We start from the raw sequence: 121,896 nt of genomic DNA on the forward strand, positions 1-121,896 counted from the left end.
AATTTACTGTCAGTCTAGGAAACCCAAGGCCACTAGGGACATTTCCCAGTTCTGTTATGGCAGAGGCGGCTCAGTAAAGTCCAGGGAGGGTGGGGGTGGGGTTGAACTCCAGGGGAAAAGGAGCTTTAATGTGGACAGACAGGGTGGTGACATTTTACTGACGCTTGAGTCCCTTTCACACGGCTCATCTTCCTTCACACAGTGGGGCTGTGGCAAGGCTGGCAGGAACTGAGCTTGGAGAAGCTGAAGTCATTCGGAGGCCTCTGAAATTCAGAGCAGATCGCTGAGCTGGGGACACTGGAAGTCCTGTGGTCTCCTTCTCTCCAAGAAAAGAACTTCAGATCTGTACCTGGTAGCCAGCTTTCTCCTCGGGGGTGTAGGCGATGCCTTCCCAGGATCAGCCTCAAACCCCTTGGGTCTCATTGCTTTGAGACCACCTGAAGGGACTCCGGGAGCACGAGAACACGCCAGTAAAATCCTGGAGCCTCAGTTTCCCTACAGCTCTGCTCCTTCATCTCCACCCCTTGGTTTTTTCTAAGCTTTGTCTCTTTCGGGAGGACACAGTGCCCGCCATTTGTCAGGGTTATGCGCTGCACAGACTGGCACCTGGAAGAATACTCAGCACACACATCAGGCACACCCTCATGTCTCAGTCCCCTCCCCAGACCCCTAGTGTGCTCCATCCTAGGGAAGGTAGACTTTCCTTCCTTCTGACCTCTGTCTCCAAAACCCAACCAGAAGGCCTGTGGGCTGAGGGAGCCAGCTGCCATGGTTGGCCCAACCTCTGACCATTAGAACCTAGGCAAGAGCCACTCAAGATGCTTGCTGCTGTCACAAACTGTACTTCTTATTATGGTTGAAGTATCCATTCCCCCAAGAGTTCACATCCCGAAGGCATGGTCCCCAGACAAATAGTGGTCACACAGGTGGCTTATGGAACACAATGGGATCCTGCAGGCTCTGACTTACTTCACCAATAGATTAATCTACTGGTCGATTCATAATTGGTGATATTACTAGGAGGGGCCGAAATGTCAGGAGGCGGGGCCCCACTGGAGGAAGTAGGTCACTGGGGCTGTGCCTTTGAGGAATGTCTGTGCCCTGCCCCTCCCCCCAGTCTCTCTGCCTCTTACCCGCCATGAACTGAACTGCTGTACCCTATCACGAGATCTCTCTCATGATGTTCAGGCTTCAGCAACGGAACCATCCAGCTAGAGGCAGAACAGAGGCTGGCTCTTCCGAGACTGGGAGTCAAAATAGATTCCCCCACCTTGTGGCAGTTTGAATAACAGCCCAGTAGGCTCATGTGTTTGAATGCTTGGTCTTTAGTTGGTGGAAATGTTTGGCAAGGATCATGAGGTTTGGCTCTGTTGGAGGAGGTGTGTAACTGAGAGCGGTAGGCTTTGAACTTTCAAGAGTCCACACTGAGCTTTCCTTGCCCGGTGCCTGTGGATCAAGTCGGGATGTAAGTTCTCAGCTACTGCTTCAGCGCCTTGGCTACCTGAGGTCATGCTCCCAGCCGTGCCAGTCAGAAACTCACCTTCTGAACTGTAGGCACCAAATATACTTTTTTCTTCTGAGAGTTGCCTTGATCATGGTGTAAAGCAGAAACTTCTAGTTTCTTTGGAAAGTTAGTTATGTCAAATGATGTTTTGCTGGGGCACACAGGAAAAAGGATGTCTTGCTAAAGCAGACATGGGAAAAGAATGTTTTCCTGAAGCAGGCACAGGTGAAAGGATGTTTTGATATGCAGACACATGGAAGGACCTGTGATGAAAGGGTATTAATACAACTCCTCAGGCAGTGGAAGACGAGCACTGAGCACGGTTTGGCTTGCTCTGCCTTGCTATCCTTCCCTAACGACATGCATGTATTGATTTGCCTTACATAGTTGAACTCACTAGTGGTAATGCTGCCATTGAGAGTAACTCAAAAAACTGCTCGTGAGGTTTCTGGATTAGCTTACTGCTTCAGCGGCCAAGCCTCAAGCTGATGGCCGAGCCTCGAGGTTTCTTCAGGACTGACTGACCTACCGCTGCTGGTTCATGCCTAGTGTCTGCCTGCTGAGAGGACTGGACTGTAGCTGCCAGTTCCCATGTGCTGTCTGCCAGCCTAGAGGACTGCTGGGAAGCTGCTGAGTCGCATCTGGTGTTTGCTATGGAACTGAACTGCTGCCAAAGAAGATCAAGCTTGCTCCCAAAGAACTATTGCTGAACAGGTCTACTTCCCCATATCCTAATAACTTTTCTCTTCCACTACTTCTGCTGGGTAGTGGGCTAAAGGAGAGGTTGAACTTTTATTAAAAGTAGGTTGCAAAATATTTCTGCCTACCATGGTGTCTTCACAGCAATAGGAAAGTGAGTAAGGCACACCTTCAAGTCGGTCTCACGGGTATTTGTAAAACAGGGAGAGGCTCATACCTCAATCTTCCAAACAACCCACTCAGCCCCGTGACCAGCCAGAGGACCGTTGCTTTCCTGCTGGTAGCTGTGGTCAGTGGCAAGATATGCTGTGTGGTCCTTCTTAGACGCTTGCAGTGGTGGCTCACGTGGGGACAGTGATGAGATGTCTAAATACACCGCCTCCATTTTGGACCACAGGGATAGGAACCACAGTAGAGAGACAACACAGCCACAAGAGATCCAAGGCCAGCAGGAAGGAAGGGTCAGCTTCGAGATGACTCAAGCCTGAAGGCCTCTCCAGACCGAGGTGAAAAAGAGACTTTCCATATTGTTTCTCTTTTCAAAGGCTAATCTATTTTATTTTATGTAAATGAGTACACTGTAGCTGTACAGATAGTTGTGAGCCTTTATTAGGGCCTCTGCTTGCTATGGTCAACCCCACTCCCTCCAGTTGGCCCTGCTCACTCAGGCCCAAAGATTTATTTATTATTATAATCAAGTACACAGCAGCTGTCTTCAGACACACCAGAAGAGGGTGTCAGATCTCATTACGGGTGGTTGTGAGCCACCACGTGTTTGCTGGGATTTGAACTCAGGACCTTCGGTAGAGCAGTCAGTGCTCTTACTCGCTGAGCCATCTCGCCAGCCCCCATTTCTCTTTTTCTATATGTATGTGTAGTGCATATGCACATGTTTGTGCTTGCAATGTAGAGGCCAGAAGTTGACCCCAGGTGTCTTCCACTATCTCCCTCCACCTTATATTTTGAGGTAAGTCTCTCAGCTGAACCCAGAGCCCACTGATAGTCTACATTGGCTGGGTCATTGAGCTCCAGGGATATAGCTCTCTCTGTCCATGCCTGCAACCCACGGTGCTAGGATTACAAATGTGTGGGTCTTCCTGCAAACCTACGTGGGTCTTCCTGCTTACTCAGCATCCGAGCCATCACCCTAGCTCTTTTTTTCTAAGAAAAAGTCTCATGAAGTCCAGGCTGGCCTTAAACTCACAATATAGCCAAAGATGACCTGGAACTTCTGATCCTCCTGTCTGTACGTCTCAAGTGCTGGAATGACAAGGCATGACCACTGCACTTGTTTAAGCAGAGCTAGGGAATTGAACCAGGGACTTGTGTGTAAGCACTATCAACAGAGCTCTAGCTCCAGCCCTTTCCTGAATTTTCCATCAGTTGAGCAATTGATATTTGAGTTGCCTGTCACATGCGGCTGAAATCAAACCTGAAGATAACCACAGATACTAGAGAGACAAATGTCACCCTATCTTCCCATTTGCAGTTTCCTGAGCCATGACCTTCCTGCCCACAGCAAGACTGTCAAGCAGGATTGCGCAGAGCTGGATCCTGGCTCTGGCTTCCCTGCATGCAGGATTGTCTAACGTATTTCCTACCCATCCTTCTCCTTAACACAGCCCCATAGGTTGTGATTTCTAACTTTCTCCAGCTAAACAGGGAGCAGGCTCTGTGCAGCATGAAGGAGGCTGGTGAAGGGTCATGACACCAGAATTAGATTTAACACATGGTATTGGGGAAAATATTTTAAAAGTACTGGAATGTTCCTGCACTTGTGCCGGCAACTCTCTGTCCTGGCAATGGCTGACCTGTGTTTATCTCATGGAGACTCTCTGGCCTGAAGCTCCCAAAATGTCTCCAACGAGCTTGCTAAATTCCCACTGGCCGGTCGCTACCATGCCAGCACCAGCTTCAAATCCTTCACAGCCTTTGTGGTGCACATCTGGCAAACCCATGCTTTGCCGCAGTACCTTTCTCTCTTGAACCCAGTTGAACGGCCATGTGAAGGAAAACGCTACAAAGACTTGGTTCAGAAACAATGGTAACTCAATCTCTGGGCAAAATAACTAAAACCTAATCTTGTAAGTCTTATTAACATCTGATTCCTCTGGTGGCTAATCCTGCCGGATCTGCCATGATACCTGGAAGCTCTAGCTACATCTTGTCCTTGGGCTTTTCCCGTCCAAAAAGACTCTAACGCTCTCCCCCGCCTCTTCTTCCTCCATCCAACCCGGAAGTCCCGCCTACTCGCCCAGTGATTGGCTCCTTTATTCATAGGGGATTGGTTCACAAGAACAGTGCCATCCACAACAACATGGGGCTGATGAGAAGCTTGGCAGTTAAAGTGCTTGTTGCTGAGTTTGATCCCCAGCACCCACGTGTTGGGAAGAGAGAATTGCCTCCATAAATTGACCTCTGACTTCCTCTGTCTGTGTCTGCTTCTCTCTTTCAGTCACTCTATACATGTATGTGAATGTGTGTGTGTGTGCATCACCCCCTACAACAATAAATGTATAAAACAAAACAAAACAAAACAAAACAAAAAACCCTTAAAAATACAAAGAGAACAAGATAGTGGAAGGAGAAGTAGGCCACCTTGAGTGTGCATCTTGAGTGTGCAGAGACTAGCAGATGTGCAGCACATATTCTTCACACTGTCCATCTGCTTCCCCACCCCACCCCCCACCCCCACCCCCGCTTGCCTCTGGCCGCCCTTTGCCTGAAGATGGAGTCTTATCACACAGGCTTGGACTCAGGCTCTGTGTTCTGGAAAACCAGGCTAATCTTATTCTTGTTCTTGCTCTTGTTTTTGAGACAGATCTTTAACTTACTAAGTAGACCATGTTCTCCTTGAACTCACAGAGATCTGCCTGCCTCTGCCTTCTGAGCACTGAAAATAAAGGCATACACTATCATCCTGGCAAAACAAGCAACAGATCATAAAACTGGTTTAGAATGGGGGTGGGAGTTAGGCCCAGCAGTCTACCTCTGAGCCATAGGGCTTAGCACTGTGCCAGTCTCTTTGAGGATTCCAAATCTGAGGGTTTTACTAACAGGATTAAACAAAAATCACACACACACACACACACACACACACACACACACACACACACACACACACACTGAACCTGGACTGCACATAACATGGGCAGACTATCTTTCTGCCAGTATCCCCCAAACAATATGCCAACTGTCTACATAAGGACACATGTCACAGCAAGGATCATGAGTAGTCCTGATGTGTTTTAAGTATAAGAACATGTATGGTTTACATGCAGATATCATGTGTATGGTTTACATGCAAATATCAAGGACTATGGTGTTTCCCAGAAGTTTAAGAACCATTGCCTGCTGCAGACACTCGGGGGTGACATAACTGTTGTCATTCCTTCTTGGAACTTTGCTCAAAAAGACTCAAGACAGCTGGACGTGGTGGCACACGCCTTTAATCCCAACTCTTAGAAGGCAGAGGCAGGCGGATTTCTGAGTTCGAGGCCAGCCTGGTCTACAGAGTTAGTGCCAGGACAGCCAGGGCTACACAGAGAAACCTTGTCTCAAAATAAAATAAAACAAAAAACAAAACAAAACAAAAACAAAACAAACAAACAAAAAAGACTCAAGACAAGTGAACATAGCCCAGGAAGAGCTTGTTCCCTGTGAAGGCAGATGGTAAAGTACTACTTTTAGGAAAGGAAGGACAGTCATTTCTGGTTGGAGAGACACACGCACTTACACACACACACACACACACACACACACACACACAAAGAAGTTAGCAAAGAGGTGATCAGTCCAAGAAATTTTTATTGAAAATTTTTCTTAAGAATACACGTGATTTTACAAGGTCATTCATCATAGCACCAGGCCCAATGTCCCATGATAGAAAACAGTCAAGTAACAAATACTCCAGGGAGTTTCCCTACAGGTATAAATTATGCAAATATCCACTTACATCTTCATTTACAATGATCAATAAATAAGAGTGCACATTCGTACAGCTTTTTTTTTTTTTACAAAGCTCCCTTTGTTTTTATAAAGCTATAGCTACTCACAACTAAATAGACAAAATAAGCCTTGTACCACAAAATAACATTTGGCTTCTGTCCCCAACAGTTCTGCAACTTTCAGGCACAAGCCACAAGGTCCTCCACTGTGCCATTAGGAAAACATTAAGTCCCAGGCCCAAACTATATCCCAGGCCTAAAGACGATGAAACACCAGTCAGCCTTCCAGGGGTATTCTCTGAACACCGTCCTGCCTCCAGGCTTAACAACCTGTTGTAACAGTTCTTAGGAGGGAGTAATATTTTCCTATTTTTCTTTGGCTCACGTTATCAGCACAAAAGTAATTAATACAGGCAGCATCTTAGGGTCCAGTTTCAAGGGCAGAAGGCAGGTGCACCCTTCACTGTAGACCCAACCTTCCTACCACACCCCAGGGATGCTCTACAAAGCTCTCTTAGCTAGGGCAAGAAAAAAAGTCTGGGAGGGGTGGAAAGATACAGGTGATTAGTTACCTATGGCTAACTATTCCTATAGCTGAATTCTTGAATTTCAAAGAAAAACTTCCCCTGGGAATATGTCTGGGGTGCAAGCATAGAGACGCCCAGGTTCTACTCCAAACCCTGTAACAAACAGGCTACCCTAGGCTGACCAAACTCTTCCTCAAGGCACCTTTTGCAGACAGCAAACCAAACCGGACAAAGATTTGGCAGTCCATTCATTTACACAAGTGCATTTATGATGCAAACAGGCCACTTATTGTGATAAAAACAAAGAGACACCCCCTCCCCCCTTAAGCCTGGGGCTTTAAGGCCCAGGGGGCTTTTGTGTGTGGCCCTCCACCCAGAGAGCTAAGTGCATTCTCTGAGGTGCTGAGCGATGCATGGTATGGTTCTCAGGTCAGAGACTGTCTTAAACTTGGGAACTCCCCAAATTTCCTTTAAATAAAACACGCTTCAACCCTCATGCGGCGTTTAAGAACACAGGCATTTTATGGCTGTCCTTTCCACGCAGCCTTGGAATCTGTTCCTATTGACTTTTGAGGTCACTGAAACAAGTAAGGGTTTCCTATCTTTTCTCCCTTCCTTTTTAAAAAATAACAATGCAAAATTCATGACTTTTAAACTTAAAAAAAAATGGATCCCTGTGATTATAACTTCATCCAAGGGAGTTGTGGTCTTCTACCCGTTTTAATGATTTGGAAGGTTTCACAGACAACCTGGGTTTGGCACTCAGCATTCACAGGGTGGCTCAAAACCATCCGTAACTCCAGTTCCGGGGGTTCCAGCACCCTATTCTACATTCCAAGGGCACTGCACACACAATACAAATATGTGCACGCAGGCAAAACATTCGCACACACTAAAACCAAAGTCCTTTTTTACAGTTTATTTTTGTGGGTTGTTTTTCCTTTCCTTTGTTTTTGGGTCTTGGTTTTTTGTTTTTGTTTTGTTTTGTTAAGTTTTTTAAGACATGGTTTCTCTGTGTAGTCTTGGCTGTCCTGAAACTCACTCTGTAGACCAGGCTGGCCTCGAACTCAGAAATCTGCCTGCCTCTGCCTCCTGAGTGCTGGGACTAAAGGCGTGCGCCGCCGCCACCACCGCCCAGTTTGTTTTGTTTTGAGATAGGATTTCACTTCTTAATCCTGGCTGGCAACCTTCCTGCTCTAGATTCCTCAGAGCTAGCATTATGGGTGTGCATCACCAGGGCTGGCGTTGAACACGTTTTCCACTGTGTTCTTTTAAACCCATCCCTTTCTCTAGGTCTGTGTTTGAAGGAGAAAGCCTGAATTCTTTCTCTGAGAAACATAAGTTGGAGGTGGAGACTGGGGAGAGCAGCCGGGGACAGGACTCAGTATTGACTGAAGCTACCGAGGGGTGTGTGTTCAATTTTGGATGTGAGATTTTACTGCTACAAGCTAAAGGCCAACCATGGGCATCATGTGCTCCCCAGGGACTTAAGCGGTTATGACACAGGTTGGGTCAAAGCATAGAAACTTGGCAGGAAGACAGTGGGGTGGGGATAGGGTACCAGGGTAAGGAAGGGCTGGCTCCGAGAATCCCACCCACAACTCCCAAATGGACTGGTGCCCCAGAATCAGAGTCTCCTCAGGGTATTGCCTTGTTTTTCTAAGCAGTAAAGTTAATCACGAAAAGTCAGAGTTAGCTGGCTCTAGGCTGTGACCACCTTATCTTTCTGTCCAGTGGTTTTTTTTGATCTTTCCTGAAGGGAAACACTTTCCTGGACTGTTGGCAGGGCCAAGTGAGTTTACAAGTATACAATGGCTTAACACTTCCTCTTGTAAAAGTTGCTAGATTTAAGACTGGGCAGCTGACGCTAAGTCTGGTAGTGTGGGGCTAGAGAGAAGCTGGCAGAAGCCATGGTCAAGTGAACGTCATCGGGGAAGGAGGCACAGTGCTCTGGGGTGATGGGTAAGGGAAACCTCCATAGCAATTTTCAGCCAATAAGAAAAAGACACCAACAGTCTCTACTCGACCTAGATCCCAGATGTGCTCATGAGAACAGCTGCCTCACCAGGACAAAAGGCTAGAAGACTTGGCCGCTACTCAGCTGCAGTCCCTGGATGCTGCATCTGCTTCATCAAGAGTCCAGACAGGAAAGCCAGTGGAGATTCCCAAGGGCAGCGTCTCCATGCAAGACGGAGAGGGAGGCCAGACCTCAGACTACACTGAACCCTCTGGAGTTTGAGGAAAAGATGAACTCACACGAAGGAGCGGACATCACCAAGCCAATGACATCCACAGAAGGCAACAGTTCTCACCATGGAAGCCAGGTTCATGATGTTCTTCCAAGGAATCCTATCCACTCGTTGGCTGACTTCTGGCGAGATGTGCACCAGAGGTGTTCAGAGGCCTCACTGAGGGTGGCTGGAGTTTTATACAAACTTTAATTGGGAAGGAATAGCCATCCCCAAATCACTGGCAAGATAGGTACTGAGTCTTTCCTTTTTTTTTTTTTAACATCTTACTGAATTGTCTGGACTGGTACTGCAGCTGAAGACTCATGGTCCTCCACACCTTCTCTAAAGATGGTGCTGGACCTCTGGACCTTCACATGGCCCCCAATGCCACCAAACAGACTAGGACTTAGAGAGTCCTTGGCTTCTAGGTGCATGGCTTACAGCGCAGGTGGGCTGCTGGATTTGAGCTGAGCCCAGCTGTGGAGAAACACAGCCTGGGTTAGAGAGTCTGTTGAAGCACATTCCTCCTCCAAAGTCACACCTGACCAGTAGTCCCCTGGTCCTGTCACCAACAGCTAGGAAAAGCCACAGCTTTTAGGAGGAAATTCTACCCAAACTCCAGACATCAGCTGGTAGAGAACCTTGTCTGCTGTCTGGCAAATGCTAGTGTGGATAAGCTGTTCCCTACATGAGAGTCAGGGCTGGGGTGTGGGTTCAGCAGGGCTAAAATCCATGTGACCACACAGACCACATCTGGCGAGGATTTGGGAGATCTACGTGTTCTGTGGGAGAAGCTGGAAACACTTGAAAGGAGGGAGAAAGGCGAACACCTTGAGCCGTGACCTGTGAACGCAGCGTTCTTGTGCCACCCGATGCTCCCAGGGCCCTTCATGTCTCAGAGCTTCAGCAGATTCATTCAAGACAGGTTCACAGTGAAGTCAGTGGGGTCACGAGCCACCTAACCCACCAGCCAGAAAACCCAAAGGCATTTATGGGTCAAGATGGCACACAAAAGCCAAGCACCGGGGTAACCTCGTACTTGGGAAGATGGGGAAAGAGGATCAAGAGTTCAAGGCCAGCCTGGACTATTTAGTAAGACCACACTCCTCCAACCCCTCCCCCCCAAAACAATGAAACTGAAAAGTAATAAAGCTAAACAGAGGATGGGGTACAGAGCATCTGTGCTTGCCTACTTCCCCTGTCGGAAGAAGTGCAAAGGAAGAGAAAGTTCCAGAGCCACGGACTGGAAAAGATAAGCCAAAGGCCACAGGCACCACCCATTCAAAGCTGAAGAAGACCACTGAGAAAGAGGCAGGGAAGGGTCCTCCCTACCATGTGCCTGCAGGGGGCAGCAATGAGGAGCTGCCCAGCTTGGCACCCAAGATGAGCTTGTGGGTTGGGATGGTGACTGCAAGGTGAGATACAGCGCTGATTCTTGGGCCTCCTGCCCTCTCATTGCAGCCAGATGACTGTCTTGCCTCCTATTCATAGAGGACTCGCAGGGCACAGCCCAGGGACAGAAGCAAGGCAGGAGCAGCTTCAAGTGGTTACACAGTGATTCCTGAGACTGCCTGCTTCAAGGCCAGAACACAGAACTCAGGGGTATCTGGGTCCCATCCTATGGTTTGTGCTTGACACTAAGGCACCTGGCCAAGGGAGCATGTGGGGGTTAAAACCCATGCTTTGTCTTACCTGAGGGCTGTGTCTGCTCAGAGATAGAGAAAACAGCTGTCCTCTGCCAACTAAACCAAATATGGATGGTGGGTGGCTTCTGCCCAGAGGGGGACCACTACTAGTATTGCACAAGTGTACTACATGGGCTAACAGCCCTGTGTGTATCCCTCTTTTCCAGGCAGAGGAGTGGCAGGAAGCTCTGTAAGGAAATGGAATAAGCCCCAGAAGAAACATTTAACTACTGACATGGCAGCCTCTCAGAGCTAAGCCAGCTCACTGGGCGACACTGGACAGAACCTTACCAGATGGTTGTCAGAACATCCTGCCAGCTCCTGGGTGTATCGCCCTGAAACATGAGTAGATGCAGGTATCTGTGCACAATGTGAGAGACAGCGACCCAGCTCAACCGAGAAAAATGGACCTTAGAGGACCCAAAGGCACATCTGAGGGCAGACAATGTCCCCCCTCCCCCCAAACAGCTGCGTCAGCCACAAAGAAGACTCACACTCCTGAACCAAGAACAGGAGGCTACACAACAAAACTCAGAGAACAAGGAAGAAGTCTTAGAAGCTAAAAATAAAACATTCTTGGAAAGAGAAGATGGAGCAAATCCCCTCAGAAGCAGATACAGACAGAGGTGAGGGATTTAAGAGACAAAAAAACGTTAGAAGACAAGCCAGGGAGGCCCCATACTGGGGCAGCCAGGGGCTCAGAAAGAAAGAAATTGTAAGAGGATTTAAGGAGTTTCCCATGAGGACCCAGAATAGGTGCCACAGCAAAGGACAGGACACACTCAGGTCAGGCCACCAAGAGAAAGGAGACTGGGGATGTCAACCAGGGAAGGGAGAGTCCTTGTCTTGTACAAAGGCATGGGGCAGAAACGGCATCGGAATCTTAAGTCTGCCACTGGAAAGCAGCAGCAAGGGCTATGTTGCCACCTGCGGAGCTACACCCAGCCACACAGTAGGGCAGGAGACAGACATGTTAAGTCATGGAACAAAACAAAACAAAACAAAACAAAACAAAACTAAAGCTTTTTATTTCTCACATTCCATTTCTCGAAAAGTTGGTGAAAAACAGACAGAGGGGGGGGGGACACAGAAGGAAGAGGAAGAGAGGACACAGAAGGAAGAGGAAGAGAGGACACAGAAGGGAATAGTAGGAGAAACAGCTGAAAGGTAGACAAAAGGGACTATGACCACAAATGAGCCTCAGGGGCAGCTGCCCTTGTTTCAAACCTACAGCACTTTCTTATTTAATAGATGCTAACTAAGCAAGGCTGGAGACGTGATTCAGTAGTTAAGCGCACATGATGCTCTTGCACTGGACCCTGATTCAGTTCTTCATACCCACAGAGGGGATCTGATGCCTTCTTAGGGCCTCCATGGGTACCTGCATTCATGCGCGCGCGCGCGCACACACACACACACATTCACTCACTCTTTAAAAATAAATTTTTTAAAAGATGTCGAGTGACCAACAGCTTGCCAGCAGCTTTCCATAAGTGGTCTCTTCTACATGCCCCTACACTCAAGTGAGATTATTTTTCCCTTTCAACTAGCAACTTCCTGCCAGTTTGAGCCGAATGATGCTTGGGCATCTTGCCTGTAGTAGTTTTAAAGGCTGTTCTAAGCCACAGGAGGCGAGAGAAGCAGTATGCGCAGACTTCGGACCAAGGTCTAGACCCATAAAATAAACGATTCACATCTGGGCCAGCTCCTCTTTGGTACCTCATCTGGGCAAGGACCCTGCAGTGTGCGAGGTCATAAAACATCACACATAAAACCTTTATCATCTGTACTTTTGAACTTCCAATGGGACCAGGGAGCTCATTAAGTCGTTCACTTTCTTTGGAGCTTTGGGCCTTTAACCTGGAAGTGTTCCAAGCCCCCAACCTCTCTCCTCTTAGAAAGCTTCAATTCTTTTTTGGGGGGAGGGGGAGGCAGACGCCAATCAAAATGGCTGAGAAGCCAAGTTTTTAACTGTCCTGACTCAATGTGCTATGTAAATTGTCTGAGTCGTTGGTTTGCTTAAGGAGAATGACTCCTGGGTGAAGAGCAGCGTTCATGTCAGATGCAAGATGTGATGCCTCATTCCCATTGTATCCATGGAAACACACCTCTGGAAGTGACTCTGAGGGTCTTTCCAGAAAGAGGCAAGGCTTGCCCTGAATGTGGGCAGCACCATCCCCTGGACTGGGGGTCCCAACCTGAACTAACACACACTCTTTCCCCCCTTCCCCTTCCTCTGCCTCCCGATACAACATGACTAGCCCCCTCACATTCCTGCTGCCACGATGCCCGCTGTATGATGGATCGCATCCTGGAGCTGTGAGCCCCTAGACCCTCTCCTTTCTTCTTAAGTTGTTTTCTCAGTTGCTTTGTCACAGCAACAAGAGTAGTAACCAACACATAAGCCTTTACAGCCGTCAAGAACATTCTAGAAGGAGCCCAGGCTAAGCTTGGAGGTTAATAAAAGGTCTAAAAAGGACGGCTGTGTTTGAGTGAGGACATTTGTGTACCTGGCTGGACGTTTTCTACAAAGAAAAAGCAATAGTTCCAGACTCGGGGGCCAAGTGGCCTGGGGGCTAGTGACCAGTCTGTGATAGGCTGTGTGACCTTGGCCAGCCTGTTCTGCCTCTCTGAGTTCAGAGATGCTCCCTGAGGCCCATTCTGGACTAACGGTTTGTGGTTTTATAAGGGCTGCCTAGTGTGTTTTTTTTGGGGGGGGGGTTCGAGACAGGGTTTCTCTGTGTAGCCCTGACTGTCCTGGAACTCACTTTATAGACCAGGCTGGCCTCGAACTCAGAAATCTGCCTGTCTCTGCCTCCTGGGTGCTGGGATTAAAGGCGTGCGTCACCACGCCCTGCTAGTGTGTGCTTTTTGAGAGGGATAGCAAGGGCAAGAAGAAGCTGGAGCTTTGCCAGACTTGAGCCTTCGCAAAGTGGACAGGGGACACTGGGGTAGGTAGGGGCCGAGGAAGACAGGAGGGTGAGAAAAGAAACCTTTCTCTTCCTGCAACCTGCCTGCCCCAGCCTATACCCTGGTCCTTTCCAGAAAGCCTTTGCAAGATCTCTGTTTGGTTGACCGCAAAGGATGCTGGTGCCAAGGTACGAATGCCTCCTGAGCCCAGAAACCTGCAGAAACCCTCCCAGCGCCACCATTTGTGGGAGCTTATTTTGGCTGGGCCACTTCCAGCCCCCTGGGGCAACCTCATGCAGCCCCTCAAAAAAGACAGGTTCCATACAGAAGACTCAGCAGAGGAAGGGAGAGTCAGGGCTACCCCAGTCAGCCAGAGCCTTGCTTTGCATGCAAATCTAGACTGGCTTTCATCTGATAGGAGGTCCTACTGATGGGCAGGTTTTAAAACTAGAGCCGTACCTCAATTCAATCAATAAAAAGGCGAATTAAAAACGCAACCCTCCAAGAACACCAAGGTGAAAGACGAATGGGTTGTAGCTCACAACAAACCTGGCAGAAACACCCTCTTCTTTGGAGTCTGCCAATGGCCGGGTGTAATTTCCAGTGAACGGGCAGGTATGTGCTGTTTAAGTCCCCAGCAATGGATGACCAGGCTGGGGCAGGTTATCGCTCAAACACTCACACTTGAAGGCAAACAGGGTACCGTTCTTCCTACCACAGACTCCGCTCTTTCTCAGAGTTGGGCAGGCCCTCCCCTGAGATAAAAGGAAGTAACTCAAGCTCCTCCAGGACCTTAGGAACCTGCATGTGCACATGTTAAGACCCAGGTTTGGGGTACACATTAGTAAGGACTCGCATCTGACCAAACAAGGCACATAAGGAGGAATCGCGTCCACAGATCCAGCCTCAAACCTGAGCTGGGAGCACACAGTCTGGAAAGAAAGCATGCTCTCGGGGGGGGGGGGGGGCTGGGAGGGGGGCTTAGAGAATCAGAGGACATGTGAGCAAAGACTGAACCGGACAGCAACAGGGGGTGTGGGGCCTGTGCTCCCTCTGCCGTCTTCCATCTCTGCACAGGTGGCTCAACCCTGAACAGACAGTAAGATGCGGTAGAAAGACTCCGCCCTGGCCAGGGTCCTGTCTTTTTATTCTCCAGACACATGTTTCAGAGCCGGCTGACATCAAGCTGTGGGAAGAGCAGTAAGCAGTAAACGAGGAGCCAGAGGAAGAGAATGAAATATATCACGTCGGGCTGCTGTACAAACTGCGTCAGAGAGTCGTTGGGCGGGCTCTGGTTCCCCAGGGGCACAGCTTCTCCAGAGGAGTTGGTGCCAGTCCTGCAGAAGGAAAGAAAGGGACAGGATGGTTATTGGTGGGGTCCCTATGATTGGAAGACCATCCTGAACCTCAACCCCACAACCCATCCGCAGATAAAGGCTCCCATAATACATCAGGGAGGTCCCCATTTGTGTGTGTGTGTTCCAGGAGAGGGAGCTCCATCACCACTCCCTAACAGAAGGAGCCATGCCAACCATTTCACAAATGACCACAGTGACAGTCATTGGGCAGCAGTTGTCAAAGGCCACACAATTACTTCATGATAGAGCTGAGCCAGGTCTCCTGGGACAGTTCAGGAGGAGGTAGGACTGCCAGCTCTCACCTACCTACGCCTCAGTTACTAAAGGGACTTTGGCTGATAATTTCAAAGCAGCTACTGGGGACAAACAAGTCAAGTCACCCCAAGTTTTGCCTTTGACAGGTTGCCTTCAGAAGCACTGTCAGCTTTGATTTGGGTCAGAGTTACCTTTCTTTTAGGTGGTGGGAGGGGGGGTTTAACAAGTGAGCCAGGTTGCTTTTGCCTGGCAGGTAATGAACGGGGTGCTAACTGGAGGGAATAGGTGGTGGCAAAAACCAACCATCCCAAGGAAAGGTAGGAAGGGGTGGGTGGGGAACTGATACACAGAAGCCTGAAGTATGAGCTGCACAGGGCCATTTTCATGTCACAGCCCACAGGGGCTATGGGTGGGCTGTGGCATCTGCAATGGAGTGATTTATGGCTGAATACCAGACACAGGGTACAATTTTCCTAGCTTGCATAGAAAAAAATATAAACTCTGTGGCTGGAGGTAGGGAACACTCCTGAACATGTCAAGTTTTTCTTGCCAATGCCCTACCTGATCAAAGCTAAAAGCATTTTCTCCCTAGCTGCGAACTCCCTTTGGCGGAAAACTGAAATTAGCATTTCCATTTTAGGCTTGGGAAGGAAGCAGGGGATCCTGCTTGTATTTGTTTTTAGGACACATAAGAGTGGAAATCCTAGGGCATTGGGTAGAGACGACCGAGCCTGGTCATATAACCCTTCCAAACCTGAGCAAATCCGCAGGGGTGGGGCAATAGGATCAAGCACTTCTGTGCCTTTAACAGGGTAGGGCTTAGTCAGAACTAAGATTCCTTTCGGGGGCTCTAAGGTTCGGGAGTCTCAGCACCAGTTTACTACTGTAACTTGAGAACTATCAACTAGACAATTTAGTTCTCCACCAGTAACGAATACTTTCATAGACAGCCTGGCATGTTTGTACTCGCGCTTCATGTCTGCTCTGATGCCGTAGAACTGTAAAATCAGCTCAGTGAGCTTCTGAGAATTGTACCTGCAGTGGGACAGAAGGGACAGAGAGTCAGGCCCTATGGGAGGGGATGCATACAGCTCTACCTCTGACAACCGCCTTCTGCCCAAGACACATACTGAGCTGTGCGCTGCCTCTCTGCCCGGATTCAGGGATTGCTAACTTTTCCCTCATCCACTTACATTCACTTTACTTCATTTGGAATAGCTATTTTCTGGTATTTTCCCAAATTATTAACAGCATGGTCAATAAGCCATAGCCGAAAAATAATGGCCCCTGTGAGTTAGGATATATACATATATACATGCACACACATAAATATGTATTAAAATAAACATATATGTATTTAATAACATATTAAAATATATAGAAATATATTTATATTATATTTATATTATATGATATTTATAAAGAGAAATATAAATACATAAAATAGATAATATACAAATATATAAAATATATTTATAAATATATATATAAATATATTTAAATTCCATAAACTTATGGAATGAAGCCACCAACCTGTTTAACACTCTGTTTCTCCTGTCATCCAGATCAGCTGCGTTCCTCAATTGAACATAGCTAAAATGGTCCTACAGTGAAATTTATAAACAAAACCCCGCAACCCAATTAGTAAAGATGAAAACTCTGAAACAGAAAACAAGGTGATTTTAAGCTTACAAAGCTGACCACGCCACGCTTTTCTCGATACTGCAGACATCTAGTTTCAAAAATCAAATTGCTAAACAGTAGATACCTCTGCCTCCTCCCCTGACCTCCCCCCCCCCCAAGGGTGATCGGGAAGAGACCCACCCAACCACCTAGCCTGGATCTGGAGTGAGGGCCTCTGCAGTTCTCAGCACTTGCAGATGTCACAAGGGAACCCTCGAGTGGCTGGGTACGATTGCTCTGCCTTTGATCTTTCCAGATGTGGGTGCGGGGTTAGGGAGATGTCTTGGATTTTTTGTTTGTTTGTTTGTTGGTTGGTTGGTTGGTTGGTTGGTTTCACAAAGAGGCCTTGGGGCTTTGGAATCAATGCTTTATTTACATCCTTTCTTGTTCCAACTGGACATCCAACTGGACTGTGCTTAACAAGATTCCAAGTGTGTCTGTCTTCTATCCCCAAGTTAAGGTTGGCGCAGGTCAGTAATCTCAAAGCTCAGGGCCGGGAAGGGGAGGACGGAAGGGAAGGTACCGATTAGCAGGGGCCATAGGGAAGAAGAAGTTCACATACTAACCAATTCCAAAGACCTATTAGTGTGTCGCCGAATGTAAATGCTGGAGTCACTGTGACTATTCCTGAAAAGCAAAGATACGTTGTGAATGGGCACCACCCAGGGCACAAATCACATAGTCACCCAAAGTCACCTTGGCCTGGTGCCTTCCACAGACACTGGACCCTCATCTATACCAAAATACAAATCAGAGTTTTTAACAGAAAGCAGGTCACGTATTTCTAAACTTCCAAGGGTTTAGGTCAGGATTGGGGCCTTTATATCCAAGCATCCTGAGGTTTTCAGGAGTCACCTGCAGTCCCCTGCGTGTTAAGGACAGGGCCGAGCCCAAGGCCCGGAGGCTGGCCTTCCTCTCTGGTGTTCCTTGCTATGCCATTACATTCTGCCAATCTAGCAGCCCTAAGGGATACCACCATTTTTCCTTTCATACACAAGGAGGCTGATTTTATGCCCAAATCTTTTGAGTCTAACATGGAATGCCCTTCTGTCTTTTGCGTAGAGCTGACACCCCCAAAGTGGAGGCATGAGAATCTTAGGCCATCAACTGTGGCTCCTGGCTGGGAGCTGCCAATGTTATGTGGAAACCGAAGTTGTCTTCCCCTGGAGAATGGGTCACCCCGCTTGCTTCAGAAGGCCTTAGGGCCTGGTTGCTGCCTAGCAGAACTAGGTATTTCGTGGCTGCCATGTACCTTGACACCTGTGCCATCTCAAGTTCCTCTAAGCAAGCCCCCTCCATGGCCCCCAGGAGCCTGGCGCTTGGCCTAAGTACACACTCTCAGAAAGGTGCTGTGAGGCAACATCAGTATCTCTCAAATCTAGGTTTCGCTACGTTACCTCGCAAACACTGCACAGGAATGAACGTTACCTCGCAAACACTGCACAGGAATGAAGCAAAATGTAACCTCTGGGTCAAAAGGGATCCTGGGGCCTCAGCAGCTTCCAGAGTGACTTGATCCCCCACGGTGCAGAGCTAGGAGCTCTGGAGCCCTGTTCTTGCCCTTATGTGTAAGTAATACTTCCAAACTCAAAAGCCCATTCCTGGTAAGCGGTAATAATCTCTCTGTTCCCTTCGCTGCAGCAGACTTCCTCATAGATGGGTTTGTGTTACATTGTATCAATATGCACTTTCGAATGGGTGTGAGCCCTGACCCCCTGGCAAGCACAGTCAACCATGCGTTCATCTACCCAAAGAACCGAGTGCCCCTCTCCAAGGCAGAGCCCGGCTAAACGATGGAATCAACTCCATGCCTTGCCCGGGCCTGGGCTATGGAGCCAGTTCAAAGTCAGCCTAGACAACTTAGTGAGACACGCCCTCAAAAGCAAAAGCTAAAAGGGAGCTGGCAAGTAGTGCCGGCTGCTCACCTAGCTCACCTCCTAGCATGCATGAGGCTGTGGTTCAATCCCCAGAACTACCAAAAATCTTAAAGGAAAGGAATGACTGTTCTGTGAAGAAAAACAAACAAAAAACAAACAAATCATGCTATGGTACAAGAATACAGCAGAAATAACCCCTGGGAGTGCTGGAGAGATGGCTCAGTGGTTGACTGCTCTTCCAGAGGTCCTGAATTCAATTCCCAGCAACCACATGGTAGCTAACAACCATCTGTAATGAGATGCAATGCCCTCTTCTGGGGTGTGTCTGAAGAGAGTAACAGTGTACTTGTATATATTAAATAAATAAATCTTTTAAAAAAAAAGGAGGGGGTGATCCAAAACACCTGCTTGGAGGAGATGTAATGGAGTCTTCCCTCCTTCTCCATTTCTCCCCTCCCACCCCCAACCAGCCCTCTCTACCAGAGGCTGAGGTGGAGTGATGGAGAGGAATGTAGTGGGACAGCTCTTCAGTTTGAAGGAGCATAAAGCAAAGTATAAACCCCACGGAGGACAGAAGGCCAAGGCCAGAGGTGTACGTGGGTCCTGTGGGTTCCTAGGCCTCTCTGCCTAGGCCAGTAGACAGCTATGTAGGAAGACCAACTTAATCATGATCATCTAGGAGACAGGTACCCAGAGAAGAGTCCTATCCATTGCTACTCAAGCAAGGAGATTTCAGTGGGGCGCTCTTGGAAGCTCGTGGAAGCTCGGTTTACACGGGGCCAGCAGGCTCCAGGACCCCCCTCACATAATGAACTCGCCTCAATGCTGCCTGCTTACATGGGGGCTGCAGAGTTCTGTTGTGCTAACTAGGTCTACCCACACTACAGCATCTTTAGCCGCACTGTGCCTGAGCAAGACAAGGAAGCAGGAGGTGGGAGGTAACCAGGACTGTTCTGTGACTGGCGTTCAGACTCTGTAGGGAATGGCCAACCACACCTCATGCCCATGGACATGGACACTTCCTTGTCTGTTCTCAGCTGAACTCCACGGCTCGGGCTTTGCTTGCCTCTCCCTCCACGGATGCACAAGGTGCTCACTCGGAGACCCACCTCCGTTTCTAAAGTGAAAGGGCCTTAGTAACATACCTGGAAGGGACCTTGTGTTCGCTGGAGTTTTCTTCAAGGTCGTCTGAGGAGCGGACCGTCCCAGGGGCTATAAATAATGAGCTTTCTACGTGGTCCATGTGTTTCCGTTTTTCCTTCTTTTTACTGCTAGTTGAGGCTTCCGTTAACTTTTCTTCTAATGGCTTTGTGGGCAGTTCCGGGTTTGGGGGTTCTTGGGACTAGAATACAAAATAGTCAAAATACAGGTCATCACTGTCTGGGCTCTCCTCCAATCCAGCCAGTGCCCCTTCCAATTCTGCCTATCTTATACATCCCTTCCAGCCTGGATGGCCCAGGGAAGAAGCCCGCTCCACTGCCTGCTCCTTGTGCAGAAATCAAGGGCTGTGAATGGATGGAGGAAAGGCAGCAAGTTTTGGAGTCAGGAAGCTCTGGTACATAATCCTGCCTGAGTCACCTACTCGACCTTGAGCCACAGACTGTCCGTCCTTGAGTCTGGATTTCCCAGATGTCAAATGGGTACAACCGCCATCACCCTCTTCCCTGTGCAGCACAGGGTCTCTTAGAAGGAGGGCCCCTTACAATGGCTGAACTTTCAATACACTCAGCCACCTCAACAAAGGAACAAATCCCGAAAGCCAGGTGGCAAAGGTGGTCAATGGTCATGCAGTCTATGAGAGGACATTGACATTGTGCCTTTGCTGGAAGGGACCACAGGGCCACATCTCTAGTATTTACTAGAAAGGGAAATAGCTAGCTGCAGTAACACAGAGCACCCGATAGCCATCAGCAATGCCCCCACTGAAATCTCAAGTGTGGGACCAGCAGGGAGAACCTGTTCAGCTGGGCAGGGCCAGTCAAGGGATTTGGAGGCCAGGCCAGCTACTCAGAACAAAGCTCCAAGCAGGAACTGAAAGTGCTCTTAGCCACAAGAGACCATTGTTCCTCAGGGCTGAGCAAAAGACCTTTACCTCAAGGGGAAATGAGGAGAGGATTTTTATTGTACTTTATTTTTTTTAGTGGTCAGAACAATACAAACTTGAATTCTTTCCTTTCCTTCTTGAATGGAGGAGCAGGTAGGAAACAGACTCGGGGTTCTCCACACCACGGGCTTTGCAGGGGGTACACTTGGGGACCAAGTACAAAGTGCGGTTGGGAGCAGCAGACAAACAAGGCCATGGGGTCAGAGCCACAATGCAAGTTGTGCCACTATTACTCCCCCTGGAGTAACATAGGGAGGCTGTGCATAGAGCTGGGGAAGGAAACTTGATCTGTCCCTATCCCCGCTGGCCACCAGTAAGTCTTGAGATAGGATGAGATTCCAAATCTAACTGACCCCATGATTCCATCCTAGGGCTGCCCCACCACCCCTAGCTATCCACCTAACACTCTCCACAAAGCAGGTGCCCTACCTGATTTTGGCAGTTCCTGGCAATGCAGGGTCAGGCCCGGAGCATTTGGCTCTGTTAATAAAGAGCTTGCTGGGCATGAAAGAAGCTCTGGATTCCCCAGCCCTACCTAAGTCTGACATAGTAGTACTTAGAATCAGACATTGAAGGCCATTCTTGGTTCCTTAGCGAGCTTGGGGCTAGCCTGGGCTGCATGAGAGCCTGTCACAACCAATCCAACAAGAGAATGAAGGGTCAGACTTGTGTCTCCATAGACTGCCTGCCCAAGGACAGGAGCCTGGACACTCTCAGTCACCTACTCCCCCCACCTAGCTTTTTGCCCCCTGGCAATCTGGAGAATCATTCCAGTTTTCCTCTTCAGCTAAAACACTAGGTCTGATCTCGGTGACCTCTATGCCCACTGCTGCTGGCCTCTGCCAGTTTCCCACAGGAGGCACCACAGTGGGGAACAGGCAGCCCACATGAGGCCTGAAGTGTGTGTGTAATGGCTCTCAGCAACAGGGCAAGGAGTCAGGTGTGTCTCTGGCACCTCTGGAACCATCCCAGCTCTCTTCTCCATGCATGTGGCCTACAACTGTTGAACACATTGCTCCCTGCCCTGTCCCGAATAGCCAGCCACTCATGGCTGAAGACTGAGAACTCTCCCCATTGTCCCGGACTGGCAAACAGTGCTGATGAAGGCAGAGTACTGTCTCAATACTAAGCATTGCTGAGGGCTCCCCAAACTCCCTTGTCTGCAACCCACTGAGTATAGAGGCTTTCTTAGCCTTTCCAGTTCCACTCAGGAGCCCACCCATGTCTTTCCCCATTTATCTTCAAGTTTTACTCCCAAAGCAATAAGCACTTGACCCCTGCATTTGGAAGACCCTGCCAGGTACCACACTGGTATCTAGGGCCCAAGGATGAATACACAGATGCCCACTTACTACTCTTGGTATGGAAAAACAAACCCCATGGATACGGGAAAGAACTGCCAGAGTGGGGTCGGCCCCACTAAGACTGTAAGGTCTCTGCTAGGGCAGGAGCCAGGAGGAGGTGACCTCGACACCGAGCTTTGAAGGGTGAATGACCACTTGCCAAATTCTGGGTGGGGAAGGACCACCCAAGAGCATGGGTATCTAGAAACCAAGAGAAGCTGCCTTTGCTGGAGAGAGGCCATGAGGGATGGACAGCCAGGTGGCAGAGAAAAGATCAGAGGCCATGCTAAGGAGGCAGGAGTAAGGGAGAAATGAGGTGAGACGTGGGCTGTAGGATCACCCCTCTGTGGGCTGCTCAGGACTGAACTGGGAGGGAGGAGAGGTGTAACTAATGTCCAGGAAGAGATGAAAAACAGCGTCAGAGCCTGATCAGGAATAAGCTGGCTCCATTCCTAGTCGGATTCTGGCACTCGGGAACGTCTTCCACTGGATAGCTGCCCCACACCCTCCGGCCTCTTTGGGTCTGAGGAATCTCCCTCTGCAGAACCCTTTGCAGGGCCATCTCCACGTCCGATGCCACACTCTCTGTGCCCACTGTACGGGAAGTTGGCACACCTCCCTCTTCCTGCATTTGCTGATGTTGGTCACAAGGCTTCTTCCAAAGGGGTTGACCCTTCCTAATACCGTTCTTTATGTTGTGGTGACCCCTGCCCCCAACCATAAGATTATCTCGTTGTTACCTTATATCTGTGATTTTGCTACTGCTACGAATAGTAATGTAGATATCGGACATGTGACCCGAAGGGGTTCGCAACCCACGTTGCTGAGTTGATAGGCACATGACCTCCTGGAGCTGAGCCCAGGACCCCCTTCTCTCACCTGTCTCTATACCAGCAGGGCTTCGATGCCCTCTCCAGGATTCCCAGGGCTGCAGGGTAGTCCTTTGTTGAAAGATCTTGCCTGCTCCCCAGGACATCAGGACAGGGCTCTGTGTACCTGCCCCTCTTATACCAGCCTTGAGACACTGGCTAGACACAGTGGCAACACAACTGACTGACAAGTGTGTGCTCAGCTGCTTGAGCCTAGAATGAGTGTTCTCTTTCTGTCTACACAATCCATAGCAAATCACAGGAACTGAAGAGCAGGGGTTCTAAGAATCAAGCTGGAGTCCAGTGCAAACTTGCCCGGTCCCCAGGTGGCCACAGGAGATGACCTGGTAGTTCACTATTAATGGCTACTTCTAAATGTTCATTCCTTACCTTGCTGGCCCCTCACACACAATAACATTTGTCCTCTTAGAAGCCCTCTGAGTGGGGCCTGGGCTGTCAGCGGGGTGCCCGGGTGCAAAATTTTAGGAGGGACTCCTTTCTGGTATCAACCCAGTACTTGCTAGAGCCTCCTGTGAGGACATTAAATTCTACACCTAAGGGAAGGCTTACGGAGGGAGAAGCTCTGAGTTCCCAAACCTAGAGTACCTGCTGGCTTTCCACAGGGCCATTCTCTTTGGTTTCCTTTGGCTGGTGGTCCTCATGAGAGGGTGGAGAGCCAGGTCCCAAGGCTGACGTGGGTCCCTCAGAACTCCCATCGACATGGGACACATGCTCACTGACGCTGGGGTAGCTGTTGTCAACAGGCAAGGAGAAACTGCAGCTGCTTTGAGAGCTCTGGGCCTCCTCCTCGTCCTCGTCGGCCTCCTCCTCCCTGGAGTCCTGCAGATAGCTGTCCTCTGGATGCTCTAGGTCTGTGTCTTCACTTTTCAAATCCTCCCCGCCTTCCGCGTAAGCCTCCAGCACAGCGGCCAGGGGCACTTCGTAGTGAGGGTAGTAGAACAGGTCGTGGGGGATGACAGAGATCTTCGAGAGCGGCGGCGAAGGTTTGAAATCCAAACCTTCTTCGCTGTGACTCCTGAGGGTTTCCAGGCTGACGCTGGTGCTGGGAGGGGCGGATGGTATTTCTTCTTCACAGACTGCAGAGAAGCCACTTTCTGCTTCTCCTTCTTCCTCGCTGTGATGACGAGTGGACTTTCTCTTGGCCTTTTCATACACTTTGGGCTTTTTGTCTGCAGGGGTTTCCGGGGGCAAAGCGTGGCCTTGGTCTTCTTGTTCGGGATCCTTGGGAGGAGGCTCGAGCTTCTTGGGCTCCAATCTGGACTCGGCGGCCTCTGTTTCTGCACGGGGAGACTTTGATTTCCTTTTCCCTGGTTTCTCAGCGTGATTCTCAGAACCCTCTTCCTCCCCACGGGTCTTCTCGTGGGACGAAGGATCCTCACCAAAAGCCTGGCTGGTGGAGGCGAAATCCACTAGGTCCCTGTTAAACTTTGAAGCTTTTAGTGGGATGCATTCAAAGTAGTCTTCCTTGTCCATAGGCTCAACGGTCAGCAGCTGAACCTTGAGCTCAGTGGAGTTGGCCAGGAGAGTATGATCTCCAGGGGATGATGGAGGAGGGCCTTTCTCACCTTGGCTGGATGGGCTCTCTACAGTGCCGTTACAGAAGGAGGAGTCCTGGGAAGGCTGAGCATCTTGGGGCACAGCATCCAGACCATCGACCGTGCTTTCGGGGACCTTGTCTGAGGCAGCTTCCAGCACTAGCCTGGCTTCCTGTTCTGACTTCTTCTTTTCCTTGGACACCTCAGCCAGTGAGACATGGCCGTCCTGCTTTGACAGCTCCTTGGTTGCCTTGGGGCTCCCCTCGAAGCGGAAGTCAGAGCTATAGAAAGGGTCCTTACTACACGAGGCATCCTTGTGCAAGTCTGCCTCGAAGTGGACGGTTTTCTTGACAGGCAAAGAGTTGGACCTCCTGCCGTCCTTTCTGGTTGACAAAATGGACGACTCTGGAGTTGGCTCTGCGATGGAGCCAGTCTTCCCCGTGCTCCCCTGGAGGACTTGGTCAATAATCTCATGCATAAACTCTGTGGAGCTGTCTGACAGTTTGTGGCTGGGAGCACTATCCAGACAGAAGCCAGTCGGACTCTCAAGCTGGTCACAGACGAAGACCTTGTCAGGCGGCGGGTAGCTGGTTTCCTGGTTGACAGTGTAGGCCCGCTCTCCGTTCTCGCTGAGGAGGAGGACTCTGCTCCCCTGCTCAGAGGGGCTTTCTTTGATGCGGACAAAGGTGGACTCGATGGGGGCTTCTTTGTCCGGATTCACAAAATCTTCCTGCAGAGAAACACAAGACAACATTAAACCACAGGTTCTCCCTTCAAATACAACAACTTCCATCCTCTTCTTCAAACACAAACACAAAAGCCACTTTAACAAGAGTTTTCATGGTGATGTCAACAGCCACAAGAGTTCTGTCCTGCTGAAATGCAGAAGTGCCAGATAAATAAAAATATGAAATATGTTTTTTCCAAAGAGATAACAACATACCGAATGGCGTATTCAGTGTACTCCAATGAACAGTCACTAAGCCGCTTCACCCTGCTAGTGGAGAGGCTAGCCTGCCTGAGGTAAGGAAGGTCCAGCCACATTTTTACTGACAATGTGTCTCACCGTGAAAGCCTGAAGCTAGAAGGGTCATGATCAAGCTACATGACCAACTCTCATCTGAGCCTTGCGATTCTACTCAGGGCCATCTTCAGCGCGAGAGCCAAGGCAGGGCTGAGAGGCAGAGAGCAAGGCAATGGGGCTGTAGGGGGTGGGCCTCCATCAGTACTGACAGAGGGGACTGACCTCATCCTTAGCATGTAACGTCATTCGCTGTCAGCCTGTGATGCAGAAGTGAACTAGCACCGAGGTGCCTCTAGGTTCCTGAACTGGATTGTGTATAGTGTGTGTGTGTGTGTATGTGTGTATGTGTGTGTGTTCAGTGAAACCACGACAACTTCCATCCATACCTAAAACCTATCTTCAAGTGGCACAGATTGTGTTACCAGAGTGAGGAGGCTGAGGAAGGGGGACTGCTGAATGTTCAAGGCCAGTTGGGAGTCTGTCTCAAAATGCAAAAAACAAACAAACAAAACTCCAAAAATCAAACAACAGAACACACACACAGACACACACACACGGACACACACAGACACACCACACAGATAGACAAGGACACACAGACACATGTACAGATGGACATGGACACACACACACACACACACACACACACACACAGATACTCATACCCCACAAGCATGCTGGCCACAAATGGTCAGTATCTTAAAATTTTGAGCCTCCTATAAGATTTGGTGACTTAGCCAGTCAGTGGCATATGCCTTTAATCCTAGCACTTGGGAGTCAGAGGCAGGCAGATCTCTGAGTTCGAGGCCAGCCTTGTCTACTAAATAGATAGATAGATAGATAGATAGATAGATAGATAGATAGATAGATAGATAGATAGATACAATTTGGTGACTTGCTGGACTATGCCTCTGGGTACCTAAAGAGTGATACCCAAGTGACAGGTGAACATTGTCATCTTAATCAAGTTGGTCTGGGAAGAGGTTTGTGTGTGAGATGTGACTGGCTTTCTGTTCCACCTTGATGTATTATGTCACAGGTGGTTTAGAAATGGAAATAGGACAAGCAAGCAAGCAGCTTGAGGTGACTTTGTTGCCATCAGCCACATAGACTGACACAGCCCCAGCCAGAGCCCCGGCTGTTGTGACTGTGCCTTGAGTACCCGGGAAAGATGTCCAGTTTGTGAACTGAAGGGAAGGGGAACAACGTACAGGCTCCAACTCTGGAAAGCGCTCTAGAAACTGGGCCACGTATGTCACAATGGACTGCTCATCTGGCATGTCAACCATGATGTCTGTGGAGAGAGACAAAGGCATTAGCAAAGACACACACTTTCTCCTTAGTTCCAGGGGGTGCTGATGAGGAAGGGACACACACATCAGCAAAGTTTTCCTGTTTTTCTTTTCCCCTGGAAGAAATTTAGACTCTGAGAGGGAGGAATGCCCTTGGTTAAAGGTGGCTGCCAGACAGAGAAGCCGGGATGGGGAAGCCTGCGACCCTCATGCTCAGGGTTGTGCCCCTCCTTCCTTGGATCCCTTCACTGTAGTCAGCTCGCTTCTGGTTCCATGAGCACATCTGATGACCATGACATTGGGAGGTCCCAAATGAGACACCCCAGAGCAGAAAGCAACAATGACAGAATAGAGTTACACATCTTAATGTGTAGCTGCTTTTACGTAGCTTCTGGGAACCTGACCCCAGTTGGTTCTGATTGGTAATAAAGATGCCAATAACCAATAGCTGGGCAGGGCAGGGCAGACAGAGGTGGGACTTGATTTGGGACCAGGAGGGAAGGAAGGAGAACCGATCCACATGTTGGAAGAGTGTGGAGGAGAGGAGAGACACCATGCCTAAGAATGGTTCAGGGCAGAGAGGCATGGCCGGCAAGTGAAGGACCCGAGAGAGCACAGCCCAGCTGGGCAACCCTCTGGGCCCAGAGCAGCCAGGACAGAACACAGAATTAGTAAGTAATAACTTAGGATTAACTGTGTAGAGGTTAGGCAGTGGCCCAGCTACAGAGCTATTTTAGGCGTATTAAAATATAAAGGCTGTGTGTGTGTGTTTCATTCAGGAATGAGGCAGGTAACGAACCCACCATCGGGATTTATTAATAGATAATTAATACTACATTAATGTACTCCTCTAACTTTGTCATTCTGCAGGTGGGAGCTGGCCTTTGAGGGAGAGTCAAAGGCATGCTGGGTAAGAAAGATGTTTATGATCATGTTGTGTGCAAAAAACTACCCTTCCTTCTCTTCCTCCCTCTTTTTGCTCTCTCTCCCTCCTTCTCTCTTCCCTCTGCCTCTCCTTCCTTCCATCTACAGGGCTTTGCCACAGAGCTTCACCTCCAACCCCTGAAGTGATCGTTTCTGACGTAACCTCAATGGCCAGGTAAATTTAGGATGCCAACAGCTGGACTGTTCTGTATCCAATATAAATAAATATAACCAGAAGATTATAGAAATATACTAGCCAAACATTGATATTATCTACAAGTGAAAAAGAGGCAAAATTATACATATACCAAGTGATGTCAATGATGTAGAAATTAGATGCACAAAGATGACTATAGCATAGGAAAAAGAATTTTTTTTCTTCACTAGATTTTTATTTTAGTTTTCTTAGTTTCCTACCTGGAAGAGCAGACAGTATATGTATATTAACAGTTAAAAGGACAGAGAGGGAGAGTCAGCGTACCTTCCGGCTCCAGGAGCCTCGGGATATGCAGGGAATCATGGGCAATGCTGAAGGCCTTTTCCAGATTGTCCCGGGTGGAATCTTCCAGAGCCTGCTTCATGTCTACAAGGCTGGGGTCAATAGCTTTGATGACAGCCAGGAAAGCCAGGCCACTCCTCCAGCTGCCTGCAAAGTCTTGGACTGCCACACCATACCTGATGTGAAGAGGTAGAGACAGCAACAACCCAGGTTAGTAAAGGAACCCAAAGAGGAGACCTGACAGGGCTTGGGTGCTGTTCACCCTCCCTGCTGTTCAAAGACCTTGACCACCAGGAGTGCTACCCTAAGAATTTCCCAAATGGAGCAGGACATATATGTTATCCAAAAATGCAAGCCAGACCCTTGGTTCCCAAGTCCCTAAATACATAAAGAAAAGATTTTTACAGTGCACACGTCATCAATGACAATGGAAAGGGGACACACAGGATGTTCTCTGTTGGAGACAGAGCCAGGAAGATCCAAGTTTCTGTCTCAGCTGCTTCTCTATGCTTCTGGCTTGGGCCAGGCACATACCCTTTCTGAGCCTCCAACACTACAGTTTTAAAACAGGGTGGATACAGGATAACCACGTGGGGTACTGTTATGGGGAAGGGCGAGGTCTCCACCGGGATGGTCATGTCTAAAGGTGAACCTAGTGTGTGCAGCAGGAGTACAGGAGCCACGGGATGATTGTCAGTTACCGGCATCATCAACACACGTAAAATCACAGCTTCTTTTTCTCATGTGTATGTGTGTGTTGTCGGCACGTACACATGTATGTTTGCATGTTGGGTGTGGATGCACACATATGGAGCAGCTGGAGACCCATATCAGGAAACTTCCTTAATTACTCTCATTGTATTCAGCAAGGCACGGTCTCTTGCTTGAACCCAGAGCACACTCACATGCTGCTCTGGCTCACTAGCTTGCCCTGGGAATCCCACTATGGCTATACAGCCTTCTGAGCTCTGGTATTACAGATGGACCACCAAGCCTGTGGGTGCTGGAAATAAAAACTTTGGTCTTCATGCTTACCCAGTGTTATAGTTAGGGTTTTACTGCTGTGAACAGACACCATGGCCAAGGCAAGTCTTATGAGGACAACATTTACAGGTTCAGAGGTTCTGTAGATTATCAAGGTGGGAGCATGGCAGCATCCAGGCAGGCATGGTACAGGAGGAGCTGAGAGTTCTACATCTTCATCTGAAGGCTGCTAGGAGAATACTGGCTTCCAGGAAGCTAGGATGAAGATCTTAAAGCCCACGTCCACAGTGACACACCTACTCCAACAGGGCCACACCTACTCCAATAGAGCCACACCTCCAAATAGTGCCACTCCCTGGGCCAACCATATTCAAAGCACTGTATTCCACTCCCTGGCCCCCATAGGCTTGTTCAAACATATGAGTCTAAGGGGGCCATGCCTAAACATAGCATAATGAAAAATACATTTGACTAAATTGGACTCAACTTTAAAAGTCCTCATAGCCTATATCACTCTCAACAATGTTAAAAGTCCAAAGCTCAAAGTCTCTTCTGAAATTCATCCAATCACTTACCTGTAATCCCCCCCCAAAAAAGATAGGAAACCAGCTGGGCAGATTCCAAATTCTGCATCGCTATGTCTGATGTCAAAGCAATCTTCAGATCTCCAAGTCCTTTTTCATCTTTGTTGACTGCAACCAACTTCTTTCTCCTGGGCTGCTTCCACTCCCCGTTAGCAGCTTTCCTCAGCAGATAACTCATGGCTCTGGCATCTCGAACATCTTGGGGTCTCCAAGGCAACTTCAATGTTATAGCTTCTTGTTTCAATGTCTAGGATACACACATGATCTTCTGGGCTCCTCCAAGGGGTTGGCGTCACTTCTCCAGCTCTGCCCTCTGTAGCACTCTAGGCTCTGGTTGACTCCACTCCACTGCTGCTGTTATCCTTGGAGGTCATCCCACGGTACTGGCATCTCCAATACACTGGAGTCTTCCACTGTAACTAGGCTTCACCAATAGCCTCTCACAGGCTCTCTTCACAATACCAAGCCTCAACTCCTTTGCATCCCTTCAGTCCTGGGCCTTCAACTGCAACTGAGGCTGCACCTTCACCAATGGCCTTCCATGGCCTCTCACAGTGCCAAGCCTCAGCTGTTCTTCATGACCCTTCATGCCTTCAAAACCAGTACCACTGGGGTGACTCTTACACATTACCAAGTCCAGATGCAGCCTGAGGTACAACCTTGACTATCTCTGGAACACAGCTTCTTTGTGCTCTCAGAAAACACGTCCCAGAAGATTTCACCTCAGTGATGCTGGTCTTTTTTTTTTTTTTTTGATTGCTGCTAATTTCTTAGCTCCAGCTAACCAGCACCAATTGTCCTAGTAGTCTACTTCTCCTCTTCACTCTAAAGCCAGAGCCGAATGGTCAAAGCTGCTGAGTTCTGCTGCTTGCTGGGGCTAGAACATGGCCCCCTCGTTCTATTATTATCAACAGCTTTCGTTGTTTTGTTTTGTTTTGTTTTGTTTTTCAAGACAGGGTTTCTCTGTGTAGCCCTGGCTGTCCTGGAACTCACTTTGTAGACCAGGCTGGCCTTGAACTCAGAAATCCGCCTGCCTCTGCCTCCCAAGTGCAGGGATTAAAGGCGTGTTCCACCACACCCAGTTTATCACCAGCTTTCTATTTTCCAGTTTCTTCATTGCCTAAGCTTAGCTGTCCTGGAACTTGCTCTGTAGACTGACTTTGAACTCAGAGATCTGCGTACCTGTCTCCTAAAAGCTGGGATTAAAGGTGTGGCCCACTATGCATGGGTTTACATTTTACTTTATTTGGAACTTGCTCTGTACCAGGCTGGCCTTGAATTCAGACATTTGCTTGCCTTTGCCTCCTGGGATTAAAAGTTTATACTCCCATGCCTGGACCTAAATTTAGTTGGGTGGGATCTTGCCTCAACGTCACCCCTTCCTTAATTCAATTTAATATCCTTGAACACAGGATTTGGCTCCATCTCACTTCCTAGTGCCCCTTTAATGCTTGAACCATATATTTTCTATTTTTCCTTTCTAAGCTTGCTGCGCTTCTTCCAAGTGCTCTTCATGAGACTTAATCTTCATGAGACCAAAGTCTCTGGTTGGGCTTTTTTTGAGACTTCCTTTGTCATTATAATTAATATAAATACCTTAGCCTCAGGTAGACTACTACACCCAGCATGTATCTTAGCCACTGAGCCATCTCCCTGGCCCTAACACCATAACTTTCACAGTGAGGGACATGCCTGGAGGTGTCGGCTCTCTATGTAAAGTCCTTTCATTTCTTATCATGCTCACGGAATTAATAGAATCTAACACCTTTTTAATGTAGAAATAACTTCAGTCTTCCACAGGTTACAAACCCTAAAGGCGGAGCTGCTGTAAGCCTTGGCTCCTGTGACCTACTCAGAGTACATTCTCAAAGCCAGGGACCCAACAGTCATCAAGACAATGCTTAGTAAGGCTGTGAACCAAGCCAAAGTCACCTGCAGCTGTCACATGCACTTGTCCAAGTGAAGAGTCACATGGGCATGCCATGAGGGGAGCACAGGATGCTCTCAATCCCCCAGCCGCCATCCCTCTGCCTCATGCACAGGGCTCCTGACAGTGAACTCTCCGACTTGATTTATTCTTAAACCTTTCCTGGTTTTTCACAGTCATCTATTCTAATCATTCACATTTAACTTCCTCCATCAACCCCCCACCCCCAGGTCTAGCCTCTGTTGCATCTCCTCTTCCCGGGGGAGGTGTGAAGAAATGTATTAAGTGAGTGGCCTTTTAGTTGAGGTGCGAGCTTCTCTTCACGATTGTGTCACAGCTGTCTTGGAAGGCAATGAACGGTGTCACCATTAAATAGGAGGCTCAGACAGGCAAGTGAGACACCAGCAACTACGCCCCTAGGCTGTACACAGAGGAGGTGGAGTATCCCCAAGTAGGTGTGGCTTCCTCTACACTAGCCTAGCACCTCTGACTAAGGCCCAGGGCAGTAAAAGGGCCTGGCAGAAGATTTCTATAACTGGACTTAGGAAATGGTAAGAGTGCTTGCCCCATAAATCCGAGGACCAGAATTTGAACCCCCAGCACCCTCACAAAAAGCCAGGCATGGCTGCCCGTGTGTGAAAGCCTATCATTGGGGAACAGAGACCGGAGGATTCCAGAAGCTTGCTGGCCGACCTAACTGAAATGGCAAGCTGTTGATTCAGCGAGAGACTTTGTCTTGTAAGAATAAGAGAGAGAGCAATAAAGGAAGACACCTGATGCTTGCTCTCCCCTCCTCAAGGTACATGCATGGGCATGCGCCACACACTCACAGGCACACACCACACACCAACTGGAAAAGCACATCACATTCATGTTCTCATGGTTTGTGTGAAGCATAGGGCCCATGGACACTGGCCCCTTAGCAGATGGAACTTGATCAACCTTGGCCACCCAGGTCCATGTGTAATGCTCCCGGGGCCTGGACACAGCCTTGTAGGGTGTGGTACGCCCATGGTGAACACCAGTGCACCTAAAGCCGAGCTTGGTTTAGGGGCAGGGGAAAGACTATAGCTTACTTCCTGGTTTTCCTCTGCACCCATGACAGCAGGGTCTTGATGGCCTTCCTCTGGTCTTTCACTGCCACTGCCACACTCCTCTCGGTGGTGGGGGTGGGTGGGTAGGAAGAGTCGGAGTCGGTGCCCCCAGAGCCCGGTGACAAGCTGGAAGATGGAGAACTCCTGCTGAGGTTGCCCGTGAGCTCCTTTATCTAGAGAGAAGAGGGCATATCAGGCCCAGTGACCCACAGTGACTCCTGACCAGTGGCTCCCTCTCATCTGCCACAAGACCCTGGTTGGAGAGTCCAGCTTACATAGACTTGGTTGTCAGTATACGAGCAGCTTTTTCTGAGACTCCTGTAGCTCTCATCAGCTTAGGCACACTTATTCCTCCTGACCAGACGATCTGTTATTTTCTTCCACTAGTAACCTGGCACTCCCAGAATGCATCACACTCCTGTCAGGCTTCCCAGACTCATTGTGGGCCTGCTGGCTGATTGACTGTCCCTTTCCTCCAGCATTGATCTATTACCATAGGGTACATGTGAGAAATGCAGAAGCCCAGGCCTGTCCCAGAGCCACTTACAGATCCAGGAGGCATTTTAGCACCGTGCCCATGTAATTCGTATGCATAATAAACATGAGAAGCACACTCCTACCCACCCTTCCAAACCCTGCGCAGGTCGCTCCCTTGGTCATGGTTTTCCTCATTCGGCTCATCCATGTGGTAAAGTTGTCCCCGGTTAGAGCTCTTTTTTTTTTTTTTTTTAAACATCTCATCATGGAAGCTATAGTGTATCACACAGTATACCCTTTTAGCCACACATCTTTTTTTTTTTTTAGATTTATTTATTTATCTGTAAGTTCACTGTAGCTATCCTCAGACACTCCAGAAGAGGGAGTCAGATCTCATTACATATGGTTGTGAGTCACCATGTGGTTGCTGGGATTTGAACTCAGGACCTTTGGAGGAGCAGTCAGTGATTTTAACGGCTGAGCCATCTCACCACCCCCCGCTTAGAGCTCTTACAAAGACTTGCTCAAACCCCAATTGTGACATTCACCCTGAAGTAATATGGAATCTATGTGTCTTTGTGATCCCCTCAAGAAGAGAGAGCTCTGTCTCTCTAACATCTGACATTACTGAAAAAGCAACAACAACAACAACTAAAAAACAACAACAAAAAACCCCCCACCAAACTCAACAGACATCTGCCGAAGGAGCAAAGGGACCTCTGTGGTCTATCTTTTTTGTTGTTTTTGTTTTTGTTTTTGTTTTTGTTTTTGTTTTTCGAGACAGGGTTTTTCTGTGTAGCTCTGGCTGTCCTGGAACTTACTTTGTAGACCAGGCTGGCCTTGAACTCAGAAATCTGCTTGCCTCTGCCTCCCAAGTGCTGGGATTAAAGGCGTGCGCCACCACGCCTGGCTTCTCTGTGGTCTATTTAAGGCATTCAACACCTTTCCTGATGTTCCTAGCATCCCTCGAGAAGCCAGGCTACGGAGTGACCGAGTCCTGTGTAAACTTGACACAGTGGGTGAAACCCTCACACATGGCACATCTTGTGACCACTCCTGCATTTACAGAGGTGGAAACTGAGGCTCAAGTTCTCGGCTGATGCAGAAAGGGACCCATAGCTCCAAACAGCGCCCGTGCCTCTGGCCAACACCAGTGCCAAAGCCCCTGCAAATCTTCCCCTAGCGGATCACCTTTGTAACTAAACAATGAGCCTCAGTCTTCATTTCCTGGTCCCCATCAGAAAACAGAGGAATATGAATCACGGAAACTAAGTCTCGCGGTGTCCCTTGATGTGGGCGTGCTGTCCCGTGGTTAGAACGCTCCCGATGATGTTCAAGTGTCACAGAGAGCGGCAGGCTTACCTGGAAGAAGAGAATGATGTTCCATATCAGCCCGAGAACCAGCGAGGGGTTGCCGTCCGCTATTTCCGCTGCATCGATGCTAACCAGCTTGACCTGGAAAGAAGCGGTTGATGAGCGCAAAGCTCCCAAAATGACCTACCACCTTTCCCACCCTCTGAAGCCTGATGCTGCTGACTGCCTGGTGCTATTTGTCCTTGCCAAAGGCCACCTCTTGGGGACACCTAATGGGGAAAACTGTATCTGACCAAAACATATGTAGTGCTTACCATGTGTGGACACCACCCTAAAGTCTTCCAAGTACTTATGACTACTGGCTCAGTTTACCCCAACCACAGTTCTATCGTGTAGGCACTGCTCTTACCACTTCGTGTTAGGAGAGCATCCAGAAAGCTCTTGATAGCTAAAACCTGCATTAAAAAAAATACAGGTACACAACTCTAATGTGCCCCAAGCCATAAGCCTGCAGTTTCTACCATTCCGTTCCATAAAAGGAGGGCATGAACCCCAGGAAGACTGTCAGCACACCACATGAACGCGCCATCAAACCTCCTGACTTAGGGTACCCTTGACTGACTCAGAGCACAGCCACACACATCAGAAAAACAAACAGCAAACCCATCACAGCCAGGGATTCCGTATCTACACAAACTGTCCTACAGAGCAGCTGTGTAACACGTTAAACAGAAACCACCGCTCAGACAATACTATTTCACCTGCGTCTGACCATGCAAAGATGCTCCTGTGAACCCTAAAACTACTTAAGAGCCCCTGAACCTGCAGCATCCCAGGACCTAGTTGGGGAGCTATGTTCCCCAACACACACAATCTGCATTTCATGTCTCTGTGTTTAGAAGACAGAGGCTGATGTCAGGTGTCTCCCTCTACCAGGCTCCATCTTATTTTTAAATTTTCATTTATTTATTTATTTACTTATTTATTTTATGTATCTTTGTGACAGGATCTCACTATGTTGTGTTGGCTGACCTAGAACTTGCTATGTAAACTAGGCTGTCATTGAACTCAGAGCTCTGCCTGCCTCTGCCTCCCAAGTACTAGGACTTAAAAGTGTGCCCAAGAAGGTTCAGCTTCTACCCTGCTTTTTTTTGAGGCAGGGTTTCTCACTAGACCTGAAACTCACTGATTTGGCTATACTGACTGGCCAATAAGCTCTGGGTATCCTCTTGTCTCTGGTCCCACCTTGCCTGGAGCGGGGCACTGGGATTACAGCACCTGTGTTTTTTATGCAGGTTCTAGTTAGCTATCTAGTATCAAAACTCAGGTCCTCTTAAGCAGCAAGTGCTTGACACCCTGCAAAGCCCATTCTGCACTTTAACGCACACACAGTGTCCTGTGCAGGCTCAGGATGGAGGGTCAGCACTTACAACCATCACTGAGTTCACAGTCCAGCGGTCAGCCTCCTGCCAACCTCTCTGGAAGGGCCCTAGAGTGGAGAGGGTGAGCGGGGCCTCGAAAGCTGTCGGCCTCTGTCTCATTTCCTCTCCTCGTTGAGCAACACTTCATACATGTACACAGCTGTCTCCAGGGATGTAATGGGATGAATGAGCTCAGCAGAGCAACCTTTAAAACCCACATTGCAAACTTTATCCTGGGACACTGGGGGGTGGGGGGTGGGGAAAAACTTAAGAGAGGTTGTCTGTCATACAGCCGATTCTCGCTCCACTCTCCCTTTCTGTCATGAGGCCTTTAAACTGCGTTGGCTCACATCTCTGATCTTATCGGTTTATTGGGGGCTCTGACAACATCAGTTAGGCCTAGGGTTGCCTGATTGAGGCTGACTGCCCAGCTCCCTGGTTGACGGGCCATTCACAGCCGCTGCCAAGAAGGTAATTGAGACAACACGGGCTCATCGCCGGCAGACTGGAGGCCAGGAAGGAAGTTGTCAATACTAAGAGGGATACAAGCCATCAAACTCAGAGCCAATCTTCCGTCCAGGCTCCCCCGGCAGCGCTCACAGCACATAACCAATCACTTGTGGAAACTCTTCTGTTTTCCTACCAGCCAGGTCTTCCTGGAAGCATTCTCTGGTTTGCAGTTTATAGAACATTCTAGCCCAGTGAACTACAACTACTTAAGGGATTCTGTCATCCTCATCGTCAGAGTATAGTCCTCCCTGGAGGACGGAGCCTTCTACTCTCCTTGGTGATAGACAGATGATAAAATCACCATGCTTCAGATCTTTAGGGATAGTGCTCCGCCTCCCCGCTTCTAACTCAGTTTGTTCTGCCACACTGAATACAAATGAGCCTGCTGGGTTGTGGGAGCATCTCTTCTCTTCTCTGAGCTGATAGGTTTAGAAGAGTGACTTGGAAACCTTCATGACAATGGCTTCCCCGACAGAGCACTGACCACTACGGGTGGGTTCCCAGGTTAGTCTCACTCTCCATGGCCCCATTTCAAAGGTGACAAAGCCAAAGCTCAGCCTAAGTGACTTCCTGAGGTCCCAGAGTTGGTCCCACAGTTGAGGAGAAAGAAGAGTGCACACTGGCTGGTCCCAGGACCCCAGAACAACAGCTTTGGTTGGTGTCTGTAGCTACTTCCCAGCTCTGGGCACCGCCACCCAGGCACCAGCAGAGCCACTGAGGATTGTCCTAGAAATCCAGGCAGTGGCACAAAGAGGGATAAATAAGGCTCCTTAAGTCATATTGTGGATTCTCAGAATGGGCCACAGCTTGTCCCTGGGAACTTATCTTGTCTCCTCTCCATCATCATCTTCCCCCTGAATAACCCCCCACCCCTGGACCACATTACACTTGTCCTATCTGTCTGGGAAATGGACCCAAATGAGACACTGAGCTCCCACGCGCCCAGGCTGGGATGTTTCTGTGAAGAATAACTAATTGAAGGGAAGGTGGGCTCAGTGGTCTGTGGTGCTGTACAGTCACTAGAGCAGACAGCCTGGAAAAGGCTCACACGTGGAGGCCGGAAGGCCAGGCCTCGGCCATGCTTTTCCCATGGCACCGTATGTTTAGATTAATCCATGGCAGGAGCACCTCGAATGTAGATTCGGCAGGCCATACGTTCTCCTGTGTGAGTCAGAGGCTCCTCTTCATGCCCTGGAGCGCCAAGCAGCTGCTGCTAGCAAGAGCATTGTTCTTTCCTCTGGACCTCAACCATCTTATAACTGGTTCTCCCCTATGCTAGGCACAGCCCAAATCCACAAAGACACTGGGATGCAAGCCTAGGCCCTGCCTGGGTAAGTGACCAGAGTCACCCACATGGCATTCACTGTGGGAGATGATCTCAAGGCCACCAGAAGGGGCAACCTAGGCAGCTGCTAGAAGCCACGCCTCCTGTCCCAAGTAAAGCATTCAGGGGAGACAAAGCTTCCTGAGAGTTATGCTAATGATGGAACACAGGTGGGTGGTGCCACCAGGGAGTTCAGTCAAGCCAGCGAAGCGGCAGAAAGAGGGCACACGGCCCTTGGCAGGGGTGTGCACACCGCCCCCTCAGTATTGCTCTGAGGAAGGTTCTGTCTCTGTTCCTTCTATTTAGAGAGGTATATGGTTTCCCCACAGTCCCTAGAAGTGAGTGGGGAGGCCAGGATTGGAAACCCAGGCCTAGTCATACAAAGGCAAGCTTGATCCTTGCTCAAGCAGAGGCTCACAGTGTTCCTGAGCCCACAGAGTGAATCTGGGAAAGTGCTTGTATTTTAAACTTCACTGTATTTAAAGCTTCACTGAGCTGTGGTCGGCGGGCTGTTGAAGCCTCCCATTTAGAGCATTCAGTTCTGTGGGTTTGGTGTATCTGCAGACATGTGTAAAGACCACTGGAGCAGATTGTAGAACATATTCACCCTTTCTAAGAGCAGCCCTGGACTTACTAGCTGTCATCTGGCATCCCTCTGCCTCCCCTTCGGTCTAACTTTCTCTAAAGCCATTTCTCCATCACAGAAATTTCACACAGATGGTATCACGTAAGAAGCACCCTTTACATCTGTCTGCCTGTTATTCAGTATACTGTGTTTGAGGCCCCACGCCTTAACACACACCAGCACCAACTTATTTTCCACAGCCAAGTAATTTTCCCCAAGAGTGCCGACCCATCTGTCAGCTGGTACATTCCTGGACTTGCTTGCACCTTTGGACTCTGATATCCGATATGCACTGGGGTGTTTAGTGGTCACCATCACTTAAACCTCTTGCATCCAGGTCTTTCTCTGCTGTGTGGCAATTGGGGACACATCCCACTTCCTCTGTGGTGGTAAACGTGCTCCCCAAGCTCTTGCTCAGCCTCAGGGTTGACATTCACATCCATTCAGCTTGGGATAACATTGCAGTGGTGAGTGCCTGCCTGCCCCAGCCTGGGTGAGAGCCGCCAGAAGCATCAGGGCAGGAAAGTGGAGGCATGCCTGCTCCCACCCTTCAGCAGCTTCTGAGATATTCCAGGATCCTGGGCTCCATCCTTGACTCTCCAGGTCCCTTCATGAGCTACTGGAGTTCCTCACCCAGTACTCCTTGTGCTGAGATAGCACACACATCTGCTTGTCTTACACACACGACCTCAAAGGGTCTGCACTCTAGGGGAATGGTTTAGTCTGCAGATAGGCCAGACAAACTGAACACTGTTTTCACACAGACTGTCCTGAAACAAACCGCTTTAGGGATGCCACCTGTGGGCCTCCCCTTCCCACCTGTGAAGGATCAGAAAGAGTTCCAAATGCAGATCCAGAACTCTCTATGACAGAGCCAGGTCCTTGCCTCTGCCACACTGAGCGCCCTGTCCTTAAGTTCCAAGAGAGAGATACATTGTAGCGATCAGTCCCAAGCCCTGTCCTTTAGTTCCGAGAGAGAGAGAGAGAGAGAGAGAGAGAGAGAGAGAGAGAGAGAGAGAGAGAGAGAGAGAGAGAGAGATAGATCTTAGCGATCAGTCCCAAACCTTGTGCCCTGTCCTTAAGTTCCAAGAGAGAGATACATTGTAGCGATCAGTCCCAAACCTCTGCTAACCAACAGCTGCTGGCCTTCTCCCAGACCGCCTAGGTGCAAATAGGGTGGGCAGGGCGTAGGAGCCATATCTTAAAATGTAGCTTCTCTGAGTGACTTCCCTTCACCCTAAGCTTGGAAGAACTTGGCTATTCCCCCATCAAGCCTTTCCACATTTCCCGAGAGATGAGCACCAAACTTCAACTCCCACTCTTTTCTTCCAAGGCAAGCTTGTCTTGACCAGACAGGCTTCAAACACTTACATTGCTATCTTCCAGAAACTTGAGTGCTTTCGCTATGTTGTTCAACCGAAAAATACGATGTGATGAGGATTTGTATTCATGCAGCTGAAAAACAAAACATGCAGCTAAGCCAGTGCCCATGCAGTAGTGCCCCAAGACCACAGGGGGCGCCTTTTCTTTATCACTTGCTTTTGAAGGTTAGGTACGGTATTGAAAAGAATCACCAACCAAAGAGCATGCAGGGGCTGGACCTATGCCTCCTACACATTTGTAGTATATGTGCAGCTTGGTCTTCATGTGGGTCCCCAAACAACTGGAGCAGGGGCTGCCTCTGACTCTGTTGCCTGCCATTGGATCCCCTTCCCCTTAGCTGGACTGCCTGGTCGGGCCTCAATGAGAGAGAGGATGTGTTTAATCCTACTGCAGATGATGTCCCAGGGCAGGCTGGTACTCACAGGAGGTTGGGGGGAGGCCTTCCCCTTCTCTAAGGAGAAGGGGTGGAGGCAATGGGGAGGAGTTGTGAGGATGATTCTGGGAGAAGAGAAGGGAGGGGGATCTGTGACCAGAGTATAAAGTGAATGAATGAATGAATGAATGAATGAAAAAGAAAAGACCCATAATGAAGGCATCCAGATGTCACTATGATCCTAGGATCCTGAGACTTGGTTCGCTGAAGCTGGTAAATGGGGAATCTTGACATGGGACCAATGGGTCTAGTATTCTCTCTAACCAGCTCCTGGCTTGTTAACCTCTGCCCACCCCGCCCCCCAGAACCTGCATGGTCTCATAGCACAAGTGACTATTTGCTTAGAGAATCTAGCTTGCTGTCCACATCCCTACTCAGCTCAGCCCCCAACAGCAGCGGATGTGGCTGGGTTTTCAGATGAGGCTTGGGGGGAGAACACACAAAAGCCAGTTGCAGGCTGGACCTCAATTCCCAACCAGCCATGTGGGTTTTGCACAGAGTACCATAGTGAGCACATCTCGTCCCACGAAGGCCAATTCCACTGGGAAAGACCTGTTGCGCTCTGCTCATGCGCAGTGGAGGAGGGCCGTTCTTTGCTGAGCTGCAGGGTCAAAGGCTATGGACACTGTTGCCACATGCCCTGGCTTCAAAGTGGAAGCCTGTCTACAGAGAACATAGAACCGGGATATGCTTTCTTACAAAGCCTTGGGGGAAGTGTGCATCTTGCTCACTGAGACCTGCTGGGAATGCCTCCTCCAGCTTTGCTCATCTCTCTCCCTTGAGTGACCTCATGAGCATCTTCTACTTTGTGGGAGGAAAGCCCAGGTGAGAAGGGTGAATGGGTGTGGCAGGTCTCAGCCACAGAGATCTGAGAAGTCGTGGGTGGTTTTGTTTGTTTGCTTTGCTTTTCCAGAGAGTGTTTCTCTGTGTAGCCCTGGAACTTGCTCCTTAGATCTGCACAGAGTACCACAGTCATCTCCTCCCACGCAGGCCAATTCCACCAGGAAAGACCTGCTGCCTGGCCTCTGAGGCTGGCCTCGAACTCAGAGATCCATCTGCCTCTGCCTCCTGAGTGCTGGGATTAAAGGCTTGTGCCATCAGGCTGGGTGGGAAGTAGAGCTTTTAAAGCCACATCCAGAGCAGACGGCCATCTGTCACTTGAGCATTCAGGGATCACCAAGGCCAAATCAAGCACTCAACTCCAGAACCTGTTTCTCAGTGTAAACATCTGGCATTTAAACAAAATATGTTTTATTTATGTGTGTGCATACAGATGCCAGCAGAAGTGGAGGCCCAGTGAGTGCTTTGGACCCACTGGGGCTGGAGTTACAGGTGGTTGAGAGCTACTTGATGTGGATTCGGTGAATCAAACTCTGCAAGAGCCACAATCACTCTCAACCGCTGAGCCATTTCTCCAGCCCCTATGACTGGCATCTTAGACTGGATCAATTTGCCATCTGGGGCAGGGGGCATCTGACAATGCCTGGGGACATTTTGTGGTTGCTATACCAATGGGTGCTCCCAGCATTGAGAGTTTTTCTGCTCTTATCCAACAGCTACAGGGAGGCTTTCCCTAATTCGTAGTCGTCCCTCTGGTTAGCACAATACTTTGTCGGCTAACCTGAATGGTTCAGGTTCAGGTCTTAGCCATCACAGGCTCACTGAAATCACTGGCCATTCATTTACTAATTTACCTACTAAAATACGTTTGCTAAAAAACAAACAAACAAAAAACAAAACCAAAAAAAAAAAAACCCAACAACAAGCTGAAACAGATATAGGCCAGCAAGATGGCTCAGTAACTATAAGTGCTTGTCACTGATAACCTGAGCTTGATCCCAGGAACCCAAAATGGAAAGAAAGAACTAACTTCCTCAGGATATCCTCTGACCTCTCTATGTATACCCTATTACATGTGTATTACACCCCCAAATACAATGCGCAATAATGAAATAATAGTTAAAAAAAACAGATATCACTCAGTTACTGTCGTTCATATTATTCATTTTCTTTAAGTCACATATTATTTTATGGGCATGAGTTCATGTGTACCATGTGCATGCAGTACCCACAAAGGCCAAAAGAGGGCACCAGAAGAGAGGGCATCAGATCCCTTGGAACTGGAGTTATGAATGGTTGTGAGCTGCCATGTGGTGCTGAGAACTGAACCTGGGTCCTCTGCAAGAGCAGCCAGTGTTCTTGACCACTGAACCATCTCTCAGACCTGATGTCACAATTTTCGATTTCTTTATGTGTATGTGTCTGCCACATGTGTGCAGGAACCCTCAGAGGGCAGAAAAAGTACTGGATCCTCCGAAGCTCCATTATAGGCCATTGTGAGCCATAGGATGCTGGGCACAGATCTCAAGTCCTCTGGGAGAGTAGGGAGTGCTCTTAGCTGCTGAGTCCTCTCTGCCACCCCCATCTTATGTGAAAAAGGAATGCCATCCTTCAGCATGTCCTGATACTTATCAAGTTACCCTGTCTGGATGTGTGGGTACATTTATATACCATGTCACGGTTGCATCTGGGATGCTCCCCCAAGACCCACACACTAAAGGCTCAGGGTGCTGTTGGCCTATGCACATCAGGCTATGTATGGGGCTACTGGCTGCTGATGGAACCTTTAGGAGATGGGGCCTGGTGGGAGGATGTTATGTCTTTGGAGTTGTGTCCTTGAGGATAATACTGGGGTCCCTGGCCTCTTTCTCTTTGCTGCCATGAGACGAGAAGTTTCCCTGTTACACATTCTTGTGATGCATGGTCTTTTCTCAGGCCCAAAGCTACAGGACCAAGTGGCCACAGACACCTCTGGAGCCATGAGCCCGAAGTCGAAGTCCCTTCTTCCTTAAAGTTTTTTTTTTTTTTTTTTTTTTTTACGGGTGTTGTTTAGTCCCAGCTACAGAACAGAAATCTGACGCCTGAATGGCAATGGGACCTTAGCAGTGCTTCCTTTTGTAGTGCCCCCAACCCTGCTGTAAACGACATACCAGATTTCGCCCAGAGAGGACTTCTAACAGAGCCATTAGGATTTTGCCATCTTGAATATCAACAAACAGGTCCGTAACTTCTAGAGGTGGGTCACACTGTGGGACAGGAGGAAAAGAAGAAGCCCATTAACGAACTGGGTGAGTTACACAGTTCTTGCTCAAAAGTGAACCCTGGAGGCGAAGGGTCATCCGAGGTGGCAGCAATCTATCGCCCTGGAAGGGCCCTCTGGCCGGCCGGTGTATGGCGGCTTGGGAGGAGAGCTATACAAGAGATTCAGCAACAAGGGGATGATTGGTTGGTTTTGGTAGCCCACTTCACATGAGACCTCAGACTCCAAGACTAGATCACATTCAGGTTTCTGTTTAAGAGGAGAAAGAAATGACATGCCATTATAGGCTTCCAAAGCATGAAAAACTCTGAGTCCGGGGTGATGGCTCAGTTGATAAAGTGTCTGCTGCACAAGCATGAGGACCCGGGTTCAATCCCTCGGTGCCCACATAAAAAGCTGGGCATGGTGGTACATGCTGATTATCCCAATGGAGGGCGGTGGAGACCAGAGGATCCCCAAAGCCTGCTGGCCAACCAGCCTTGCTGTATCAGTAAGTCGCAGTCTCAAGAAACTCTGCGTCAAAAACCAAGGTGGGTTGCTCCTGAGAAATAACCCTAGAGGTTGACCTCTGGTCTTTACTTGTACCATCTTCTACACACACACACACACACACACACACACACACACGTCAGCGTACCCATCAATAAACCATATTCGAAGTCTGTTAGGCGGAAATGATCCAGTGCAAGCCCTCACTTCAGATTTGGGGAAACTGAGGCTCAAAGAGGTTGGGTGACCATCGCACAGCTATTTGGTAAACTCCTGTTTCCTACACCTGACTTTCAACGGTTGGACTGAGAATCAATCACACAACAGGGACCAGAGGCCTGCATTCGGAGCTCCTGCGGCCTTGATCTGAATTCCCCCTTACCTTTGTCCAGGTTAGAGGAGTGACTGGGTGCTTCCTATACCCCAGGGACAATGGAAAACAGGATGCAGAGGCAGCTGTCCCCAGCACACACTCAGTGGTGAAGAAAATCTCAACCCAACATTAGCTTAGTCAGTCTTCTACTCTGGGAAAGCCCCTTCCTTCCCTGGCCCCTTGGTGGGCCTGTGTTCCACTGTTTATTAAGGAAGGTGGCATTTCCTCACCCTTTATACAAGTCCCAGTCCCCTGCTCCATTAGTCAAAACACAGGATGGGGCTACCTACAGGTGTACAAAAGAGGGCATTGCCCCAAGGGCGCCAGGGAGTTTGAGCCAAAAGGCAAGATATTTTCTTTGCAAACCCTGCAGCCTCGGGCACATTCCAGGCCTGGCAGACTGCTTCCTTTTAAGAGACCCCAGCACCCCTGATGAATGGGCTAACAAAATTTCCAGTTACCCGCCTGACAGAAGTCGAGTCTGACTTGGGATTTAAACCCAAAGGCTAATTTCCATCGGCTGTTTCTGGAAGGGCCTCTGCAGCGGCATCAAACACGACCTTGGCTGGAGTCCACAGCTGGATGGCAGGGGGTAAGAACCCACTCCAGCCCAAACACTCTCTGGACCCACATTCTCCAGGCTTCAAGAGTCTGCTATGGCCGGAACCACAGCACCCCCCACCTCCCAAAGGGCTTTCTGCATGATTGAACTCCTTCTGTAAATTAAGGGATAGTTTTTTCCAGAAGCCAGAGACTCAGTAAATATTCCTGACAGCCTTCAAATTATCGTTAAGCCCAATTCACCAAGGACTTCCTAGGTTTCCTTGGCTTAAAGGTTGTTTTTTAAAGTCTCGGGGCTGGAAACGGGGCTGTTAATTTCTCTCTGCTAACAAGAGAGCCCCATCACTCTCAGGTGCTGTCTGGTTGGTTTATCCTAAGAGTGGGGGCTACCTGTTACGTACCTGCCTCCCCAAAAAAGGGATAAGGGCAGGCCCGGGCGAGGAGAATGTCTGTGACATGGCACATTCTTGTTCAAAGGGGCTCACGGTGAATGGTTGGAGAGTGAGGAGCATTTGTTAAACGACTCTCTGCTCTTTTCAGTATTTATTTATTTTTACTATAAAAAGAAAGAAAGACCTTCCGGCTCTACCCCATCCCCTGCTAGGAATTCTCAGCCAGGCTGACATACATCGGGCATTCATTTAGGAGCTCTCCAAGCTCAGTTTTGGAGACCGGTTTCCCCTTTTGCCGTCTCCACTCCCACCCCGGAATGTTTTGCTTCGTTAGCAATGTACCCACAGTCAAAACAACCGGCAAAGGATTTATCATGCTTCAAGTGTGAGTCCTTGTCACTTTCTACCTAGTCTCCAAGATGCTCTTGGCCGACATGGCAGTGCCACACCATTCATTCTGAAGGAGGGACAGGGGCTCAGGAAGAATGGGAGCTCGGAACACAGTCAAGGGTTAAAGTGAGCCACTTCAGCCAGGAGCCCCACTTTCCTGCTTTCTGACTTAGAACAATTACATTCCCAGGGCTCACAGCTTCAGCCTCATGTGCAAGGGAGCTCACATTTCTGCTGCCCCCCCCTTTACCTGCTCACCCCTTCTCTCCTCCTCAGTCCTGCCTTTTGTCTGGGGATGCAGTCATCAGCTGTCTGGGAGCTAAGTGTGCTGGAGCAGAGCTTGCAGACACGATCTTACTCAAAGTTGCATGGTCAAAGAACATGAGAAATAAATTGAGAGAGAGCTGGGACTGGAGAGATAGCTCAGCCATGTTGGTGCTGGGCTGTTCTTCCAGAGGACTAGGATTCAATGCCCAGTACCCACATGGCAGCTCACACCCGCCTGTGACCACCAGTTTCAGGGCTTCTGATGCCCTCACACAGACAGACATGCCGTTAAAACACCAATGCACACAAAGTAAAAAGAAATACGTATTAGAATGGGAAAGAGAAGAGCTATAAGAGCTCGGAGGGCCTTGGGCACCCTGTCCTTATTTTTACATTCTACTTTGGGCTATGGGAAGATTCAGGGAATCTTTTTGCAGGCATGAAGTAGGCTGACTGATGCAGGGAATGGCGCTTCAACAGCAATGTTAAAGTGGCTTTGCTAGCCTTGCCTAAGTCAGTTCGAATGGCTACTAACAGCCCCAGAGCGGGCAGCTGGACAGTGTCTGAGCTGGAGGTGACTGAGGGGGCTTCTGTCTATGGAAACGCTGCAATGGTTCAAGGAAAGCCTTCTGTAGCTCACATGTGGATTCCCCTCCAGAGCTATGCTGGTGATTGCAGAACAACTGCTCTCCGTGCTCCCCATAACCCATAAAGACTCAAAGGTTCAGAGCCATGGGGCACAAAGGCCTTCCCACAGAAGTATGGGGACCAGAGTTCCAACAACCAGAACTCAGATGCGGTGGTGTGCATTGGTAATTCCCAGTGTCGTCAAGGTAGGAAGCGACTCATAGGCAAATCCACAGAGGCTCATGGGGTGGCTGGTCTGGTGTGTAGAGCAGTGAACAAGAAACCCCATCTCTCAAGGGTGAAGGCGAGGGTGGACACTGAAGTTGTCCTCTGAGGGGCTCACTTCAGCATGCTTACATACATGAACACTTACATATGTGAACACTTATATACATGAACATTTACATACATGAACACTTACATACATGAACACTTACATATGTGAACACTTATATACGTGAACATTTACATACATGAACACTTACATACATGAACACTTACATATGTGAACACTTATATACATGAACATTTACATACATGAACACTTACATACATGAACACTTACATACATGAACACTTACATATGTGAACACTTATATACGTGAACATTTACATACATGAACACTTACATACGTGAACACTTACATATGTGAACACAGACATGTACACATATATACACAGTATACACTACAGAAAGTCTCTCTCTCTCTCTCTCTCTCTCACACTCACACACACACACACACACATACACACACACACACACACACACACACACACACACACACACACACAGAAACAGAGAGGGAAAGACACAGAGAGAGAGAGAGTCACGTCTCCTCCCTGCCACCATACAGAACCATCCATGTAGCTGCATGTGAATATAGGTGAATGTATCACTCACCAGCCCCCAGACTCCCACTTGCCTTTTCGAGGTGTAGGTTTATCCATCGTGTGAAAGTCCTCTTCTGCACGTTTTCCCTCTCCACTGCAAACGAAGAAATGTCATTAACCAGGGCACGGGAGAAATACGGGCAAAATCCCACCCTCCCTCTTCCCAGGGAAATTCCATGTAGACAGAGGGCAGACTGAGCCCCGCAGGGTCCCCAACGTGAGAAAGCAGAACTCTTCTCAGAAGGGGGTCACCAGGGGCTTGTGTGGCACCAGATCCTAGTGTTCCAGTCCAAGCATGGCTTCTAAGCACCTCATGAATACAGAATGATCATGAGTGTCAGACTCCTGCCTGTAAGATGCACTGTGGGAAGTACAAAGATCACACATGGCGTGGATCTCACAGCTGCCTATGGCAGAGAGAGGTACAGGGCCATGGGGATGGTGAGATGGTTCTGTGGATAAAGCCCTTGCCACACCAGTGTGAGGACCAGAATTAGGATACCTAGAACCCAGAGAAAGCCAGACTCAGTAGAACGCATCAGTAATCCAGCGTACCTCCAGAGAGGCAGAACAGGAGGGTTTGGAGCCAACGGTTAGGAATTGGGAGGAGCTTTGGGACATGCTGGGTGTTGAAGAAATAATCTTCCGGTCACTTTCCAGCTCCTGTATTCAGGTCTTCCTCCTACCCCCACTTCTGCTCTGCAAGCTGAGAATGGCGGGCCCACTCCCAGGTTGACAGAGGGAACCTGGGGTCCTGCACATCATCGGCAACACAGTTGTTTTTCTTTGCAGATGTTTTTGAGTGAGGATTTTGCTACATTACATTGTTTTTGGGGGGGGGGTTGTTTTTTTGTTTGTTTGTTTTTTTGGTTTTTCGAGACAGGGTTTCTCTGTATAGCCCTGGCTGTCCTGGAACTCACTTTGTAGATTAGGCTGGCCTCGAACTCAGAAATCCACCTGCCTCTGCCTCCCAAGTGCTGGGGTTAAAGGCATACGCCACCACGCCCAGCGGCTACATTACATTGTATTACATTGTCTAAGACGGCTTCCAATTCAGAATCCTCCTGCCTCAGCCTCCAGAGCTCTGGGGTTGATTATATGGATGGGTCACCATGCCCAGCTTTGTAGCTCTTATTTTTAAAGCTAAGAATGGAAGATTCTGCAGGCACCCACTGCCTAGCCGTGGTGAGTGGACAGCCCTAAATCATGGATCCCTTCTTGCAGGGGACAGCACTCCCCACTGAGATTCTTGTAAGATGCGCTCATTGAGCAGGGTACCACCAGCTTTCGGTTACATTCGGGGCTGGAATGCTCTGGGCTGGTTCTGTTCACATGTTTATAAAACTGTAAGCTTGACAACACCTCTGCTAAGGAGAAACTGTGCTAAGTATGAACAGAACAGGATGTAGAAGGTACCCAGGGGCCTTTCCAGTGGTAAAGAAGCCGTGCTGGGAATTCCCTGTGGTCCACCCCACATCAGCTATCACCATGGAAATGTCAAGTGTAGGTTAAATTCCAGCTCTCCCAGGGATAACCTGTAACCGCAACAATGACTTTGAAGAAATTCACTGAGCAGGGCCTGGAGAGATGGCTCAGTGGGTAAAATGTGTCCTCTGTAAGCTCCGTAAGCAAGAAGACCTGAGTTCAATTCCCCGGTGCCCATGTCAAAGCTAGGTGCAGCAGTGTATGTCTGCAACGCCAGCCTGGGGAATTGGAGAAAGGTGGGTCCTAGGGGCTCCCAGCCAGCCAGTCTAGATGGCACAGCAAGCCTCAAGTTCAGTGAGAGACCTTACTTCGAACAATAGGGTAGACAGCGATAGAGGAAGACAGCTGACCACCTCTGGCCTCCACATGTGCACACCTGAGTGGGTATATACCTATAAACACACACACATACACACACACACACACTTTACCCACATGCTTCCTTCCCCTCCCTCCTAAGTAGGCACTGTGGTCTTAGCTGTCCCAGGCCCATCAAAGACTAGATGGTGTTCCTCTGAGGGGCTGAAGCTCCAGCTCTCTGTCTTGATGCATGGTGGCTTGTGGTGGCTACCACCTCCGTGTTTAGCCACCGTGCCTCTCAGGAAACTTCCCTGAGGTACTGAGCCAGACAACTTCTAAGTTGCTCCCAGACTACTAAGTTCTGGATTTCAGCACGGTAGAAGAACATGCTGTAGATGCCAACAACCATTTCATTCATTGTCCTTAGCAAGAAGAAAATGAGAGCCAATTTGTCTGCTGTCGGAGGAAAAAAGGCTTTGCTTTTCTGTAATGACTACAGTGCTTTTCTGGCTCTTGGCCACACTATTAGGCAGATAGTGGCACCTATAAATCAGATTTTAATATTGTGCCTTTCATGCTTTTTTTAATTGAAGAGCCAGCAGACAGTAATTACGCCTGTAACTGATTTTCCCCTCTCATTTGTCTCCTTTCCTAAAGAAGGTCACTGACAAGCAGGCATGAGGTTGAAAGATGTAATCCCAGCAGGCTGGGCTTCCTGGAGAGGGAAAGGAAACATGGCCAAAATGTCAGGACAAGGGGACACTTGCTGAGATGGCTGAGTCCCAGGGACTCATGAAAGCTTGCAGTGTCCCATCTCAAGCACCATCTTAGAACTGTCCGTCTCTGGACATAGATCTACCATGTTCTCTTGGGTGGCAGGAGTTTTCCAGGGTAATTACTTATCCCCTGCTCAATGGACATTGTGACTTATTTTAATCTGCCACCATTGGGAGGAACAGACCAATGAACAGCCTTGCACCAGCACCCAGCACACAGCCTTGTGCACAAGCCTGGGAGGCATTTCTCATCCTTGACAGCCCAAAGTGGGGCTGCTGGGTCTTAGTGGTAGGCACATTTAAAATTTTAATAGCCACTTCCAAACTACCCTCCCCAAAGGCTGCCAGAGTTTATACTTTCACCCCCACCTGTCTTTAAACAAGTTTATGGGGATTGTAAAGTATTTACACACACACACACACACACACACACACACACACACACACACACACTCAAACACCCAGGCTTGCTTCTCCAGCTGGCCTCAGAGAAAGAGCAAAATATAGCCCATGAGACGGAAAAGCATTTAGTAAGGAGATTGAGAGGGAACTCACAGCTTCACTGAGTGTGGTAGTGTAAATGTGGGTGTGAGTGTCTGTTGGTCTACACTGCCCTACTTATCCAACCAGCAATCCACAACCACACACCACACTCAACTCATCCAACCATTCAACAGCCACGTATCTCCTACCATGGACTTTACCATTCCTTCATCTGTCTATCCATATACCCATCTGTCCAACATGGCATCCACTTACCTATTCATCCATCTATCCATCCACCTACCCACCCACCCATTCACCTACCCATCTACCCATCCATCCATCCATCCACTCAGCCATCCACACACCCCGTTGATATTTATACAAGGATTCCTAGACACTGGAGCAATGCCAGGCTCTGTGGGCAAAACCAGCAAGGAAGAATTAAGCATTCACGGAATCTGCGCTCCAAGAATTCACAGACAAGTAGGAAGGGGAAAACAAAGCTACTGAGAGGTACAAATGAAAGGGATAATGGGTTAAAAGTGCCCAGGAGGACAGAGATAGGGACAGGGGACTTTGTATCTCACGGGGTACTCTTCTAGGGTCCTACAGGAGAAGTGTGACACAGGGGACTTCTGACGGCAAAGGTTGCGGATTCAAACCCTGCTGACTCAGAACCAACCCTGGGGTTGCTTTTGCTTCTGTCCCCACTAATACCTGCGGGCAAACCTGAGCATAGATCATCTTCTACAGGAGGGGTAGCAGGGGATGGTCAGACACAATCCCAGATATCAGACAAGTTCCAAACTGAAGTAGGTATGAAGAACATATTCTCAGTGCTTAAAACCAGGACGCATCGCTCAACGCACAGAAGAGTCTGAGGGAACCTCTGCCCGCCCAGCACAACTGCTCCATGTCACCCTACAGCCTTCAGCAAGTTCACGCTCTACAGAATGAGGACAGCCCTGTCCCCACCCTGCCCCAGAAGCCTGCTATGGGAGTGCATGAGGTCACCCCGAGACCTTCCCGTCCCTGGCAGCTGCTGTCATCAGGCCAAGCTCCCTGGCCCCTGGCTTACACAGCATACCCTGAACTCCGGGATTTTGTCTAGTGTCTCGACACAGGACCGTTGCCCTTGCATGGCTGTCTCCATTTCAAAATGTGCCCCCCTTCCTGCAGGCATTCCTACTTCTGGCCTGCCAAGACTCCATAAACTTTATATAGTTTCCATAAATCCAACGGCCCCTTTTTTCCTCTCACGTTGTAAAGGTCTAGGAAACAGTTTCCCTGGCGAGGTCTGGCCAGCTCATGGAGTGGCTGAGGGGGCCCCGCGCGGGCAGCAAGGAAGTAATAACAGCACTGTAAAATTGCCATCCCAGCTCTGCCTGGCCAGGGGGCGTGCAGGAAAACCAGGAAGGGTGGGGTGGGGTGGGGTGGGGTGGGGTGGGGTGGAGGGAGAACACCAGGCTCAGGACCCCAAAGATTGGGCAAAGGAGGGGCAGGAGACGGGAGGCCCCACTGTCCAGCTCAAGGCTACAGGTCCAAATTCTCAGGTGCGATTCTGCCTCTGGCTTTGAAAAAAAAGAAAAAAAGAAAAAGAAGGATCATTTCCCTCTTCTTCAGGCCCCAGGGGGAGGCAGGCTGAGGAGCTGGAAGCCTCAGAGAAAGGGACACATCCGGGGCGTTAAAGCAGATATCTTCAGATATACGCACAGTCTTCACCCCTAACCCAGGAAACATCTCTTCGCCATGGATGGAGATCATTACAGAAAACCACAACCAATCAAAATGCAGAGCTGTGGAGCCTAGTGATGGTTCATCTCCAAAACACTCCTGCACCTAAGGCTCAGGGCTCACTGCGGAGGGATGAGGGGCCAGGAAGGCTGTGGGAGCCCGAGGATTGGGAGCATGGTGGAGTTCACTGTTACATTGTGTCTCCTGGGAATGGGAGAAGCTGCGCCCATCACCAGCAGAACCAGGACAACAAAAGACAAGCTAACATGGATGTGGGCACAGGGGCAGGGAGATGAGAGGAGCCCAGAAGGCTTCAACCCTACACAAAGAACTACAGACACCCAAGGAAAGGCGGGGGAGGGGGGAACGCAAGGGGCCAGAGGGGAGACACAGTCTTTCCCAGGGACGAACACAGCACTTGGTTGTCCAGTGCTAAGTGGTCAACCCTAAAAACGCACATGAGAGTAGGAAAATTATTTTATGTATTTGGAAATATCTCTCTCTCTCTCTCTCTCTCTCTCTCTCTCTCTCTCTCTCTCTCTGTGTGTGTGTGTGTGCAACAACAATGAGGAAAAAGGCTATGCATTTGAAGAAAGCAAGTAGGGTATATGAGAGGGCTTAGAGGGGGGAAAGGGAAGGAAAAATGATGTAATTATACTAATCTCAAAAAATAAAAGAAATAATTAAAAACAAAGAGATTCGTTCAAACTTGTGGTCTTCTGTCTCTATGGTCATATTTCTCCAAAATTTACTTCAAATACAGTATTCTCTCTGTAATACTTCTGTTCTTCCCAGCCCAGGGGGGAAATCTAATGGCTTTTGGCACTTATTTAAAAAAACTATATGATTGAAATTATACCATCATTATAAAGTTTTAAAAGTACAGGGAAAATTAAAATCTCCTTAAGCTTCATCATGCCCAGAGAAAACACACCCAGCAACGTACGGTGTGCACACACAGAGAGCACATAAATCGCCACTCAAATAATTTCCATGTGATCCGGTGTGACTCGGTTTCTCAAAATATGGCCCATACTCACTGACAGATTCCCCCCAGAGTGACAGTTAAGATCCGTACTTTGAGCTTCATTCAAAACTTTTTTAAAAAAGACATTTTTTTTTAAAGAATCTGTAGTACATGTAAGTGCTTGTGTGGCTTAGAAGAGGGCATCAGATCCCTAGGGGCCAGAGCTGGCAACTGAGAGTCACCTGACTTGGGTATCAGAAGCCAAACTATGGTCCTCTGTAAGAGCAGCAAGCACTCATAACTGCTGGGCCATTTCTCCAGCCCCAGACGTCTTTCTTTTGAGGCAGGGAGGGTTCTAACAGATCGCCAATTGACCTTGACCTCCTTATGTAGCCCAGGATAACCCTGAACTGAGGAAAGGGGCACTCACTCCCTCACTTGATATCCATGATGCTAGAGACTGGACCCAGGGCTCCATGCATGCTTGGCAAGGAGTCTGCCCACTGAGTTACATCCCCAAACCCTGTTCGAGACCTCCAGGTTTATGCTTTGAGGCAGGGGCATGGGAATATGCACCTTACCTGCTCAGTGGCGAGAGACCCTGCATCGTGGAAAGAGAGAGGCACAGGTGACTTCTTGGTATTCCCGTGAAACAGAGAATGCTAATAGGTTATGCTCGGCTGGTGGGGAAGTCCCAGATGTTTAGAGCCTGGCAAGTTTTACCATAGCCCCTAAGGTAATGCAGTTACCTAATACAACCTTCCTAATGCAGTTCCTCCTGTCACTACAGTTCCTCATGTTGTGGCCACCCCTAACCATAAAATGAGTTTCATTGCTACTTCATAACTATGATGTTGCTACTGTTACGAATCATCATGCAAATATTTTTGGAGATGGAGTTTTGCCAAGGGGAACCACTGTCCTTCCGTCATCCCTGGCTCCTCAGGCCCCATAACCATAAACTCAGGCTTAATTATCATTTAAGCTAATTCAATGCAAATAGCCGGCAGAGAAGGAGAAAGGCTTGGAAGCACTAGGCAAGAGTCACTTTCTCTTTCACCCGGAGCTCTCCTGATGATAAACTCAGACATCTTTATTGCTGAATTCCTGTGACTGGGAGGAGTCCGAGTCCCTGAGAGGTTCCTGGACTGGGATGGGGGTGAAGGCTATGGATCCAAATATTTGTAGGGAGACAAGCTTTGAGGCCAGAGGCACTGTTGGACAGAAGGGAGGAGAGAGAGGGCACGAGCTATAATGTCCTTGCTCCACTCCATATCCTGAGTGACATAAATGGAGGTAGCTGAGGGAACTGAATGGGGCTGGCACAGGACAGAGTGCAGAAGGAAGACCTGTAGTACCACTTGGAAGACACGAACCAGCTTTTCCTGTCACAGAGGCTGCTACAGAGGACCACTGGTGGGGCTGTGCAGCCTGCCCTGTCACTAGTATTGGGGAAAATTTTTGTTAAAGTTAGCTGGTGATAAAGGCCACAATTCCCGGATAGTAGTACTCTCATCTACAAGCCCATGTGTTCTATAAATGTGGCCAGGAACTACCCAGGTCACAGACAAGGACTGGGAGGCTCAGGCAGCCGATGTGTGGTGGCCACTCAGTGGAATTGCAGGCTTTGAACCTAGCCTACCTTGGCTCCAGGCTGATGCTCACCTCTGCTTCCACATTTCTGGACGTTCTGATCCACACTCACAAAACCGACAGGGCATCCTCCCCAAGCTTGGTCTCAATGCCCCAGGTCTCCTCCTCTCTGATGGTGTCCCTCAGCCATGCCCATGGCCAGGAACATCTGATAAGGTTTAGAATCCTTCAGGTGTGGCTCTCTTGGTCACTACGATCAACCAAGGCAACTATTTCCCGGAACACGCGTCAGGCAATGTCTGGAGGTAATTTTGATTCTAACAACTGAGGGCCTGCTGCTGGTCTCTCGTGTCTAAGAGCTGCTCAGTATCCCATGATGCCCAGCCAACCTCGCCAACATAGGCTTGTTGGGTACATAACACCAGCAACACTGAGGGAGCTAGCCCTGGCTGAGGGTAGTGTTCTAAGGTGACTGCCCATCCAAGATCTGCTCCAGTGCAGTGCAGACGAGTTTAAGTGAGTGTGCGAAGAAGACTCTGTCCCTTCCAAGTGACCTTGGATGAAGTCAGATCTGCCCCAGGGCCTGTTTCCCAGTAGGTGCAATAGGGTCATAAAACTTACTTCAGGAAATTGGAAGCATCAAATCCATTAGTGCTATTTCCTGACAACACCACCACGGGCTTTACCCCATCCTGCCAATGAAACCCCTTGTTATGTAAGGGGGAGGGGGCAAGCAGGTAACAGACAGAAAGCAGGATAGGCCAGTTAGGGCAAGACCTGAATGGGATCCCAGACTCCCAGACCTTAGTAAAGGACCGGGTACACCATAAGTGTTGCAAACACACAGTTTTGCTGCTGTGAGCCACCTTGGACAATTGGAGGCTGTTGTCTATAGAGACAATGTTTCCTTCCTAGGGCTGCTGGGAAATGATACTGCCTACGAATGTCAGGTGCACCATAGACACTCAAGTAAATGGACTCATGGGTTCCCCCAGCTGGTAGCATCAGGCTAAGACAGGAGCAGACTTTAGGGTTGGCCTTCCTTTAGCCATCTTCATGAGCCTGCAGTTACTTTTATAAAATGAGTTGGCAGCCAGGGGAAGAGCGAGGAGAGCTTGTGGGAGGGTGATTTGGGGATCAAGACCTCTCTGCTACTCTTCATTGTCTGAAAGGTCAAGGTCGGGGAAGGCAGGGCGGTGGGATGCTGCTGTGCCTACTCCTGCACCCAGTCACTGTTTGGCACAAATCGCTTTATCCTATGCAGAAAGCTGGCTCAGCACCAGGGAGCGGAGATTTTCCCTGTCAGAAACAATTGCCAGGTTTTCTCTGATGCTCCCTGGACTAGAAATCTCTTACCTAAATGTACACGTAGTCCATTTTCTGTTTCTGCATTCTTGGATTCAAATCACATTTTTTAAAAAAAATAGATATTTTTAAAATTTTATCCATCCTGACCATGAACAGGCTTCTTTTCTTGTCTCCATAACAATACAGTAAAATGACTATTGCTATAGACCCCACATATAGGGTGCTAAGTTCTACAAGTCAGCTAGAGATGATCAAAGACCATGAGGATGTGTTTGTTCTTGAGAACACTACACCACAAGGGACGTGAGCATCTAACTACTTTGGTACCCAGAGGGCTTCTGGAACCCACCCCCTTAGATATCAATGCACGACTGCATCTGAGACCCTGAGATGCTCAGGCCCTCTTGTCTCTAGGACTATTCCTGGTTCACTCCAAACACACTTAGCCAATTCCTTGGCTCAGATTTGCATCCCTCTCTTGGGTCCCTTGCCTTGTTTCCTGGGGACCACAATGTCACAGAATGGCAACTCCTGTCCACGGCAGCGTGTGAACAGCAGCCCCGAGCAGTTCTACCTCCTTCCCCATGCTCTGCTTGCTGACTCCTCAAGAGCCCATACCCCTTGAAGAGGTCCATACCAGCTCCAGATGAAACCCAGCCTTGCTCGGTGGTTTCCCGCCTCTTCCCGTCATCTTTCAACACCTCCCAGAAACACAACCTCATTACAGGGCCCCATGCTGGTTCACTTGAGAAATAAAACTCAGAAACAAATTAAATGGCAATTTCTTTTTAAACAGGAGAGAGGCCAGGCTTTGGGAATACCAGGCCAACGTCCTTCGGTTCCGACTCTTGGGGACCACTTCCCCCAATGGCTCTGGCGGTATTAAAGTCAGGCCTCTGTGTGGTTACTCGCCAGTCACGATTTTGCGTTTAATTTCCTTTGTTTTTTCCTCCATGAATATTTGCTTTGACCCAAGTCCTTTTTATCGAGACTGGTAATAAAATGTGAAACCCTCGTAGGGACCACAGGCCGAGCAGCACAGAAATACTACAGACAGGGGTGCAGGCAAGCCCCAACTGGCAGGCTCACGCACCCTCTCTCAAGATGCCCCGCTACTTTCTATCTTCCATCCCTCCAGCATGCTGGGGATGGTGTCCACAGGCAACAGAGCAGAGAACAACCCGCTCTGGTTGGTGCAAACCAGTGGTCTCTGTAATACACGCCCCCTCAGACTCAAATAAAACTGCCAAGCTCATTCTAACTAGGGACTTAGATCCCGTTCTCCTCAGGTCCCAGAGGCCACCAATTAACATACCATGTCCTGCCCTGCCTCGCCCCTGTTTCTCAGCTGCTCCAAAACACATAACCCAGGGCTCCAAAGAGCTAGTCCCAATTACACACCAAATTAAATTTTAAGCTATATATATATAGGACCAGTGCCTGTAGCTCAAATAAAAAAACCCGTTCCAGTTTTCCCGGAGCATGATTCTGTCTAAGCTCAACATTAACCCTCAAACCACCTTGATTTATGGCCAGTGCCGCCAGCCAGCCATAAAACTATAAGCAGACAAACAGAGATTTTACATTCGGCCAGATGGGCAGGCCTGGGTGACAGGACCAGTGCAGGCAGACTGCCCCAAAGTGTCCAGCTATGACCCAGGAAGACACGTATGGTGCTGTACAATCATTCATAAAGTCACTCAACCATAAATGATAAGATGTGGATCCTATCCTCATAGGCTCTCTCTGCCAGGTTTAAAAAGAGAGACTGGCTGGGAGGATCGGCTCACTTCTGTGAGTCCAGACCCAGGATGCTGAGGCAGGAGGGTCACAAATGGAAGGCCACGGAGTGAGATGTTCTCTCAAAAGAGTGAATGAGGAGGAGGAAGAGGAAGAAGAGGAAGAGGAGGAAGAGGGGGAAGAAGAGGGGGAGGAGGAGGGGGAGGAGGAGGGGGAGGAAGGGAAAGAGGTGGGAGAGGGGGAGAAGAAGGAAGGGGAGGAAGGAGAGGAGGAGGCAGAGGAGATGGAGTGGGAAGGCATGGGATAGAAAGTACAAGGAAGGAAAGAGGGAAGAGTCAGAAGGCTATGGTTTGGTTTTATTTGTCCGCCCAGGACACGTGTGTTGAAAGCTTGGTGCCAGCTGATGGTCGCACCGAGGGGAGACGGGCCCTTTAGGAAGAAGGGGGCCCTGCTTGGAGGAAGCAGAGTCACCGAGGACAGGTTCTTAAGGAGAAAACTGGAACCTCAACCCCATTCTTTCGTTTTGCTTTCTGGCCACCCCGGGGTGGGTGGTTTTTCTCCATCATAGGATCCTGCTGTGAAGTCCTGCCTCCCCCAGGTCCAAAGCATCATGACGGAGCCACACCACAGACCATGCCCTCTGACCTCCGACAGAGCCGGAGGAGCCTGGCTTCCCTTTTCAGATGATTTTCTCGGGTATGTTGCCACAGCAGCAGATTCCTCATTCACATCCCATGAAGACTCATCTCTGGGCCTCTGACGCCATGATCCACCAAAGGACTACACTTTGTGAAACCACAAACTTAGGCACTTTTTTTTTTCAAGCCAACATTTCCATAAAAATGAGAGACTTCTAGATCAGTGCTTTCCAAACTATATCCTACAGAGTACTCACTACAGAGTACTCCCACACACACACATGAGGACCTGAGTTCAAATCCCTAGCTCCTATGTAAAGCCAGTCACGATAACATGTATCTGTAATTCTAGTGCTCCCACAAGGAGATGACAAGACAGAGTAGAATTCCCAGAAGTCTATAGGCCTGCTAATCTGCCACAGGCAGCAGAGAACAACAAAGGGAGACTCTGCCTCAAACAAGACACAGAGAAAGCCCGACACCTGAAGCTGTTCTCTAACCCTTCATACATGTACTATGGCATACATGCATGCCCTCATTCACACACACATACACATGTGTGTGCTCGAGTATATACACACATATTCACATACCCATACACATAAACATAGTCACGTATATGTACACAACTCGTGTGCACACACATTTACATACAAGTGCACACATACACACAGTCACATACATGTACACATACATGTACACGCTCACATATACATATACACATTCACACACAGTTACCTATATGTACACATATGTTGTGTGTACATAGTCACATACAAACGTGCATACACATGCACACACATAGTCACATACATGTACACACATACATGCACATACTCACATACATATAGACACATTCACACACATAGTTACATACATGTACACATATGCTCACACACACACACACACACACACACATACACTTCTGTAACTCCACTCAAACCAAGTTCATTTGAGGCCAGACTTTTCTATATAAAACACAGTGTCCTTACAGAATCTTGCTTTGGAAACCAGAGGGAGGACCACAGATGGGGGAGCTGCTTGCACCGGCTCCTTACAGAGTGCAAAGTGGATGGCTGATAGCTTATGTGGTGGCAATGGCAAAGACTACTTTTTCCCAGCCTTCCACGCAGGTAGGTGGTGGGGTCACATGGCTGAGTTCTGGCCAACAGGATGGAGTCAGGCAGAAGGCATGCCATTTCTAGACACCACTACCCTGCCCTATAAAGATTGAGAGAGAGAGCAGACCTGGAACCCACTGAGAAGAAGAGAGTTACCACATTACAGTTGTGTCAAACTTTGGTGTGGGGAAGGTAGGAGCCATACCTGTGCCACCCACCTCAGACAAGTTGGCAGTCTAGTTTGTCACCTTCTCTGGGAAGGAGACTGTGCCCAGGCTGCTTGAGCCCCTGTTCAGAGCAAGTGTGACAATATGGGCCCTTCCAGAAGGGCCTTCGTCACAGGGTTAGTGCAGTCCTAGAAGAAAGGCTGTCCTTAGTTGTCACTCAAGAGCAGAGCTCCAAGGCCCAATGACGAGAATCAGCATGACCTCTGCATTCCAATCACACTTAAAAAATGGAGATTGAACACACAACCCTGTGTTTGCACAAACATACACATTCCCTTAATTTGCATTTTAAAGCCTATCTGCCTTTAATGAGGTCCACAAGTCCCTCTCAAATCTCAGTGTACTTGCCCAGCCATGAAGGTGACCCGCTGTCCCTGTCCACACAGGACTAAGGGAATCCCAGCAGGGCGTTAGGTGCTAAAACTGGAGAAGTGCCAGGCACATAGAGACAAGTTTGTATCTAGGACAGCAGGTCTGGAGAGGGAGGGGGCGGAGCGGGGTGGGGGGGACAGGGGAGGGGAGGGAGGGCGGTGCAGGCAGAAAAGGTCCATTCCGAATACAAAGGTAAGGATGGCCAGCCGGCTATATTCACTTCAAAAAAAAGAACACAAGACTCCCTGTTTACAGTTTCTGCCTGCAACAGAAAGTGACAGTGTGACTGTAAAGACCGCAAACTGTGACAGGAAGGTGAGGAGCTTCACGCTCTCCTCCAGCTGGGACAACAAGAGCTCACAGTAATTAGCACAAGACAGGGCTGCCTGACTAGAGGCAGCCTTGCCACAGAAGCCAATGTTCACTGGCCATAGTGCTTTCCTTCTGGAATGAGGTATTCTCGGGTTGCATTCCCTGGGCAGAGGCACACAGCTCACACCACGTCTGGGCTGGTGGTGCGGGTAACAATCCCAGGTAGAGCCCTAGGAGGACAGGAGCTGGTGCTGGGGCCCGGCTCCGTAGCTGCTGCGACTCCTTTTAGCTTAACCATGCCCTCCATTGTGGGGTTTTGGCAGATTACAATGAGAACCATTCTAGTCTTCAACCAGCAAACTTCACATGGCAGGGATGGGAAGATCAAAGAGAGGGACCTGGAGACAGAGTCTGCAATGTGTGGTCCTTACTAGATCCCGACTCGTCACCCCAAAATGAGCAAACTGTAGTCTGAAAGCTTGCAACTAAAACAAATATCCAGGATATGTAATGTTCACATTAGGGGATTTAAATCAAGCAACAAAAGTTAAAGAGCCCTTGACAGGAGTACTCTGGTCACCACTTTGAAACCGTGCCAACCGAGGCAGGGAGAAATAAGGTCACCCATTTAGTGAGTGACAGAACCAGGTTCCGAACCCACTTGGGCCCCAAAGCTCACATCTCTAACCATTACGCAATACTTCCTGACTCTCCAGCCCCACTGAATTCAAAACCATCCAAGTCCTTCCTAACTAGGTCGTCACACCCAGCTGAGAGCCACCTGTCACACTGATGGGCCCCTCTGTAAGGGATGTTGATTTCCAGTCCCTGTGTTATCTGCTATTCGAACTATTTCAGCCAATTCTGCAAGGCGAGGGTCTCAGATTCAAGGCTCGGATGCTGTCATAGGGGAGATGTTTTCCTAGGTTTAAGGTAGAGTGGCCTGGGGGAGGGGCAGGCTCGCCGGAGACTTCATTTTGTGTGTATGCATCTATTTGATATAAATTTCAATTTGTATTTAAAAATTAATTGTTAAACCAGGCCTGGTGGTGCAGGCCTGTAGTCCCAGCTACTAGGAGGGCTTGCTTGAGCAATTTAGGAAGACCTAAACTCAAAATACGAAGCAAGAAGGAGGCTGGGGATGAAGCTCGGTAGTAGGCACACTTGTCTTGCAGACACGAAGCATCAAATAAATGAATAACTGTGACTCTTCACTCACCCTTGTGCAAATAATTTGTTTGTCCTCAAGACCACCTTTGGAGAAATATTCACATATACATCTGACAGGAAGAATTTTTCTGTTTGTAAAATTGTTAGATATCTACACTAGAAAATTTCAGAAAATCCAACAAAAGGGGGGGGTGTCACAGACCAACTTAAGCCCCTCCATACTTCCCTTGGTCCTTTCCTTATTTTTACTACTCTGCCCTCATATATGCAATGGGATCCTCTACCTCAGGTCTGCCTCTTACCCTTCCTGGGTGGTTTATCTCGCTGCCTCTTCATGACTGTGTTATGGTCACCCGGGAACTTTCTTTGACCTTGTAAGCACGGCGAATGACCTCAGCTTTTAATCAAGTATGTAATCCTGAAAAACCCAGGCACATTCCAACCTAGCCCAGAAGCTGGCACGATCTCTTGTGAGCTGCAACCTCAGAGCGAAGCCTTCTGTCGTTCTCTCCAGGGAGAAACATAATCAGGTCTGAGAAGGGGGTGGGAAGAGGGTATCCAGGATGCTGGGGGGCTGATGGAGTAGGCTGCGGCTGTCCTAATACCCATGGCCATCTCCTTCCTGTTCCTAACAGAATTCCAACTTTGCGTCTGCAATCTTCTCGGTTGTTAAAGCATTTCCCAGCCTCCCTTGCGGAGCTGAACTCATGACAAAGCTCAGCCACTAAGGTGACCGTGCAAATGAAGGCAAGGGGCTTCTGGAATGTTCTTTACCGAGAAAGCTGAGAACACCATACATCTTCTCCTCTAGCCTTGGCCTTCCTAGAGTGGAACTCAGAAGACAGGAAACCCAGCAGTGATTGCTAAGGATGACCGAGAAGAAAGCAGCTAGTTCCTCTACAGCCCTACTAAGTGCCAGCACTGGCCCCAGGGTGCTCATCTGTGGACTCTGCCGAGAGAGCATCGCTCTCTGAAGAAGCCACTGTGTAACTTAACAACTGGACACCATACTGACACAAGAGAGACTCCTGCCATTGTTGCAAGTTTATAATTTGTGACTAAGGACAGAACTCAAATCAACCCTGTGTCCTTATAGCTGTGTATTTACACCAGTGTGCCTTGCTGCTACTAATGGCCTGGTAATAAGCATTTTGATGCACATGTGCGCATGGGCCCTTACATTTCTCAAACCCTTTATCATTTGTGAAATTCTCAAACCTGCTTTCTTTAGGCTTTTTGTTTTGTTCTGTTTTTCTCACAAAGAAAGAAAGGAAGGAAGGCAAGATAAGATGATTCAGTAGTCCAGCCACAGGCAACAGGCTGTCAGGAATGGTGTCTCTCCTTTTAAGTCCTTACAACAACTATATTCTGCCCACAATGTCAGCAGCTTCAGCAAATACTGAGCTGAAAGCTGGATACAAATGATGACGAATCCTGGACAGCCCAGGGTCGGGGAGCCACCCAGATCACCCTCTTACATCAGCTAGCTAGTCTCCAGCCTTGGAAGCAAAGAACGAAAGAAAGAAGGAAGGAAGGAGATCTCTCATTCGCAGGACTCGTAAATCCTGGATATTGCCTGGGGCCTCAAGAAACAGGGGGCTAAGCCAGCAACTCTGGACCATGATGCAGGGTTTGTATGGGAATAAGCAGGTGGGGCGGGTGGAATAGCAAGGACAGGCACCAGGAGAGGTGGCAGGGACCGAGAGACCTTGAAAAGGCATTAGAGGCTAGTCCTCAGAGACGGCACAGGAAGTCTGTTCAAGGGACCCCGGGAAACCAAACGCCCCCCCCTGACCTCCAGATTGCTGAGTGTTCCTTGCTGTTTGCCATGTGGTGAGGTTTGTGCATTTGGTATGCACAGTGAGCTGATCTCCTGTCAGGAAAGGAGGCGAAGGCCACAGCCGATGGCATCTTGGTTTTCAGGGGATGAGAATAAAACACTTCCGCCATCTTGCATTTGGAAAAGCTTTACAACTGCATTTGACGGCTATTTTGTGGATGGAATCTCATTATTCCACTGGGAAATGACTCTTGTCTCAGAGCCAGTAAAATATATAGAGTAAAACGGGACTTGACTTCTACTCGAGGAGGCTTTTCACTGTTTTTTAAAAGAAACAGTGTGTGTGTGTGTATGTATATATGTATGTATACATGTGCGTGCATTGGTATGCATGCATATGTGTTTGCGTGTACACATGTTTGAGCACTGGTGCACATGAATATGTGTATGTGTGTATACCTGTGTGTGCATTGGTGGGCATGCATATGTGTATATGTGTATTCATGTTTGAGCATTGGTGCACATGTATATGTGTATGCGTGTATATATGTGTATGCATTGGTGCACATGCGTATGTGCACATGTGTGGCAGCCAGGGTTCAACATCAGGTGTTGTACCTTGTTTTTTGGGGTTTGGGTGTTGTTGTTGTTTAAGACAGGTCTCTCACTTTCTACCTGGGACTTGACAATATGGCCAGGCTGGCCAGTGAGGACCCGGGGATCCCATCTCTCTCTATCTCAACGCAGGGATGACAAACGCACACTACCATACCTGTCGAGTTTTTTTTTTGGTTTTTTTTTGGGTTTTCTTTTTTTTTTGTAAAATGTGGGTTCTGATAGATTGAATTTGGGTTTTCACGCTGACAATATCAAGGCCTTTGCCCCCTGAGCCAGCCCAGTCTCTGCACTCTTTAAAACACATTTGCTCCAAGCTTCTTTGGTTTGGAATACCTTCATTTTCATAAACAGAACACATCTATGATAAAGAGGACCTTGAATGTAAACTTCAAATCCTCTAAGAGCCTCGGGTACGGAACCCAGAACACGTGTTTAAGTTGTGTGTACTGTGAAGGCATGTGTGGAACATGTGTTTTCAGCACGCCATGTGCATATGCATTTCTGAGATGTATGTTATGATCTCCACATCACATAGGAAGAACCTGAGACTGGGACCTGCAAGGGAACTTAGTGCCCAGGCCCACACAGGGAAAAACTCCATTCAAAAGGTCTTGAACAGATTCCCAGTTGTTGGAGGGATTGGTGTCACCCAGAGGATCTTGGGCTTTTCCTGGCTGACAGTCAGTCTCTCTGTCTCTGTCTCTGTCTCTCCCTCTCTTTCTCTCTCCCTCTCTCCACTTCTCAGCTCTTAGTTTCATTAGGAGCAGCTGGGTGTCTTTTGAGACACATTCTTCTGTTTATTGCAGATTGGGGGGGGGGAGGTCCCAATCTCAGGGCCAAAGCTGTCCCCATGCTGGGAAGAGCTGTCTGCCCTTGGCCCCTGCAGAGGAGAAGGATTAGCAAGGCAAAGCCCAACTTGATTGAAAAATAACTTCCCTCCAGCCTGTTCTCTGGCCTCATTTCTCCTCCTTCAAGCCCTAGGCAACGATGGCCATGAGACCTAAGACCTGTGGACTCAGGGTGGTCCTTCTTTCTCCGAGAGACCGGAAATTACCGAAGGAACTCCAGGGGTGCTGAGCAGGCCATCTGACGTGGCAGCGGCCACTAATTAATGTTTTTTAAAGTTTAACAAGCAAATCAGGCAGGTGTGAGAAAGGGGTCAAAAGAGCGGGCATTCTGGAACAGGGTGGCCCAGCTGCCACCCCTGGCTGGCTCTGTGATGGTTGGCAGGTTGCTTCCCCTCTGGGTCCTGGCAGTGCTAATGATAGCCCCGGAACATCAGGGAATAGTCAGAGGGACAGAGAATGAGAGCTGGTGCCTGCAAATGGCTCAGAATAGGCACACAGCTGAATATGGAGAGTGACTGGCCCAGCCCTGGGCCTAGCCATTGCCTGTGTAGCCACCATCCAACCAAAGGCCATCCCTTCAACCTATCTGGGTGGTGAAGAAGTGGGTATTTCTTGAAGAGAAGCTGGGCCTCCACCCTGGCTAATCTTAGTCACATCCAATGACAAGTTCTTGCTTTGGGTGGCTGATCACACATAGGGCGACTGGCCATTCCAGAAAGATCAACTATATGCACAAGGATGGAGGCTTTGTGTCATAGTCTTGGTGGGTCTGGAGTGACAGTCAGTCTGTCAAGCAAGCCTTAGAGGCAATGCCCTGATAACCTCCAGTGACCCTTCCCTGCTCCCTACTCTGCTGTCACATGTCGATGGCAGAAGTACAGTATACCTGCCTCATAGGAAGAGACAAGGCAGACCTCTGTTGGGCTCCTCCCTGTGTCTGTTCCATGACGTCACTTTGGCTCGATGGAACTTTCTCCCTTCCCTGTGAGGAATCAGGGCAGTGAGGTGGAACTTTCAGTCCTTCTAAAAGCATTTGTTAGCTGAGGCTGATGCCAGGAACCTCTCTGTCGGGTCAGAAATGAGGGTGGTGTGTGGAGATTGCTCTGAACCAGGACAATCTGGTTAACTCTAGCCCAATCCCGGACACAAACTTCCCCAGGGAGCACACCTACAGAAACCACAACCACTAGGATCGGAGAGAAGAAAGGAGCTAAGGATGGGACTCTCCGCTGCCCTGAGTGACAGATGGGACCTAGTGGGTGCCTGGGTACCACATCTGAAAAATGAAAGCCACAATGCTCACTTCTTCAGGCTGGGACCTACCCAAGACTCACCACTAGGGAGCAAGAGTACACACAATTTAACTCCATGGCCTGGGCACCCTGCATAATCCTTGTGACATCTACAGGCTGAGGTCAGCTTGGAGGTGACAATTCTCCCTACGGAAATGTCATGTCATGTATTTCACCCACCACCATGACAAGGATGGACAGGATGCTCACTGGCAGGTGGGAAACTGAGGGCAGTCTCACCTCGTCTCGTCCTGTTACATCCGAGAATGACCTGGCTGACAGTTAATACAGCTACCCAGGCCCAGGCATGTGCAAGACCCAAAGCCACACTATGAGACGAGCCTGGGACTCTGCATGGTGACATCATACGGTAGACTCAGTCTCATAAGAGGGCCTGAAAACCCCCTTCCCAGCACCACCGTCAGCTAAGCCTTGGGCAGGAGCTTTTGTGCCCATCCAGGTGATGGGTGACTGTCACAACTGTCCTCTCCTTCTCAGTGAAACACATGGGTACGCTGGACAGATCTAGCACGGTGACTCACGGTCGCCTGAAGACTGAGCAGTGCCCAGCACACACTAGGTAGCTATCACAGTAGGCGGAGACATGTTCATCAAAAACAAGTTTGCCTCCAGTGTCACAGATGCATCATGGGTAACTTCAGCATAGCGCACATTAGGGACTGGTTAAAGCACATTTCTGTCTGTAAGAAGCCTCTAGGAGATCCAGCTAACTCCTGACTCTGTTCTGTTAGGATGAGGTTCAGACTCAGTTTCAGGTGCATTTCCTGTTCAGACCAGTGGTGCTCCTGAAAGCCTGCTGCTCTGGCTTTAGGTATTCCTACACATTTCGTCGTTGCCCGTGAGCTTCGTTTCAGTGTTGATGCCTTTCCTCTTCCATTAATTCTCACCATGTAAATTTAAATCAGCTAGTAATACATTAAAAATAAAACATTGGGTGTGTTGAGAAAGCTGCACTTGGGGCTGGCTGCAGCTGAGTGAGGATTAACACACACACACACACACACACACACACACACGCGCGCGCACACAAGCACCCACGCACACACGCTACCTCAAACACCCACCAGCCCCCTTGGTGTTCACTGTGTACTATAAGCCACACGCGTCCATATCTTGAGATGAACAAATCTAGATACCGAAGCTTCAGATGGAAGGAACTGTGTGTGGAAACAGGGTCTTGAACAAGGTGGTTAAAGGGTTAAAGACAGAAAAGCCTGCAGGTGGCTTGAAGCCAATGTGACTAGTGACCTAAGATGGGGCACATGGTCACAGACAGATGTCAGATCATACAGGACACCTATGTAGAGAGGAGGCGAGGACACAGCCAACCGGAAGAAAAAAGAGAGGCCCTCAGCAGACCCTGACACCATCAGACTTATCTCAGACTTTCAGCCTCCAGGGCTGAGAGCCTGCCATGCCCATTTCTAGTGCAGAGGTCCCCTGGCTCTGTGCCACACCCTTCCAGGCGCACAGCCAAAGCTCTTTTATGGCTGAGTGTCATGTTTATCTTAGTATTTATAGATTCCTTAACCACTTAGCAGGTGTAAAACTAGGTAGTTCTTTTTTTTTTTCTTTTTTTTTTTAATTAAAGAATTGTACCACTGTCGGAAGGGGCTGGTCCCACAGATCCAAAACTATAGGATCTCCATGACACGGGGCAGGCAGCAAGAGAGTATCTGAGAGGAGTCCCAGTGAGGTTCCAGAATTGATAGTGAAGCAGAAGCCAGAGGCCTCGCTCCAGACCCAGGAGTCATTGCAATGAAGATTTGCAAACGAAGAAGAGTGGACAAAGGGGTGTTCTGTGGGACACACTGTGCCACAACGAGATTTTTTTTCTTTTGCTCTGTTGGGGGCTTTGCAAGGGTGGAGGGTGGGTATGAGGAGAAGGGAGACGATTGGAGTGAAATTCACAAAGATCCATCAAAAAAAGTTAAAAGAGAAAAAAACAGACTCACACCACTGAAGACATTTCTGAGTGTTCTGCCCCAGCCGTCCTTCCCCAACTCTCATTTCCTCTCTGTGGTGACTTTTAGAAGCAAATGTCACAGCAGAAGTGGGGGTCCTTTGTTAAGTGTGTCATCAGGCCAATTCCTTGAATACTAGCTCTTTTAACCCTACAAGGCATTATGACCCTGGCCTCTCTTTACACAAAAGTCTTACCTATGGACGCACAGCCCCAGGTGGGCAGGACAGAGACTAGAGAGGCGTTCTGTATGTGTATGTGCCCATGTGTGCACATCTGTACACATGTGTATAGAGGCCAGAGGTCGGTGTCCTGTGTCATCTCCAGTCGCTTTCTACCTTACACTTCTGGGGTTCCCACGAACTTACCCACTCAGCTGGACTGGCTAGCCACTGAGCCCCAGGAAATGGGCACGGCATAGGGATGTATGTCCCACCACCCATAAAGCCAGGATTACAGGGATGCAATGTTTGTTTTTAATTAACATGAGTTTTAGGGGATCAAACTCAGGTCTTTAAGCACTTTCCTGATTGAGTCTTCTCCCTAGTCTTGAGCAGTATTAGAAATAGAAATAGAAATAGAAATAGAAATAGAAATAGAAATAGAAATAGAAATAGAAATAGAAATAGATAGATAGATAGATAGATAGATAGTGTGGGTGTGTGTGCGCCTGTGTTTATGTGTACTACCTGTGGGGGCCAGAAGAGGGCATAAAATCCCACAAAGCTAGAGTTAAGGAGGTTGGAAGCTGCCTGATATGGGTGCTGGGATTCAAGCTTGGCACCTCTGCACGAGCAGAAAGTGCTCTCAGACACGGAGCCACCTCCCCAGCGCCTTCAGCAGTACTCTTAATCATTAGGATATACAGCGGCTATACAGGGGGTTAGCAGATACAGTCAGCGCATGGGCCACGGGCCATGTATGCTCCACAACAGCTATGAATGCAGCCCAACACAAATTTATAAATGTGTTTAAAAGATTGAGGTTGGCTTTGCTATTGTTTTTTGTTGTTGTTTTGTTTTGTTTTGTTTTGTTTTGTTTTTACAACTCAAACCACACAGCTTAAGTATGAACGTTGAAGATGGCAATGTCACTTGGAACATCAAAAAGTTTTGGGCATACCCTGCTAAAGGAAATGATACCCCTTTATTTTTGCTCCCCATGGCTAGCCTCCAACCAAGACCCCAAGAACCCATTTGGACCCAGTCAGGAAGAGCATCAGAGAGCTGCTCTCCACAGTAAACCCAGCTTTAGTCTCAGGAGCCCACAGCTGGCCAGGGCTTATGAAGGCTTCGTGGGGCCCAGGGATCCTGTTCTGTTAGCAACAAAGACAGAGGAAGCGAAGGCACCAAGCCAGCTTTGGCAGCTCAACATAAAGACAGTGCTAAACACCATGCAGATTCACTCCCAGCACCTCTGCTAGGACTGTGGCACATGGTGTCCCTGTTGGGGAATGAGCCTGCTGGGACAGCCCTCCAGCTCCCGGCCAGACCCAGCAGGGACTCCTTGTCTACCTCCTTCTCTCTAAGATCCACTCATCATAGAAGGATACAAGCATAGAAATGACCAGAAGGAACCCCAGGACTCCTGCCTGGCAGGAGGCTCCTCAATTACTCCCTTAAAAACCAAGCTGAGCAACATGGGCCGTGCTAGGCAGGGAAATCAACAGATGGGGGAGGGGTGTCACTGGGCGCAAAAGGAATCAGACACATGAGCCTCTGGTGCTCCCTGGGGATCAGTTGGGGCAGGGGTTTAAAGCCTAGAGGGGGTCCACAGGTCTTAAGGACAAAGAAGCCTCCTTAAAGACTGTGTCATCTCCAGAGAGCAGAAAGTGTGTCGCTCGGTACATTCTAAGTCCTAAGTGTAGAGCTCGGTACCTTCTCCATCCTCCATTAGCTCATATTCCTTGTAGGTATGGAGAAGGAGGGACAGACACATCCAGGGTGGGGCCATTCTGGTGAGAGAGCCTTGCATGCCACCCAGTGGATTCTTTGGATCGCAAACAACACAGGGCTACTGCATAGATGCGATCAAGTCCACACTGAGATGAAGTTACTGTAGAATTTGGGGAGTCACAGAAAGTTAAAGCTAGAATAACCAGATGACCCACGCATGCTCCATCCATCCAAGTCAAACATCACCCAGGCGCCTGCTCAAAAGAGGGATCTTCAATACTGCTTGGTTCCTGCTCCCATTTGCTCCTGTATGAAGAACGGATTTGGGGCTGGTGATGTGGCTTAGCGGTAGAGCACTTGTCTAGCATTTACAAGGCCCTGTGTTCCATCCCAGGTACAGAAAACCACCACCACCACCACCACCACCACCACCACCACCACCACCACCACCACCACCACGAACAGACTTCAAGTGTTCTCCGAGAGGTGAAGGACACAGCCTGAGAAAGACAGTTTGTTCTTTGACACGGACCCAGCAGGTGCCATGGGAAACACTGTGTTCAGAGAATAATTATCTGCTCAAGTGTTCATAATATTTTAACAAGACCTCATTAATTCAAATTAGTCTTCTCTTTCAAATAGCTTGCAGAACTTAAAGGGGGGCAGTGAGGAGAGGAACTGGGCAGCTGGCCAAACTCTCCCATCAGCTCTGTCTCTATCTTTAACGGCGATGGCGTGTTCACAGTCCCTTCCTTGGGGGTCTCCTCTTTGCTCCCTGCCTGAGGACAAGGCTGCCCAAGCTACCCAGGCTGCGGCGTGCCTTATGGTACACTGTGGCCCCACATTCTAGGCCACACACTAGTTCTGAGGACACTTGACCCAAGAGGGGTCAATGTGCGTCTTCCCTGAAAGCCTGGATCCCTGGAGCCTCTGCCACAGCTGAAGCAATGATAGCTGAACCTGGGGGACAAATGCATACCCCAAATGAGGTTATTAGATCAAACACAGAGGGAGTCAAGTTCAGGCCCCATCTGTCCTTTCTCCCCAATCAGCTGCCCCAGCCCTGACAGTACCTCCATGTTCCCTCTCTTCCTAGAAGTCTGTAAGTAGTTCCTTTGGACTCTGTGCTTCTGTGACTTGCTACCCAAAATCCTAGCACACAGCACAGTCTTCATCTCATTAATGAGAAAAACCAGGACTTGGGGCAGACTCACAGTCACAATGCTGGAAGGTCTAGTATTAACGCTTGAATCTCTGTCCCTCTATTCTCAGCTCCCATCTTTTGGGGCATATGGAACGGATGACAGCAATCTAACACTGCTGGTTCTTCTGATGGGAGCGAGGACCATGGAACATTCTTGGGATTAGAAACACCATCTGCAGACCCGGGAAGCTTACTCCATTCCCTCCATCAAACCCCTTCTTCCCTGCCATACCACCTCTAGTAGGATCTGTGTGACAAGTTCCACAGACTGAGGCGATTGACCTCAAAAGGGGGAGGCCTCCTAGAACCGCTAGTGGAACTGTTTGCCGGAGGAAAAAAAAATATTGAGCCATAGTTCTCATGGCAATCTATCTGTTTTGTTTTCTCTTATTCCTTTTCTTATTTACATGTTCCTGGTAACCTAGGCCAAGATCTTAAGCGAGAATAATGGGTAAGAAACCATCCCTAGAGATGGGGCCACTAACATGATCTTATCCCCGGGGAAACCAACACTTTACTTTCTAAATCATTTACAAAACTATTATGATAAAAACTTTCCCAACAATAAAATTTCATATGGCTACACGTGTGTCATCGGAAGTGGGTTTTGGTAATGGTAAAGAAAGCCTTAATTAGAAAGAATTAAAATAGTTTAAATTGATACATTGAAGATTTATAAAAATCAGGCACTAGATGTTAAATAATAATTGACCATGGGGCTGGAGAGTTAAGAGCACTGACAGTTAAAGATTTATTAACCTGCTCCTGGAAATATGCCACTAGCCTTGGACGACAGCCCCCACTGAATACATCCTTTTCGAATTGTTATATTTTGATGATTTATAATGATGTTACCTGTTCTGTTTGTGATTCACTGAATACATAGTTACAGAGTTGTAATGCTTGGATGATTTTTGTGCTTTACTGTGCCAAATGATTTTTGTTGATATCTGTGATTGTTTCACTAGATATAGTTTCTAGGAGATGTAATGTTTGGTTTTTTTAATATATAAAATCCCCTGCTTGAGAGCTGCAGAATACACTCAGATTCAAACTGCCTCTGTGTTTGTTTCTGTTTGTCACCGTCGAATCCTTGCCCACCTAGCTTCAAAGAACCTCATTCCAGGGACCCCCATGCCCGACTGGGGTGGTCCGTGGCACTTCCCGACCACTTCTGATGCAGCAGAGAGAGGACCCTGAGCCTGCATCCGTGGGTGCTAGGGCCAGAGACGAGAGCCACAGGAGGGATCCTCAGAGGCCTGGAGAGGGAGATAGAGCCAATGTTACAGCGTCAGCCAGTGTGTGAGTCTGTGTGTGTGTGAGTGTGTGTATGTGTGTGTGTGTGTGTAATGGGATAATGCAGGATGTGGAAACTGGAACAAACTAGGCCAGCACACAGGGCTGGGAAAGGAAGCTGACCCCTTTGCTAAGGACATAGACAGGCCTCTTTTCAGCCTCAGCCAGAGGCAAAGTAGATGAGGTTTGTCTGAGACCTCCACAAGGCTAACAAGTCCTGCTGTGGCCAGTTCCTTCTACAAGTGTCTGAGGCCTGACCTCAAACACCAGGGCAGAGGAAGACATGTAGGCACAACCCTCTAGCGGCCAGAACAGGCATCTTACAAAGAGCCTCCCCCTTCTCATTCACCTTTGAGCTCTCTCTCCTAAGGCTTTGAGACGCTTGGAGGAAACAGGTCAGGCCAGTGGTTCCCACAGAAAGGACTGGCTGGCTAGGAGCCAGGAAACTAGATCTTAATCTGCAGAGACTCCCCTGTTTGTGCTGGGCTGGGGCCCGGAAAGGAGTTGCCTTCTAAGCAGCCCACCTGACCCCTGGGCTGAGAGCTCCCAAGGACACAGACTGCTCACCCCGCCTTATTCCTGGGCCTTATTCTCCTCCCCAAATGGAGAGCACTGGGCCCATACCTGCTCCCAACCAAGAGCACCCTCTGCCACAGAGACATCAGCCCAGACATGCACCTGCCTTTACACACACCACCCCTCTCGCCCCACACATCCCACCCACTGCCAGCAAGGGGTACAGTCCTCGCTCCCTAACATCGGTGTCTCACAGTATCTTCACTGCAACAGCTTCCTGCTGTCCCAAGTCGTGTGGCACACAGAAGGTGTCTAGTGACACACCATTTATTCATTAGGCTCCGAGTCTATTTGGTCATGAGAAGGTAAAGAGCCAATCAATGAATCCGGCTTTTGTTGAAAGGCCATCACTGTCGACATGGTCTATTCCGAGCACAGACATTCTCTGAGTCCATTCCCAGCCTGAGGGGGCTCAGGCCATTGTCGCGTATAAGAGAACCACCTGGCAAAGGGACTAATGTCTTGTAGACATGCGTTAAGTCAGCGGTTAACAGAACATACAGTCAGGCAAAATGAGACCAGAAAGATCCTTGGAGGCAGCTGTGACCCTGGGAGACTTCCCGAGGAGGTGGCTTTCAGTCAGGTATCGAGTGACTATGAGCCCCAGCTGATGCCCTTAGCTGAGCTGGCATAGAGGAGCCACCACTGACCCTGAAGGGGATTGGAGCTGCTGTGAACTGTTGGGCACACATTTATGTGAAAGGACCCTGTTTTACATGTTGGCTTTAAAGATGCCTCTACTACACACGCGCATGTGCTGGCTCCAGAGTACTGAACTCACAATCACCAACAGTTGTACAGAGTGCCCGAGCCTACCCTGCCTAGTACATGCATATCCTCACCGAAGCCTTCTTGCACGTCTGCATTGTGCTTGGGACCAACTTACAGCAACTGCTTCAAGAAAACGCCCAGACCTGGGGAGCGTGAAGCAGAACCAACTGGACTCAGAGATGGCACTGCTGGTGGCTGGAAACAAGGGTGAAGCGGTCAGCTGTGACCAGTGTTAGCTGGGACTGCGTCAGGAGTTTGCATTTTAATTTTAAAAACTAAGTGTGTCTTTTTATCTCTGAGAGGAGAGCACGTGGAGGCCAGGGGACAGCTTGAGGGAGTCAGTTTCCACCTTTCTCCATGTAAGTCCCAGGCTGAACTCAGGCTGTCAGACTAGGGGGCCATCGCCTTGAAGGACTGAGCCATTTTTACAAGTCAGTCAGTCAGTCAGTCAGTCAGTCAGTCTGTCTCCTTTTTCTCCCTCCCTTCTTTCCTCCCTCCTCCCTCACTCCTCCCTCTTCTCCTCTTCCCCTCCTTCCCCCTCCATCCCCCTTCTCTCCCTCTCTCCTTCTTCTCCTCTCCCTCCCTCCCCCTCCATCCCTCCTTTCTCTCTCCTCCCTCTCTCCTCCCTCCCCTTCTCTGTCTCTCCTCTCTCTTCCCCTCCTTCCCCCTCTATCCCTCCTTTCCTTCTCTTCCCTCTTTCCTCCCTCTCTCCCCCTCCTCCCCTCCCTCCCCTTCTCCCTCTCTCCCCTCTCTTCCCCCTCCATCCCCCTTCTCTCTCTTCCTCTCTTTCCACTTCTCCCACTCTCCTCCCTTCCCTTCTCTCTTCCCCCTCTCTCCCCCTCCACCCCCCTTTCCCTCTCTTCCCTCTCTTCTCCCTCTCCCTCCTCCCCTCCCTTCCCCCTCTCTCCCTCCCTCTCCCCTCCCTCCCTCCTCCCCCTCTCTCCTATTTTTCTCTCTCCCACCTGCATACCACCTGCGAGTTCACAAGTGCAGTCTTTTGGGAGAATAAGAATGGACTGTGGGGCTGGAGGGAATGGCCCAGTGGTTAGGAGCACATCTGCTCCTCCTGAGGACCAGAGTTCGATTCCCAGGCCCCCAGATCAGATGGCTTACAACTGCCTGTTACCCCAGCTCCTGGAGGATCTGACAACTCAGACTTCTGTGAATACTCACACTTATGTGCACATACCTACATCATACACATAATAAAAATAGTAAGAATAAACATATTTTTTAAAGAGAACGGAATGTGGTTGGCAACATCCCCGCCAGTCTTGAGGATCTGGGGGTCCCTGAGGTCTCAGCAGTACCCAACAGACCACACAAGCAACGTTGAGCGGGCCAACTCTTCCAACCCAAGCCATCCTAAGCTGTGTTGTTTTTTTTTAAAGATTTATTAATTATTATACATAAGTACACTGTAGCTGTCTTCAGATGCGCCAGAAAAGGGTATCAGATCTCATTATGGGTGGTTGTGAGCCACCATGTGGTTGCTGGAATTTGAACTCAGGACCTTTGGAAGAGCAATCAGTGCTCTTACCTGCTGAGTCATCTCACAAGTCCTACGCTGTGTTAAGAGTCTGGCTCATTCACTTGTCACAAGGGCCTGGTGTACTATAGAGGACCCTGGACCCCACAACTCCTTCCTATAGCAAGAACCTGGAAATTAGCAGCAGCCTCTAACTGTCTGTTCTCTGTGCATCAAAAATGGATCTCGGGGCTGGTGAGATGGCTCAGTGGGTAAGAGCACCCGACTGCTCTTCCGAAGGTCCAGAGTTCAAATCCCAGCAACCACATGGTGGCTCACAACCATCTGTAACAAGATCTGACTCCCTTTTCTGGTGTGTCTGAAGACAGCTACAGTGTACTTACATATAATAATAAATAAATCTTTAAAAAAAAATGGATCTCCACCAGGCATCTTATCTGGCAGGGGAAGGGGCGAGGGGGGTTTCCTGCAAGCAGGTGGCATCAAAAGGCCAGGTAACAAATGCTACAGCTGGGCTAGCATACCCTGGAGCTGGGCAAGGATCCTCTGGAACTGGGCTAGCATCTCCTGGAGCTGGGCAAGGCTAGCAATCCCTGGAGCTGAGCTAGCCTAGCAATCCCTGGAGCTGAGCTAGCCTAGCAATCCCTGGAGCTGAGCTAGCCTAGCAACACCTGGAGCTGGGCTAGCCTAGCAATCCCTGGAGCTGGGCTAGCCTAGCAATCCCTGGATCTGGGCAAGGCTAGCAATCCCTGGAGCTGAGCTAGCCTAGCAACCCCTGGAGCTGAGCTAGCCTAGCAACCCCTGGAGCTGAGCTAGCCTAGCAACTCCTGAAGCTGGGCTAGCATCCCCTGAAACTGGGCTGGGCTAGCATCCCCTGGAACAGGGTTAACATCCATGTCCACATTCTTAAATCCCCCCAAACATTATAAATCAGCATGAATGTTCCAAGCATCTCCCACAGTGTGAGCAAGTGCAGATCCCTACCTGTTCAAATGCATTAAAGCTCATCTCAGAGCTATGTTCCGTGGGCATGGAGCCACTATTTCCTCATATGACTGTATATGCCCTGAGGCTGGCCAGCTACTACTCTGCTATGGCCACTTCGCCTTTGCCCAGCTGCTCTGCTCCACAAAAGGCAGCCAGCCACCTTCCCAAACAGAAGCCAAGCAAATAAACCCATCCTAACCACTAGAGTGCCACACAGCAAAAGCTGGGCTGGAAGACCAGCTAGAATGAGCAGAGTGGTCTTTCCAGCATCTATTACTGCATGCCTAAGGAAAGGAGAGGCCACTTCATCTGCACAGAGCGAGTGGCATGCAGGGGCGGCACTGAGGGCTTCAGAGATGACATCGTACCCACTGTGAAGTGGGGATTACTCTTTTTCTGCAGTAGCAGGACAGGCAATGGATCTAAAGCAATGGATCTAAAATCACCTGGCATGGTGATCAGGGTTAACTGTCAACTCGAAAGAAGTTAGAGTCACCTGGGAGAATCCCAGAGAATGTCTGCAGGACGCATCTCCATTTCATTAATCGAGGTGGGAAGACCCATCAGATGTGGGTGGCACCATTCCCTAGGCAAAGAGATCCTAGGATGGAGAAGTGCAGAGAAGTGAGGTGAGCCCTGGCCTGCCTGCATTCCTTGCTCTCTCCTGACTGGGGAGACAATGTGACCAGCTGTTTTAAGCTCTTCCATGTCCCCATCTGGAACTATGGAGTTAAAAAAATATGTTGTTTCTGTCAGGATACTTTGTTTTGGTTTGTTTTGGTTTTGGCTTTTTTGAAACAGGGTTTCTCTGTATGGCCCTGGCTGTCCTGGAACTCACTTTGTAGACCAGGCTGGCCTCAAACTCAGAAATCCGCCTACCTCTGCCACCGAAATGCTGGGATTAAAGGTGTGTGCCACCACCACCTGGTGTCAGGATACTTTGTTATAGCAACCAAAAGAAACTAGAATATTCAGTGTGTCCTTCTGGGATTCCAAAAAATTCCCCTTAGAGTCTAGCTGGAGTCTATGGCATGGAGTTGACAGGTACCCCAGGGCTCTTCCTGCAGGGCCCTATCCTGCTGCCTAGTGGTCATATGGCCTACTGGAGCCTGGCCTATGTGACCAGAAGGGAGAGGCCAAGTAGCCATACCCACTCAAGGAAGAGGCTGGGAGGAGAGGGAGGTATCTATTCGCCCCTGACTTCAACCTGCTTTTGGGGATTTGGGGACAAAGGTCCTTGTGGAACTTGCACTATGAACAAACTTAGAATGGACTTGTTAGATGGTAAAAGTTTGAGGTGAGCTGGGCGGAGCCCAGAGCTGCTGGAGGAGGAGTCAGGACACCTGAAGTATATCCTCTGAGCTGTGCCTCAGTTTTCAGCCAAACAAAAGCAGTAGCAGCACCAGCCTGGGGTGGAGGAGGGGTGCTGTGAGCCTTAAAAGAGGAAGCACTGAGAGGAGGGCAGGCAAAGGGTTTTAGGAGACACTCGCTAATCACTGGTTCTCGGGGTCACCACACATCAGTAAGTTCTCACTCCAGCCTTGCTTATCCATTCAGTGGCCTGCCTTAAGACCAGCCCCTTAAGATAGCCTGAACGAAAAGCTGGGGAGTCTCAGAACAACCTCAGTGCACAGGGGCCATGTCACCCGCAGACACAGAGGTCAGGCCTCCATCTCTACAAGACACGGGTGACACAGTTAACACTCAACATCCCCATTCCCACACCTCTCTGGACAGCTACCACGGCAGTCAACGTCACCGGTCAACCTGACAAGCAAGCCCACAGGAGACAAAGATTTGGCCATTATTCTAGATGTTTCGACGAAGGCATTTTTCGAATGAGATGAACATAGAAACTGGCAGTGTGGGTGGGCTTCGTCTAATCAGCCTGCAGACCCTCCCCTGCAGAGTTTGGATCTGTCGCACACACACACACACACACACACACACACACACACACACACACACAGAGTGATAGCTGCTTCTGCAGCTGATCTGGACTCCTCGGAATAGGTGTGACCCCTGGCACTCGGGAGCCTGAGAAGGAGAGAAGAAAGCCCTGTCTATGTGTCACGTTTTCTGTGGGTAATGACTTGCTATTGCCCCTACTAGATCAATTTCTCATTTTTGCTTCCTGATGAATCATATTCCTGCGGCTGGCTGAAATGAGATGCAGCAAGCCACTCTCCTCATGCCCAGACAGAGCTCTGTTTAACATTTACCTTCAGCCAGCTTGAAGGCGGGGTAGGGGTATATGTGCGTGTGCGTGTGCCTGAGCCTGTGCGTGTGCGTGTGCGTGTGCGTGCATCCCAGTGATATTCTCCAGCTTTGAGAAGAACACGCTGCTTTAAAGAGCTATAGACTGAGTGTCATCAGAGTTCTCCATAGCAACAGCCCACCCCTGCCTCCCGTCCCACACAGGCCTCTGGGAATTCCAGCGATCTTCCTCACAGAGACTGGACCTGTCATAGGCCACCACTGCAGACACTGCTGGCCATTCAGGAACCACGTTGGGTTCTCCGATTGCTTGCTTCCCTCCTTTCTTTAAACTGGATTATATTCCCCCTCCTCCAACTTCTCCCAAAACCTCCCTAGCTCTCTCCCCATCCAACTTCATGTCTTCTCTCTCTCTCTCTATCTCTCTCTCTCTCTCTCTCTCATTCTCCCTCTCCAAGAAGAAAAAAGAAAAGAAAATAAAAAACAAACAAAACTAATATAAAAACAAATAAAACACCACAGAGTCCATTTTTGTTGTTATTGTTGACCAGCTGCTCCTTGGCCTGGGGCCTGGCCTGGAGAGCGTGCGCACAGTGAGACTCCAGTGCCCTGGAGCTGCGCTCAGTGAGACTCCAGCGAAGAAAATTGACTTCCCTTTCTCTGCAGGGATCAGTTACAAATAGCTCTTCACTTCCTATAATGTTGCAACACCCATCGGCACTTCATTGCTGTTTATAATATTCCACAGCATGCAGATAGTAGCATCTATCAGAGTTTTATCCTTTTCGATTGCTGAGTAATATTCCATAATATGGACATACCACAGTTTATAGGTCTGGCATGACCTACAATTTCTGTGATGGGCTTGGGATTGTTGATGGACATTTGGGGCTGTGACTCTGCTATGAACACTTGTGGGATTTGTTTTTTATTTTGAGACAGAGTCCACTATGGTAACTTGTGATTCCTGTCTGTCCCCCTCTCTTGGAGCAACCCTCGCTGCACCCCTAAGTCCTCAAATCCTGATTTTTTTCCCCTCCACTAATGTACTTTACAATACCACACCTTCCTCTTTCCTTGTCCAGCACAATATACTGTGCCCCACACTATACCGACACCTTCCAGGCTCCCACGGGCTGCATGGTACCCCCAATCCTCAAGTGAATTAACATGTGTGCCCATTCTGCCAAGACATGGTGGCTCCTGGCCTGTGATGAGCTGGCATGTCATCCTGTGGTCAAGCAACAAACACACTGCCACATGTCATGTCCTGTCAGGTTCCTGAGCATCTGCCCCTATATCCCACCCCTTGCCTGGCCATAGGTGGGAGGGAAGCACCCCCTGAATGTCAGAATGCTGGCCCCCTCCTGTATCTTTTATTCTGGAAACCCCATGTGGGAAGGAGACCTCCTTTGGTCTAGTGTGTGTCTTCTGGGGCTCTATGCAACAGTCCCTCAGCCTTTCAATAAAAATTTACTGAGCTCAGTGAGGACTCAGGCAGCAGTGCTGGCAAGGATCCACCCTCACAAGCAAAGCTGATGAGTCTGGGACAGAGAGGCCACCAGGCAGAGGGAGAAATATGTGGGAGGCACAGACTGTACCAGGGACAGCAGCCAGTGATCAGGGACATCAGCAGAGAGGGAGGGGAGGAGGGAGAGGGAAAGAAGAGATTGCAATGATGCTCCAGCCTCGAAGACTCCTGTGTCACACACACACACAAAGACACACACACACAGAGACACACAGAGACACACACACAAACAGACATACACAAACACACACAGAGACACACTCACAGACACACACATACAAAGACACACACACACACACATAGACATACACAAACACACACACAGACAGGACATCTATCGGTTGCTGGAGACATTGCATGTTTTACAATGGGAGGACAGAAGCTATTGGCATCTAGGTTTCAGAGGCCAGCACACTACTGTCCAGCTGCAAAGCACAGAGCAGACCTGACAGAGTGTTGCTCCTAGCACAAGAGCCACAGGGATGAGGCAAAAAGCCTGACCCAGAGGAAGAGGCCACTGGATCTAGAGCCAGCAGAGTCAGAAGTGATCCCCCCCCCCCACACACACACTTAACTTGCAGATGGTCCCCAACCCAAGACCATTCAATATCTATTTTCCCACTTTCAACCATACAGTCGAAACCCCTGCTTGCATGTAAACCTGGCTCCTCCCCCCCAGCCAGCCATGTGCAGCCAATCACCTCTAGGCACTGAGCTTTGCTAACTTCCACGCAGTAGGAATGAGTGTGGCCTCTGCAGGCTAGAGATAGCAATGTACAGGCTGGCCAGTGCCTCGAATGCCACCCGTGACTGTGACAGACTCTGGCCTGCAGAGCTGAAAGATAAGAGGGCCGTGACAATCTATCCCAGCAGCCAGAGGTATCCTGCCCAGCACCTCATGGCACGGAGGCTCCGACTGTCAGGGCAGCTGACATTCTAAGCGCTTGCCATCCTCCCGCCCTTGGCTTTAGCGTGTAGCAGACGCACCGTGCATCTGGTTCTATTGTGGAATTAAGGGTGCAGAAAAAGCAGGAACTTTCGGAACAGGGGGTTCTGATGCCAAAGCAGACACCCTGTGAAAATGTGCCCGATCTCTCATGGAGATCAAGACAGTCACCATCACCATGAACGCTTCCCACACTCGCCTGGCTTCCACCAGATAGTATCAGACCCTCCATTTCTTCTCAAGAACTACAGTAAAAGAAAGCATCTTGGGAGGAAAAAGTGTTGGCTAGCTAGAGTGGACCACAGGGGGCTGTGATCATCTCTGGTCCCTAGTAACAACACCCACTCTGGGCTAAGCACAAGTGGGTGCTTCCTGTCCATCTGGGGCTTGGCCCCCATGAAGGAAACCACCTGTCAGCTCCTGGGTGCCAGATGCCTCACAAGCCTGCCAGTGGCTCCTTCCAGACTCTTCCACCCACCCAGTTCTGCACATAGAAGGCTCCTGCCTTATTACCACTAATAAGAAGGCACCTTGATAGCCACAGCCTGCATCAGAAAGGAAATGAAACCCAAACAGCAGCATGTTCCATGGAAATGTCCCTGGCCACAGCAGCTGCCTCCTCTCCCTGGAGGCTCCTTATTTGCAGGAACAAATGCTTCTTTAGCAGAAAGCCACCAAAGGGACCCACTCACGGGGAGGCTGCACCTGCCTCTTGCAAAGTAGCACCCTCAGAAAAAAAAAACAAAAAACAAAAAACAATCCAGTCATGGTTCAGAGTCCCAGAATTCAATTCCTGTCTCCTGTGACCCAGTGTCTCTCCAGGTAGGCGCATGTCCCAGGATGATGTCGTTAGAAGTGGGGATGAGAGAGAAGATACAAAGACCTGACCAGAGCTGGAGGGACCAGAGGGACAAACCAAGCTGCCAAGAGCAGAGAAGCCACCACAGGGGGGCACTCTCATAGCACAGGGCACCGTGAGCCAGCACTGGGCACAGGAGAGGTGGGGGCACAAAGAGGGGAAAGTGACATTAAAGGTATATTATACAGATGTCCTAAAAGCAAGGAGAGAGCGCATAGGGTGCCTGCCAGGCTCCTGTTACCAGTCATGGTGTGATTTCTACCCATGACTGTGTTCCACATCACTGCAGGCCTGGGAACGGCTCCCAAAGGCGTTCAGGGCCTAGGGGGTAGAGTTGAGGAGCCAGCGTGGTCACTGAGTGTCAGCCCCCCCAGGCCCCCCCCCCCAGCTCCAGTCTGAGCTCAGCACCTAATCAGAAAAACCCAGAAAAAACAATCCATCCGTGGGAACTGAGTCACACGAGGCAGGTGCAGGGAGATGATTTGATTTCTCCTCTGTGTTTTTGATACCATCCGTAGACAGTGGACATGTACCTCTCTGCAAACCAGAAAGGATGCTATTTTTACAAGTCTCTAGAGAGTTCACCGCCTCTCCTAGAATCGCTTAAAATAACAGCCCCAACTTCACTAGCACCATCTCCGACCAGCTCCGTGACAAGAGGCTCACTGTCCACAGGAAGGCAAAGAGAAGCAGGACACTGACAAAAACAGAGGTGAGGATGGAAGAGGAAATGCCCCTGACTGTGCAGGTGAGGAAGGGGCCACAGGCTAGGGAATGCAAGAGGCCCCTACAAGTTAATGGCAGCAAGAAACCAGGTGAACAATACCTTGACTGTCACCAGGGACTGTCAGACTCTGATCTGCAAAAATGAGATAATGGTGCCATTGGATGCAGTTGTGACAATATAGATGTATTACTGTATGTATGTATACATGCATACACACACACACACACACACACACACACACACACGCACGCACACCAGGGTACTGGGAGTCGTTGGCTCTCAGGGCAGCTGCTGAACTCAGCATGCAGCAGACTCCATGAGTCTGCCCTATTACACCAGGGTTAAGGATGCAGAGAATATGAGGACACTCAGAGCAAGAAGCTTGGGTGCTTGAATCCCGAGACCCATGACACTGGCTCCTCAACTTCCAGGAAGGGACTTTCTCCTGCACTGACTGTCCCCTTGTTACTAGACCACACCTTGACTTTAAATAGGCTCAGGTGCAAGTCTCTGAATACTGTGTCCTCACACAGTCTCAAGGGGCACCAAACACCCTCCAATCCCACCTGCTCTCAGATCCCAGGGCTGGCACCTGCAAGGCTCTCAAAGGGGCCAGGACTGGCTGACAGGGAGACCAAGAAGACTGGGAGAGGCAGGAGCTCAGAACAGCAGGTACCAGAGAGCCATGAGACAGGCAAGAGCATAACTTTTCTGGTCCCCACACAGGACACCAGCCGTGTGCCAAAACCAGGTAGCAGGAACCACAGAAAAGTGAGCAGCAAAGCCAAGTGCAGGCTGAAGATGGAGGATAGAGAGGAACACACGTGAGGGAACGGAGCAGCCAGAAAAATGGCGAACAGGAACAGAAGGGAATGAAGACACCCTCCTTCCTTCCCTCCCTCCGTCCTTCTTCCTCCCTCCATCTCTCCTTGCCCACCCCTTCCTCCTTTTCAAACCTTCTCTGATTTGTCTTTTAATCAGCTCAAATGCACACACACATCTAAGCCCCTCACCCCCATCCCAACCCTGGTCTACTAAGCTGTGGTCTTCATCAGAGATCTCTCTGTATCCAAGCTCAGCCTGACCCTGGTGAGTGAGGTGTAGGGTGTACAGGCCCAGGCCAGCTCAGAGGTCAGAGGCATCCACCCCTGCTCTGCTTGGGAAAGGAAAGAACAAAATAGTACAAGGTTCAGCCCTTGCTCAGATGTCCCTGGTTGAGGATGGGGCCCAGGCTCGTTGGGGACCCAGAGGTCTGGGGTCGTCCACAGGATTACAGTCTCCAGGGAACAGTAGGAAGGAGGACAGGGGAAAGTGGGCCCAGTGCCTCCTAATCCTGCCAGTTCTCAGCATGCTCAGGCCTGCTGAATGCCAACAAGAGGTACCAATCTCATCATGTAGCTAGGATGGTGAGGATGGGGGAGGGTGGGCTGGAAGTCTCCTGCGAGCTGCTTTCTCCCCAGCACCTTCCACCTCCTGTCCAGGCAGCCAGAGCCCTTGGCATCCTTAGCCCGGTCATAGTCCAAAGTAAGGTGAATAGGCCCACACTTCTGGCAGAGGCAGCGCTCTGTTAACAAATATTTTGCCTCTTGTGCCTCAGGCAGTGATGAGACAGAGGTGGAGGAGAGCCAGGTTTCACCCTGGGCAGCTGCCCAGCAGAGGCCACAGGTGTATCAGCAAGTGGTACCACAGGACAAGCCAGGCAGGAGCTGGGAACAGCAGGGGACATAGAAGGCTCTCAAAGAAATGACAGCAGACCTGCCTGGAGATACACACAGTTCTCTGAGCTGAAAGAGCCCTTGGCACAAAAGGAAACCCAGGAAGATGGCTGATGGAGAGTCCACTGGGACGAAGGTCAGCAGTCTCATGTTGACCAAGGGACTTGGCCACCGACACTGAGAGGGTCAAGTGCCTCCTGGCCTTGGGGACCTTTGTACTTTAGTGTTTCCTCTGCCCAGGGTCCTTTTGTCTCAAAATTTTGCCTTGTTTGTTTCCCTGGTTTCATCTCCTGGCAAAACTTCCCCTGGCCACACAGAGACGTCTCCTGTCATCTTTCACTGGTTACTGTAACAAATTACCTCAAACATGGTAGCCTAAAAGGTTGCAACTGTATCCTATAACTCTGGAGGTCAAATGGCAGAAATGAGCCTCCCCAGGCTAAGTTCCAGGCTCTCCCTTCTGAGTATTTCAAGGGACTTTCAAGCATTCTGTTTTTCTCTTTTCTCCTCACTCCCTCCCAACACCTGCTTTTGCTGTAGTTGCTAAGACGGGGTTGAGTCCCTCACATTGCACGGTCCTAGAGGCTTCAAGCATGCCTGTCAGACTCAGCATGGAGGCAGGGATGTGGGGGAGGGGGGGTGGCTTGGATATGAGAGGTCCCCTGCAGGCGTCCATGCTGAATACCTCATTCCCAGCCATGGTGCTATTTAAGGGGGTTCTGAAAACCTGAGGGTCCGAGACGTAGTTAAAGGAAGGTCACTGGGGATGTGCCTTTGAGGGTTATATCTGTCCCTAGTCCCTTCCATCTTTTCTCCCCGCCCCCCCCCCCCCCCGCCTACTATGACCTGAACAGTGCCACCTCCCCACACTGATATCCTGCCCAAGCACAAAGGGCCAGGTGGTCACATCTCTGAAACAGCAAAGTCAGCCGGTCCTTCCTCCCTCAAGTATGGTGGTCACAGTCATACAAAGAAAACTAATCAGAGAAATGTCACAGTGTATAAGAAGGCTTGTTGCACAAGCCTGCAGACCCAGGTTCAAATCCCCAGAACTGATCTAAGAACCTGGAGTGGCCATGCACCCAGTGCTGGGGGGTCAGGGGTCAGGGGCTTGCTGGAGCTTGCTGACCACCAGCCTCAGCTCTAGGTTCAGTGTGAGACCCTGTGACCAGGGAATAAAGCGAAGCAGATAAAGCAGGAGACTCAGCATCCTCCTTGGTCCTGGAAGCCATCATCTGGCAGGTGACAGAGCTGATACACACATCCCCAAATGCAGTCATGACTCTGGAAAAAATTCTGTTCTGATGGCAGGTGGAATAAGTCTCCATGACCTTGGCCAGACCATCCCAATAAGTACGATACACATTTGCCCATTCTCCCACCATCCCTAAGATGGACACGTAGCACGGAGTCACCCGCACCTGGCTGCATGGAGGCCTTGACCTTACTACCTGGGTATCTTCTCACTCCCCATGTGATCTTGGCCAAGTCCCTTGTCCCTTGAGTGTAGAGACTCCCTAGGCCCCATGGGGCAAAGAGTTGCACACCCAGGAGGTGCTCACAGTACAACACACACACACACACACACACACACACACACACACGCTGCACAGAGCGAGCCAGGTGACCACCACATCCTGGTCACCCACCTGGTGTAGGTTGAGTACTGGGATGACACGTGTGCCAAGCACCTTAGATTTTTCACGCCAGTGCCAGGATCTGATGCCAGGTCCTTGGGGTTGCAGAGGAGCCTCTTACCCACTGAGCCATCTCCTCAGTGCCTGTGTGAGTTACTTTCACACCGCTGTTATCATGGCACCTGAGGGAGTGACATGTTATCATGGCACCTGAGGGAGTGACATGTTATCATGGCACCTGAGGGAGTGACATAAAGGAGGCTTAAGATGTGAGGATCCCTAGTGTGTCCGCGGCTCACTCTGCTCTCTGTGGTGCCTGCCATGAAGCAGAGCACCCACAGCCAGTGACAGAATGCAGCGGACGTGACTTCTGGGTCCCATGCTGTGTCAGGCCAGGTCAGGACTATGTGAGCCATCAACTCCAGTTTCCAGGCAGCCGGAGATGATTAAAATGTAAAGAGGCCAGAACTAGACTGAGGCCCTCAGAGCTGGGAGTTGTAGGACAGAGATGGGCTGACAGGGCTACCTCAGAGTTCCCTTCTTGATTTCCCCCCGTGACTGAGAACCCCTTGTTTTCAGGGGAACTCCACTAACCAGTTTCCTCTGCAGTCTCTTGTAATTTATATTTCAGCCAATGGAATCTGAGAAAGAACGCCATAGGGTCATTCTAAAAACCTCATGAAACGCTGGCATTTGCTCCAATCCTTCTTTATCCTACTTTCTTCAAACCTGCTTCCTCGAGCGTTAACGTAACAGTGACAGCCCTAGCTGTCACTTTGGACCACAAGAAGATCAAGATCCACACAGGAGATGGCAGAGCTGTGAGCCGGAAAGAGCCTGAGTGACTGCAGGTTCTGAAGGGACCCACTGCCATGTAGCTTTGGACTACATGCACAGAAATGCTCTTCTGCTTATAGCACCATGGCGTGGGGGGTTCTCTGGAACTCAGCTAAACCTGACTGAGACTGATCCCGAATGTCCTGGGGATCTGTCTGAGACCAAAGCCTATGTTCTTGAACCTCGTGTCAGCCAGTGACAAAAGAATGTGTTCTCTGTGAGAGTACCGTGTGTCAGCTGGAGCTTCTGGGGTAGCTCTGGCTGGGGGGGGGGGGGACTGGGGGTAGTAGGGGGCACAGGAGTCAAAGAGAAAGGCAGGCCAGCAGACCCCTTGCTGCCGCTGCTTTCCTTGAGGGTCTGGCTTTACCAGTCTTGAAAGAACCTGGTAAAGTCTCCTTGACAAGGAAGCTCTCTGTTATGGGAGTTAGTGAGCGAGAGATTTCAAAGGTCAGCTTACTTATGACATCATCCACCACAGAACCCATGTGGCCACCCTTGTCTAGTCTGGACCAAGGCGTACAAGGATGCAGGACATTCTGAGGGGCCATGCAGCCATGAGCCACAGTCCCCAAACGGAAGAGCCAGTCATGCAGAAATGAGGCCTTTAATGTCAGGGATGTGGCACCCCCTCCCCCATATAACTTGTGATGATCCCAAGTGCTTACTTTCTTTGGTGATGATAGTTCCTTGAGATAGGGACTCTCTATGTAGCCCTTAGCTGTCCTGGAACTCATGCCCTAGACGGGGCTGCCCTTGAACTCAGAGATCCTCCTACCTGTGCCTCTCCAGTGCTGGCATTGAAGGTATATGTGTGCCACCACACCCAGCTTCCTTATAAAGAAGTCTTGTAGTAGGATGGGTGTGAGGCAGGAGCCTGCAGCAGGTGAGCAGCCCTGTTTACAGACCAGTGACTCAATGCCCACCCAAGCCCCGAGCTCCTGCCTGCAAGCCTTGGGAGGCAGACTAGGGTACCTGAGTACCTCCCTGCCCTGGGCTTCCCAGTCCTGTAACTCCTTCCTCCCTGGCTCCTTCCTCTCTCCCTTGGGCTGCCCTTCTGAACTGGGAGAGGAAGGGGGCACCTGTTGCCCACATCTAGCCACTGGTGACTGGAGTCGACGCATGGAGCAATTGTGGCAGGCCCAAGAGAGTGACAGCTCAGCTCTGTGGGATGTGGGGAAGGCTGGTGAGGTGAGGGGGCGGTGCTTTCATATGCTTAGCAGGAACAATATTCCTTGCTTTCAGTTATCCATGTGGAAAGGGGGGTGGGGATAAAAAAACCCACTCCTGATTGGTCATAACATGGTCACAGGACCCTTCCCCATTGTACCCCAGGAACGGTGGCCATGACTCTGGCTGCAGAAATAACCCCCTTCTCTGTTGTGATCTTAGGAGAGCATAGCACAGGGACAGCTCGCCTTGGGGACCCTGTTAGATATGCTTGTCTCGGCCCCACCCAGATCTCCAGCCTGAGTCACTGGTGAGGGTCAGCCAGCTGCAGTCTAAGTGTCCAGAATGGGGCAGGGTTCCACCTCCCACTAGTGGGGAGTTCATTTGTGCCTGGCAAGGTATTAAACGGTACTGGGACCTCTGCTCCACCCCTACCTCCCGAAAAAAAAAATAGCACCCGTTCAGTCTTGAAACCCCAAACCTCCCCAGCGGATACCAAGTCTTCCTTAGAGATTGGCTCTGCCTGAGGTAAGCACTGGCCTAAAGTCTGAGGACTTCGCTGAAGAGTCTACAGACAGGGGCCCTCCCTGCGAACTCAAAGATCCCCACGGGGAGGGAAGCCCCGCAGGGAACTGGGAGAACACTGGCTTGTCGCAGGGCACTCTTTGTTGACTAGCAAAGAGCGCAGGAAAGCACCTGGCTACCAAGAGGGGAGGAGTCAGGACCGGAGCTCCAAGGGGAGGAGTCAGGACCTGAGCCCAGATCTCAAGTCCTTCCGACTCACCACACCCCTTCCTGCTGGGACTCGGGATCGCCAAGTCCCAGATCCACCCCACCCCACCCCACCCCACCTCCTTTCCTCGTTTTTCTAGGCTGCTACCCTGAAATGCCTCTTGTCCAGGAGCTGAGCACAGTGGCTACTTCCTCCAGCCTGACTATCCTTGGGCCCCTTCATGTCTTAGGTAGTCAGAAAATGCTCGCCCCGTGACCCAAGCCAGTGGAGGAGGGGCTGAGAAGCCCGTGCTATGGCGACTGCTCCTTTGGATTTGATTCGCGGGTTTTCACATCCTCTCAGGCTAAGAGGTCAGGGCTTTTTGGTTTGGTTTGTTTTTTTGTTTTTTAATTGCCTGAGGGCAGAATAAAAAGTATTCTAGGCCAGAAACCTATCCCCCAAAGGTGGTGAATGGAAACCCCAATTTTAAAATTCATTTCAGGGCTGGGCTAGAAGACTAGGTGCAGGTACTTGGCACCCTGTGTGAGATCCTACCACACACACGGTGGAGAGGGAGAACAAATTTCTGCAAGTTGACCTCTGACCTCCCCCGCCCACCCCTGTGCCTCATGACATGTGCATATCGCCCCATACCCCTGCCACTTACGTAAAATCATTAAAATTGAATTAACATCTACCCCAAATGTTGCCCAAGAGCCTGGGCCACCACTTTTCTCAGAACCTACCCTGAGAAAATACTACTCATGACAAATTGCCCTTTAGGACGAGCCTCACCTGGGGCAGCTCTGTCTAGGAAAAGGCTTCTGTGTCCCCAGGAAAGGTACAAGGAAGCCAAAGCCCACTGCTCACAGGGCCTGGTGTGCCCACTCCACGGGTGCTCCTGGGCAAACCCTGGGCCAGCTCAGAGCAGCCAGTCCCCAACAGGCAGGTAAGAACAGAGAGCAGCCAGGCAAGTGACAAGGTTACTGCCAAAAACAGAGAGCTTTCTCTCTCACCAGAGGCCAGGAGGGACAGCCCAACATGTGTAGGAAGACACTGGGCAAGGCCAATCTTAGACAGTGAGGCAATGGGCACCTGTGAGGGGTAATGAGAGCCAGGCCTGTGATGGAAAAGGAACAGAAGAAGACAAGGCTGGTGGCCCAGCAAAGAGGCCACGTGGTCTGATAGCCACGTACAAACAAGAGTGGTTGTATATAGATGTACAGATGAACAGTATATAAATATACTATCTCCTCTGCAGGCTGTGCACCCTACCCACCAAGTTCTGTCCAAAGCTGGTTCAGCGCTCCGGCACATCCAGGAGGAGAACCCTCTGGAGAACCCTTCAGACAACCTTTTAACTCTTCAACCTTGTGTTCAAGCCCTGAGTCCACTGGAAGACCCACAGACAGGTGGAGGGTATCTATGGCCACCAAGGTGAAAGTCTAGCATTCGCAACCCGTTTGCATAACCACAAAGATTTCCCTGTGGCAGCTGCGTAGTCAAATCCAGACCTACACACAGACACACACAAACCCTGCCTCCAGGTCAGATCGGCTGACAGCATCTCCCTGATTTTGCCAGCTGGACCACACTGATGGAGGGGTGTGGCTCATTTGACTCAAGGGCACATTATCTCCTGTAGCTTTGGCTAAAGAAATTGCATGGCTTTGGGAAGGATGCCAAACATACATGCTGGGGCTAGGGAGATGGCTCAGTCAGTAAAGTGCTCCTGCAGAGGGTATGAGGGCCTAAACCGTAGAACCCACGTAAAGAGCAAGGTGTAGACGTCTATACTGTAATCTGAGTGCTAGGAGACAGAGACAGGCGGATCTCTGGAGCTTTCTGGCCAGTTAGTGTGCCCAGTCAGACTCTGCCTCAAGAAATAAGGTAGAAGAGTAACTGAGGAGGACACCAGCATCAACATCACACACATGCACGTGCACATACATATACACACATGCACAAATACACACATACACACACACACATATACACACATACATGCACACACCACACACACACATACCATATACACACTCAAATATATACACATACATGCACACACATACACACATAATATACACATATACACAAACATACACATATACATACACATCATACACACACACATGTACACACAAATATACACACACCACATACACACACATAAATGCACACATATACATACATACACACATATACATACATAAACACACATATACACCTAAATATGTACATACATATGCACCATGCACACAGAGATATGCTTTGTGTCAGGAGGGTGACAAATGTCGGCCAGAGAGTGCTGAGCAGGGTGAAGCTATGGCGAGCTGTGGCCGAGTGTAGACACCCCGTGCGTATCTTTTCACAGGTCAAGCTGGAGGAAGGGAAGCACCCACTAATTTTATAGATGTGTCCAAACTCCATCAAGGGTGACAGCTGAGACCAGAGCAGGAAACTGTCTCTCCTCTGGTGGCATTAGAGGTCAGGCTGGACAGCCCCAGGGAAAATCAGGAGAGTTATTCAGGAGGGTCTTTGGACACTACACCTCAGTGAGGAGGAAGAGACAGGAGCACCATGGCCAGGGAATGGAAGAACTGAAGTGATTTCTGCAGTCACAGCTGGCTCTCCGCACTAGAGATGCTGGGACAAGAAACCACACCTGTATCAAACACAGGCAGCTCTCCGATGTCCCTTCCTACACAGCATCAGCCATCAGCCATTCCCAGGAACTAGTGTGATGGCTCGTAGTGTCAGCTTGACGGGATGTGGGATCCAGGAGAGGAGCATGCCTGTGAGCGTGCCTGTGAGCGGCGTCTGGACTGGGTTAAGGTGGAGGACCAACCCTGAACATGGGCAAAACCACTCCATGGGCTTTAGTCTTGGCCTGATTGAAAGGAAGACAGTGGCCATCTGTCTCTGCTTCCTCGCCATGATGTCATGTGATCAGCTGCCTCACGTTCCCGCCACCATTGCTTCCCTGCCGTGACGAACTGTACCCTCAAACCATGTGCAAAGCAAACCCTTCCTTCCTCATGTTCATTTTGTCACAGCAGAGAGCAAAGAACACAGGCAGGCAAGCTAAGCGCTCCAGAGTTAAGGTGACAGATGGTAAGCTCAGATTTGATGCCACACTATTCCATTTCATGTGAGGGATCTGAAACCCTGAACGCATCCCTGTCAGGTACTCGGGCATCATGGTTCTGCTTAGCCTAGCCCTGCTGGGTCTGAAGACACACCATGATGGTGCCCCCTCTATGGGCAGTGCAGCTCTGACTCACCACCATACACTGGAAGAGAAACTGAGGTCCAGACAGGACCTTCAGGCCAGTGCCACCATCTTGCTACACATAGAAACAACCCCAGTGTCTGTGGGGGACGGCTGTGGCTCCGCAGAGAGAGCACAGGTCTCTGAGATGCACCTGCAGTCAAACTTGACCCTGCTATGAAAGCCACGAGACCCTGGTCCTTGAACCTTGAACCAGACTTCGTGGCACCTCCACTCCCCATGCACCTCACTACTTGGAGGGTTACTAGAGGGTTAAGTATAAAACACGCCCCAGTGTTCCCAATATAAAATCACGTATGCTCAGCGGCAGCCACAGCAATGTGGCGGCAAATGTTCCGTCAGCCTCCCTTCGCTCTCTCCATCACGTTAGCCATCCCCAACCCAGATGCCTGAGAGATGTTCTTTCCTGTCTAGGGGACAGATCTGCCTAGAATTCACTGGGGAGGTCGGTATTAGGAGACAACATCACATCATGCAAACATGGCCGCAGTGCTCTTGTACCCCAAAGCATTAAGCCACCCCAGTTCTGTACGTCCACATCTGAGTTAACCTGTGTTCCATGCATTTGTGTCTAGGAGAGCCTCTTCCTAGCAAAGCCTCTATGGAAGGAAGTTGATCTCCATTTCTGAGTGCACAGAAAATGGCCGAAAGCCTGGGCCATTGCTCCCATGTGGGGAACTCCATGGCCTCTGCCTCAGCTTCCGGGGCATGGTAAGACATAGGACTCTACACTCCCAAGGCAGCCTTAAGGTCTGGTCCACAAGGCTCACTGCCATCAGCTTTAGCCACAGGCAAGTGGACCCCTTTCCTTCCAGCAACTTCCATCCACTCTTCCCATTTCAACCTAAGAACAGCAGACACAGGGCTCTAGTTAGGAACCCTACAGTCAAGTCTATAGCTGCCACTGCTGTTGTATATCTCAAGAGAGCCAAGTCCTTCCCTACCTTTATGGCACTGAGCGTGCTGCCACAAGGCAGACATCAATGAACATGTGTGTTATAATAAAGTCATTTCAAGAGCAGGAGGACTCTGGCCGGGTTGACTTGAAAACAGTCTGTGTTTTGAAAAGCAGATAAAACTTGCATCATGTGCATCTGACACATTATGTAATGTTCCACGGTGTCATCCAAGGGGGTGGTGGCAGCAGCGTCATGCCCTCTCTTGGATCCTTCCCGTGACTGGAGAGCCCTGAGCTATAATGGACCCGATTCATGGTATCTGTGACATCATCTGTTGACTTACCAGGGACCTCAAAGCTGGACCCTCACATCAAAGAGCCTTTTGAATAAGGGGCAAAAAGATGCAGCTCCTTCATTGGGGGCTCTCAAGCGGATGGTCCCCTCTCCACTGGGATGTTCAAGGGGTTCTGATGGAAACACGACTGCTGCTATTCCGTAGACTCACTTAAGGGCATGTCACTCCCGGAAACCCTCCCTGTTCTGGAGCCGGTAGCACCCCGGACAGCACTTGCACATGGAGGAAATGGCTATAGGAGCGACAGCGGCTTAAAGTCTACAGCCTTATTCACGATCACACCCTCAGTCTCCCTCTGTCCTGGGCTGGACGGGCCACCTCTGACTCATCTCTGGAGCACACACCTACACCTGCATCTTCCTGTCTCACGGCCCCTCACTCCTCTGGAAACCACCTCTGCCCATGCCCACCTGGCACAGGGTCCTGTCACAGGGCACCTTCCCCATGCTTCAGCCCTAGTATCTCCTCTACCCCAAATGACTCAGGCTTCAATGAGACACTCGGTGCTAGTCATCAAGTGGCCTAAGTCTGAGGTGATATGGCACAGACCCCAAACACTGCCTGGGTGCGTAAGTCCCTCGGCTCATCCAGCTGAGCCCCTGGGAAAACACTGACCACCACACCGACAGGAAGGATGAAATGCCCCTCCCCCCATTATTGTTACATGCATATATGTGTGTGCATGTTTGTATGGGTGCAGGTGCATATGCACATGTGAATGTATGTGAATGTGGAGACCAAAGACACTGAGTCCTTCCAATGGCTTAACAAGTAGACACACAAGGTCTCTCGCTAACCTGAAACCCACCAAGTAGGCTCAGCTGGATGGCCAAGGAGCCCTATAGATCCAATGAGCACTATAGAGGCAGCTTCTGCCTCTCCAGTGCTTACAGGCGTGCTGGATCCCACTCGGCTCTTTGGGTTTCTTTGCTTTGCTTTGCTTTGCTTTGCTTTGCTTTGCTTTTGTTTGTTTGTTTTTTAACCATGGTTTCTGGGGACTGAGCTCAGGTCCTTGGCAAATATTTCCCCAACTAAGCTATCTCCCCAGCTACTACCACTGCACACAATTTATTTTAAATAAACTGTAAAAAAAAAAAAAACCTTGACTCAAAAGGCCTAGCACCCTCACTGCATCCCCTAACAGCCCCCAGGGGGACACTCAAGTTGCTAATCTCACATATCACAGATAGAAGAGACCAGCGCACTAGGGGCAGCTACCACGGGAAGCAAACTCTAACCACAGGCTGTCTTCAAAGCCCGACTCCCGCAAGCACAGGCTGCCCATCCTTGCTTGTTTCTTGTTGCCGGATTTTGTTTTGATTCCTACCCCTGCCCCTCATTCCCACCCCAATTGATCAACCGTGTTTAAGCAGCCAAGGTTGCAAAATCAAAGGCCTCCTTCGAGCTGCGCGGAAGGACCACACATTGATTTGTTCTTTCCTGGAACTGCCAAAGGCCACTTTCACAGTCCTGCTTGCAGCTGACCTGAAACCCTCCCAGCCCCCCCCCCCCCAGCCCCCCAAGCATCTAGGGAACAAGCTAAGGTCAACCTGGCGGCTGGAGTCTGGCGAAGGCCAGGCAATTAACTATCATCTCACCAGAAGCAAAGATTGTTTAAAAGCTTGGCGCCAGAAAGCTGACGGCTTCAGGCTAGGACAGATTTATAAAAATGGTCAAGGAGCCAGCATCCAACGACACAGAACCTAAACAAAGGTTCTGCTGACATCAAGCTTTCAAACCTAAGTTGCTCAGGCTCCTAGTTAGGACAGCAACTAGCCTATACTGTTGTCCAATCAAAAACTCTGACGCCAAGCTGGGCGGGGCTTGCAGCCCACTGGTGGGTGGGTGAAAGCCTTGGGGAGGGAGGAGCCTGGTGTAAGTCCTCGGTTTCTGTGCTGCAGCTGACTCTTCCTGACATGGGCTTTGGGACACCAGCCACCAGATGCGATAGAGTATGACTGAGGAAAGCCTTTCGAAGTGGCCAACAGGCTCCCAGCAATGCTGCCAATTCCCCGCTGGTAATCAGCAGCCTGCCAAAGCATCAAAAGGGAATACCTAATGCTAACCCTAAAGGACCAACCTTGTAGCATTGTCACAAGTCAAGTCTCCAGAACACTCACTTGCCGAGTTTCCCACCAGCCCCGGTGGCTGTCTGTCGATATTGCAACACAACATTGGTATCTACAAAGTTCATATTCAAGAACCGTGCCATCATCAAGTTAGCGAAATAAATCTCAAAATGGCTCTGGTACATTTACGACTCTGTGTTGTGCCAGCTTCTTAGCTAGACTCTGGGTTAACTGGGCCTTGGGCAGCAGGTGGAACAAGCCTGCCTGCAGGCCCTATGCCTCCAGGACTCCGAAATCACTGTGGCTCTTGAGGTAGGTACACATGTCCAGTGCAATGCTTCCCATGCCACACAAAGTGTCTGGAGAACAAAGGTGGCATCCATGAACTTTCCCCAAACCACCAGTGTTGGGTTCCAGCCCCCTGAGTGGGCTGCCTTTTGAGATCTCCCATCTTCCTGGGCAGTATGGGAGAGCAGCTCTACAATAGCTCCGGCAAATTAAAAATGCAATAGATAAAATACAGAATTAGAAGTGGATGAAATCTCTCAGAATACAGGGATGGAAAATGAAAAAGATAAGGAAATTAGTGATGAAAGTCTCCCTGAGCCACTATCTAAATAGAGTTCTGGAAGGTCAGAGAAAACAGAAGAATAGAAATCGTAATGGTGGAATTAGAGAAAATATTCCAGAACTGAAAGACAGTCTCGGATGGGAAGGATTCAGGGGGCTGAGAAGACACAGAAAGCTCCCAGAGAGAGAGAGGGGGAGAGAGAGAGAGTGCTTGCCTACAGTAGATCTGGCATGGCTTCATAGCTCTTGACTGTGAAGAGCTTCAGTGGCCCGGAGGAAGGGACTGCCAGTCTCGAACATGACACTCAACTAATGCAGCAATCAAGAATTAAACAAGAGGAGACCCATTTTCCCGGTTCGAGTTCTCAGACAACACACCACCCTGGTACCCGCTCTCAGCAAAGAGGTGTGCCAGTAACCCACAAGTTGGCACCATCAGAAGGCAGAAAGCAGTGGAAGAGGAAGGAACACATGGTAAGGTATAACTGACAGCCCAGACGACAGCCAGATCCCAGGCGTGGAGGGCAAACAAGCCCAGACTCGAGCAGACGAGCACCTGGATTTACCCAAGAAGTCAGGACCAAGAGACAGAATTCACCTGGTGTCCCAACCACCCAAAACAGCCATCCAATGCAGAAAGAGTTTGGGATTAAATACATAAACCCTTAAGTTAGCAACCAGATCAACAGCAATATCTAAACTCCCGAGAATGCAAAAGGCAGAACAGGAGGCAAAGGAGATCAAGCCTTCCAACAGACTAAGCTTTGAGCAGCACAGACCTACGAGAACACGATATCCCCCATAGTGTGTTGGAACTGGATCAGGAAGTAGGGGTTGAGGGCCAAAGAGCGGGAGCAGAGAGCTGTGCATGCTTACGTTTCATAAGAGTCGGAGCATAAGACTAAAGGCGTCAAGATTAAGGCGTGCTAGCATCTGATTCGGTGACAAAGGGAAATATCAAACTCATCAGCTTAAAAAACAATGTCAAGAGGAATTGTCCAAGGAAAGGGCAAACAGGGGAGGGGCTGAGAGGGAAGGAAAAGGGGAGAAGGCATGAGGCCTCACGATGTTCTAACAGGCAGGAGACCTGGGGATGAGTGTCCCCTTTCACCCAGCATCAATAGGCTCACACCCGGGTCTGTCAAAGCCCAGGGGTCTAGATTCTCCCCTCAACTCCTCGTTCATACGCTCAGGTGTGAACACAGCATTCTAGTGCCCAGCTCAGGTGTGAACACAGCACTCTGGTGCCGAGCCTGACACAGCTTCCAGAAAACAACTGGAAGCCACCACCGCCAAGACAGATCCAAGGGCAGCAGTGCTGACCTGGGCCGTTTCATCTGTGACTCATGCTGACACCCTCTGCTCCTCTTCATTTCCTAGCATCGTGAGGTATCTCATGGTATGTGTGCTCCTGAGGTCCCCTGTGAGGCCATCACCAGGCGACCGTGGGCTGTCTGTGCCCAAGGCCCTCAGCTTGGATTTGTTAAGTGTGTGTGGGTTTGTTTCAGAGTAAATTCAGATTAGACAGGCCTTCCTTCCTGCACTGGCCTCAGTGTATGTGTCTGTACAGTGGGGCCATAACACCAACCTCAGAGGGTGACATCAGAATGAAATGACCTAAATAGGAGACACTGAACACTTTATTATCTGTCATCACCATCACACAGTCCAGGATATAAAGGACAGTTCCCATGGCCACCTCTAGTTACTTCAACCATCAGTCAGTCTATAAGCATCATATTTGTCAACTTCTTAAACTGGGAGCCCTGTCCTGGCACTTCTCAGCTGCCCCGTGATTACCAGTCAGGAACTATAGGCTGAGAGCTTGGCCTTCTGTCTTGTTAGTTGGGAGTTACCAGTGTATAAGCAACAATGAGCTTTGTCCAGTCCCAAAAGGCAGGTGACAAGCCCGCCCAAGGTGGTGACTTCTTGCCCAGATCATTTACTATTTGATCAGCTGGACCTTGATACATGGCCAAGTCTCCATACTTCCTCCCCAACCCCAGTTCCAGCCTCCTCTTAGAGCCTCCACCCTAGCCTCATGTTTGCAGACTTCACTCTGATTTCTGATTCCTGCACTCAAAAGGCCCAGAAGCCAACACTCCAGTCTTGCTTGGTCCTTCAGTGGTGGCATCTATACCTCTCAGGTACAGATAATAACCATCATGGAGCAGAGAATCCCATGGAGGAATCCACTTGCTGACTCACTCCAGCTCACAGCCCAGGACCACCTGCCTAGGGATGGTGCTGCCCACAGTGGACGGGACCCTCCCACATCAATTATCAGTCAAGATAATTCTCCTCAGACTTGCCCACAGGCCAATCTGACCCAGACATTTCCTCCAAGGAGGCTTTCCTCTCAGATGACTCTAGGCTATGTGATCTTGTCAAGTTGACAAAACTGATTAGGACGCCACCCCACACACAACCTGCATGGAACATCAAACAGATCACCACAGAGCCTCAAGCCGTCTTCTCTAACTCTGGCTAGATAGTCAGCCCCTAAGTCAGCCTGACAACAAAGACATGCTTTTCTGGTATCTCATCATCTCCGTGTACATCCCTGCTTTAGCAAATACCACAGAGACAAAAGCAAAGTGTGCTTAGCAATGGTCATGACCAGCACCATAAACTCTCCATGGAGACGGCAATAAAACAAGCTGACCTCTGCTCTAAACGGAGGGGAGGAGGCATGGAGGCAGGGAGGTGAGCCTGGAAATACTTGTGTGGCCATTCGGCTAGACTCCCGCACAAAACAAGGTCAGATGTCATTTTCTGGGAGTGGAAGTCCCTTGCAACTTACATGTCTAGACTGGGGACTTTTTAAAATAGTGTATATTCATTGCATAAAAATGATGGGATTCGCCACATTTCTATATAGGCTTATTGAGTACTTTGATGCTATTCATGCCTATTTCCCTCTCTTGCCCTCACTCCCCAAATTCTGCTGGTTACATTCCTTTTCCTGGATAGACTCTCTCCTACTTTCATGGTGTGTGTGTGTCTGTCTGTATGAGTGTGTGTGTCTGTGAGTGTGTGTCTGTCTGTATTGAGTGTGTGTGTCTGTGAGTGTGTGTCTGTCTGTGTGAGTGTGTGTGACTGTGAGTCTGTGTGTGTGTGAGTCTGTGTGTCTGTGAGTGTGTATGTGTCTGTGTGAGTGTGTGGTGTGTGTAAGTGTGGTATATGTATATGTGTGTGTGGTATATGTATGTGAGTGTGTGTGTGGTATGTGTTTGTGAATGTGTGTCTGATGTATGTGTGTGGGTCTGGTGTGAGTGTGTGAATGTGTGTGTGTGTATGAGTGTGTCTGGAGTGTGTATGAGAGTGAGTGTGAATGTATAGTGTGTGAGTGAGTGTGAGTGTGTGTGAAATATATTTTTAATTCTAGATTGCACAGATGACAGAGAACGTTCAATGTTTGCCCTTCTGGGTCAGGCTTACTTTGTGCGACACGGCCTGCAGTTACAACAGTTTCTGTACACATTCTAGCACTTCCCTCTGGGAAGGGTGAGCATGAGAAACACTGGGGGTCCAGTTTATCCAAGGAACGAGCTTTTCCCTGGGAAGGAGAGTGGCTGGTGGGATAGAGATGTCCAGAGGGTAAGGTTGCAGGGCTGAATCTGGCCTGGTGGCCAAACAACAGATCGTACGAGGTGCACAGAGGTGTGGCCCAAGTAGGTTTGGCTCCAGGTCCAGGGCTGGCATGCCCTAGGTGAAGAAGGAAGCAGAGATGATGTCATCTACATTCAGGTTCTTCCCCAGCAAACCAGATCATCTCTGAGCCCCTCTCCACCTGCTGCCCCAGATCCTAACCAGGTGCTCAGAACTCTGCCTTCTAAGTATGTCATAGCATAGGAGATGATTAAAAATAGTCTTAAAAAGAGAAGACTATAAAGTGGCAAAGGCTCCAGCTGCATGAGAACCACCCCCCGGCTGCCCCGCCCCCCCCCCCAGGAGGGAACAGCAGGAGTGGGGTGTGACGTCATCGTCATCGGGGCTCTATCCAATTCCACCCGGCGCGCTGCAGGAGATGAAGTGGCTTTTGACCAGGGCTTCCAAATGCCCCCAAATCCTCTTTCAGCTTTCACTCATCCTCAAGCACTTTGGGTCATCACCTCCAAGAAGCACCGAGCTCGAGGGCAATCACAAGGAGGATATCAAATGCGTGGGCTCCTGAGTCCACTGCCTAGATCCCTGCCTTTCAACCCCAGCTCTGGACTTGGCTTCAGATAGGTAAACCCATTATACAGCAGGCAACAGAACACACACCAGACATGTCCTGGGGTAAGAATTGATGGACAGCTTTACCCACGAGCACTCTACACTCATCCGGTTAGGAAAACTCCTTCCCTGGGAAGATGGATACAAGAGGCTACCCTCCTTATGAAGTCCCAAGAACAAACCAAACGACAATCTCAACAAACGTCCAATGTGAGGAACCAATGGCTTTATGTGAGGGGTTACCCCAAAGCTGCAGGATGGAGGAGCCGGAACCTCAAGTGAGTGTCCACTGACCACCCTCCCTGCTTCCTAGGAGGGAATGTCAACAGTCAACAAGCCTTTCTTGGGGTCTCCTGCAAGAAGTCACAGCCATTCTGAGGAAGAGGACAGTTGTTAGGCTCAGAGGAAGCCCTCTATATCACGGCCCTACTAGCGACTCCCACTTGTCACGCAAAGTCTGGCTTTCAAAACTACAGTCCCCACCATCCTACAGGAAGTTCGCCAGTTGCCATGGTTCCGACCGGAAGTCTTCGACTCCAGCAGATGCTGGACAGAGCTTGCCCTTTTCGTCTCCCCGGAAGGCTAGCTACCTCACACAGCTGATCGGCCTCCTTGGATCCCTGAGTGTCTGTACTGCTTTAGAAGAAAGGTAACTTCATATGCCATAAGTGTTAGCATGACATCAAGGCCTCACCCTGAACTGCTTCTAGACTAAATCTGCTGTGCAGCAGTGAGGAGAAGACAGGTGTGGCTAACGTGTTCCTTAGATGGGAGTCCCTGGGACAGCTTGGTGGGTCGTGTCCAAGGTGGAGCAATGACTTGGAAAAACATTTATCTAACAATGGTCATGACTAGCACCAAAATTGGAGATATATAACATACAAATCCTCTCTCTCTCTCTCTCTCTCTCTCTCTCTCTCTCTTTCTCTCGCACAGGCCACACACACCTTCTCTCTCTCTTGAATTTTACTGTTTCTACATTCCCCAACTTGACTCTTTTTCTGCACCTGACCAAGTGGTATACATGGCCTTCTGGGCGCCTTCTTCCCTACCCAGCCATGGATAATATCCAAATGAATGGGTAGAGCTACATACAAAAACAAAAAACAAAAACAAAAAAACAAAAAACAAAAAACAAAAAAAAACAAAAAACACTTTATTTATAAAATGAGCAGCAGGCCAAATGTAACCTACAGCTAAAGTCTAGGACTGACCACTCGGTGAGGAGAAAATTAATCACAGAAAAGCAAACACACCAATAAAGAGGAAAAAACCCTCAGACTCCCCAAAGGCTGCTTGTACTTCCTTCTATGACAGACAGAATCTACCACTATTTTCTTTTTTCAAAAGACACCAAGGGACGTGAAAGTAGGTTTCTATGGGAACGGGAGTTCACTTTTAATGGCGCAACCATTATAAAGACAATCGCTTTATTTTTCTTCTTCCCTTCAGACACAGGGTAGGCGTAACCTATGACCTGTTGGGCAGGATTTTGCCCGGAGCTCTGCTGTTCCAATAAAATATAAAATGCCATAGTGTTCTAAAGGCCAACAGGGCACTTCATGATAGCCAGGCCTCTTGGGCAAGAGGCACTAGGGAATGGCTGATCTGATCCGGTGTTTTCCTTCCCCAGGCGGCGATGGTGCCAGCAGGCAGCTTGGCTGTTCTGAGGAGGACAGGCCCCTCTGGCTGCCAGCATCCTGGGTTCAATCCTCTTCATAGGTCAGTTACCAACCCACAGGGGAGGGCTTGCCTCTAGCTATGTACACTCCATTTTCAAGATGAGTTCTGCCCCCTCTGGTTTCTGGGTACACAGATAGGCAGGAGTCTCCTTTTGCCTTAATCACAAAACCAGCCAGGGCAAATCAAGAATGCCTACCATTTACTGCTGTGTGCCTTTTCTATAGAAAACCCGAGAACTGCAGCCTTTTCTGCTGGGTCTCAGGGTGGAAATGAATCTCTGGCACTTGAATGTGAAAAGAATCCAGGAACCCAGCCAACAGAGCTGCGTGGAGCCCAGAACCACACGTGGGCAGCCCACGCCCCGTGTGCCACAGGCCAGAATGCACATGGCTTTAGGCAGATAAACAATGCCTAGGCCCAACCTCTCCTGACACCACCTTCCAGGGGTAACTCAGAGCTCCCAGTAAGCCAATTCCTACTTTACCAAGGCAAAAGCTGAGAAATTGCAGGCAAAAGATTTCTTTCCCTGGGTCCCACGGTACGTTAGCCACAGTATCAGAGCCTCAACTCTGACCATCAACCTCACAGGCCAGGCTGTGTTCCCTAACCACACAAGAAAATGCCCCAAGAGAGACCTTTCCCAGACGGTGAGCTTTTACCTGCAAACCAGAGATGACTTAGGGCCTGGGGTCTGACTGAAGACCCAAAACATCCACACCAAGATTCATGCCTGGGAAACAAGCACACAGCCCCAGTGCTAGTGACCCAGCAAGGCAGCCCTCTAGGGACAAATATCCACATCTGATTTTCTCCTGGTTTTTAAATGGAACCTTCCAGGGTACTAACTGTGCTGACAGCCGGGGTGGGGGGAGGGGGGGTGGTGGATTCAGGGAATGGGGATAGAGAAAGGCCCTTTCTGGGCTCTTCCCTCTCTAGCCTTGTCCCAGAGCACAGACCATCTAGACTCAGGTAGATGAGCAGAGCAGAGAGTGGGCTCTAGGGGGAGAAGGGAGATAAGTAACTAGGGGTGAGGAGGTTGGTATGGTACCTCCAGCAGACCACAGCAGACGACCCCATACCAGACTCTTTGTGGTCTGCTGGGGGGCACCACACCAGCCTACCAGGCCAACCCAGTCTTTTTCTCATCCATAGACTTTGGCACCACTCTTCCAGGGGTAGACCTAGCAGCTACCCGTGTTGTGGGTTGTTGTTCTCTTCGCATATAACATGACCACTATTATCTTAGTCAGAGCATCATGACCACATTTCACAAGACAGGGCCTGTGGACATTCTCCTGTGGGCATCCCCGACGTGCAGGACACCCTTCTCCCACGTCCCTCCTCTAATCCCAGTGAGCATGTGGTCTCAGGAAGTGCTAGAGTAAATAGGAGGTATAACGTCAACTTGAATGGGGACTCCAGCTTTCATGAGTTGTCACCCATGTAAGTGGGGGGACAACTTTACAGTGATGTAGCTATTTTAGGGTCACCCCCAGTCCTATAACAGCTCAACCCTGCTTCTGAGGATGAACCCAATAAACTCACTGTCCCACAAAGCTCGACATGAATGGAATTGTTCCTTTGGCTTGTTGGCATCTTATGTGGGTGAAGAGATGTTTCTTCCTGTCTCCTCAGGAAAAGTTATACCAACATCAGGTCCCTGATGCCACTACCAGGTCAGGAAGCTCTGCTTTCGTCCATGAACTCCCTGGAGGGCTTAGCAGGGACACAGTGGGGTGGCTGGATGGTGGGTGGATCAGAGGAGGGAAAGCTAGGCCAGAGCCTAAAAAAGCCATTAAGAAGCCCAAGCAAGCTCAGAAGAGCCAGAGCCTGGGCCCAGGCCACTGAGGAGGAGGAGGAGGAAGAGGAGGAGGAAGCAGTAACAGAGACAAGCACGAATCCTTCTGGAACATACAAACAATGCCCTATAGAGAACAAACGAAGTCAAGTCTATGGTCAAAGTCCAAATTCAAAGGCCCACTTGGGACCTTCACAGCCATCAACAATGAGGTTAACATCCTCTCTACCTGTGTGCTTATACCCATAGGATGCTTGCCCTCAGCCTCACCTGGGTTCAAATACCGACTAGACTTGCAAGTCATATGACCTTGGGGGCGGTTCTGACTAAAGGTGGCAGTGCCTGTCAGAGACCACAGTCAGCAGGACTCCAACAATGGCAATGATGCTGCTGAGTACCCCTCAGAGGAGGATTGCGACAGCCTGGTGTCTGTCCCAACTACCTCACCGAGCCCCCTCTGAGAGGTGAGTCTACGCCAAGCTGTTCTAGAAAAATCAGGCTAGAAACAATGACATCAAGTCCTTAAGGTAGCAGAAGAGGACAGAGCCCCAAAACAGAGATGACCACCATACAGCTGCAGCAGGGAACTGAGTCCTGATTGTCCTGGTGCCTGAAATGGTGTTCTAAAAGGTTCAATGTGCCTGCCCCACATCACCACGCAAAACAGAAAACCCGGGGATTGGGAGAGAGTTGCCAGGCTCCTAATGAGCAGGAACCCACTCAAACCCTGGCAACTGAGACATTGTCCAGAGTGGGTCACTCCTCATCTGGACTCTGGAGCAAAGAGGAGAGACCAGCAACACTGTCATCGGGACACTCAGCAGTCAGCTGGGAGGAGGCGCCTGGCCACCTCTAACCTCTATACCACCTGCCATGGCTCTGCAGACACGCTGGGTCAGTGAGCCTATGCTTGGAACTTCCTCCCAAGGGTCATTTTCTCCTCTGTGAAAAGGTCAACAGCCAGAGCCACCCTCACTCCCTTGCAAGGGACCCTGTAAGTTTTCACAGGGAGTCTGTGCCAAGGGATGCTATGCTGCACCACAGAACCTTGGTGACAAACTGCTCGATGGCCATCGTGGGCTCCTGTCTGACAGCCTCATCTGCTGTGTGGCAGTTAATGGAGGAATGCCCCCGCCCCCCCACGGAGGGAGGCTGGGTTTTTCACGCAGCGTATCTGGCCTCCCTCCACCCCAGTGTTCCTCTGGGGAAGATTTTCCATATCACAATCACAGCCTGAATTCTAGAACCCTACAGGACAGGGGGACAGAGGCAGAGGTGGAATGTACAGACATTGTGAGACAACGTGCTTCCTAATAAACACCTGAACACTTGGGGAGGAAGGACCAGCTAACTCCAAGCTGCTCTCTGAAAGGCAGCCTGCAGGGCCTAACCTCAGCCTGCCTTCACTGCTGACCCCAGAACCACCTCGTGCCAGGAACAGAAGACTCCAATCAGCCTTGTTAGACCAACAGTAGGAGCTGCCTGCGAATTGTACCAGGAGCCTCCATCCCTCTGATTGCAGACCCTTGAAGTCCCACTGCCTCCACCAAGTGTGATCACCAAGACACTGTGGCCACCTGTACCCGGAGCAGTCACAGGCTTATAAATCAAACCCTGAGCCAGGCTCTGCTGGCCACGCCTACCCACAGCCCACCTAAACTTAGGCAAGCCAGGGCCCCGGTATAGCCCCCAACTGCTCATCCAGACAATATCTGGGCCTCTGACATCCACCAGCTGGCTCAGCAGATGCTCTGAGAATAATGTAGAATGCTTTCCGGACTTGAACTTTTGGCTGAGACCTTCTCAATACCACAGGAACAAAAAAGAGAATATCTCTTTTCCTAGTCCAGACAGAGAAACAGAGAAATAGAAGACAAGATCCCTGGCCTGAACTCCATTCTTGCTTTATCTCAGCCACACCAGGCAAATCAGACAAGTCCCACTCAACAACTGCACAGAACTAATGTTCACCCCCCCCCCAAGACACAGCTGACTTTGCCCAAGCTGTGAACAACCCAAAGGTCCTTCCTCAGATGAATAGAGAATAGAATGGTGGTATATCCATTCAGTGGAATAGTACTCAGCAGTTAAAAGGAACTATAGCTATAGTAAAGACTGTGTGGATGAATCTAACATCAAATTGATCAAAAAGGGCCACATCAAGAGAACACGTTGAACTGCACCATTCAACTGTAACGGGGTCCAGAGACAAATTGAACCTACATGAACTAAAAACAAAGATGAGGATAAGGATCAGGCTCAGAATAAAGGTTGCCTTGGTGATGGGCGGGTGAGGTTACTGACTGGGAAGGAAGGTGAGGGATCTGGGAATCTTTATGTAGGTAGCAATTACCTGAGGTGTACCCACAACTAAAAGCATGCTAAGCTTACGCTTAAAATCAGTCTATGTCATACATGTAATACATATGTAATACATATGACATTTGAGATACATGATTTGAAGTTGGCCTCTTACTAACAGAATCCATTGCTGTTCAAATTATAACTGATATTTTGCCTGAAAGTGTGGTCACCTCAAAGCGAGGAGCTGAGACACCCCTCTAGCCCTTCAAGAACTGTCGCAAATCATGCTGTGTAGTCCCATCTCTCTGCCTCACTTCGCCGCCTGTTCCTTTACAATAATTGAGCTCTACCAAGGGACCTGATCCTACAAGAATAATTGTCTGTGGCAGATAGTATGTGCTCATTAAAATGCCTAGTGATTGCCTAAGGTACATGAGACACACCAGATCTGACAGCCCCAACCAGATACCATCTCAGCAATGGTATGCTGCCCACCCCAAACCAAACCCAAGCTCTCTCCATCACTGCAGCTCTGAGCCTCCTCCTTTGACACAAATCACAGTAGCTGTACAGTAGCAGAATCCAGAGCTGCCAGTGCAGTGCCCACTCCCTGAGCCGCCCGCTGGCTCCTTTTCAGGTCACCTCTGCAGACCTGCACTGTCCTTGCCAAACCTCAGTTGGAGAGGGCCACGTGAGCTCCCAGAAAACATTCTCTCAGGTGTAATGTTTAATCTAGACTCTTCCCCCCCACCCCCCGCAGGGGCTCCCTGCCCTGCTGGCAAAAGGGACACCCACAATCCTCCTGCCCCACCTCTGTCCAGACCTTCCAGTTGGATCCTGGCGAATTCAACCTTGGACTCTTCTTCAGCCCCGAGTCAGTAGGGGAAGTGGCTTAACCCAGCCTCACCTGTGCATGGGGCCAGGTGGGTGAGGAGGCCGGAAGTGGATTTATGTCCAATTCTGCAAAGCTCCCATAGGAGAGAGGGGGCTCGAAACACACTCCACCCACAGGGCTTGAGAGCAATGCCTTTTGCGAGTGGGAGGGGTGGGTCTCTTTTCCTTAAGAGCGCTCTCTCTCTCTCTCTCTCTCTCTCTCTCTCTCTCTCTCTCTCTCTCTGTGTGTGTGTGTGTGTGTGTGTGTGTGTGTGTGTGTTTGCTAAGTTTCCACACCCAATACTTTCTTTTGGAAGATACTTCATAGTCATAGGTGGCAGAACCACAGAGCCCAAGTCTGACACACGGGCCACCAGGAGTTTCTCTTTCATCTTGTCAACCGCCTCAGGCAAGGGGGTTTAGTTCCAGCCCCTCCCTAGTCTGTGGGGCTGGGTAGAGAAGGTCTTCTGAACCTCACTCAGTTCACTGGAGTCCTCAGCGTGCCCCCATCATCCAGAGCCTCTCGGGACTGACGCTGTGCCCCACTCCAGGTCCCCAGCCCCATAGCTACTTCGGAAGAGCTTTAAGTCTGGCTTGTGCGCACACAGCACACAGTGGCACTTTCTCCTGGCCCTGACCCGGGCCACCGCCCCCCAAGACTCCACGTACAAACTTCTCTAAACTACCGGAGGCGGTAGGAGGGGGGTGATGGTCCCCTGCTGGGAATGGGGTGCACACACGCGCGTGCCCACACGCACACGCGTGCACACACACGCCCACGCACCGCCCCACCCCCTGAGCTCTGCAAACCCGGCGCAGGCCAGCCACACCGGCTCCGGGGCGCACGGGGGGAACCAGCCGGGCCCACGCTTGGTGGATACGGGCCCTCCGGGGAGGCCGGGGCCGCGGTACCTTGCAGGTTTTGCACACGGATGTCGCTGATCTGCCCGATGAGCTCCTCGCGCTGGAACCAGTCCCACTCCTGAGCAGCCATGGAGCGCGCGCGGCGGGCCGGGGCGGCGGGCGGCGGGCGGCGGGCAGCGGGCAGCGAGAGGTGGGCGGCTAGCGCGGGGCTGGTGGGCGGGCGAAGGGCCGGCCCCGCCGCGGGCGGACGGGCTGGCGGGCGGGCGCGGGCGGCGGAGCGGGGCGCCCGGCGCGCGCTCACTGCCCGGCGGGGGCGGGGGCCCCGGGCGGGAGGGAAGAGGGCGGGGCGGGGCGGGAGGAGCCGGCCTCAGGACAGTCCTTTTTTTTTTTTTTTCCTTTTTTTTCCTCCCCCACCCGCAGGGTGGGTGTTGGTTGGATTGTTTGGTCGCAAACGCACAATGATGAGGCACAGGGGGGTCGCAGCCCATAGATTGTGATGTCTTGAGGGGGTGGGCCTGGTGACGCAAGCCAGGGTGCCCCTAGCGCTGGTCCAGGATGTCTGCCCCTTCCCTATCCTGTCCCTTCTAGTCGCAGTAGGAACTCCTCCTATGCCTGGATCATCTCCCTGCTAAAGGCAGCTAAACCCTGTCCATCTCTGATCCCAGGACCATGGAAAGTGAGTGATGGGCTAAGTGATGTGGAGATGGAGTTTCCTATAGAGCAGGAGTTGGGGGCAGCGGGAGTGGGAGGGGGGATCCTTTCTTGGTTTAAGAGTAAAGGCCACTTCCGGTTCTCTCCAGCTGTTGGGAGAAACAGCTCTCCTCCCAGAAATGGGTTCCTTTGGGGTCTTGGCCACAAGAAATCTGGTGCTTTATCGAAACCCCAAGGACAGGCTGGGCAATGGCTCAGGTGGTTCCCTGCTTGCCTCGCACGCAGGAAGCCTTGGGTTTGATCCCATGCGCAACATAAACGGGGTCTTTGCATAATCTGTGGTCCTAGCACTCTGGAGATGGAGACAGCAGGAGAAGTTCAAGGTCATTCACAGCCACCTGGATGAGTTTAAGGTCATCCTGGGATACCTGAGACAGAACAGGCCTTTGTGGTTCCCACTCTGGGCCCCTGTGTCTTTTAACCTGAGAATTCTGGAGCTTATCTTGTTTGGGGCTCCACAGGGCCTGTGTACTTGCAGCCAACTCCTTTATCGGTTAGCCAACAGAAAATCTGGGAGTTTGTCTAAAGTGAGGAATGACTTAGGGGTACACAAGTCCCAGTGTCTTGCTCTCTGTTCAGATCCTACCTACAAGAAAACCAAGTATGCCATTGGTAGGATGAATGCCCAGAGGGAGAAAGTGCGCAGAGCTCTCTGAGTATGGAGACTCACCGAGGCCTGCTGACCATTGCCATGTCTGTGGAAAGCCCAGCAATGAGCAAGCAAAGATGAAGGCCACAGACATGTCTCCTGGGAGAAGCGGGCCCTGGGGGGGGGGGGGGCAATGAGAAGACCCTTAAGTCATTTGTGTTTAACCCAATAACCAGCTGAGATGACAATCCCAGATCAAAGTGATCTTCAGAAAGGGGGACATTGTCAGCTGAGGGCAAGGAGCCAGGGTGGAGGTAACATCAGCAAGGGTCCCATAAAGCCTGACCCTGAAGCTGAGACTAAAGGAAGGGAGAGGCCCACCTCCCCAACCCCCCAGAATCCAACCCCCAGGACCAGGCATCCACCCAGCAGAGTAGATCATGATCTCAGTGCAGATCATGGGTGTCTGAGGCTCTCACTAGACCACTCTGTCCCTGCCTGGATTCAAGGTTACGCTATAGAGCCAGGTCCAGTTAACATGCATGGTCTCACCTCTCCTCCACAAGGCATCCCACTTGAATTCGATTTCTATCTTTGCTGTGGGTTGAAAATCATTTCCTTCACAAAGCCAAGTGCTAAGAAAGTCAGCTTCGTTGTCTCCATTGTGAGATGGCCAATAGAGAACTTGACTCAAAACAGTATGTGGTTGAAAAATGATCAGAAAGGACGGGCTATCTGTGATGCCTATTCTTGGGAATGACGGGGAAGGAGGCCTGAGTCACTGCTGATTAAACACCAACTGTAAACCTGATGTTTCTTTGAATCAAAATGGAAGGAATTTTAGGTGGTTTTCCAAATGGCCTGGGAGCCAGAACTCACTGTGAAGCTGAGCCCTAACAGCACCTGGATTGTCACTGAATGAATAGGATCTCCTACAGGACCTCTAAGGGCGTTGGGAGCACACCTGGTCTCTCTCATTGGTCCTTGGGCTTATACCCTCACCTGTCAATTATAGTACTCCACTTCGATCTATCGCTACAAGTTGCTGCAGGTCCTGGCTATCACCAGGGCTTGTGGTCTGGTGCGCTCTGTCCCTCTTGGATTCATGTTTGGAAGCCTGCCCAGCCAGCATGGTGATTTCAAGAGGCTATGAGACCCTAAGAGGTGTGGCCTCCTGAGGGGTCTTAGGTCTCAGAAGGAATTAAAGTTGTTGTCGTGGGACCCCAGCTGTTGTCACAAGACCAAGTTACCACAGAACAAGTAAGCTGGGGTATCAGAGGGTTGTAGTAGCACTTACCTGCTATGCACAAGGTCCTAGATTCCAAACCCAGCACCACCAAGGGTGATCCCTCCAGCTCCCTTGCTTCCTGGTTTGTGGGCAGTCTCTCCCTGTCACTCAATCCCACCATGATGTCACCACTGCAGTGAGAGATTGCCAGGAGCCTCATCGTGACCGTGGCTATGCCACATGCACTTTAAGCCCTTTCAAAATGGAACAAAACTCCCATTTGTTAGTCACAGAAACAGAACATGGACCGATAAACATGTCACCTCCAGGCCTTTACCTAACTCGTCCCCTGTGACACAATCCCCGGCTCCTCCCTTTCTCAGCTTATGCCTCCTGAATCCCACTCACCTCAAGAGCACCTTCTCCATCACCCTGGCCTGCTGGGTGACTGACTGGTGCCAACCTGGCGCTATTTGGTATACCCTCCTAAACCCTGCTGGCCCATGTCTACACAGCATGAGCATAACATTTCCTTAATGGCTTTTCCTCAATCACCCATGAGGTCCTAAAGAACACAGCCGAGTCTTAGCCATTTTCTCCACTTGACCCTGAAGCACGGTGCCTGGCACAGAGGAAGGTCTCAAGTACCACACACATGAATGGCCCTTATTGTAAGCTTGGAAAGCAGAGGATTGCTGTGACCAACAGCTGGCCTTCATGACCGGGTCCAAGCAAGCTTCTGAGAAGGCAATCAAGACATGTTTGCTTAGCTCTCATGGCAAAGCACACCCCGTGGAGAAACAGGCACCAGTGCCAAGAGAGGACTACCCCTTCCTCAGGCACGTCCAGCCTTCTGGAGGGTGTGGACTTTGGGGGGAAAACTGGGCATTTGGCCTCTCGCATGATTGAACATCTCTCTCTCTCTCTCTCTCTCTCTCTCTCTCTCTCTCTCTCTCTCTCTCTCTCTCAGACATTTTTGGGAAAGGAAAAGTACTCTGCCTACAGGCTTGGCTTCCTGGAAGTTCCCAGCAACTGATTTTTCTAGATGTTTCCCAGTTCTTCCAGAATCTTGGTCATTGTGTAAAACTGACTTTCTCCTGAAGGGAAAGACTTGGGAGGATTGCAGAGACCTACCTGGCCCCTGCTCCTGGGGACTGATTAATGCAGGCAGGAAGGGTAGATACAGGTTTCCTTCTGTGGTCCAGCCTACATGACTGTCATGTGGATTCCAGACAGTAAAGGATTAGGTAACCCCAGTGTTCCTGTGCAACCCCACTGGGAGGGGTGGGAGGAGCCCAAGAGAAGGGAAGCTGCCCTCTCTGGAGACAGCCACTTCCCTATCTTCTTCATTGTTGTGACAAAATGCCCGAGCAGAACTTGGGCGGAAGAATTTATTTAGGCTCATGGGTTTGCAGGTTTCCACGGTCATCTGGCTCTGTGGCTGTGAGCCTTAGAGCATCATTGTAGAAGAAAGCTATTCAGATAATGACATCTAGGAAGAGGAAGGACCTCCAGGAAGGAGGCCACATCCTTGGTGACTCACTTCCTCCTGGTCTCATTCCTCTCTTCCCGCAACCTCCAAGGAGGCCACCATATTGTGACTCCTTCAAGGGATCAGTTGCATCAAGGGATCAATTGATTGATTGATTCCATCAGAGCCCTTGAGATCCAACCACCTCACCAAAGCCCACCAGGCAGGGACCATGCCTTTAACTCCTGAGCCTTCGAGTTACTTCTCACCCAAACCACACCGTCCTCTTATGTGTAGACAGCCTTTGTCAGCTCAGAAGGGATGCCAGAGGCCAAAGAGGTAGAAATCCTTGTTAGAGGAGCTTAAGTCACAGCCTGCCCCAGGTTCCAAACAGAACTCTTTGTCCTGTACTCTCACTCTCGACACTGGAGAACTGACAGTGTTCTCCAATGTGACTGGAGAAAGACCTGGGCCATAGGCCACACTAACACTTGGTGATATATATATATATATATATATATATATATATATATATATATATATATATATGCATGCTTATATAGTTTAAAAAAAAATTTTTTTGAGACAGAGTTTCTCTGTATAGCCCTGGCTGACCTGAAACTCACTTTGTAGACCAGGCTGGTCTCGAACTCAGAAACCTGCTTGCCTCTGCCTCCCAAGTGCTGGGATTAAAGGCGTGCGCCACCACACTGGGCAGTTTAAAGTTCTTATCTCAATCAAAAAAATCTCTATACTAGGGGCTGGTGAGATGGCTCAACAGGTAAGAGCACCTGACTGCTCTTCTGAAGGTCCTGAGTTCAAATCCCGGCAACCACATGGTGGCTCACAACCATCCGTAACGAGATCTGACTCCCTCTTCTGGTGTGTCTGAAGACAGCTACAGTGTACTTACATATAATAAAAAAATAAATAAATCTTTTTTTTTAAAAATCTCTATACTAATCAGAAAGCTAAAACCTCCAGGAACCCAGATGAGTAATTAGAAAGCCTGTAAACCCAGAATTCCAGAGACTGACAGAAGGACTAAGAGTTTGAGGCCAGCTTTGGCTGCATAGCAACATATGGCAATCAAGACATGTTTGCTTAGCTCTCATGGCAAAGCATACCCCGTGGAGAAGCAGGCACCAGTGCCAAGAGAGGGGATTCCTTCCTCAGGCACGTCCAGCCTGAACATTGGCACAAACATTTAAAAAAAAAACAAAAAACAATAAAACTTTACAAATTTTAAATGGAAAAATCTCAAAGTTAGCAGATCGCAAAAAAAAAAAAAAAAAAAAAACAACAACAACAACAAACAAACAAACAGAAAACAAGACATTTCCTAGCCAGGGGTCTGCAATATGATGTCACCAGGCTGCACTGTGCCATGAATACCCCTGGCTTCATTCATTCAACAGACCTTGGTTGAGTATCTCCCCTGTGGCCAGGCCCTGTGTATGGTATGGTGGTCTCCTCAGTTTAACCTCACCACTGAGAGAGGAGCCTTTGGGGCGCTAAACAGAGGGCTCTTCCTGGCCCTAGTAGCCATGCTGTGGAAGATGACAGATATGAAGCAGGTGCCCTAACAAGTGGGTGGCAGCCTCCATCAAGCAAAGGAAATAGATTCTTGAACTATTTAGATGGAAGATTTGACAGCCCCGTATGCTTGGCTAGGGAATCCTGTAGCTCCACATCTCTATACCTCTGCTTCTAGCATTCTCTGCCTGTCATTGCCACTGTGTTAGTCACCTTTCTGTTACTCTACCAACTATCAGAGCTCATCAGCTTTTGGAGAAAAAAAAAGGTTTGGTTGTCTCAGTCTCTGGTTGGCCTGCTGCTTTGGGCAACGCAATGCATCATGGTAGTTGTACAGGGCCAAACAAAACCAGTTAAAACCAATCACCACAGGAGCTGGAGTGTGGAGAAGAGCAAGTGGCTAAAGTCCCCAGCCCTTTCAATGACAGGCTCTCAGGGACCTGAATATTCCTCAGTAGACCCTACCACCTAAAGATTTGAAGCCCCTGGGTGGTAAGTGCTACACTTTTACCCGAACACCACTGCGAGACACTTAGGTTCAAACTATAGCACCCACTTTACTCCAAACTCCTGGAAAATGCCTTGAAAGTTGGGCTATTTTATATTGCCTAACATAACTGTTGTTATGTTAAATATGTCAAGAAATATCAGTGGTGTGCATACACAAACAAATGGCGTTTAAGCCTTATTAATTACTAACTCCTGACCCTCACAGAGCCAAGAAGCCCAAGGCAAAGCGGGGATCTCTTCCATGAGCAAGCAACAGGCCAGAGGACACAGGGGATGCACAGCAACAGAAAGGCACTTTCTCCTGCCCCAGCTCGGTGTTGGCTGTGTGATGCCAAGCCACTTCTCAGCCTCTCTTGACTTCTGCCCTCTGCTCACGGTCTCTGCCTGTTGGGGTGTGAACTCGGATGTTTATCTTCAGATGGTTCGTCACTGAGACCCAGGTTGCTTCAAAAGCTCAAAGCAAACCACATCTGGAAGATAAGGTGCCCCTGACATTAGGAGATTGCCTATAATATGCAAGATTAATGTATTCCCTAAGATTTTATTAATTATTTTGGTATGCAGAGGTGTTAGTGGGTGGTTTAAAAAAAATTCTGCTTCCCTAGGTAGATTGTACCGGATGCCCCAGTTTCCACAAATAAAACCCTTCGTTGCTCCCAGTTTTGAACAGTCAAAGGCGGCTTCCCTGGGGATGGAGCAGCTAATTTTTTTTTTTTGGTAGCTATAAAAACTCCATTTAAGGAGTGTGCATTTTCCAGAAAAACTAATGATAACCCTCACCCTCATCACCACCACAAAGAGGAAGATACTAGTGACGGTAATGTGGAGAAGAGGGCGCTTAAAAACTTTACAGAGGGAAACGCCCACACCCTCAAGTGTTTGCAATGAGATTGCAGCAATGGACATCTTTTTTTGTTGTTTTGTTTTTGTTTGTTTGTTTGTTTGTTTGTTTGTTTTTCGAGACAGGGTTAAAGGGTTTCTCTGTATAGCCCTGGCTGTCCTGGAACTCACTCTGTAGACCAGGCTGGCCTCGAACTCAGAAATCTGCCTGCCTCTGCCTCCCGAGTGCTGGGATTAAAGGCATGTGCCACCATGCCCGGCTTTGGGGGGGGTGCATTTTGAAATCTAAAGCAAGTTTTTCTGCTGAGAATCCCAGAAAAGATAGTTCAGAAGTCAGAACCAGTACCCATAAACCTCTTGGGCTTGTCCCTGAAGCTCACATTCTCTAGTGGGAGAAGCCATTTCTAGTTTTATTGTACGTCTATTGTCTACCTGTGCGGCTGGCGTTTAGTCCTTCCTGCTGGCAAGGACCCAGCCAAGGGCATTTATAACCTCATTCACTCACTCTTCTCAGCAACTCCTCTGGAGAGGAGCTGTCAGCGTCTCGATGTTAGACATGAGGAAACTAAGGCCAGAAAAGTTTGAGTGTCCCCAGGGTCACTGGAGAGCTTTAACCAGGAAGAGACTGAAACCTAGGATCTGGGTGCGGGAGCTCCCCTGAGCTTCATGTCCTCTCTATAGTAGCTTTGAGCTCGGCAGCTCCCACTTGGCGCTGTTTAAGGTGGAGTCCCCCTCTAGGGAGCACTTTTGCTGATTTCTGGCCTTAGCTCAATAAGACCAATAGGGCAAGCTCACCTCCAGGTCAAGAACAAAAGACTCTGCACTGATCCAAGAGAGGTCCCCAAATTTGATGCCCAAGGACCCCCAAATAGCTTCACATCATTAAGACACTTCAGTGGAGCCTTTGTGGAAGGTGCGTTTGTGTATGGCACAAGGAAGGGACACTGCCTGCATGCTGGCGAGGACATTATTGCCACTTTTGTCTTACTGTGCATCCGCATAGACTAAATCAGCTGTGACATCACTGGGGGCTAGATTCCTAAGGGACCATCAATGAACATGAAGTTTGTTGTTAACCAACAAGTCCTTATGTGACATGTGACTCTGTTCCTTGCGGTATAAATGGATTTGCACGTAGATTCCTTTAGGGCAAAGGAAGAAGCCGTTAAGCCAGTAGCAAGTCCCAGTCACTTGATGTAATGACTCCTGGCTGTTATCTGTCCCACCACGACCTGACCTGTCAGTTTTCCCACCTCCATCTTCACCCTGCTTCTCCTGGGATGTGGGAGTCCCTGCACTCCTCTGGACCTGGGCTGGATTTCATGGCTTGCCTGATAAGACGACTATGGCCCTTCTGAGGCCACTCAGAAGAAGTCTGGCAGCCTGGACTCCAAATGCCTCCTGGATGAAGCCAGTTGCCATTCATTCATCAGTGTGAGCCTGCATACTGTGTGGAAATGCAAGCATACCCCACCACCCAGCAGCTAGAGCAACTGAGTTGGGAGACAGACAGACACAGGAGAAGAGAAGCCTTGTTCCAGGGCCCATGTCCATCCAGCCCAATGGAGCTGTGGAGGGCTTCAGACTCAGCAATCACTGGAACTGCATAAGAGACTCTTGATATCACAGAGGAAAACATGTGTACGCTTTAAAGTGCTAGAGATACAGCGTGAAGTCCTAGAACCCAGAACCCAGCCCTGCTCTCCAGAGTCCCCTGTCCCAGCTGCTGATACATCTTCTCCCTCCTTCTATCACCAACTATCTGTGTCCATTCCCTTGATGGCTTCCAACCTCCTCCCTGGCAAGTGATCTTAAACCATCATTAGAAAAGGTTGCTTCTGGTCCACTTTGGTATGTCTCTAGTCCCTATCATGAATGACCCCCCCCCCATCTTTATCCACTCGGTTCCCCTAGGTTACCTGCTCCTGTTGCTCAAAAGAGCTGCTTACATACAAACTCTTCTGAGCCTCCCTCGGATCTTTGAGAGGGCTGGGGGATGTGGTTTATGCTATAGAGTACTTGCCGAGCATGCGTGAAGCCCTGGGTTCCAGCCCTAGTGGTTTCACACTATCCTGGGAAGAGAACAAATACATCACAGAGTCATATTTATCAAGGAGGAAGGAAGACACGGACCAGATACGACCACACCATGAAGCAAAAGAATCCAGGTGACACAGCGGTGTGAGCTGTAGGGTTCTGTTGGCTAAAAAGTCCCGATGCTCTGATGGAACGTAACAGAGGCCAAGGTGAAGATCTTCCTCAGAGGCAGAGAGGAAGGCACATAAGGGCAGCCCCTGAGGACTGGATGTGTGTGGTTTCTGACCTGAGTCTGGTCACACACTTTAGAGTAGGTAGTTCTGACAGACCAATCTATCCATTTTAGGGGTGGGTGTTCAAATTAGTGATAAAGAAGGGAGCGCTGTGTCACAGGCTTTTTGGTCACACTGTGAACCCCAAGCTTGTGTGTCTATCCCTAGCTCACCCCTTTACTCAAAGAGCTTCATGCTTACTGTAAATGAGATTAAAGTCAACATAGATCAAGAGGTGACGTAAGCAACCAGCTGACAGGGAGTGGACATAGGAAAAACGGACCGAGTAAGAGGAAGTCAGGAGGATGAATAGTGAGACGCACAGGAAGTAGAAGGGAGGGACATTCAGTTTGAAGGGTTTTGAGTTGGTGTAAAGGACGGCTTTTTCCTTTTGGGATGCTGGCTGACGAGGAAGGTCAGCTGGGTGCTTTCTCTTCGCCCCAGTATCTGGCTCCCGATTCTTCACTGGTAAATCAAACCGAACATTTAAGACACGATTAAGAGCAACAGTGAGGTTCCACCTACTAATTGGCTGTCGCATTCACTCACTCCTTCCTCCGCCTGGAGTGCACCTTCTCTTGACTTTCTTTGGTGAGCTCCTTTTGGTCGTTCTCATCTAGACTAGCCTCCCATTTCTTCAGGGAGCCCTTTTCCTAATAGGATTGTATCAGTCAGCTGTGGCCGCAAAACAAACACACCCATGAAGAGAGTGATCGAGAACAAACAATGCTCGTTAACTCGAGATTCTGTTGGAATGCACACGATGCACATGAACTACGGTGTCAGACTGGAGGGCCCCATCCAGACAGAGTTAGCACCCAGGGAGGAAGCCAACAGGACAAGACATAGGTCAGCTGTCCAGGCCCCTCAGTGGCAGGAAGGAGACCAGAATGAGTGTGGGACTCAGGCTGTGACTGCCAGCAGGCGCAGATTCAGATCCCAGCCCTGCCACCTCCTTCCCGTGACACTTTGGACAGTCCTGGACTTCTGCCCTTGTGAAAGGGAGTCACAATGAGTTCTAGAGGCAGTCAATGCACATGGTGTGCGGAGCAGCTCCCTACACACAACAAGGCACACAACAAGGACACTTCACTCTGCTTGTGTGACAGACTAATGTCACTCAGAGGCAAGTGCAAGGCAGGATCCCTGGTGGGAGGGGCTTCTGAGGAGTCCAGGTCTAGGTCCAGCGACCTCCGTTCTGCAGTGGCTATGGCCTGGGGCAGCTGTGACTGGGTGCCCCCCTCCAGGGGCAGGTGCAGGGCCTGCAGGATGCTCCATTGTGTCTCAGTAACCAGCCACATTTTCGAGGTATTGTTGAACCCACTGATGAAAAGTCCTATTACAGTGTCTCCTTTGCTAATTAGCCAAACCTTCCTGGTGCCAGGTTAGTAAGGGTGTATTTGCCTTGCTTTAGGGTTTGCCCTAGAATGTGGGTCAGAGGTAATCAGGCACCGTCCACCTCCAGCAGTTTGGACCATAGCTTGGTGGTAAAGTTGGAGTAAGTTGGCACGAGTCACTGTGGGTTATATGGGAAGCCTGCCTGCTTTCCCTCTCCCCCGAATTTGGGAGTTTGCTATCTCTATAACCAGTTCCTCTATCCTTGGGGTCATTTACTAGCTTTAGCAGGAAGCTGGAAGAGAGGATGGGAGGGGGGAGGGGCTTGGGGAGACAGGGGAGGGTCAGTAACAGAGATAGCAAGGACTGGCGCTGATCTGAAATCCAAAGCTGCCTGCATGGTTTGTTGCTCCCTGTTTTAAGAACAGGCTTATTTTCTTTTTTAAAAATAACCCTTTTGGGAAGACCAGTCCACGGGAACATCACCTGCCCTGGGGCCAGATCATTGCAGAACCCCTTTGGCAAAACAGGAGGCGGGCTCCTGTCAGCCTTTGGTCCTGAGGACAGGCTCCACCCTCCAGCATCCCTATCCACAAGGGACACCATGGGTGGCACACCTCTAGCAGCAGGGCCCTTTTCAGAACCCACTTCTCCCAAAAGAATGGAACCCTCACTCCAGGGCCACATGGTCTCACTACAGTGTGCAGACAGGTTGGGGAGTCTCAGCTTCCACTTGATCCTGACAGGACATGGGTCAAGTGTGGTCCCTGAGCATCCCTGACCTCATGGCCCGTGGATTTCATAGCAGAATCCATCCCCCAGTCCCTGGGCTTTCTCAGAGGGCTGCTGGGCTCTCAGTGGTGACACACACACTCAGGACAATGAGGCAGCAAATAAAGGTGTGGCATCTAAGCCACCACCGAGACACTGGGAGGGGGAGGGGAGGAGGAGGCGCTAGGGGTGGGAAGCAAGCCAGAGCTGTGCATAGAAGGAACCAAGGACTGAGGATCTGGAATATGGAAGGGTATCCAGCTGAGGGTAGAAGAGCCTGCTTGTGTAGTTAAAGACTGGCTTTCCAGGAATGGGGTGGGTGCACAGGACACCCAGCAGCCCAGATATTCCCACACTTCCCCTTCAGAGAATGTCTCCATCTTCCCAGGGCTTCTTGCCTCCTCCCTCATTAACTTCCTTCCCCTCCCACTTTCTTCTCCAGAAATCAGTGGTACTCACTGTCAGCCGCTGTGCAGGGCACAGGGGGTCCTGTGCCAGTCCCTGCCTCCGCCACCAGAAAGAAAGGGCAGTTTGACATGTAAGGACTCAGTAATAGCAGTGTCATGCCACAGAGAGAAAGTGTGTCTCTGCAAGATGGTCTCCAGGCCGGTGGGGACAGACAGGGCTGTAAGAACTCTCGTCACCTGGTGGAGGACCTTCCCTCGTGTCTCCACTGGGAGGACTTGCCTTGGTCTGTGGGCTTTAGCAAATGTGACCCACACAAAGACACAAATAGGCGCTCGGGCCTTTGTCCACCTTTGGGTTGCTTGGAACTCTGAGATCACGGTGAGAGGCTGAGAGAGCCAACCACAGAGGCCATGTGGAGGTGCCCCAGCAACGGTGTGCCAGTCCATGCTCCCACGGGTGTCCTAGATCATCCAGCCTGGCACATTCAGACAGGAGAGGCTATGTCTCCCTCCCAGGCAGCACCCAGCACATCCGTGTTGATGACTGATGGAGATCTGCCACCCGGCGACTGAGCTGAGCTTCGTGCATGATCTTGTTCTTGCTGTTACCCCTCGCAGCTTGCATGCGGTCAGGCTTGATTATTGCCGAAGGTTTACACTGTCCTGAGATAGCCCTCGAGAACTTAACCACAGGGGAGTTTGTGGTTGAGGAAGAAGGGGGGGTCTCTCCTGGTTCTGATATGTTTATATGGTTTTATGTTGTTAGACCCTCAGTTGCAGAATAACCAATAACTCGTTTTCTGGCCTATGGTTCCGCATCCATGAAGGGGCTCTGCTTGCTTTAGGATAACCCAGGCCCGTGCATTGCCACTCAGTGGCAAAGGCTGATGCATATTCTGTCTGTCTGACTGTCTGTCTGTCTGTCTTCCTCCCTCCCTTCATTCTTCCCCCCCCCCCTTTGTCCTTCCCTTTCTCCCTCCCCCTCCTTCCCTCCCTCCTTCTCACAATGCAGACAGTGCATTAGGGCAAAGGGGTAAGGCAAGGTTTGGCCTCTTGGCTTTACTGGAAGAGGTCACCTGCCTGCTCTTTCTGTCACTGTTAACTGCTAGCTACAGTGAGGGGTCCCAGGCAGGAGACAGGTGTCTTGTTAGTTCTCTGAGAAGTTACCTAGCAGAGGTTTCCAGCAGTCGTTACCCAGGAGGAGGCTAGATTCCTGAGATAGGCTAAGCACACGTTACCTTATTTCTCTTTGGTTTGATTTGTCCTCCAGCGCAAAATTACATGTTTATGCCTGTCAGATGGCTTGAGGGGACGCCGCATGCCAGCATCTAGCGCCCCGGAACACCTCAAATGGATCCTCTTGAAGGGAAGGCAGAATCATGTGTAGAGTATAAAGGTCACAGGGGAGTTCCATGGGGACCACAGGGACCTGGTGTCCCCATAGAGCATGTGAGCTAATTACTCAGACGATCACCATGACTTCAGGACACCTGCAGTAAGGATTCCTTGAGTTTCTCTGAGTCACCCCCAAATGGACAGCAGACCAAAATGAAGAGGAGAGAATGATATAAATATTGGAGTGCCCACCTCTCTTTTTCATGGAAGGAGACACCTGGGCTCAGAGAAGTGGCCTAAGAATCCAGTCCCAACAGCAGGAGTATACAGCTCATCTAACAGCCACAGACCCAGGGAGGCTGTCACGGCACTAGATAACAGCAGCAATTCTCAACCTGTGGTTCGTGACCTCTGGGGGTCGGGGGGAGGGTGTCAAATGATCTCTTTTCACAGGAGTCACATGCCAGATATCCGGTATATCAGAAAATTACATCATGATTCATTAACAGTCACAAAATTAGTTATGGCATAGCAACAAAATTTCATGGCTGAGAGTCACCACAACGTATCGAACTGTTGAAATGTTGAAGCTTCAGGAAGGTTGAGAATCACCACTGTTCCGTAGGCGAGGCCAGGCATGTGGCTGCTCACACTTTCTGCCACATGTTTGAGAGGAAGGCATCTCCACTGCGTGGAGAGAAAGGGCCGACAGGCAAATGTTGACTCCGCCTGTCTGACATCCATGCCCACTCCCGCTGATACAAGCATCCTGACTTCTGTAGGAAGAGCTGCTTCTGGGAATGGGCCAGCTGATGGGATTCTCCACCAAGAGGCTTGCTATGTTACTTTTCAATTGCTGTGAAACCGTAACCAAGGCAACGTGTAGGAAAGTGTATTGGGGGCTTGCTAACACCTTCAGAGGCTGGGTCCATCACCATCGTGGTTAAGGAACATGGCAATACCCAGACAGGCATGGCTTTAAAGCAGCAGCCGAGAGCTTAGATCTTGATCCACAAATACATACAGGGCAGAAAGAGCTATCAGGAAATGTCATGGGCTTTTGAAACCTCAAAGCCTTCTAGTGACACACCTCCTTCGACATGGCCACACCTCCTAATCCTTCCTAAACAGTTCCACCAACTGGGGACCAAGTATT

General features: G+C 49.8%; 1 protein-coding gene across 8 annotated transcripts; it reads right to left on the minus strand.

The window, feature by feature from the left end:
- Positions 1–5,990: 5,990 nt before the first annotated feature.
- Positions 5,991–107,959, minus strand: Clmn (calmin). Of its 8 annotated transcripts, none has more exons than NR_104435.1 (15): positions 107,747–107,953; positions 47,486–47,547; positions 43,354–43,449; positions 39,919–40,002; positions 34,716–34,808; positions 32,859–33,049; positions 28,270–28,463; positions 26,784–26,866; positions 23,599–25,278; positions 19,822–20,018; positions 18,725–18,805; positions 17,366–17,426; positions 16,650–16,720; positions 16,059–16,151; positions 5,991–14,840 (listed from the first exon to the last, which is right to left on the minus strand). NR_104435.1 is itself a non-coding variant. In NM_053155.2 (14 exons), exons 1-14 carry the CDS (start codon positions 107,826–107,828, stop codon positions 14,669–14,671), a joined length of 3,159 nt encoding a protein of 1,052 aa, NP_444385.2. In that variant the 5' UTR covers positions 107,829–107,953; the 3' UTR covers positions 5,991–14,668. The 8 variants fall into 8 exon arrangements, 2 of the variants coding, with proteins under 2 accessions (NP_444385.2, NP_001035772.1); NR_104438.1 differs by having other exon boundaries at positions 16,650–16,775; NR_104437.1 differs by lacking the exon at positions 16,059–16,151.
- Between the last annotated feature and the right edge of the window lie 13,937 nt (positions 107,960–121,896).

Source organism: Mus musculus, chromosome 12 (genome assembly GCF_000001635.26).
Source record: "Mus musculus strain C57BL/6J chromosome 12, GRCm38.p6 C57BL/6J".
Classification (NCBI taxonomy): Eukaryota; Metazoa; Chordata; class Mammalia; order Rodentia; family Muridae; genus Mus; species Mus musculus.

What these genes read in the sequence shown, in the direction of transcription:
- Clmn (NM_053155.2), bottom strand. Translation starts at nt 107,828, where the DNA reads ATGGCTGCTCAGGAGTGGGACTGGTTCCAGCGCGAGGAGCTCATCGGG. An exon ending in ACATCATTCTCTTCTTCCAG is followed by an intron (nt 33,050 to 34,715) that starts GTAAGCCTGCCG and finishes TCTTCTCTCTAG; the next exon opens with ATAAAGGAGCTCACGGGCAA. An exon ending in GCTTTCCAGAGTTGGAGCCT is followed by an intron (nt 25,279 to 26,783) that starts GTACGTTGTTCC and finishes GTTTCTCTGCAG; the next exon opens with GAAGATTTTGTGAATCCGGA.